The 130263-nt window shown below is 41.5% G+C and overlaps 1 protein-coding gene across 2 annotated transcripts; it reads right to left on the bottom strand.

Moving 5' to 3' along the window:
* Positions 1-751: 751 nt before the first annotated feature.
* On the bottom strand, positions 752-88773 carry ggnbp2 (gametogenetin binding protein 2). Of its 2 annotated transcripts, none has more exons than XM_043718557.2 (13): positions 88354-88773; positions 51942-52022; positions 43688-43941; positions 42410-42508; positions 23254-23367; positions 22882-23085; positions 21180-21354; positions 19565-19756; positions 18214-18364; positions 15064-15189; positions 14201-14352; positions 13212-13454; positions 752-1434 (listed from the first exon to the last, which is right to left on the bottom strand). In XM_043718557.2, the coding sequence occupies exons 1-13, from the start codon at positions 88444-88446 to the stop codon at positions 1237-1239; spliced, it is 2082 nt and encodes a 693-aa protein (XP_043574492.1). In that variant the 5' UTR covers positions 88447-88773; the 3' UTR covers positions 752-1236. The 2 variants fall into 2 exon arrangements, with proteins under 2 accessions (XP_043574492.1, XP_043574491.1); XM_043718556.2 differs by having other exon boundaries at positions 22876-23085; positions 88354-88771.
* Between the last annotated feature and the right edge of the window lie 41490 nt (positions 88774-130263).

The raw sequence follows: 130263 nt of genomic DNA on the forward strand, positions 1-130263 counted from the left end.
TTTCAATTGAGTCAATAAATGCTGTTAAGATCTAAACAGACATGTTAAAATCCCTGTCCCAACATGTTTAACTTTAATGGTTTGTTGCAGTGCTCCAGTTCAATAAATATTGCTTTATCCTGGATATAATGGATAGTATTGGTGTGTGCTTATAACAAGTGCTCCAGATGCACCAAAATATTTTAAGGTATGAGTCTTACTTTCTGTACAAAATTGGTCATTTTATTTTGGAGGAAGCATTACAGTTCAGAAATTTGAAGCTGGTTTACAGAAAGCAAAAATATTTTTACAACGCAGGATTATAATTTCCCAGCAGTCATTTGAATGCACTATCCAATACAATAGCTTTAACAAATTACTGTGCTGGAATGGATTAATGCTCAGTAATTTAGAAAAAATATAACTGGCAATCCAGTAGGCCCATTAAACTAGCTGGACAATGGATAAATTGAAGTAACAGTATACGTAGGCAGCAGTTTCTCAACCACAAGAATTAACTTCTAGAATTCTTGCTGCAGTAGATAGTGGAGAAATCTTGTATTTGTTCACCCCATGCAAAGCATCCTCAGCACTGAAGTAATAAAAAGGATTTATGTTCAGACAAAATCAAAATGAAATTGTTTAAATATGCTAAGTATATCTCTTCAGCTGGTCTGTACCCAAATAAAATTATGGCAGATTCAGTGTTTGAGGCATGTTTTCGATTTTTAGAATATACAATTTGATCATAGAAACACAACACAATTTGATATGCATATCAATAAATATTCTTTATTTGTAAATTCTGCACATTGCGCTTGTACATATTACATCCAAACATCATTTTAAATGGATGTCTTTTGTAAAACCTTAAATCAGAAGTTTCATTTTTCTCTGTACACATTTATTGGTAGGACATCTCTCGTCACTAGACATTTGTATAATTCTCACAGTAAAGAGAAACATTTAGTGAGTGGGAGAGGAGAGGCTTTGTTGAAAAGTATAAGTAAGCTTTTGCAGACATCTGGCTGAATACTGCATAAGCTTCAAGAAAGCAGATGAGCAAAAATGTGCTCCCCACCACCAGCCTGGGAGAGTGTAGAAAGAAAAATAAAATAAACCACACCACCAATTGTTCAAGGTAAAATTATTTTTAAAGGAAACAAAAATCTATATTTCTTAAGATTGAGAGAAGGCGCAGTGGTCATTGAGTGTGTTTGTGTAGAAAAGGATAGCTTCTGTTTCAAGCTTTCTTTGCTAGTTTACACCAGCTGTCGTCAGCCAACCATTGCAGACATTGTAATCATTGGAGCGACAATATTTGTTAAATTTCTCCTTCAGATGTTGCCGGTATTGTTCTCGGTTGATGTAGAAAGACTGATTATTAGTCATAAATGCCTGAATTTCATCTTGGGTAATGAAAATCTCTTCCTCAGAAGTACATTCAGATTCTTCCTGAAAAATCAAACCATTGCAAATTAAGCACCAACTTGCAAAACTAGGACTGGCGTACTTCAAATTTTAATCAAGCAGCAGTGAGCTACATTAAAAGAACAGAACAAGAGTTACTATAAAGTCACTGACATGAAAACATTATTCGCCACAGAAGTTGCCTGACCTGGTGGATATTGATGATGGAGATTGTACTTTACAAAGATTACTGATTTGAGGCGGTTATTGGGGTTATGATGACTGGATATTGAATTTGCAATTACAGAACTTAAAAAGGAACTTACACAAGAGTCATCACCAAACAAATTTACTATTAAGGTACTTTTGAGATACTTTGATACTTCAGAAACAATATTTTTGTTACCTCAAACTCACATTCACTTCAGTAGCTTTTCTGAAGTGTATATAAGTGATCAAATTCCGCCAGACTTAGCTTACAGGTTCCTACTTTATCTGATTTAAAAATTATTCATTAAGAATATTCAAATTTAACAAAATCTGGAGCTACTAACCAATGTTTGTTGAAGATTTAAATTTTCCACTTTAATCAAAATAAGAAAGCTAGGTGTATTTTACAGGATGCAGAGGCTACATTAGATGGAGATTTAAAAAAAAGTTACTGCTAAATTAATTAATTCTGAGCAAGAGCATTACAGAAATAGAGCTCATTTTTCAAAATGAAAACAGCCTGGTTATCAATCTCACACTGGCTGTAGTGCTATTGACAGATCTAAAATCTCCAGAGGATTAGCCTGGGTCTCTGGTTTATTAGTCAAATAACATTACCCCTCTACCAGTCTGATATGTAAAGCTCTTGCATCAAAAAATGTTCCAGCACCTTAAGGACCTTTTGCAGCATCTAAAATGAATTGCTCCAACAGTAATTCTTCATAACTTGAAATCAAGCCTTAATCTAGCTTGGCAATGCAAAATTCTCAAGTGGAATTTGAACACCCAAATTTTCTGATGGGAGGGGAGTGTATTATTACTGGCCAAAGGGAAGTTTGTTGAGATTAATATACAAAATTCCATGCAGGGTCTGCCACAAACACTACGTTGGATAAACAGGAAGAAAGTTAGCCACGAGGATACACGAACACCAGCTAGCCACAAAAAGACACTACCCTCTCTTCCTCGTAGCCCTACACACGGATGAAAAAAAAACCCACCATTTCGACTGGGACAACACATCTATCCTGGGACAGGCTAAGCAAAGACATGCCAGATAATTCCTAGAGGCCTGGCACTCCAACCACAACGCCATAAACAAACACAGATCTAGATGCCATCTATCAACCCCTCAGAAAACAAACAGGAAATGACATAACCACAAATCCCAGGAACCCCATCCAGGACAAACATAAATAGAAAGCAGGAGACAACAGCTTTGCTTCACTTAGATGTCGCCACTGATGATGTTACCTAGCCAGGTAATGAAACATCTGGATATCAAACCTACAGCTCAGCGAGCAAACCTACACCCTGAAGATTAATATAGTTACTAACTTTATGTTTAAGAATATTAAAAAGAAAAAAATTGTAGCCGAGCTAAATAAAACCAATTTGTAACGATTGTCATAGAAATGCAGAAAAATGTGGAAATCAGGGTTTGGGACTAAAAATCACATGCAAAAGGTTTCTTCAAGTTTAAATAAATACTCCAGACAGTCTAGAGATGTACAGCATGGAAACACCCAACTTGTCCACATTGGCCTCACCTATGTTGATAGCCTAACCTAATCTAGTCCCATTTGCCAGCACTTGGCCTATATCCCACCAAACTCTTCCCAATGATATGCCCATCGAGTTGCTTTTTAAATGCTGTAATTGTACCAGCCTCCACCACTTCCTCTGGCAGCTCATTCCATACACACACCACCCTCTCCATGAAAATGTTGCTCCGTAGGACACTTTATATCTTTCCCCTCTCACATATACCCTCTAGTCCTGCACTCCCAGACTCCAGGGAAAATACCTTGGTCTATTTACCCTATTTATATCCCTCATTAATTTTATAAACGTTTATAAAAAAGGTCAACCCCCAGCCTCCGAAGATTCAGGCAAAACAGCCCCAGCCTATTCAGCCTCTCCTGATGGCTAGTGTTTATTGAATCTTTATCTTAGTTCATTGTTAGAAAAACAAAATGAACTTGTTTGGATGAGTTATAACACACCTCCGTGGCAGGTGGGACTTGACCCTGAACATTCTCGCCCAGAAGGAGGAACATTCCCACTGCAGCACAAGATCCTCTATTGATTGTTAGCAGATATTAGTTTTTCAGTTGAAAAACGTTAGAATGAGCTCCATCTTGTGGTAAGCTATGACACAAAGGTGGACAGATTTGAAAATATTACTCTAGTTAAGAGTCTGCATCAGAAACAGCATTTCCTGAGTCAACCAGTCTTTTCCCCCCCCCATCTAGTAATAACCCCAACCTAGGAAACTGACTTTTCTTAATCAATGGGGGTGGGGGAACAGCTGAGGTATCCAACCTTGCAATCAACATTAGTCCAATTAATGAGTCCAATTAGCAAGGGATCATTTCACGTTAAAGCAACACTTGCTGAATAACATTTTCTGTTTAGGTTATGCCAGACACATTTACTTTACACTTTGTCTGGCTGTGCCAAGATGTAACTAACTCCAACACTTAACAACATTTAGCTCCAATCGAAACTAAAAGAGGTAGCAGCAACAGGATCAATATCCAGGCTTGGGCTGACAAGCAATGTTAATATTAAATATCAGAAAATGACAAAAGGTTACAAATCACCTCACTTTGTTACACCCAAGCCCTCACCAGGTTTCCACGATTCATCATTAATGTCTATAGCTACTTGAATTGTACCACAAGAGAACAGCAGAGGTCATAGATCCAGGGATTCATACAGCACAGAAAAGACCCTTCAGCCCATTGGGTTTGCACTGACATAACTACTAAAAGTGCACTAATTTCAATTTCCTGCACTTATACCATATCCTTCAGTGTTATGATAGCTGAAGGACTCATCCTTTTTTAAAAGATTTCCAGCCTCCATGATTTGCTCAAATATTCAAGATTCCCACCACCTGCGAGTGAAAAAGCCTCTTCCCCAAAATCACCTCAATCGGTCACTTACCTGAAAATGATGCCCTCTCGTGACTGACCCTCAACCAAGGGGAACAGCTGCTCTCTATTCACCTTGTCCATGCTTCTCAAACATGTACCCCCTTAGTTTTCTCTGCTTTAAAGAAGCCCAAAAAGAGGGTCTCCATCCCAGCCAACATCCTGGTGAACCATCTCTGTACATCTTCCCATGCTAACACATCTTTCCCGCAGAGAGGCAACTAGAACTGTACACAATACTCCAGTTGTGGCCTAGCCAATGCTCTTGCAACTCCAACTTTACCTCCTTGCTCTTATATTCTTTACCACGATTGAGGAAAGCAAGTACCTCTTTTGCATTAACTATCCTATTCACTTGCTCTGTTGACTTCAGGGATCTGTGAATAATTACCCCAAGGTCCCGCTGCTCTTGTAAGCTACCCAGTGTCTTGCTATTAAATACGCTCATCTTGTTTGGTCTTCCAGGGTTAAATACCATCTACCTTCTGATCAATCCACCTATATCTTCATATAACCTTCAATTATCTTATTAACCACTCTGCCAATCTTGGTGCTGTCTGCAAATTTGCTTAATACTCCCACATTTTCATATCATTTATGTAACAATAAAAAAGGGTCCTAGTACTGATCCCTGTGGTTCACTATTGGACTCGAGTCACTGAAACTGCTTTCTAACAACCTCGTGTATCAGATTACACAGCCAGTTTCTGATCCATCTCATCAAGTTCCCTTCAATTCCATGTACTTTAACCTTCAGTTTCCTACGTGGGACCTTGTCAGATGCTTTGCTGAAATTCATATAAACTACATCAACTGAGCTTCTCTCATCCACACACAGTCACATTTTAAAATATTCTAGACCTCCCTCTGACAAAGCCATGTTGACCATATCTAATTATTCTATGCCTTTCCAAATGGTGTGAATTCACTCCTTCGGTATTTTCTCCAATAGTTTCCATACCATTGATGTTAGACTCACCAGTTTGTAATTTCCTAGTTCATCTCTACCCACCCTTCTTTAAAGTAGAACCACATTAGTCAACCTTCAAATCCTCTGGCACATTCCACATGGTGGAGGGGAATTAAAAATGAGTCAGGTCACCTGCAATATCCTGCTTGACCTGCTACAGCAGACTGGGATACAATTCATTCAGCTAGAGGTGGTGTCTGTTTACACATGACAGGGGCTCCAAGACTTCCCCCATTTCCTATGTCAAACGGTGCAATTTCCTTAGTCCCTTTTCCCGAATTCTGTACTAAAGCTCTCCTTTTCCAGAGTGAGAACAGAAGGGACGTATTCATTCAACACCCTTCCAATATCCTACAGCTTCACAGAGAGGTCACCCCCTTGGGTCCCTAATGGGTCCTACTTTCCCTGGTTAACCTCTTTTTAATTAACTTATCAAATACCATGGATTAGAACATAAACTATAGAAAAGTACAGGCCCTTTGGCCCAAGGTTTAATCCTAATGTAAAATATAATAACAACCTATGCACCCCTCAACTCACTGCTATCCATGTGCATATCTAGCAGTCACTTAAATGTCCCCAATGCCTCTGCTTCCACCACCACAGCTGGCAACGCATTCCATGCATTCACAACTCTCTGCGTAAAGAACCTACCTCTGACGTCTCCTCTACACCTTTCTCCTAATATCTTAAAAATATGACCCCTCTTGCCAGTCAATCCTGCCCTGGGGAAAAGTCTCTGGCTATTGACCATCTATTCCTCTCATTATCTTGTATACCTCGATCAGGTCTCCTCTCTTCTTCCTTCTCTCCAGAAAGAAAAGTCTGAGCTTATTCAGCCTTTCATAAGGCAAGCCCTCCAGTCCAGGCAGCATCCTGGTAAACCTTCTTTGCTCCCTCTCCAAAGCCTGTATCTTTCCTATAGTAGTGCAACCAGAACAGGACACAATATTCCAGTTTGGTCTCACCAGGGACTTTTAGAGCTGCAGCAAAACCGCACGGCTCTTAAACAACCATATCTACTTGGGTTACAACTTGAGGGATCTATGTACTTGCACACCCAGATCTCTGTTCCTCCACACTGCCAAGAATCCTGCCTTTAATTCCAATATTCAGCATTCAAGTTTAACCTTCCAAAATGCATCATTTCGCATTTATCCAGGTTAAACTCCATCTGCCATTTCTCAGCCCAGCTCTGCATCCTGTCTACGTTGCGCCGCAGCCTGTAGTTGCCCTCTATACTATTGACGGCACCTCACAAAGCCATGCCGACTGCCTTTAATCACACCATGCTTTGTCAAAGTCATAAATCCTATCCTTCAATTCTTTCCAAAACTCTGCTGACCACAGACATAAGACTGACTGGTCTATAATTGCCAGGGATTTCCCTATTATCTTTCTTGAAAAGAACATTAGCCTCCTTCCAATCTTCCGGTACGACTCCCTTGGAGAGTGAGGAGGCAAAGATCCTCGCCAGTGGCGTAGCAACCTCCTTTCTTGCTTCCCTGAGCAGTCTCTGATAAATATGGTCTGGCCCTGGGGACTTAATCAAGGTTTTCCAACATTTCCAGCAGATCAACTTCGTCAATCTTGATCTGGTCAAGCCTGTATCACAGCTCAAAGTTTTCATTCACAACAAGGTCCCTAATCATAGAGCCATAGAGATATACAGTACAGAAAATCGATCCTTTGGTCCAACTCGTCCATGCAGACCAGATATCCTAACCTAATCTAGTCCCATTTGCCAGCACTTGACCCATATCCCTCTAAACCCTATTCATACACCCATTAAATACTGTAATTGCACCAACTCCCACCACTTCCTCTTGCAGCTCATTCCATACATGCAACACCCTCTGAAAAAGTTGACCATAGGTCCCTTTTATATCTTTCCCCTCTCACCCTAAACCTACACCTCTCGTTCTGGACTCCCCCACCCCAGATAAACACTGTCTATTTAACCAATCCATGCCCCTCATGATTTTATAAACCTCCAAGGTCACTCCTCAGCCTCTAACGCTCCTGGGAAAATAGGCCCAGCCTATTCAGCCTCTCTCTAGTTCAAATCCTCGCAACATCCTTGTTAAATTTGAAAGGTTTCAGAGAAAATTTACAACATCCTTCCAATAGGAAGACGACCAGAATTGCACGCAAAAGTGGCCAAACCAACGTCTTGTACAGCCGCAACATGACGTGCCAACTCCTATACTCAATGCTCTGACCAAATGAAGGAAAGCGCACCAAACATCTTCACTGTCCTAGCAACCTGAAACACTACTTTCAAGGAACTGTGAATCTGCACTCAAAGGTTTCTTTGTTCAGCAACACTCCCAGGACCTCACCATTAGTGTACAAGTCCAGCTCTGATTTGTTTTTCCAGAATGCAGAACCTTTCATTTACCTAAACTCCATCTGCCACCCATTAACCAATTGTGGCCCATCTGATCAAGATCCTGTTGTACACTCACTTTCACATTCTACTCCCACACTACATTTCCAATTTCAGTGTCATCTGCAAACTTATTACCTATACCTCCTGTAATCACATCCAAATCATTTATATAAGTGACAAAATAGTGGTCCCATCAGATTCTTGTGGCACACCACTGGTCACAGGCCTCCAGTCTGAAAGGAAAAACCTCCACCAAACTGTCTTCTACCTTTGAACCAGTTCTGTATCCAAATGGCTAGTTCTCCCTGTATTCAATGAGATCTAACCTTGCTAACCAGTCTCCCATGGGCAATGTGGTCAAAGGCTTTACTGATGTCCATATTGATCATGTCTACTGCTCTGCCCTCAATCCTATTACTTCTTCAAAAAACTTGATTAAGTTCTAAGACATGGTTTCCCACGCACACTCATGTTGACTATCCCTAATAAGTCCTTGCCCTTTCAAATACATGTAAATCCAGTCCCTCAGGATTCCCTCCAACAACTTGCCCATCACCGATGTCAGGCTCACTGGTCCATAGTTCCCTGGCTCTTCCTTACCACCTTTCTTAAACAGTGGCACCACATTAGCCAACCTCCAGTCTTCCAGCATCTCATCTGTGACGATCGATGATACAAATATCTAAACAAGTGGCCCAGCAATCACTTCCCTAGCTTCAGATCTAGGGTACACCTGATCAGGTCCTGGGGGATTTATCCACTTATGCCTTTCAAGATATCCAGCACTTCCTTCTTTAATATGGATATTTTTCAAGATGTTACCATCTATTTCCCCACATTCTGTATCTTCCAGGACCTTCACAGTAAACATTGATGCAAAATACTTGTTTAGCATCTCCCCTATCTCCTGTGGTTCCACATAGGCTGCCTTGCTGATCTTTGAGGGGCCCTATTCTGTTCCTACTTACCCTTTTGTTCTTAATATATTTGTAAGCGCGCTATGGATTCTCCTAAGCCCTATTTGCCAAAGCTATGCCCCCTATTTGTCCTCCTGATTTCTCCAAGTATTCTCCTATTGCCTTTATGAGCTAAGGATTCACTTTTTTGAGGGACAGAATGTACATGTATTTGGAAAGGCAAGGATTGATTAGGGATAGTCAACATGGCTTTGTGTGGGAAATCATGTCTCAAACTTGATTGAGTTCTTTGACGAAGTAATAGAGGATTGATGAGAGCAGGGTAGTAGATGTCATCTATATGGACTTCAGTAAGGCGGTCGACAAGTTACCCCATGGGAGACTGATTAGCAAAGTTAGATCTCAGAATACAGGGCGAACTAGCCATTTGGATACAGAACTGGCTCAAAAGGTAGAAGACAGAGGGTGGTGGTGCAGGGTTGTTTTTCAGACTGGAGGCCTGTGATCACTGGGGTGCCACAAGGATTGGTGCTGGGTCCTCTACTTTTTGTCACTTACATAAATGATTTGGATGCGAGCATAAGAGGTACAGTTAGTAAGTTTGCAGATGACACCAAAATTGGAAGTGTAGTGGACAGTGAAGAGGGTTACCTCAGATTGCAACAGGGTCTTGACCAGATGGGCCAATGGGCTGAGAAGTGGCAGATGGAGTTTAATTCAGATAAATGCGAGGTGCTGCATTTTGGGAAAGCAAACCTTAACAGGACTTATACACTTAATGGCAAGATCCTAGGGAGTGTTGCTGAACAAAGACCTCGGAGTGCAGGTTCATAGCTCGTTGAAAGTGGAGTCACAGATAGATAGGATAGTGAAGGCGGCGTTTGGCATGGTTTCCTTTATTGGTCAGAGTATTGAGTACAGGAGTTGGAAGGTCATGCTGCGGCTGTACAGGACATTGGTTAGGCCACTGTTGGAATATTGCATGCAATTCTGGTCTCCTTCCTATTGGAAGGATGTTATGAAACTTGAAAGGGTTCAGAAAAGGTTTTTAAGAATGTTGCCAGGGCTGGAGGAATTGAGCTATTGGGATAGGCTGAACAGGCTGGGGCTGTTTTCCCTAGAGCATTGGAGGCTGAGGGGTGGCCTTATAGAGATTTACAAAATTATGAGGGGCATGGATAGGGTAAATAGACAATGTCTTTTCCCTGGGGTTGGGGAGTCTAGAACTAGAGGTCATAGCTTTAGGGTGAGAGGGGAAAGAGATGAGACACCTACGGGGCAACCTTTTCACAGAGGGTGGTACGCATATGGAATGAGCTGCCAGAGGAAGTGGTGGAGGCAATTGCAACATTTAAGAGGCATTTGGATGGATATATGAATAGGAAGGGTTGGAAGGGATATGGGCCGGGTGCTGGCAGGTGGGACTAGATTGGTTTGGGATATCTGGTCGGCATGAACAGGTTAGACCAAAGAGTCTGTTTCCACGCTGTATATCTCTATGACTATGACTTGATCTCTCCTGTCTATACCTGACATATGCTTCCTTTTTCTTAACCAAACTCTCAATTTCTCTGGTCTTCCAGCATTCTGTACATCTACCAGCCTTACCTTTCATCCTAACAGGAGTCTTTGGACTCTCATTATTTCATTTCTGAAGGCATCCCATTTTCCAGCCGTCCCTTTTGCGACCATCTGGCCCCAATCAACTTTTGAATGTTCTTGCCTAATACCATCAAAATTAGCCTTCCTCCAATGTAGAACTTCAACTTTTAGATCTGGTATATCTTTTCCATCACTAGTTTAATAGAATTATGGTCACTGGTCCCAAAGTGCACCCCTATTGATACCTCAGTCATTTGCCCTGCCTTATTTCCCAAGAGTAGATCAAGTTTTGCACCTTCTCTCATAAGTACATCCAGACTGAAACAGAAAATTTTCTTGTACACACAAAAATCCAGTCCATCTAAACCCTTAACACTATGGCAGTCCCATAGTGTTTGGAAAGTTAAAATCCCCTACCATAACCACCCTATTATTCTTACAGATAACTGATATCACCTTACAAGTTGTTTCTCAATTTCCCTCTATTAGGGTGTCTATAGTACAATCCCAATAAGATGGTCATCCCTTTCTCAGTTCCACCCAAATAACTTCCCTGGATGTATTTCTAGGAATATCCTCCCTAAGTACAGCTGTAATGCTATCCCTTATCAAAAAGGCCGCTTCCCCCTCCTCTTGCCCCCCTTTCTGTCCTTCCTGTCACATTTGTATCCTGGAACATTAAGCTACCAGTCCTGTCCATCCCTGAGCTACAGTTCTGTAATTGCTATGATATCCCAGTCCCATGTTCCTAACCATGCCAGAGTTCATCTGCCTTCCCTGTTAGGCCTCTTGCTTTGAAATAAATGCAGTTTAATTTATCAGTCCGACCTTGATCTCTGCTTCGTTCCTTTCTGCCCTGTTTGACTCACTCCTTTTCCTCACTGTTGGCAAGTCCTTTTTCTTGCCTCTTTATTGCTTTAATTGCTTAAGTTCCCTCCTGCACTTCCTGTATTATTTTATGGCTGCAGCTGAATTGCTAACTGTGGACTTGCTAAAAACCCTACCTCCTCTTCCTCATCCAGTCCGGAATTGTCTTGACAGTTCTCTGAACTTACATGTACCCTTTAGAGAGAAATGTAGGAGCAGTTCGACCTGTACTCTCCCAACCTCTTTTCTGAATGCTCACCCCCCAAACATTGCTCTACTGTGGACTTACCTGCAAGGAGCTGTTCCCAGTGTCCAGATCCTGCTTTATTTTAATAAAATCTGCCTTCCCCCAGTCAAAACCCACCCTTTGAAGGCCATTATTAACTTGTACAGAACAAATTTGAACTGTACCATTTTCTGGTTGCTATCTCCTACATGTTCCCACACTGTCACAAACACTTGCCTGGCTTCTTTTCTCAGAATCAGATCTAGCACTGTGCTGTCCATTGTTGGGCCTTCTATGTAGATATAAAATACTCCAATAAAAAGCAAATTACTGCAGATTCTGGAATCTGAAACCAAAAGAGAAAATGCTGGAAAATCTCAGCAGGTCTGGCAGCATCTGTAAGGAGAGAAAAGAGCTGACGTTTCGAGTCTAACTGACGCTTTGTCAAAGCTTTGACAAAAAAAACTCCAAGATACATAAAGAAACATGCTGCCTCAAAGTCCTGAAGACTATGACTATCCCAATTTATGTTGGGAAAGTTGAAATCCTCTCGCATAATAACCTGATTATTACTCTTACACACCTCTGAACGGTCTACATATTTAGCCCTCTCTATTTCCTGCTGACTTTCTGGGGGCCAATAATAAACTCCCTCGTTTGAGGACCCTCCCAAGATATCTTTCCTTATTGCAGTACTTTATTCTTTAAGTACTACAGCACCACCCTTTTTACACCTTCCTCTATCTTGCCTAAAGATCCTATAGCTCAGAGTATGATGTTGCCTTCAATCATGTTTTTGTTCTGGCAACAATATCATTTCCATGTGTCAACCGAAGCCATTACCACATTACTTTATTGCTCGGAATGCATTAGTTAAAGACCATACTCAATTATTGCTCCACCCCACCCCCAACATCTCAAAATCTCACGTTCAGAATGTAACTGACATTGAACAACTTCATCTATTCAGCCAAGTGGCAGCACAAATTTACACAATTGTGTAAAGTGTTTCTTTCAAGAAACCAAAGAATTCAACCTGTTATTTGGCATTGTTGCTAGGTAGCGAGTGACAAATATAACAGTTGGTAGAGTGTCCCACTTTAACTGAAAACCAGTTCTTAAAAAAGAAACTATTGCATCTAGCAATTTTACAAAAAGCCATGAATAGTTTAATTTGGAGAAAGAAAAATAAGTTCCAATATATTAAGTTTAGAGATTTGAACTGAGAGATAGTGGCTTGCAGCCAGTCACTGAGTCAACCAGTTCTTTTCCTCTCAATTCTATTATATATTTAACTTCAGCCTTTTTGGCACTACCACGTTGCAACTGTTGAAAGTTTGAATACTTGGCAGACAGGTGTTTTGAAATTTTAGTATCTTTCTTTTTTCAAAGCTTTGTAATATATGCTGCACAAAACTGGCATTTGCAGCTAGTGTTCTCATCTTATAGTTAATCAAATTTTCCGTTATATTTATCAAAAAAGGAGAAAAAAATTATTGCACTGATTTCAGACAATCTAATTTTGCAAAAAGGCCCACTACATTGAAATTATGCATAAATATCTATAGTAGCAGGCTTGCAAAGTCTAGAAATAACAATTAACAGATCAATGCTTACTCGAAAGTAAGAGACAGTGAATTATGTCTAATTGGATTCTGGTTTAAAAATGTTAAACATAAATTACAATTTTAATACTTACAAGTAGTTCCTTTAAGGTTTTTGTGCCTCTTCCCCAGTCAGGCAGACATGGTGATGGAGTTTGTGAAGATTGTGCAAAATGCTTTTCTGACAGAATCTGTGCTACCCAAGCAGGCTGTTGACCATCCTTCTCTATTGAATTACAGCTATCTTTGGTTTTTTCATGGTGTAACTCATTATGAAAAGTGTTACCCAGATTTTCTTGTCTGTTGAGATCTATGTTACAATCTCCAGTACATTCACCCTAAGGAGAAGAAATGGAGAAAAAAATACTTTAAAATCTTGGACTGAAAATTCACTGGCTTTTTTCTGGCCATTTAAATGGGTGGCACGGTGGCTCAGTGGTTAGCACTGCTGCCTCACAGCACCAGGGACCCGGGTTCAATTCCCACCTCAGGCAACTGTCTGTGTGGAGTTTGCACATTCTCCCAGTGTCTGCATGGGTTTCCTCCGGATGCTCCAGTTTCCTCCCGCAGTCCATAAATGTGCAGATTAGGTGAATTGGCCATGCTAAATTGCCCATGGTGTTAGGTGCATTAGTCAGGGGTGAATGTAGGGGAATAGCTCTGGGTGGGTTGCTCTTCAGAGGGTCAGTGTGGATTTGTTGGGCTGAAAGGCCTGTTTCTGCACTGTAGAGAATCTAATCTTAAAAAAAATCTTAACTTGAAAACGTGAATCTAACAGAAGAATTTCCCTGGATACAAAACAAAACACATTGTTCAGTCACCTCAACAAAAACAGGATAGGCACTACATTGCACCACCTATTTTTTTTCCCCAAATCATTTTCAATGTTATTCCAAGGAATAGAGGGAAAGTCTTGCCGATTTTGGAGAAAACAATTCAGGAATGACTGTGCTCTTTATATATATGTAAGAGTTGAAATCCAGACATATAAAAAGATATCACTCAATTAGTGTTGCAGTCACCACACTAGTTACACACTCCAGGCACACCTGTGACTGCCTATAAAAATCACCAAAAGACTTACATCGTCACATTTTGCACCTTTGCCTTTCTTCTTTTTCTTCTTGTTTTTGCCTTTTGTGTTCTCTTCAGTAGCATTAGCCCAGCATTCTACACAACTGTCCACTCCATCCTCCTCTTTGTCTTCTACACAATGATGTGCACAACTGTCATCACCTAATAAGCATGTAAAAATGTTAACTAGGTTCTAAATTGCTTTAAAAATCTAAAAGTTGTCGTTTCCTACCAAGTTCATCAGAAAACATGGATGCTGTAAGCAAGCAGCATTAAAAAATTTATAGTATTGCATCACATCCAAAATGGCTATTGAAAGTAGGCAACATTAAGAAATCTGATCAGAATGTTTTCCATTCAGCTACTACCTGTGGCATAATTTTGGGGTACCCAATGGCAACTGTGCACATACGTAATAATGTTAACTAGCTTTCTCTGCCTAACAAAATTTTTAAAAAGGCAGTGTTTAAAAGGTTTAAAATAACAGCAATCACGCCAACTCAATTTCTAGAACAGGGCTTGGCCAACACATACCTGAAGAGATTTAAAAAAAAAAATGCTTAATTGCTATTAGGAGCTGCCAAACTAATTCAGCATTCCAAAAATAAAGACATGGCAAATTGTCAAAACTGTTAGAATGCATAATTTGCACATTATAAAAAATATTGAATTTATGTATCAGGAGAGAAAAATCAAATAGACCCAATTCTGAAGTGAACTTGACTTATTTACTTTGCTGAGAAAGTGAGGTCTGCAGATGCTGGAGATCAGAGCTGAAAATGTGTTGCTGGAAAAGCGCAGCAGGTCAGGCAGCATCCATTGAACAGGAGAATGGTCTTTATTTTACTTCAAAATTTATATTATAGCTCTAACCTGTTTCATCATGATTGCAGATACCTTCAGTACAAGCTACATCTGATCCTTCTCGGGAACCTGTCTCACTGCCTTCCATGCTTGATGAGTAACCACAGTCACTGCCATTACAATGTGGAGATAAACCTGAGGTGAAACGAAAACCAATAATTAATTTCAGTTAAACCTATGGCTACAATATGGTTGAGATCAAAATGTTGTTTTGAAGTATTTCAGTCAGTTTAATAGTAGGTACAATCACATGTCAACTTCCCCTCTAAACCATTTCCACCACCTCAGGAAATAAAGGTTTATAAAGGCCTCATGGCTGAAATTCTTTGCCCACTAAAATAATGATATGGCTGCATGAAATTAAAATCAATAACAAATAGTACAGAATCCAACAACTTGGGCATTAGAACAGCTTGAATTAATGTGCACTTAGTTGTTGCCTGTCCTGCACCAAGATTTCATGCAACATCTGCCCAGTCAGCCTAGAAGCAAGGGAATTTGAGTCAGAGACTGTAAACTAAGAGTTCATTTCAAGCAGATATTGGTGTAGAGCTGTGGTACTACATCAGAACGTGACATTCATTCAAACAGATGGAGCAATAAATAGAGGCCTTGTCTGTTGGTTTCAAAGAACCTTAAAGATTCTACAGCATTAGTCAACAAGCAGTTATTTTAGTATCTCCTAGAATCATAGAATCCCTATAGTGCAGATAGAGACCATTCAGCCCAATCAATCTACACCAACCCACTGAAGAGCATTCCACCCAGATCCATCCCATCCTGCAACCCTGCATTTTCCACACACATTCCTGGTCACTATGGGCAATTTAGCATTGCTAATCAACTTAACTTTGCACATGGTTCGATTATGGGAGGAAACTAGAGACCCCGATGGAAGCCCACACAGATAGTCACCTAAGGCTGAATGTTGTGGTTCTGTTCGCCGAGCTGGAAATTTTTGTTGCAAACGTTTCGTCCCCTGTCTAGGTGACATCCTCAGTGCTTGGGAGCCTCCTGTGAAGCCCTTGTGTGGTGTTTCCTCCGGCATTTATAGTGGCCTGTCCCCGCCGCCTCCGGTTGTCAGTTTCAGCTGTCCGCTGTAGTGGCCGGTATATTGGGTCCAGGTCGATGTGTTTGTTGATGGAGTTTGTGGATGAATGCCATGCTTCTAGGAATTCCCTGGCTGTTCTTTGTTTGGCTTGCCCTATAATGGTAGTATTGTCCCAGTCGAATTCATGTTGCTTGTCGTCTGCATGTGTGGCTACTAAGGATAGCTGGTCGTGGCGTTTTGTGGCTAGTTGATGTTCATGGATGCGGATCGTTAGTGGTCTTCCTGTTTGTTCTATAGTGTTTTGTGCAGTCCTTGCATGGGATTTTGTACACTACATTAGTTTTGCTCATGCTGAATATCGGGTCCTTCGTTCTGGTGAGTTGTTGTCGGAGGGTGGCTGTTGGTTTGTGTGCTGTTATAAGTCCTAGTGGTCGCAGTAGTCTGGCTGTCAGTTCTGAAATGCTCCTGATGTATGGTAGTGTGGCTAGTCCTTTCGGTTGCGGCATGTCCTCGTTCCATTGTCTTTCTCTTAGGCATCTGTTGATGAAATTGCGCGGGTATCCGTTTTTGGCGAATACCTTGTACAGGTGTTCCTCTTCCTCTTTTTGCAGTTCTGGTGTACTGCAGTGTGTTGTGGCCCTTTTGAATAGTGTTTTGATGCAACTTCGTTTGTGTGTATTGGGGTGGTTGCTTTCATAGTTCAGGAGTTGGTCTGTGTGTGGCTTTCCTGTATACCTTTGTGGTGAATTCGCCGTTCGGTGTTCTCTGTACCATCATGTCTAGGAATGAGAGTTGGTTATCCTTTTCTTCTCTCGTGAATCGGATTCCTGTGAGTGTGGAGTTGATGATCCGGTGCGTTTTCTCTATTTCCGTGTTTTTAATGATTACAAAGGTGTCATCAACATATCTGACCCAGAGTTTGGGTTGAATGTGTGGTAAGACTGTTTGTTCTAACCTTTGCATTACTGCTTCTGCTATGAGTCCCGAGATCGGTGAGCCCATGGGTGTTCCGTTGATTTGTTCGTATATCTGGTTGTTGAATGTGAAGTGTGTTGTGAGGCACAAGTCCAGTAGTTTAAGTATGCCGTCTTTGTTGATAGGTTCAACGTCCTGTTGTCTGTTCTGTATGTCCAGCAGGTTGGCTATTGTTTCTCTGGCTAGGGTTTTGTCAATAGAGGTGAACAGTGCCGATACCCAGCATGAGCAAAACTAATGTAGTGTACAAAATCCCATACAAGGACTGCACAAAACACTATATAGGACAAACAGGAAGACGCTAACGATCCGCATCCATGAACATCAACTAGCCACGACCAGCTATCCCTAATAGCCACACACGCAGACGACAAGCAACATGAATTCGACTGGGACAACACTATCATTATAGGGCAAGCCAAACAAAGAACAGCCAGGGAATTCCTAGAAGCATGGCACTCATCCACAAACTCCATCAACAAATACATTGACCTGGACCCAATATACCGGCCACTACAGCGGACAGCTGAAACTGACAACCGGAAGCGGCAGGGACAGGCCACTATAAATGCCGGAGGAAACACCACAGAAGCGCTTCACAGGAGGCTCCCAAGCACTGAGGATGTCACCTAGACAGGGGACGAAACGTTTGCAACAAAAAATTTCCAGCTCGGCGAACAGAACCACAACAACGAGCACCCGAGCTACAAATCTTCACCCAAACTTTGAACCTCAGGCTGAAATTGAACCCAGGTCCCTGGCACTGAGGCAGCAGTGCTAACCAACTTGCCACCATGCCACTGTGATCTTGAACAATAGTCTTTCCAAGTCATCACCGAAAATACATTAACTAATGGTTCACCCGCTGCAACACCAATACTTTAAAGAATTATTTAACGGTATTTCAAGATAGATAACATACGAGAGAATTAATTTCTAACAAGAACATTCTCAAAATAATCTAAGGTCACACAATTACAGCAAAAATAAAACTACTCTGGCTCAATACTTGTTTAAGAGCCAGTAAAGTCGGTTACCCTAAAAATCTGAAACAGAAGAATTTTCATTGTCAAGCTTCACCTCCCAATTAGTAAAATATACACCTACAAACACTGGCACAACAGCATACATACCTTTCTTGGTTTTAGGTGATCCAAGTAGATTTTCACTGCCAGGGCATGTACATGATGTACTTTCATTTGTAACAATTACTTCAACTCTACCATTTGCATCTTCAATGCTGCCACAGTCTTTACAGCTACTTTCCACTGACTCTGATGTTGTCTGAAAATGATATTTAGACACAGGATCCAATTTTAAACCAAAATTATATTTAAAAAGTTTCCCTAGGGAAAAAAAAACTTTGATTTAATGTTTCTTGTGCAACTCAAGGAAAAGTTTAATGGCCGAGATGTGATCCAGACAAATACTGGCCAATAACGACCAGTCAAAATTAGAGTGGTGCTGGAAAAGCACAGTAGGTCAGGTAGCATCCAAGGAGCAGGAAAATAGGCGTTTCGGGCAAAAGCCCTTCATCCTGATACAAATTCATTAAAAATGAAATATACAAATACAAAGTTGGGGAAGGAAAAAACTGTTCATTAGAATACATAATTGCTACCCAATTACCTATTAAAAAATGGGACTCTAAGTAAAGACCATTTCCTGCAGTTGACAGATTAAAAATATTTTAATTAATCTTTAGTGCAAGAGATTTAGAATGGAGACATTGAGTTTGTGAAACACACCACCATGATGGTTTTTAAAGCAGCAATCATGCTAGCATTTGAAGGTGGTGATATAGCTGGTTGAAGGAATTGTAGATAAAGTGATGCAAGTAACAAGCATGAATATCAGATTAGGACAATTGACTGCATGGGTAGAGTTAGCCAAGTGGTTTATGTTTATTGGCTGTAAATTCCATGCAATAACATGCTTTAAAAGCTTGGTAATATACAATCAAAAGACTAACTCAATTTCATGGACATTATACCAACCAAGCAGATTAATTAGTCAAGACCAAATTAACAGGTAATTGTTATCCCAAAATCCCAATAAAGGTAGATCAATATTCAAAGCTAACTCAAGAATATAACATTTAATGTCTCTTAAAAAGATAGTAGTAGTAAGAGGCAGCTTAGCAAAAGAAAAAAAGTGTACAATAGCAAGATCGCTCAGTGCAAAAAGAGGTACAGAGAAAAATCAAACACTGCTGCAGTTGTCAAGATTTGGAAAAGACTGGAAGAACAATTGCTCACTAATCAGCTAATAAATTATATAACTGCAGAAAATAATTGAAGTGAAAGCAAATGTTAACAGATTCAAACAGACATTAAGATTATAGGTTTCTGCCCATAGAAAGGGCAATTTCACTTCATAATTATGTATGATCAGTAATTATGGGCCAAAGGCAAGGAGAAATCCAATTTGTGAAAACAAGGAATGCTGGATCAATTTAAAAGTTAATAGCATTTTTCTACCTACCTCCTCTTGGGGTTTAGTTTCTCCCGGAGTTTGAAGTTGGGCAGATATTTCACAGGCACATTTATTTTTACGTCTGTTCTTCCGTTTTTGGCGTTTCTTTTCTTGCTTAAGCTCTCGAACTCTCTCCTCTTCAGAGAGCTCCTCACAAAGCTGCTCCAATCGACTAATACCTTGCACCTTCTCAATTGCCATCTACAGAAGAGAGTTCCAGTTTACTCAACATCGAAGCATACCTCCTGGTCAATAACAGCAAAGGCCAGCTATGGACTATTTAGTTTACCAATATATTTAAATGGCTTTGGCTTTACCAATACAAAGTCTAATCTCTTATTTCACTGACCTATTCTAAAAGAACTGGAAGAGACAAGACCTTTCTTAGCAAATTGTCACAGGTCAAATATTTGGAGAAAGTTCAAACATACCTAAATTTTGTAATTTATTTTTATTTTAAGAAAAGGGGAGAACCCTATAATGCCCTTATAGTACCTAACATTTCTGCAACTTAAAACTTTTTTAAAAGCTTGTGGGATGGTGTTGTCATCAGCTCAACTTGCAAACTCTCTTTGGAGTCTGTTTAAGTGATGAAACCTCAAATACCACTTGGTAATTCAAGGAATATTCCAGTTAACCCCCAGGAAAAGAAAATTAGTTATTACTGTAATAGCTGTTTTCCAAATAAAGATTGGACAAATGGCACTGTTATAGCTTAGTAAAATTTGGTGGCTATAATTTCTCAAAAATAGCTACTGTTACACTAAAAAGTTCAGTGAACTAAATTGCTGGCAATTTGGCATGCAATAATCAACTGCAAACATTTCCACCACTTCCTTAAAGTTTGATATTAGCAGTTCATTTAATTAAAAATAAATCAGCCCACTACACAATTAAGTATCAGCTGTTTAATTACTATCCTACTACTTCCTCCAAGTGTAGATGTGGATCTCAAATGAAAACTGATCAAATTCAGTTGCAGTGCCTGTCCTGCAATCAATTTGATGACAGAGACATGTATGAATGAGTACTCAAGCAAGGTGGACATGACTGACCAGAGTCCATGGAGCCACTCCCTTGTAGTCACTGACTGGAGTGAAAAAGGGAAATAAAATTTAATTGAAATCCCAATAGAAATTTCAATGAAACTACCAAGAAAAAAAAATCAATTCCAGAAATTACTCATGTATAAATGGATTAAAATGCAGGAGTCAATAATGTGTGGATTAGAAAACTTTAAAAATGTCAACCCAATATTTATTAATTGGTCTCAAAAGCAATCCAAATGAAAGTTAATTTACATTGGAGATTTGGCACTCTTCCTGTTTTATTTGCACCACACTAATATATGTTAGCTGTAACAGGGATGAAGGATTGCAAAGCAGGTTGGGCAAGAAAAGGCCAACCTGCTGTATCCAAGTCAGACATAACCAAGGTAGGTGCTAATTTTCTCTCCTTTAAGGGAAACATTGGTATTTGCTTTGTTTCTCCATTGCAATATTGCTGATAACAGCAAAACTATATTGCTCCACAACTTTTTTCCCCTCAAAGTAAAATGTAGGAAGTTAGTGAACTTGAAATCAAAAACAAAGTGGCCAATTTTACATTAGTAATTGAAGTGTACCTCAAAGCTTTTGCGCAATGCATCAATGCCAAGGTAAAAGAGCATCTGCCATGTCTGTTCTTCAGCACGTAACTTCTGCCAAATTCTGTGCAAGCGTTCATACAGATGAATACCAAGACATGTAAGGACTTCTTCTTGTGCAATGTCTATGGTTTTTGCATGTCGCTCCCTGCGCCTGAAAAACATTAGTTATTTAAGAAAATGTAGTTGCCCAACATGTTGAAACTGTTGAGTACCATTCAGAAATCAGTGTTACTACATTTATACATCAAACACTACAACGAACATAGTCTGCTCCAGAAAGAGTCAAAATATTCACTGTACAAGAATCTCAAGTAACATACAATATTGCATTCGCAGTGAAAATTTATTAGACTCAATTTAGCCTTTAGATAACTGGTACAGAACGCCAAGGACCTGATGCCAAATAGGGTGCAAAAATACATTAAACCTTAGTGGGCATTAAGGAAGCCATTCACCACAGAACTTTCCATCATTAAATAAGTGGACAGATGCTAAATATACCCATTAAGGCTGCCATTTTTATAATAAACAAGAGTAGGCCAATTAGCCCCTCAAGCATGTTCCACCATCGAGAAATCACAGCTGATCTGTGACCTAACCTCATATGCCTGCCTTTGATCTATCGTTAAAATCTTTGCTTGACAAATAAAAACCTCAGATTTAGAAATAACTGATGTAGCATCAATTGCTATTCGTGGTAGAGTTCCGAAGTTCTACCACCCTTTGCATATAGAAGTGCTTCCTATCATCTCTCCTGAACAGTCAATCTAAAATGTTTAGAATATGCCCTAGTTCTAGGACCTCTAATCAGTAGAAAGTTCATTTACCTTGCCCTTTTCTGTTTATATTTTGAAGACTTTGATCAGATGACCCCATAGCTTTCAAATTAGAAAAATAGCTGTAACATGAAATTTTACATTTTGCCAGCACTGAATGTTGAAACACCATTGCATTACTAGTATTTGAAGTTGCAAAGGAAACAATGGGTGATTTAAAACTGCCTTAGAATCTACTGCAGAAATATACAAAGCAAATCAGTAAATTCAAATTACTGAAACAAGCCATGAGATCAATCACCATGCTACACTGCAAGTGTTTTTCTATTTTCTTAGCCCTATGCAATGCAGTGAACAGTTCATGGCCACAAAAGATCCAAAAATAACTTGTTTAAAAAAAAGGTGCAGAATAGATTGTCAAGTTAATGAATTTCAGATGTCCACACTGAAAACTATAACCATTACTCCAACCTAACAAGAAAATGCTTTTCTCTACTTCCACAGCCTAAGGCACATTACCAATTTGGGAAGTGCTTTGGATTGATGTCCACAATGAGAGATATCTTTTCCAGAAGGGCCTTTAAGCACCATCTACAATTTCCTTTTTGAGCATGGATACAGGCAACCTGCATGCATGTCTTAATGCTGGTCTGAAAGACACACAGCCAGTTTCCTCCCCCAAGAGAGCAGTCTCCCTCAAAGGCCTGGTTTGATTATATAGCTCTCAAGTTATAAACAAATGCTGTAAAGCTTTAGTCATTTGCTGCTGACACCTTAAAATAGAAGCAATTATTGAATTAAGCACAATTATTTCACTTGCATCATGCCAAGACAAAACAGACATGTAAAGAAGCAACCAAAAAGCGCTAGATAGCCCACTCTAGCAAATTACATACTCATACCCTCCTGCGAACTCTGGCTCAGCACGACCCAAAAGATGCGCAATGAAGTCAGTCTCACAGCAAACATGAATGTGTCGTTCATGGGGACAGCAACGTAGTCCCTCATAGAGAGCTGCACAGTAACCCTTTTCTTTGCTGCAGTCCAATTCTCCAATGAGAATATTGTACGCTCGTAGCACTTTATTTTTACAATCAGTGCAAAACCTGAAACAAAGAAACTGATATGAACCACCATAAACTTAAGACATTTGTCACGTTGATAAATGTTGTGAATTTCCCCTCATTATCCAATAGCTTAACTAATTGATATCTTCATTTCAGTTGTAAATTCTGCACCCAATAGCATGCAACATTTTTTGTTAGAGTACAAACCTGTGTTTCCGTAGATAAGTCTCTAGTGTTTCCAAAAGACAACTGGAGTCAATTAATACTACTTCATCCCTACATTCTTGAGACATTAGCTCCCACACATCCATCCAGCAACCCCTGTTAACAGAAAGAGTATTTTTCTCCATAATTAACATTCTGCAATTTTACAAGAATTCAAAACATACTGCTAGACTGGGTATTAATACTGAACAATTATTCAAACTTGCCAATTTGCATGGATATTTCTCAAAGTTAGTGATCGCTAAATAAAAAGAAACTTCATACAAAGTGTCACTGCTATTTATATATTCTCATTTGAAGCTAAACAACCGAAAGAGAGAGGAGTTGAAAAAAAAAAATCTACTAGTACGTTTGATTTCAGCCAAAGGAGTAAATAAAATTATTTGGTAGCACAAGATTTCCAACCCTGAGAAATACAGAAAGGGCCTTGTGACCCATGCTGAATAGACTCAACGCCAACATGAAACAACAAAAACCAAAGCCAGAATAGAATATCAAAATTTCAGAAGTTTTGCCAAATATTAAAAACACGCTAGGCCACTCCGGATTCACTTTGTTTAGTCACTAGATTACATTAGATAGGACATTAAAAACAAAGTGCACATAGCTTGATGTGGTATCAAGCCAAAACCATGTTAACAGTCTTAGCATCTTGAAGTTTATTTTAGGAAATAAACCAGCTATTCTATCTTGACTAAAGAAACCTGGCTGAAGTTATCCTGTACTGAATAGTCTAAAACTGACATAACTAATGACACCATCATACTGACTAAATGTGGAAAAAAAAAGTGAATGAGTCAGGTATCTGTGCATCTCTCTAACTTCTGCCATAACATTTAGGGGCTGACATCTGGCACTGAACCCATAGGCAAATGTGTATTTGGAAGATGGGGCAATAATTTTTAAAATGAACAGTAGGTATAGATTTTAAAGAATATTAGAGTAAAAGATATAACCAACAGAAATGTCTAGTTTCGACGCAAACATTTTGCAGCAGTAGCATCAATTTTAATACTTTAAAGGCACTATCCAGCGATAAAACAAAAAATGTGAAATAAGACTAGTGGCTAACAATTAGGAGAGCCGCACAGAAATGCAGATTTGGAAATGGACAAGGGAGAAAGGAGAACAAGAGAAAGAAACAAAGAGTGTAAGAGAGCAACCAACAGCATTCTGAAGGAAAAAGGCAAGGAGGTTCCAATCAAAAAAAGGTTGAATCTAAAAGTAGAGGTTTCTCTTGGATTCAATGAAAATACTGATGGAGGGGGCTTCCAACTTAGGCTGTTTAAAATGTGTTCAAGCAAAGAACATGAAGGGACAGAGGTATTTTCCATTTGGTTTGAAAAAGCTAGTCAAATGGAGTGGCCCACAAAACACTGAACACTGCTCATACAGAACAGGATGACTGGCAAAACTTATGCATTCAAAAATGAAGCTTTTGCAGATTATGAGATGGCCAAAAATGCTATTGTCAGTGCTTACAATTTGGTCACTAGAACTTAGATAATGACCTTAATACATGAATGCACTTAATGTGGACAACATACAAGAGACTCAAGGTGGCAACTCAAGGAATTTTTAAAAATTGTTTGCAGAAAACTAAAAAGTTCCAACAACCAGACAAACAGCTAAAATGGCTGATTACAGGCTTGTCCACAAGGTAGCTCCTTTATCCGTCACCTTTACTAATGAGAAAATGACAGAAGGTGGGAAAGTGAATGGCATGGTCGAGAAGGGACAGCTGGGAACAAACTAGAATCCTCAGGCGAAAAAAGGAAAGTGTAAGGATAGGGCTAACATCCAAAAGTCTAAATTGTTTCCACGGCCACAGGATGGGAAATCTGAGTGGACTGTTACAGGCTAAGCCCATAGTTTACTGGGGTACATTAAGACAGTGCAGGCAAAAAAAGCCTTAACCAAGAGCACAGCAGTGGTTCAGAATACTGCCCTTAAGCCTCAAAAGCACCACCATATTTCTAAATGCTCTGTCACATCTTTTGATAGAAAATGTTAGCATCTGTTATAAAGGATGTAATAGCAGAGCATTTAGAAATAAATAGAATAAAGCAGACTCAGCAAGCTTCATGAAGGAGAAATCATGCCCAATGAATTTACTTGACGTGTGTGAGGGTAACAAGCGGGAAAGATAAAAGGAAACCAGTGAATTTTCAGAAGGCATTTGATAAGCTACCACACACTAGACCACAGCCCCTGATGTTTCAGGTTGCATATTTGCATGATAGAGGATTTGCTAAATACTAGAAGTCAAGATTAGAGATTGAGGGTGAATTTTCAGGATGGCAACTGAAGCAAGTGGATTTTCAGTGATCAGTGCCATTGGCCCAATTATTTACAAAATGAAAAATAACCTGGATGAAAACGAACATATTATAGCTTGGTTTGAGAGTGACAAGAATAAGTGGGAAGGCAAGCACTGAAGGTAACAGTCTGCAGAGGGATAGAGACCACTAATCCAGAAAGAGGGATAGAGAGTACGAAATACAGCATGGAAACAGGCCCTTCAGCCTAACCCAATGCTATTCAAATATCTCAAATGAATCTTGTCCCATTTGCCAGCATTTGGCCTGTGTTCCTCTAAACCTTTCCTATTCATATAGCCATCCAGATGCCTTTTAAATGTTCTAATTGTACCAGCCTCCACCATCACCTCTGGCAGCAAGTTCCATACATGCACCACCCTCTCCATGACAAAGTTGCCCCTTAGGTCCCCTTTAAAATCTTTCCCCTCTCACCTTCAACCTATGCTCTCTAGTTTTGGGCTCCCCTACCCTGGGGAAAAGACCTTGTACTATCCATGCCCAGTGATTTTATAAACTTCTATCAGGCCATCTCTAAGCCTCTGATACTCCAGAGAAAATAGTGCAAGCCTATTTAGTCTCTCCCTATAGTTCAAAGCCTCCAACCCTGGCAAAGTCCTTGTAAGTCTTTTCTAAACCTTTCCAATTTTCACATCTTGCCTATAGCCGGGAGACCAGTATTCCAAAGTGGCCTAATCAATGTCCTATACAGCTGAAACATTATCTCCCAACTCTTGTACTCAATACAGTGACTGATAAAAGGAAAGCATACCAAACAGATAGGTTAAGCCAAATGGAGGCAGAGAGAACTTAAATCAAGGGGATTGTGTCCTTGTTCAGGAATCACAAAACACATCCAAGTTCAGCAGGTAATAGGTGCTTTATTTCAAAAGTGAGTAAGAATATAAAAATAGGGAGCTTTGCTAGAACTTTATATGATGCTTATTAGGTTACACCTCAGACTGAACAGCTTTGGACCCTAAGATATACTGGCATTGCAAGCAGTCCAGAGAAGGCTCTCTAGGCTGATACTAGGTATGGAGGAACTGGCGTATGGCAGTGTTGAGTACATTGGGCTTATGCTCATTAGATTTTAGGCAAATGAAGGGTGACCTTATGGAAACACCAGATTCACAAGGTATTAGAAAGAAAGGATTTTTCTTTCCTTGTGTGTCTTGGACCAGAAGACATCAGATTAAAGGGGTTGCACATTTAAGATAAAACAAGGTAATTTATTCTGAGGGCAGTGAATCTTGGTTTTCTTTGTCTTGACAGCCTTTTTGTGGGAAAGTAATTCAAAGATAAGATAGACAAGATTTTTAAAAAAGACAGGAAAATGGAGTTTTCAGATCAGTCATGATTCGAATTGAATGAGAGAGATGAATCGATGGGCTAAATGGCCTACTTCTGCTCCACATCTTATGGTCTGTGGATGCAGGACAGGTGATGATCTCAGTTAAAGGGAATTCTTGTGAAAAGAGAAGCAGCGATTCCCTATCCTACAGAGATAGGTAAACTTGTCACGCTCAGAGACAGTGGCTATCCAAACTCTTCCGCTGGGAAAAAGGCACAACTTCTTCCACTATTAAATACTGATGCTTGAATGACAAGTACTAACAAGAGCATACACCTGGACTTTTGTATCAAGTGCATGTGAAGTGACACGTCTGCCTAGAGCCAGGCACTGGACAGGGCTGACCAACTCCTGCATGTTGATTTTTTTGGGGGTGAAGGCAGTGATTTCAGAAAGGCCCAGTGAGTGGGAGACAGGAAAAGGTTCTGGGGATTTTTTCCTTCTAGAGCAGTGACCTGATTAAACACTAAACAGTCTGGATGCAATATAAGTGAAGTCTCAGCTTACCTCCACATGTTCATAAGGGCACTATTCTGAAGCCAATCAGACCATCAAGACAGTGACCAACATATTGTGCCATCAGTGCTCCCATAACTAGGACTAAGATGGGATTCCTTTTGTTTGACACCCGAAATTAATCCATTTAGTCCAGAGATGTTTTTTTTCATAAAATCAGCTTATGGACACAAGTTAGTGGCCCTCAAACAAGATTGTTGGAGCAAAGGGACAAATCTATGTTCAATTAATAAGAGCCTGCAATACAGCTCAAGAGCATACTAAAGGTTCACAAATAGTCAAAAAAAGGGCAGACAAGCAAGCCCAGACCTGAATGTTTCAGCCAAAGAACTGTGTATTAGCATTATGGTGATCCACTGAAAGCCTTACGGTAGAAGATGAAGTTGAGGCAGAGGGAGACCTGGAAAATTCACAAAAAGCCTCCCTTTTGCCCCATCAGCAAATACTGAACTGAAGATTAAGAGGAACAGTGAGAGGCGGGAGCTGGGAGGAGGTGACTTTGGTGAGAGGTGATTGTCAGGAAGGCCAGTAAGTATATTTAAACTTCTTACCTTGAGGCCAGTGAGGGAGGAGCGAGCAAAGAACATCTGGGAAGGGGGAGTAGAACAGTTTATAATTGCATGGTTGCATTACCAGAGACGCTACTCGGGTAGTGTCTCCCACCCATCCTCCTCTAACCTTAAAATAAAAGTTGTGAGAGCCAGATTGACAAAGTAAGGTAAGGTAACTAGTTTATTTCCTAATTTTTTTTTCAAGGAGTCTCTTTAGGAGTTAGAATAGTGGGAATGGAGTTTAGGGCAGTGGAATGTTCCTCCTGCAGAATGTGAGAAATAAGGGTCACTAGTGTCCCTGCTGACTACATCTGTGGGAAGTGCACCCAACACCAGCTCCTCGAAAACCACATTGGGAACTGGAGCTGGAGTTGGATGAACTTCGGATCATTCGGGAGGCAGAGGGGGTTATTGACAGGACTTAGAGAGGCAGTCACTCCCCAGATAAAAGAAAAAGACAGATGGGCGACAGTTAGGAGACTGGCAGACAGTGCAGGGATCCCCTGTGGCCATTCCCCTCAACAGTAAGTATACCATTTTGGATACTGTTGGGGGAAGATGACTTACCAGGGGAAAGCAGTGGGGCACCTGCTGCTCAGAAGGGAAGGGGGAAGAGAAGCAGAGCAGTAGTTATTGGGGACTCGATAGTTAGGGGAACAGATAGGAGGTTCTGAGGGGACAAGAGAGACTCACGGTTGGTGTGTTACCTCCCGGGTGCCAAGGTCCATGATGTCTCTGATCATGTTTTTGGGATCCTTTGGGGGGAGGGAGAGCAGCCCCAAGTCGTGGTCCACATTGGCACCAACGACATAGGTCAGAAGAGAGATGGGGACTTAATGCAGAAATTCAGGGAGCTAGGATGGAAGCTTAGAGCTAGGACAAAGTTGTTTTCTCTGGTTTGCTGCCCTTGCCACGTGCTAGTGAGGTGAGGAATAGGGAGAAAGGAGTTGAACACGGGGCTACAGGGATGGTGCAGGAGGGAGGGTTTCGGGTTTTTGATTAATTGGAACTCTTTCAGGGATAGGTGTGACCTCTACAAGCAGGATGATCTTCATCTAAACCAGAGGGGTACCAAAATCCTGGGTGAGAAATTCGCTAAAGCTATTAAGTGGATTTAAACTATTACAGCAGGGGATGGGAACCAAAATTGTAGGACAGGTACAGAAAAGGATGAGTAGGGAGTTCCCAAATCAAGTATCTGACACTGGCAAGCGAGAACCTGGATTGAAGTGTGTGTACTTCAATGCGAGGAGCATCCGAAATAAAGTGGGTGAACTAGCAATGTGGGTTGGTACCCGGGACTTCGATGTTGTGGCCATTACAGAGACATGGATAGAGCAGGGACAGGAATGGCTGTTGCAGGTTCCGGGATTCAGATGTTTCAGTAAGAACAGAGAAGATGGTAAAAAAAAAAGAGGGGGAGGTGTGGCATTGCTGATCAGGGACAATATTACAGTTGTAGAAAGGATGTTTGGGGACTTGTTAACGGAGGTAGTATGGGCTGAGGTTAGAAACAGGAAAGGAGAAGTCACCATGCTGGAAGTTTTCTATAGGCCTCCGGATAGTCCCAGAGATGTAGAGGAAAGGACAGCAAAGATGATTCTCGATAGGAGTGAGACAGGCAAGGTAGTTGTCATGGGGGACTTCAACTTTCCAAATATTGACTGGGATCACTACAGTACAAGTACTATAGATGGGTCAGGTTTTGTCCAACGTGTGCAGGAGGGCTTCCTGACAGTACGTAGACAGGCCTACAAGGGGCGAAGTCTGGCCAGGTGTTAGATTTGGAAGGTGGTGAGCACTTTGGAGACAGCGATCACAATTCTGTCAGGTTTACTTTAGCGATGGAAAGGGATGGGTGTACTCCACCAAGAGTTACGGCTGGGGGAAGGGAAATTACAATGCAATTAGGAAAGATTTAGGAAGCGTAGAATGGGGAAGGAAACTGCAGGGGATGAGCACATTAAAAATGTGGAGCTTATTCAAGGAAAAGCTCCTGTGTGTCCTAGATAAGTATGTACCTGTCAGGTAGGGAGGAAGATATAGAATGCGTGAGCCGTGGTTTACCAAGGAAGTGGAATCCCTGGTCAAGAAGGTGGCGGCGGCTTATGTTAGGACAAAACGTGAAAACTCAGTTAGGGCGCTTGAGGGTTATAAGGAAGTCAGGAAAGACCTAAAAAGAGAGCTCAGAAGAGCCAGGAGGAGACATGAGACGTTGTTGGCGGATAGGATCAGGGTTAATCCTAAGGCTTTCCATAGGTATGTTAGGAATAAAAGAATGACGAGAGTTAAATTAGGGCCAATCAAGGATAATAGTGGGAGGTTGTGTGTGCAGAGATAGGGGAAGCACTAAATAAATATATTTCAACAGTGTTCACTATAGAAAATGAAAATGTTGGTGAGGAAGATACAGAGATACTTGCATCTAGACTAGAAGAGATTGAGGTTCACAAGGAAGAGGTATTAGAAATACTGCAGAGTGTGAAAATAGACAAGTCCCCTGGGCCAGATGGGATCTATCCTAGGATCCTCTGGGAAGCAAGGGAAGAGATTGCCAAGCCTTTGGCATTAATCTTCAAATCATCATTGTCTACAGGAATAGTGCTGGAGGACTGGAGGATAGCAAATGTGGTTCCCTTGTTCAAAAAGGGTAGTAGAGACAACCCTGATAATTACAGACCAGTGAGTCTCACTTCAGTTGTTGGTAAAGTGTTGGAAAAGGTTATAAGAGATAGGATTTATAACCATCTAGCAGGGACAGTCAGCAGAGTTTTGTGAAGGGTAGGTCATGCCTAATGAATCTAATTGACTTTTTTGACAAAGTGACCAAACAGGTAGATGAGAGTAAACCGGTTGATGTGGTTTATATGGCGTTCGATAAGGTTCACCACAGTATTATACAAAATGCGGAGAAATTGAATTGTGGGAGATATAGGAGTTTGGATCAGTAATTGGCTTGCTGTAGGAAAACGGAGGGTTGTAGTTGATGGACCATGTTCATCTTGGTGTCCAGTTACTAGCGGCTTGGGTCCACTGCTGTTCATCATTTTCATAAATGATCTGGATGAGGGATTAGAAGGGTGGGTTAGTAAATTTGTGGATGACACGAAGGTCGGTGGAGTTGGGGATAGTGACGAAGGATGTAGTAGGTTGCAGAGAGACATAGATAGAATGCAGAACTGGGCTGAGAGGTGGCACATGGAGTTTAATGTGGACAAGTGTGGGGTGATACACTTTGGACAGTAATCGGAATGCAAAGTACCGGACTAATGCTAAGATTCTTGGGAGTGCAGATGAGCAGAGAAATCTGTGTCCATGTACACAGATCCCTGAAAGTTGCCACCCAGATTGACAGGGTTGTTAAGGCGGCATACAGTGTTTTGGCCTTTATTAATAGAGGGATCGAGTTACCAGGAGGTTATGCTGCAGCTGTACAAAGCTCTGGTACGGCCAGACCGCAATTTCCCCTCAGATGTGGATGACGATGCTCTCCACGACATCTCTGCCACTTCCTGCTCCTCTGCCCTTGAACCCCGCCCCTCCAATCGCCACCAGGACAGAACCCCACTGGTTCTCACCTACCACCCCACCCCACATCGTATCATCCTCCGTCTTTTCTGCCACCTCCAAACAGACCCCACCACCAAGGATACATTTCCCTCCCCTCCCCTATCAGCGTTCCAGAAAGATCGCTCCCTCCGCGACTCCCTCGTCAGGTCCACACCCCCCACCAACCCAACCTCCACTCCCGGCACCTTCCCCTGCAACCGCAAGAAATGCAAAACTTGCGCCCACACCTCTCTCTCTCCCCCCCCACTACCCTCCAAGGCCCCAAGGGATCCTTCTATATCCATCACAAATTTACCTGCACCTCCACACACATCATTTACTGCATCCGCTGCACCCGATGTGGCCTCCTATACGTTGGGGAGACAGGCCGCCTACTTGTGGAACATTTCGGAGAACACTTCTGGGACACCCGTGGCTGAACACTAACTCATTCCTGAAGGGCTTATGCCCAAAACGTCGATTCTCCTGCTCCTTTGATGCTGCCTGACCTGCTGCGCTTTTCTAACTATGTAGTATACTTTGATTTCAAACTGGCATATAGTTGCCCCTCCAAATGTCACTTAAAACAGATGGAAGTCCTTTTTGAAAAAGTAGTCAGCTGATTATTGCAAAGGTTCACCTTTTGCTCCAATCTATCCTTGATTTAGTTTGAGGATATCTCATGTCATAAACTGATTTTGTGAAAAAGACAAATCTCTGGATTCAGTGGATTAATCGCAGGTGCCAAACAAAAGGAATCCCATCTCTTAGCCTAGTTATGGGGGTGCTCATGGTACAATATATTGGTCATTGTATAGAGGGACTGATGGGCTTCAGGATAGTGCCTTTGTGAATGTGGGAGGCAAGGTGAGACTTCATATAGTGTCACACCCAGACTTTTTATATTTACCTTTTTGAAACATATTACAACCACAATTGTTATCTTGACAATCTTGTCAAGTCTACCCAGGGGACATCACTAGTCAGGAACAGGTGGTGCCACAAACAGCAAACATACTGGCACTGAAAGTGCTCCTTCTCCCAATGCCAAACAAAATAAATGACACTTTGAGGAAGTGTGCTTTCTACCATTAATTTGCTATCACCATATAGGTGCCACTGAAATATGTAAAAGAAAACAAAAAAGGTAATGCAATCAGGATAACCTGGTGTGTAGGTGTAGACAATGATTCAATGTAGTCTACTGGACTTCAAGGATTCCGATAAGGTCATGCATGGGAGACTGATAACGAGGGTAAGAGCCCATAAGATGCAAGGAAATTTGATTAAAAGAATCCAGCACTAGCTGAGTTGCAAGAAGCAGAGGGTGATGGTTGACTGACTTTTTTAGTGGCCAAGTGCCTGTATCTCGTGGCAAATAGTAAAGAGCATAGTTTTAGAAAATACGAGGGTATAGACATGCTAATCAGTGCAGAAGGAATTCATTGACAAATGTGAAGTGATGTACTTGGGCAGGATAAAGATAACAAGGAAATTTACATTGAATCATAGGACCCTGGGAAGGATACTTGCCTTTATTTGCCAAGGCATAGAGTTTTAAGAGGAGGCAAGTTATGCTGGAACTGTATCAAGTTTGGTTAGGTCACAGTTAACAGTACTGTGTGCGGTTCTGAATGCTATTAATTGGAGGTATGTGATTACAGATTGCAGAGGGGGTTTATCCAGATGGTATCTGGGCTAGAGAATTTTCATCATGAAGTGAGAGTGGACAAACTGGGTTTGTTTTCCTTGGAACAGAGGAGACAGAGGAAGAATGCGACTGAAAATTATGAGGGGAATGGCAAGGGGAGACAACAGCATTAGAGGGAATTGGGGAAGATTCATTCAGACGGTGGTGGTAATCTGGAACTCAATGCCTACAAGGATGACAAAGACAGGAGCCCTCATGACATCTATGTTTTGTGTACTCGCAATGCCCAAGGCAGACATGATTATGGACCAAGTGCTAGAAAATGGAATTTAAAATATGATTGGTTTTGAACAGTACATACTCAAATGGGCCAAAAGAGCCTTTGTGCTCTATGACAGCTTTCAGCTTGGCACTCCTGTCTTAAATAACCAGTGCCCCAAATTTTACTAAATTCAAGGTCATGATGGATGCTAGTGACCCTGAATATCTTCCCATTATTTGCTTCAAGATGATGAGTTGGACATATAGGATCCAGTGGGATCTCAAAAAAACAAGAGGGATATACTGTGGAGCAATAAAAAAAAATTGGGACCATTACTGCTCTTAAATAATTTTGAAGTAGGTTTCTGTACATACATCATAAACTCTCCAAACTCATGGAAAAAATGCAAAAAACCAGAATGCCAGACTATTTTAGAGCTGCAATGGCAAACTCTCTCTCAAAATACCTACAACCACAGGGACAAAAAGTGATAGCTGATGATACTTTCTAAAATTTGTAGAAAATGACCCATATACCAAGATGCTTAGAAGCATAACTTGGTATTATGTGACTTGAATAATTAAGTTTATTTTAAGACACCAACATATAAACAAAGAATTAAGCCACAATTAATTTCTCAAAGATGACATCTGCCCTATCACCACGAAAAGGGAATTCAGCCTGTTTATAACTGTTCCAAGGAGACATGCTAGTTACTAAAGCTTGTGCGCAGAAAATAACTTCAGACAATAATATTTAGGACAACCAATGACATCACCCCACCCACACCATGAGCTTAACTGTTATTCAGTCAAAGTACTTTAAAGCTAACACTGTAGGACTTTCATTTCTTTTTTCCTTCCCAGATTGAAGTAAATGAATTTAATGACTGTTTTAGTGTGTAAAAAAGTGGAAAAATACTGAGTTTCTCTAGTATATCAGACACAGTATATGTGCAGAACCAGTTTCTGCTTAGCAACAATTGCCCCCAAGTGTTAACTTTAACTCTCTCCACAAACTCTGAATGCTTCTGACATCTGTTTCAGAAACTCAGGATCTGTTTTGTTGTTTCGATTGTCTTTGTGATTTTGGTTGATCCTGGATGGAGACATCAATGTCTAGAATAGAACTTGAGCTCAACTTTCTGAAATGACCCAAAACTGACAAGTTTGGGTTTTAAAAAAGCCACGAGTAAACTTTTATTACCAAAGAAAAACAAAAATCAGCACAACATGCTCATAATAGATAAAACTTTACTGAACTATTCTTTTCAGGAATGTGGGAATTTTGGGCAAAGCCCACCCCAAATGCCTTTGAATCCAGTGGCTGGCTAGAAGGCATTAACAGTTAACCATATTAAGCTCTGGAACTGGTGTTACTGTGAGCCAGGTGGGATAAGGATGTTAGATTTCTTTCCTGAAAGATCAAGCACACAGTTTTGGTAAAACTGAGTTTATACAAAGTAAAAAAAAATTGTGAAGTGCTTATGCACTGAAGCAATGAACTTCAGTGGATTAATGGATTTTTACCTAAATCATTACCTACAACTATAATGAATATGGAAGAGTAGGACATTCAATAAGATTATAGTTAATCTGACTATGACTTGAATTCCACTTACCTGCCCTACTTTTGATATCCTTCAACTATCAAGAACATACCCACCTCTGCCATAAAATATTCAATGCAGGGGGTGGGTCTTATAACTAAGGGACTTTTGAACTGTCGTAAATTGAGACCTATCAAAATGGTCTCTCCTAAGTTTAGTCTCTTTTCAACATCCACCCATCAAACCCCCTCAACACCTCATGTTGTTTCACTAAGATCACTTCATACCTCTAAATTCTAATGCACATAGGCATAACCTGGGTTTAAAAAAACTTTCCTTCTCAGACACTCCATGTCAAGCAGTGAACCATTCATGGTTTTAAAATAATTAGAACCTCAATGAAGACTTTATGCAGTACTCCAGATGTTTTAATCAAAGCCTTACACAGCTGCAGTGTTTGGTGCCTCTGTATACATGTGTAGTTCATGTACCAGGGCACCCAGATCCCCCTCTGCCTCAGTTCTTCAGTCTAAATATGCTGCTTCTCTATCCTTCCTGCCACAGTAGACAAGTCCACGTTTTTCAACATTATGACCACATCTGCCTTTTCTCTCCTCACCCACCCATATTCCTTTGTAGACTGCTGTCCGCTTCACAACACACAATCCTATGTTAGCAGCAAATTAGCATATCTTCAGTTCCTTTCCTGCTTTTTACACAGACCATTTTATGATCTGCCAGTATTTCCAAGTACTGCTTATTTACCTGAAGACAGTGTCAAATAAAAATTTTAGGTACTTTACAGCCTCGCGGACTCAAAACAGAATTTAAAACAAAGCATAACCTCTGTACACACCCACCTTCCCCTGATAGCGTCCACAGAACAGACCCACTTTCTCTTTATATATTACGTAACCACTGTACCTTTTCACTTACCACTGCCGGTCATCTTTTGCTCTAGGTACCCTCAAATCCTTTTCACTTGCTCCTCTCCCACTTTAATTAGCATAAAATAAATAATTTTCCAGCTTCTTAATCATACTGCATTTCACAGTTAAATGCCAAGTTCTTAAAGACAACATTCTAATTAACAGAATGCAACTAAAGCAAACAATGAAACTAGAGGGTGAAATTAAAGAATGTTATTCTTTTAGAAGTGTTAAATTTAGTTTCCTTTAACCCAGCCACAAGGTCAGGAAAGAGTTGATTGCATAATATAGGTAGCTTCCCCCCACCCACCCCAATCAACTGCATACTCGATAAAATAGCCAAGTAGCACAACTGGTGGTCAAGAATGTGCAGCTGAGGCTACTTTTGAATACTGCACAAGGTCTGTCCAAGATATCAAGTCGAATTTGCAATTTATAAGACAGAGAGAATGTCCTATTGTTATTTTGTCAATTCAAAAAAAAATCAGTTAGTTAATTGCCCCATAATGTCATCCAGCTACATCAGTCCACTATGATTCACTGCAAAATTAATCCTAAACACAAATAATCCAATCACTTGTTAACTAGCCATAAATACTTTTCAATTCTTGGAGAAAATCATCAACCACGAGTGTGAAAAAGCTCCAGACTATGTAATATCCTTTGTACAAAGGCCAAACTCAAATTTAATTTTAATATACTGAATGAAAATATAGCCTTGGATTCAAAAACATTATGACTTTAGCTAAGTTCACCTCCAATTCCAGTTTTAAAAATGATTTACTTCTTGTAGCAATTCAGATCTTAAGCCTTAAGATTCAGTTTCTGACTTTTGGATTTTATTATATTAAATATAACCTGAATAGCCATCACTGGACAAATGCAATACTTTGGCAGGAATAAGAAATACATTGCTTCCTGGAACTCTATAGTAGCTACATTAACCCAATATATGATGCTAGTGCAAATTTTAAATATTTTATGTCATAATTGCACAAGCATGGAACCAAGTCCAGGGCTGATTGAACCAATTTTCCCACCAACCTTCATTCAGGTAACCAAAATTCAATCTTCCATTTTCATAAGCAGTTTGAATTGAACTTAAGTAAACTAGAACCAGTTTTCTATGTTACAAAAGTGACCACACTTCAAAAGATGCTTAAATTTGACCTAAAAATCAGTGTTGTGATATCTTTACATCATGAATGCTATGTAAACATATTTCTTTTTTTAATACCAAATTGCTATTGTACCTAGCTATGATGCTTTATTTATGCCAAAGACTGATTGGTGATGACAAAAACAATCCTTAAAATCTAATGGGAGGCAGACAAGACGACATTCGTGAGCATTCCCACCCAATTTGGTAACTAAATAACCCACACACCCTCAAATCTGGTGCAGACAAAGAATGTTGAGTTAAACTGAAGCATCTCTTGTTTAAATTCATTAAGAGCAGTCATTTATGCAATAGTACGGAACTAAAATCTCAAAATAAACAGTATATTGTTATTTGGGAAGGGTTAATAGGGAAGAACAAATTTCAATAGGAAAAATGCTAACTTGAATGAAAGTTGCAGTCTCATGAACATAAACAGAAGGACAACTGCGATTTCCCTCAAAATGATATGTGAAAAGTTGCTTTTAAATGCAATGCATTGCTATTTGCACCATTCAGAATGGTGCATGGTTAGGGAAGCTTTACAGATTTTAAAAATAAGTTTAACTACAAGTCTAGTAAAATATAGTTGCTCTTTCCACTACCCAAAACTGGCTTTATTTGAACTTGCCAACAACTATAGCAAATTATAAAATGATTAGACACGAGTTCACCCGTCATGCTTTATATCTTTTAGTCATCATAAACCATTGATACAATGCTTGCTGCTGGTGTTACATGCTTATTTTTGGAATAAAAGGCATTTAAATTAATTTAATAAGCATCATGCCACCAAGACCGTAAATCAATAATCAACAATTGCAATTATGTACTTAGTAGAATGAATAGTGTTTGATGGCAAGGATAAATTTGGTTAAAAGCCAAGTACGAACATGACAATTTTTTTATTAAAAATAAAAAAAAAAGAGCACTACACACCTCAAATAAACTACCTCTATATTTATCTCCCTGTTACCTGTGTGGTGGCTGAAAAGGTCCAAAGTGAAAAAGGATGCTACATCTGACTTCTTTCTTGCTGTCTCCATTACTTTTCTTATCTGACCCTAGTGCTCTCTCTGCGTTTCCACTGCCACTGTTCCCTTCACTGTAATTTGCAGAAGAGTTAACAGGCTCAGGATCATTTGTACATACATCTTTCTACCCTTCACCTATAAAGATGTACATCAAGTGTATTATGCAAGACAGCAAATCCTACAGCTTCTACTGCAGACCGAAACAAATTTCAGACTTGAAGTAACTTAATACAAGTTAACTGGGATTTCACTTGTAACATCAACCTATCATAAAGCCATGGCATCACAGATGTAGGAATGCGGCTTTATTTCCCTACTCGAGTTGTCTCTTGAGCATGCATTTCTAATAGGCATACCAAGGAAGGAAGACAACAATCTCTGGGCACATTACCAGCTGAAGCTGCATCAGCACATTAGCTGAAGCCCATTCGCTGCAGGCAATGAATGCCTTAAGAACATGTTTGTTAAAAGCCAACTTCAGATTTTTAATGCAAAATTCAAAAGCAGCAGCATTGAGATTTGAAAATATCAGTAACAGAGTCAAAAGTACCAAATGATTCAAAGATGGTTCCACAACAGAAATTATTAAGTACATAACTTAAATTTTCTGAAATTTGTATTTCAACCCTTCTCCACAGTAAGGTTAACAATTATCAAATTTTACCACATGGTGGTGCTGTTGCTAACATTGTGCAGTTGCAGGGACTGTTATGGAACAATGAATGGAGAAAATAAGATTAACAATAATAGAAAGGAAGGTGATACATATTGGGAAAACATAAAAAATGTACATACATAATGAAGGACAAGTGCAGACAAACCTCAGTTCAGAGTGGAAGGAAAATTTGGTAAAATCCATTGAAAGGGTGCAGTTACACACCATGCTGTATTACGCTATGACTGAGTGTTACAATGAAGATATCTCCAACGGCAAGAGGCAGGTGACTGGGCTCCTTCAATTATCAATAAGGTTAAGAAATATCATTCAATACTTCAAAATGCTTCACTTATACATTAAAGTAGAAAAAACCTCCACTAAATAGGGCAAAAGGAAGTGGGGGGGGGGGGGGGGGGAGAGAAGAGGGAGAAAAGGCTTGTTATGAGTGATTGCCTTACTGAAGGGAACATGGTGACAGCAAAATCTACAATAAGAAAAATCAATTTTACAAAAAGAAACAACCAAAGGAAGATACTTCACATCTGAAAACAAGCAGCAGGCCAAAAGACTGACCTTCATGTGATTCACATGTTTCCTGTTCACAAGTGGCATATACTCATCCAAATCTGGAGCTCCAAACAATATTGGTGACAACTTAGTTTTAAGCAACCAATGAAGGAAATCTCTATTTTCACTGGAAAAAAGGTTAACAGGTATTGTGAATGCTCAACCAGCAGAGACCATGCGGTTCAACAGCAGAGGAATATTGAGCATCACATTACTTGTTCAATCAGTACTCTCCCTTGTTAGAACACAATGCTTTCAAACTAGGATCCGAAAAGGTCAAGCTTCTGCTGTGGTTCTGTTCGCCGAGCTGGAAGTTTTTGTTGCAAACGTTTCGTCCCCTGTCTAGGTGACATCCTCAGTGCTTGGGAGCCTCCTGTGAAGCGCTTCTGTGGCGTTTCCTCCGGCATTTATAGTGGCCTGTCCCTGCCGCTTCCGGTTGTCAGTTTCAGCTGTCCGCTGTAGTGGCCGGTATATTGGGTCCAGGTCGATGTGTTTGTTGATGGAGTTTGTGGAGGAGTGCCATGCTTCTAGGAATTCCCTGGCTGTTCTTTGTTTCGCTTGCCCTATAATGGTAGTGTTGTCCCAGTCAAATTCATGTTGCTTGTCGTCTGCGTGTGTGGCTATTAAGGATAGCTGGTCGTGGCATTTCGTGGCTAGTTGATGTTTGTGGATGTGGATCGTTAGCTGTCTTCCGGTTTGTCCTATATAGCGTTTTGTGCAGTCCTTGCATGGGATTTTGTACACTACATTAGTTTTGCTCATGCTGGGTATTGGGTCCTTCGTTCTGGTGAGTTGTTGTCAGAGGGTGGCTGTTGGTTTGTGAGCTGTTATAAGTCCTAGGGGTCGCAGTAATCTGGCTATCATTTCAGAGATGTTCTTGATGTATGGTAGTGAGGCTAGTCCTTTCGGTTGCGGCATGTCCTCGTTCCATTGTCTTTCCCTTAGGCATCTGTTGATGAAATTGCGAGGATATCAGTTTTTGGCGAATACCTTGTATAGGTGTTCCTCTTCCTCTTTTTGCAGTTCTGGTGTGCTGCAGTGTGTTGTGGCCCTTTTGAATAGTGTCTTGATGCAACTTCGTTTGTGGGTATTGCGGTGGTTGCTTTCATAGTTCAGGACTTGGTCTGTGTGTGTGGCTTTCCTGTATACCTTTGTGGTGAATTCTCCGTTTGGTGTTCTCTGGACCCTCACGTCTAGGAATGGGAGTTGGTTGTCCTTTTCTTCCTCTCTCGTGAATCGGATTCCTGTGAGTGTGAAGTTGATGATCCAGTGTGTTTTCTCTATTTCCGTGTTTTTAATGATTACAAAGGTGTCATCAACATATCTGACCCAGAGTTTGAGTTGAATTTGTGGTAAGACTGTTTGTTCTAACCTTTGCATTACTGCTTCTGCTATGAGTCCCGAGATCGGTGAGCCCATGGGTGTTCCGTTGATTTGTTCTCGGACCCAATATACCGGCCACTACAGCGGACAGCTGAAACTGACAACTGGAAGCGGCAGGGACAGGCCACTATAAATGCCGGAGGAAACACCACAGTGCTTCACAGGAGGCTCCCAAGCACTGAGGATGTCACCTAGACAGGGGACGAAACGTTTGCAACAAAAACTTCCAGCTCGGCAAATGGAACCACAGCAACGAGCATCCGAGCTACAAATCTTCTCTCAAACTTTGAGGTTAAGCTTCTGCTAGTCCCAATTTATAAACCCTTCCCTATGTCAATTTATTGGATTACATGAGAAAGACCACAACTGCATGACCATAATTTACAGCTGTTCTCCTCAAAATACCTGTAATTGACAAGATAGAAGAAAAAACATTCCAGAACAAAATTACTAACAGATTTCCTCGTACTGGTTTACTGTAAAGTAAACTGAAAATTTATCTGGAACTAAATAGAAAAAAATTTGAGGCTCCAGTTGTAGCATTCCCTTCTCATTCACAGGCCATATGGCAGTGCCTCCCTCTCTCTACTTTCATCCTCCTCTCTTATTCCCCCAAATCCCTGCTTACCAATCCAGAATAATCAGATAACCAAACGACTATATTTGGGCATCTACCAAGTGGTTAGAAAGGGAACAGAAACTCTCATGCACTCAAGTCTGTGAGCAGTACATTACCACCATCGTTCTACCGATGATATAGCCTGAAAAACTAGTTTCAGCAGTCCAGCATAGCACTTTTACTCAGTTATGCTAAGTATCAAACCCTGGGTAGACTGGCATGTAGCTACTGTCACGAGTCTGTACCTTCAAGTTTTTGACTGGCCTCAGAAAAACCATGTTGGACAACTCAAAGCATGTCACTAACATTCTAGGTAGGTAAGCTGCTCCCAAAATAGAAACAGAGCTGAGGTAATGAATAAGAATATGAAGCTAGCAAATAAAAAAAAGTTCCTAATGAGTGTATTACACTTCTGAAAATTGATTGCTGCAGGATTTTGAGTACTGCAGAGCAGATTTCATTGCCATAATGAACAGCAGGTTTTGAAAACCATAAAGAGCTACAGTTAAGGTGATCAAAGTGTATACTTTAACTTGTAAATACATAAATCACAAAAATAAGGCAAAGCCCCAATAACCTTAAGAACATGCACCAAGATGGGCCACAAGCATTCAACTTAGGCACTGAACAAAATTGATAACTATAACTTAATTTTTCAAGCTCCCTTTGATCACACCATTATGTACGTAGCAAATATTCCTTTGATCAATTTGCCTCTGGACGATGAAGTAACTTATTTTGCCTAAAGAACATTGCTAAAAATTTCCTAATCTGTTAGCGATTGACATTAGCAAATACAAAATATATTTCAACTTAAAATAAAATTAGTGATAACCAAAATAACAAAAGCCTTCAAACAAAAAGTAGCAAATCACTAAAAGGTAAAGTTTTCTAGATTTATAAGCCATTTCAAAAATGAGCAAAATCTTAATTTCCTGTGACTTTATAGGTTAAATTGAATTTGTAAGTCAATTTTTTAATACTGCAGTTCTTAAAGTATCCTATCATCTAATACAGAACAACTGCAAGTATTACTTACCCTAAAGGTTTTGGCTTGTGCGTATCTAACGAATGTAACTGACATCTTTTGTTCTTTTTACTTTTAGGAATTGCATCAATAGTCTCATTTAGTTTAGACCTAAGAAGAAATTCAGAACTTACTATACAGAACTCATTGACAAAGTAAAACATTTTCCAACAAACTTCTGTGGCCCTATACGCAGGTAACTCAACTTGATAGTAGTGCATTACATGAGTTACACCAAAATAATCCATTTCAAATGATGCAAACTGTTGTCTTGATTGGGACTCTCTGGATAGAAGGGAAAGGGGTCTAAAATAATTTCCTTTAAACTGGCAAAATGCAACAAACAAATAATCTCAGGCTCTAATCAGGTCAGAAAAAAATTAAAATATAATTGCAAAGGTCAGGGGAAGGAAAGTCAGTCTCATGCTTTCAGAACATAACGGGACCTCTGAGAATGACAGAGATGATTTTTCAGAGAAACTGAATATTTGTTTTCATATAGCTACAGACCCAACCAAATTAATGGAATAGCATATTTTCTATCTTTTTGAAAAACATAGAAGACTAATAGTGTAGAACCTTTAAATTGTTCATCCGCAGCTAACGTATTTTTAACTGACATTAAGTTGCTCATTTCAACTTGTTACAGACTCTATAAATGTTGAATTTATTCAAAACTCCTGAATTTAAATGTTGAAATTATGCCAGTTTTAGCCACTTCCACTTCACAGCAGAAGGCTGTATCAATGTTTTAAAAATCACTACTGCAGTCTCAAGCAAAACACTTCACAAATCCTTTCCAAGTTCATTTCATGAATTCGTATTTAACTGAAATTAACACTGTTACAAAAAGGTAACTAGTCAACATTTTTCCATTTAAGAGATTTTAAATTGCATGCCATAATGAATCCAAGTAACTTCCCAAATTTGTTAATCAGAACCCATAATATGCATACCCTGCTAAATGTTCCTTTCGCTCCCAGATTGATTAAGTTAGTATTTACAATGAATGAGATTGTATAATAAAACTGCTGCGCGAGTCAGTAGTTGAAGTCCATTTAATTGGACGTGTTTTACTCCTTCAACTGAGCAACTCAGGGCAAGATCTTATTAACGGCACAGAAAAGTCAGAATGAAACTAGATTAGTTTTATCAATACATTTGCTCCTGTGAAAATTTATTCAAGTGCACTCAGTCTTAAAATATCATGGATTGTACATAGTCAGGAAATGGCAACAAAATGATTTAGTCAGATTTAATTCTCAAAAAGGGAAATAAGTATTGACTTACCCGTGCACGTAAAATAATGTGAACAGTTTTTTTGCATCCGTCATGCAAGCACGAGTTACCGAAAGAACTCCTGTGGGCCCCACTGAAAGTGGCTCCAAAGCTGGATTACCAGATTCTACTAGCTGGGAAAAAAGTCGTTCCACACTGCGTCGACACCCAACACATGGAACAAGCTGAGAAAGTGCACTGAAGACTTCACGGGATGTCACCATCATAGCAATATTAAGGTCTTGCTGCTTGAGCATGCCATGTTGCTAAAACAAAATAGATTTAATGTTACATTGTGTTACATAAATCTAGATCTTGAGAAAGGAGACCCTTTGTTGGAAAAACTTGTGTTATTTTTAAGAACATTAACTGCAACCCTCTTTAGGTTCCTTCAAAGGAAACAGCAATACTTTAAAAACGTAATGAGATGTTAAAGGGTTAATTGGCTCCACTGACAAGGAAGTAATTGGATGTCAGTGGGCGATGTTCTTCTGTCTTGTAGGCAGGATGCGACAACCTAATCACTTCACACTGCTCTTGGGTGGCATGTAACTGTGAGGGACTGGTAGGGGTTTGTGTCTTGCGTGCAAGACCGACTGATGTAAAACCCTGTAAAAAGCACTGTTTCCTCGTTCAGGGAGCTTCACTTGACAATATTCACAATGCTTGTGAAGCATAAGTGATCCTCAAGGCTTGTACTTGCTGAAATAAAAATTGTGGTTGCATCAAGCGTATAAGAATCAAGGGAATCGAACAATTTTCAAATGAACTGAAATGTTGCATTTTCCATCTACTCATTTTAAAATGCATTACAGATTTAGACCCCTTTTTTAGTTCATGTTTAGGAAGACAATAGAATTTTGCATGATTTGCAAAGATGGTCCAAGTCGTGAGAGGCTGAATGAGAGGGCTGTTTTCCCTGGAGTGTTGGAGGTTGAGGGGCGACCTTAGAGGTTTATGAAATCATGAGGGACATGGATAAGGTAAATAGCCAACACCTTTTCTCCAGGGTGGGGAGAGCACAAACTAGAGGGTATAGGTTTAGGGTGAGTGGGGAAAGATATAGAAGGGATCTAAGGGGCAACATTTTCATGCAGAGAGTGATGCACACGTGGAATGAGCTGCCAGAGGAAGTGGTGGTGGGGTGGTTAGTACAATTACAACATTTATAAGGTATGTGGATGGGTACATGAATAGGAAGGGTTTAGGAAGTGGTGGGCCAAATGCAGGCAAATAGGATTAAATTTACAGTATATAGGATATCTGGTCAACACAGACGAGTTGGACCAAAGGGCCTGTTTCTGTACTTGATATCTTGATGACTAAGCAGACTCGAAGAACTGAAACAATAGATTACCTATTTGTATTCTTTAAAGAGAGTAAAAAGAATTCTTGACAAGGCCAGACATTTTTTTGCCATTCCTGACCACCACTGAGGATCAGTCACCTTCTTAAAACGACAGTCGATGGTGGAGCTACATCCAGAGCATGGTCAGGAAGTAAGCTCTAGGGTTTGATTCAGTGACTGAACAGCAGTATATCCAAGTCAAGATGGTGTGTGTAACTTGAGACTTTCAGGTAGCATTGCTATGAAAGTCTACAGTTCTTATTCTTCTAGGGGATAGAGGTTAATAATTTAGATAGTGCTGTCCAAGAAACCTTTTGAGCAATTGCAATGCCTCGTTGGTCATATGTACTGTCATAACTGACTTAGTGAAGGGAGGAACTAAAAGTGTTTGTTTGTTTTTTAAATTCACTCTTGGGATATGAGCATTGCTGACAAAGCCAGCATTTATTGTCCACCCAAATTGCCCTTCAGGTGGTGTTAATGAGCTAACTTCTTGAACCACTGCAGTCCATGGGTTGTAGGTAGACTTAATATAGGGAGAAAGTTCCAAGATTTTGACCCAGCAACACTGAAGGAACCATGCTATTTCCACGTTAGGATGGCGAATAGCTTGGTGGGGAATTTGCAGGTGGGAGTTGTGTAAGACTCTGGTGTGGCCGCATCTGGAGTATTGTGTGCAGTTTTGGTCGCCATACTATAGGAAGGATGTGGAGGCACTGGAACGGGTGCAGAGGAGGTTTACCAGGATGTTGCCTGGTATGGTAGGAAGATCGTATGAGGAAAGGCTGAGGCACTTGGGGCTGTTTTCATTGGAGAAAAGAAGGAGGTTGAGGGGTGACTTGATAGAGGTGTACAAGATGATTAGGGGTTTAGATAGGGTTGACCGTGAGAACCTTTTTCCACGTATGGAGTCAGCTATTACGAGGGGGCATAGCTTTAAATTAAGGGGTGGTAGGTATAGGACAGATGTTAGGGGTAGATTCTTTACTCAGTGAGTCGTGAGTTCATGGAATGCCCTGCCAGTAGCAGTGGTGGACTCTCCCTCTTTATGGGCATTTAAACGGGCATTGGATAGGCATATGGAGGATAGTGGACTAGTGGAGGTTAGGTGGGCTTGGATCGGCACAACGAGGGCCAAAGGGCCTGTACTGCGCTGTATTTTTCTATGTTCTATGAGGTTCACCGATATATCTGCTGCCCTTGGGGCTTTTTAGATGCAAGTGGTCATAGCTGTGGTGTCACTTAAATGGGCTAATTTTATATTTAATGATGCAGAACTTGGGTTTGTTTTTGAGGTTGCATTCATTTAGATTATTCCAACACACTCCTGAACAGCCCTTAGATAAAAGGTGTTAAGGAGATAAATTCTGGCTCAAGCATTTCTCAGCCTCCAACAGCACTGTGCCCAGTCTTCTCCAACAGGTTACACACCAGCCTGACCTGCCATCTCTTCAATATCACCAGGTTAAAATTCTTGACTCCTTTAAAACCATTATGGCATATTAATTAACCACAGGGCTAAGAGATGGTGGATGTTTGGGTATGGTCACCCCACAGCTTTAACCAGGTATATGATAATGAATACATTGTGACTTTCATCCAGGCAGTTAAGACAGACCAGGAAATAGTTTCTGGGTCTTCAGAGAATGAACTGGAGAGAGCAAAGAAACAGAGGAATCATTTCACTACTGAGTGTACTTTATAGACCAACTATAGTGAAAGAGGAAACAAATTTACACAACAATTATGCCAATCTGTCGAAGAATTATAGCAATAAGGTGACTTCAATTATCCCAACCAACAGGGGTAGTTCTAGTTTAAGAGCAGAGATTAAGTTTTAGTGTGGGTTTAAAAGAATTTTCTATAACACTATTTCCAATTAATGAGAATACTACTGGATTGGTTCTGGAGAATAGGGTAGGGTAAACTGAAGAGTGTATAAATAAGGAATATTAAGGGGGCAGTGGTCAAAATATTACATATTTGTTTGTTAAGAGACAATAAGAGTTTAACTAACTCAATTGAGTTCTCAGTTATGGTAACAGAGGCACTCCTGATGATAGTAATGCCATTGACGTGCTATACACAAATTTCAAAACGAACTTGATAAAATACAAAAGTTACAACACTAGATAGAAAGGTACAGTAGCAGCTGGGGAATGAATTGGGCAAGTGACAGGAAATAAATAATAAATGGTGTTTTTTCAGACCGTAGTGGAGTATTAGTGTGATTAGCATTAGGATCACTGACTTAGTACATTAATTTTAAGAGATAAGCTACCAATTTAGACTCTAGCATAAACAGGTTCCATTTTAAAATTGCAGATGGGACATGGAAATTTAATGAACTGTAAAAAAGACAGTACAAGTGCACAATCCTTCATCCAAAATGCTCGCAACCAGCTGGTTTTCGGAAATCAGAATTTTTCTAATTTCAGAATAAGTAACAGTTTGATGGTAAAATTTTTTTAAAAAAATCTTACCTAACAACAGACTCACCGGGTAAAACGGGCCTCGAAACAGAATTGAGGCCTGCCAGGTTTATGGAATCATAAGGGGCATGGATAGGGTAAATAGCCAAGGTATTTTCTCTGGGGCGAGTGTCCAGATGTAGGGGGCATAGGTGGAGGGTGAGAAGGGAAAGATTTGAGAGAGACCTAAGGGGCATCTTTTTCACACAGAGGGTGATATGTATATGGAATGAGCTGCCAGAGGAAGTGGTGGAGACTTGCACAATTACAACATTTAAAAAGCATCTGGATGTGCATATGAATAGGAAGGGTTAAGAGAGAGATGTGGACCAAGTGCTGGCAAATGGGAGCAGATCAATTGAGGATGTGGTCAGCGTGGACTTCTTGTTCCATTCTGTACATCTCTATGACTCTATTTGGTCATTATGAAAAAGATTCAAATGCTAAATAGGGTGCAGGGCAGCAGTTAAAGAAAGCAGCACATGCTAGTTAGTGTCATCAGTACAAAATTATATTGAAGTTGTATAGATATTTGGGGCCAGACTCAACTGGAGTATTACATTTGGTCACTACATTTCAAGATAGATAAGGGATTAGAAATGGTACAGAGGAAATCAATGAGAACGATTCCCAGAATGAAAGACTTCATTAAACAGTTAAAACTGACAGGCTAAAGAAGCGGAGGCTGTTCTCATTACAGAGACAGAATTAAAAGGTTCAGAGGCTCAAAATAAAACAGTATAGATTGAGCAGACAGGGAGAAAGAATACCAATTAGAATTTAAATCATGCTACCTTCAGCCACAATAGCAGGGAATGGCAAGGGGAGTATACCAGTTGAGTTGCTCCAGCAGAGATAAAAGGTTGTAGGATTTCCTCCAGTGCTGAAACCATTCTATGATTGTGACCCTCTATTTAGCAGTTACAAGTTAGTCTGTTTATACTAACAAAAACCCAACCATTCTTGGTCAGTGAAAAATGTCTACCACTTTTTTGCCCTAAGCCCACAGGTAAAGAAATTCACATGTCCTGAGGACACATGATAAGATCCAATGGACATAGACCTCAGGCAGTTTTCCATAATAAAGCAAATCAGATGGTGCACTTTTTAAGTCTGACTCTCATGCCAATACAAAGAGTATATAAGAGTCCTGGTCACCGTGACAGAATGACAATTTATGGCAAAAGATCAAAATCAAGCTTATGCGAAATTTATTTCACCTTATTAGCTTATAGATTCACTGCAAAAGAAAACACTTCCGTTGTTTAACTTCTGCCTCTGGGTCACTCATTAATGAGACCACCTATCAGATGATGATACGGCACCATCAGCTGATATACAACTAACTGTTCATGACCCTTCTTAGGGCTGAACTAAATATTTGGGAAGAGGTGCAGTGGTAGCAATATCAATGAATTAGTATTCAGAGGCCTAGTCTAATACCGGGGGGAAAGCATGGCTTCAAATCTCACCATGGCATCCAATGGAAATAAAATTAAAAAAAATAAAAATGAGGGAAGACTTAAGAATTAAACTGCATTTATTTCAATGTGAAAGGCCTAACAGATAAGGCAGATGAACTCAGGGCATGGATGGGTACATGGGACTGGAATATCATAGCTATTACAGAAACACAGCTTAGGGAGGGACAGGATTGGTAGTTCAACAGTCCAGGATGTTGTCAGTCACTATAGGGTAGACAGAGGCGGGGGGGGGAGGGGGGGGGGGGGGGGGGGGGGGGGGGAGACGGGACTCTTTCAGATTAGGGAAAAAAACATAGCAGTACTTAGAGACAACATCTGAGGGATCATACAGTGAGGCTATTCTCGATACAACTGAAAAATAAGGGAGTGATCACTTATGTACTACTGCCCAATAATCAGCAGTCACCCCAAAAGGATGGTCATAGGAGGAGATTTAAAATTTCCAAACAGACTGGGAATATGTTAAGGGCTTGAATTTAAGTGTATTCAAGAAAAAAATCTCAATCAATACGTAGATGGCTCTACTGGAGCAAAGCTTTTCCTCTTGGGAAAGAAGACAGGACAAGTGACTAAGATGTTAGTAAGGGAACACTTTGGGACCAGTGATCATAATTCTATTAGCTTTCAAAGTTATGGAAAAGGACAGGTCTGGTCCAATTTTCAAAAGGCGATTGCAGAAGGCTGACAAGTGGAGCCTTTCAAAAGAGAGATGAGACTTTAAAGCCATGATGTTCCTGTTAGTGTGAAGGTTTAAGGCTGGCAAGAACTAGGAAACACTGGATAACTAGAGATTAAGTTAAAAATCACAACACCGTGTTATAGTCCAACAAGTTTATTTGGAAGCCTAGCTTTTGAAGTGCTGCTCCTTCATTAGGCAGTTGGGATCAAGTGAAACCCCAGAGTTTAGGGGGTACAGGAATACACTTAAGCAGGAAATCCAAGGGCAAAAAAGGGATAAAAAGATAGCTTTGACAGATAGGGTAAAGGAGAATCCAAAAGATAAACAAACAAAAGTAATCAGGGGCCCCTTTAAGATGAATGTGGCCATCTCGGTGTGGAACCACAAGAGATGGGAAGAGATCCTAAAATGAATATTTCTCATCAGTATTTATTGCAGAGGAAGATATGGAAGCGAGGGAACTCTTTTTGTGGGGTGGGGGGGGCAGCGGGTGGGAGAAGAGGGGGTTGTAAAATAAGTACTGATTGCTGGAAAAGTGTCCATATTACAGAGGTGGTGCTGAAGAGTCTTAATATGACTAATAAGATAGCTCAATCCCTGGGTTCTGTCCAAGTGTATCCCAGCACATTGTGGGAAGCCAAGGAAGGAACTGTAGGGCACATAGCAGAGATACTTTGATCGGCAATGACAGGTAAGGTGCCACAAGACTGAAAGGTGGCAAATGTTGTGACATTATTTAAGAAAGGCTGTAAGTAAAAGCCAGAAAGCATCTCTACCCATCTTTAACATTTTCTCTCAGCCCCAAGTTTAAGTTAGTCAAGGAAATTTTAAGGATCAATGACTACATTTTTATGATAACCTAGACTTATTGACATTTATTAAATGGCTGTTTATTTGGTCAAAGTCATTTAGTCCTTTATACAAATCAAATTTCCTGACCCAAATCTTCACATCAGAATCTAGAACATGATTCTCAAATGCTGTGGTTCTGTTCGCCGAGCTGGAAGTTTTTGTTGCAAACGTTTCGTCCCCTGGCGAGGCGACATCCTCAGTGCTTGGGAGCCTCCTGCGAAGCGCTTCTTTGATGTTTCCTCCAGTGTTTATAGTGGCCTGTCCCTGCCGGTTGTCAGTTTCAGCTGTCCGCTGTAGTGGTTGGTATATTGGGTCCAGGTCGATGTGTTTGTTGATGGAGTTTGTGGATGAATGCCATGCCTCTAGGAATTCCCTGGCTGTTCTCTGTCTGGCTTGCCCTATGATAGTAGTGTTGTCCCAGTCGAATTCATGTTGCTTGTTGTCTGCGTGTGGCGCTACGAAGGACAGCTGGTCGTGTCGTTTCGTGGCTAGTTGATGTTCATGTATGCGGATTGTTAGCTGTCTTCCTGTTTGTCCTATATAGTGTTTAGTGCAGTCCTTGCATGAGCAAGACAAATGTAGTGTACAAAATACCATGCAAGGACTGCACTAAACACTATAGGACAAACAGGAAGACCACTAACGATCCGCATCCATGAACATCAACTAGCCACGAAACGACACGACCAGCTATCCTTAGTAGCCACACACGCAGACAACAAGCAACATGAATTCGACTGGGACAACACTACTATCATAGGGCAAGCCAGACAGAGAACAGCCAGGGAATTCCTAGAGGCATGGCATTCATCCACAAACTCCATCAACAAACACATCGACCTGGACCCAATATACCAACCACTACAGCGGACAGCTGAAACTGACAACCGGAAGCGGCAGGGACAGACCACTATAAACACCGGAGGAAACATCAAAGAAGCACCTTGCAGGAGGCTCCCAAGCACTGATGTCGTCGCCTAGCCAGGGGACGAAACGTTTGCAACAAAAACTTCCAGCTCGGCGAACAGAACCACAGCAACGAGCACCCGAGCTACAAATCTTCGCACAAACTTTGAATGATTCTCAAATATTGCAAATGGCTCATTATGGGATTGAATAAATAACCTAATTATGGTAAATAGTTACATATAAAGTGTAGTACAAAATGCTTCAACACAATAGCTACAAGTTTATACTCAATGGTTGCTGGTGTTTTACCTGCTTCCTTGCATTATTACTAAGAACAAATACCAATCCTGAGTACTCCACTCATCTCTCTTCCTGCTTTGCAGCTCATTCAGGTAACCTTTTCCAATGGTTTATTGCGCTGAGTATTTTCTCCCCCACAGAATGGAGTGAATCAGAGGAATACGTAGTCAGTACTTCACATCCAACACAAAGGTTTGCAGTATACAACATGGTTCCTGCTTACCTGGATAAATTGTTTCAGTTGTGCACTGTTGACCTGGTGACCGTCAAGGTTCAACATATTATCAGAGAATTCCATTACCATCTGTAGAAAAAATACAAGTCAGTTAGTTAATAGTCATTATAACACAAGGGACTGAAATGAGCAAGACATCTAAAAGCAATTGCCAAAACCTTGACAAGTGATTTTCTGAACTGCTCTTTGATCAACAGCCTCAAATTCTGCAATCTACTCTTCCAAGTATTTAAAATTCCTTGTTTAAATTTGGTCTCCACAGGCACTGTTCTACAGATTTTAAAAACAATCCCACAACATTTATTTTAACTACAAGCAGCCCATTAGCTAATCAAATTAAAAACTTGCATGTTGTTGGTTAAGAAACATTTTAATGAAACAATTCTATAAATAGAAAATAAATTCCTGGGTTTTCTATCACACATTGTATTTAATAGCATTAGACAGCAATGAGACACTAAATATACGCATGTTTACTAAGTAAAGTAAATCTAAAGCTACAATGTACAATTACAACATTTAAAAGGCATCTGGATGAGTATGAATATAAAGGGTTTAGAAGGATACGGGCCAAGTGCTGACAAATGGAACCAGGTTAATTTAGGATATCTGGTTGGCATGGACTGGGTTGACCGAAGGGTGTGTTTCCATGCCATACATCTCTCACTTGGTGGTTTAATTGATCTTCCAAGTCTAAAATTCAGCCTTGACAAGTATGATCACTTAAATGTACCTCTATAGGAAACAATTACCATTTTAAAAATATTTAATTTAGAAACAGACGGCTTTTCTACACTAAGTTTCAGTGGATACAACATGCTTCATTACATTTTGTTAAATGTCCTGAAACATCTTTCAGGGGTTATAAGGCATCATAATAAAATGAAAGTCTCTTATTTTTTCTCCCTGGCCAACCGTATCCTGGTCTGAGAATGTTCACATGATGCCCAGAGGTTGGGTCCTATTCTCAATGCAACTAAAGTGAACAGTCTTACTGACTGTTCTCCCCTTCATAAGGAGGCATGAATAGAATGGACAGAACAAGAGGGCCAAGCAACTCAAGTGAAGGGCATCTTTCTACATAAATATCCGTCCCATGTCGAAAGCTAAATATCTCCCCAAAAGACAGCATCTGACAATACAGCACCTCCCAGTACCATACTGAAGTGGCAGCCTAAATTATGGTTTATACTTCAAAGACCTGAACACAATGTTGACTCAGAAGATGTATCCTACCTTAGCTTTGTCAAATTATGTCTTTATAGTCTCCATGGATCCAATTTTCTGGCTTCCTTGGCACCCTTCACAAACTTACCCTTCATTTTGCCAAAAAAGACCCCAGTCTTTAACACACCAACTACAAATTTAATAGAACCATAACTGGTTTCTGCACTGGAGCTTTACTGCTAGCCGAAGGGTGACACAAGGGAGCAAGAGTACTACTAGTCAGGTGTTTTATGCCAGATTGAGAGGGGTGTTGATTGGACGTGAGGGTTTAGAGCTTGGATCCGTTTATTAATTGTATTAAAATGTCCAACAATAAAAATCATGCAACCTTAAACTTGTATGAAGTGCACAAGGGAATGAAAATGCAGATGCTTTTTTTAAAAAACCGTTTTAGAAAAAGCACAGATAAGTTGCAGATTGGGAACAAATCTAGAAGACGATACTGGATAAATAGAATCTGTAAAATGAAAACAAAATACAAAAGAGGATACAAATATTATCTTCAGTAGAAAAGGCTTCCAAGCCAACGTCACTCAAAGCCCTAAATTTGAAAATGGTATTTAAATCTTTTTATGGTTCTCTAACCTTACACTTTCCAAATATTTCTCTAATTCTGTTCACTTTTGAATGCTTCCTTCCATTATTGGTGGCCACAATTTCAGCTGTCTAGGTTTGCCACTCCATATTTTATTTCATAAACACCTTTATATCACATCACTTTCCGGTTTTAAAACAAGTTCTAGTTACCCTCAATATTTCATTTAAAAGTATTGTCCTTATGGCTTTCTGAAGCACCTTGATATATGTCCTTTATATATTTACATACCATATGCATATAAGGTGTTGATTTGGGGTGGAGGTGAAGCAACTTACTTGTAATTCTTTTAGTCTATGGTGTTTGCTGCTCACAATACAGACTCCTCCACAATAGAGGTAAAAAATGGTCAGCATGTCGTGTTTGTGGAATATCTCCATTCACTCCGCAAGCATGACCCTGCCCATCCGTTCACTTGCTGTTTCAATTCATCACTTCACTCATGCTCACATCTATCCCCTCAGCCTGCTGGAAGTTTCCAGTGAAGCACAAATGTAAATTTGGGAACAGCACCTCCTGTCGAGACACTTTAGCCTTCTGAACTTGACATTGTGCTTGACGGCTTCAAACCACAAAACAGACTTGAATCAAAACGAAGGAGCAAAGTGTCAGACTGCATCTTATTTTCATGGTTTTGCCAATGCAGAGCTGTTCATTATTTGGCCTTTAACATTTGTGACCACTGTTTTCAATATGATGACGTTTATTATTTAATCTTCAAGGCTTGTGTAAAGATTTGTAGCTTGGGTGCTGGCTGCCATAGTTGTGGGTATGTTAGCCAAGCTGGGAAGTTGATTTGCAGACGTTTTATCCCATCTGGGTGGCATTCAGTGCTTTGAAGCCTCCTGTGAACTGCTACTATACTGTGCTTTCTGGGAATATATTTGGTTCCGTTCTGGCTGCTTCCGGTTCGGTTGTTCATCGAAGTGGCTGGTATACTGAGTCAAGGTCTGTATGTTTGTTAGTCAGTGGTAGAGTGCCATGCTTCTAGAAATTCTCTGTCTGTCCTCTGTTTAGCTTGTCCTATGACCATTGTATTGAAGTTGTGGTCCTCGTCATCTGTGTATATGGCTATTAGGAACAGCTAGTCGTCGCATTTAGTGGCTAGTTGATGTTTGTGGATGCGGATTGCTGGTTTTCTGCCTGTTTGCCCGATATAGTATTTTGTACAGTCTTTGCATGGAATCTTGTAAATTATGTTAGCAATTTCATTAGGCAGATGCCCAGCAGACAAACAACACAAACGAGGACGTACCACGACCAAATACACTAGCCAATTTTATTTTTTAAAAAGTTGGAGCTAACAGCCAGACTTGTCCGGCCACTGATTCATTACAACCCAAAAACTGAGCCACGTCAGACAACTCACCAGAACAAAATGCTCTGTATCCATCACATGCAAGACTAATGTAATTTACAAGATTCCACACAAGGGTTACACAAAACATATAGGACAAATGGAAAATGTGAACGATGAGATTTGTTGCTCCCTGTGCAATCACGAACATGCTGGAAAAGTAACCTGTAGCATATCCTTACTGCAGGTGAATATAAACAAATAGCAGGAACGGATGAAAGAGAAACTAAAATTCCAAACTGATTAAAGTGTAGAACACAGCTTGCACTGAAACCTTAAAATGTTGGGAGACACTCAAAAGTCAAATCACATGTCTGAGGAGAAATATCAAGTTAACATTTTAAACATAAAACATTAACTATTAATCTCTCAGATGTCTGAATAGTTATGACCAATGTTTTCTGCTTTTTAAAAGTTTATTCATGGGATGTGGGCATTGCTGACTAGGCTAGCCTTTATTGTCAATTCCAAAAACGGTGCAGAGGGCATTTAAGAGTCAACCACATTACTTTGGATCTGAAGTTACAGGTAAGGATGACAGACTTCCTTTCTTAAAAAGGACAAGGAACCAGATGAGTTTTTCCAACATTCAACAACAATGTCATGATTAGACTCTTATTGCCAGATTTTCTTTAAAATCAAATTCAAATTCCATCATCTAGAATGGTGAGATTTGAACTCAAGTCCCCAGAACATTACCTGGGTCTCTGGATAAATAGCCTAGAGATAATACCACTAGGCCATTGGCTCCTCTTACCTCAAAAAAGGAAATTACACAACACCTCCTTCCTTGGTCCCCAGCATTATAGATACTAGTCTTTAGCCAATTTGATTCACTCCACGGGATACCAAGAAACAGTTGGAGACATTGGACATTACAAAGGCTATGAGGCCTGACAACATTCCAGCAATAGTACCAAAGATTTGTACTCTAAAACTTGCAACTCCCCTAACCAGAAGTTACAACACTGGCATCGACCAGACAATGTGGAAAATTACCCAAGAAAGTCTGTATGTAGAGAGCAGGACAAATCCAACCCAGCTAATTACCAACCCAACAGTCTGTCAGAGAAGTGATGGAAGGGGTCTTCAACAATGCTACCAAGCAGCACCAGCTTAGTGATGCCCCATTCATGTTCTGCCAGGGCCATTCAGCTCCTGACCTCATTACAGCTTTGATTCAAACGTGGACAAAAGAGCTGAATCAAGAGTGCCAGCCCTTGACATCAATGCTGCATTTGACAGGGTGCGGCAACACAGAACCCTAGCAAAAACTGGAATCAAATGAGTATCGGGGGGAAACTCCTTAGTGGTTGTCATACTGAACACATAGGAAGATGGTCATGGTTGTTAGAAGTCAGTCATCTCAGAAGGAGTTCCTCTGGGTAGTGTCCTGTACCCAACCATCTTCAGCTGCTTCATTAATGATCTTCCCTCCATCATAAGGTCAGATGTTAATATGTTCGCCAATGATTATGCAACATTCAGTACCATTCACAACTCCAGCAGTGTCCAAATGAAACAAGATCTGAACAATATCCAGGCTTGGGCTGACCAGTGGCAAGTGACATTCACACCACAAATATCAGACTATGACCATTATCAACAAGAAACTATCTCGCTATCACCCTTGACGTTCAATGGTATTACCATCACTGAATCCTCCACTATCATACATCAGAAACTCAACTGGATCCACTACATAAATGCAGTGGCTGCAGGAGCATGCTGGAGGCTTGAAATTCTGCAGCAAGTAACTCATCTGACTCCCCAAAGCCTATCCACCATCGACAAGACGCTGTGATGGAATACTCATTTGCCTGGATGGGTGCAGTCCTAACACTGAAGCAGTTTGACACTATTCAGGACAAAACAGCCCACTTGACTGACACGATATCCATAAGCATCCACTCCCGCCACCAACTCTCTGCAGCAGTTGTACTATCTACAAGGTGCACTACAAAAATTCAAAAGATGCTCAGACAATTCCTTCCAAACCCATGACCACTTCCATCTAGAAGGACAAGGGCAGCAGATATTTGGGAACACTGCCACCTGCAAGTTCCCCTCCAAGCCACTCACATCTGACTTGGAAATGTAACAATGATGTTATTAGGTCAAAATCCTGGAACTCCCTCCCTATTGGCATCGTGGGTCAATCTACAACAGGACTACAGTGATTCAAGGCAGCAGCTCACCACCACATTCTGAACAGTAACTAGGGATGGTCAGCCAGTGACACCCACATACCACAAAATGAGATAAATTATGTTTTTAAATTGTCTTCCTATACAAGTTACATTAAATAAGTACTTTATAGAGTCAAAAACGAGACCTTTCAATCCAACTCACCCAAGCTGATCTGATATCGGATTTGTGGGCGGCACAGTGGTTAGCATTGCTGCCTCACAGCACCAGAGACCCGGATTCAATTCCCGCCTCAGGCGACTGACTGTGGAGTTTGCACGTTCTCCCAGTGTCTGTGTGGGTTTCCTCCGGGTACTCCGGTTTCCTCCCACAGTCCAAAGATGTGCAGGTCAGGTGAATTGGCCATGCTAAATTGCCCGTAGGTAAGGGGCAAATGTAGGAGTATGGGTGAGTTGCGCTTCGGCGGGTCGGTGTGGACTTGTTGGGCCGAAGGGCCTGTTTCCACTGTAATGTAATCTAATCTAATATCCTAAGTTAATGGAGTCCCATTTGGCGGCACTTGGTCCATGTCCCTCTAAACCCTTCCTATTCATACACCCATCCAGATGCCTTTTAAATGTAATTATACCAGCTTCCCCCATTACTTCCTCTAGCAGCTCATTCCATACATGCACCATCTTGTGTTTAAAAATGTTACTCCTTTTAGGTTATTTTAAATCTTTCACCCTATTCGAAGCCTATGCTGGCTAGCTCTGGACTCCCCCACCCCAGGGAAAAGAGCTGTCTATTTACTCTATCCATGCCCTCATGATTTTATGAGCATCCATAAATGTCACCCCTCCGACACTCCAGACAAAAAACAGTCCCTATAGCTCAAACCCTCCAAACCTGGCAATAACCTTGTAATCTTTTCTGAACCCTTTCAAGTTTCACAACATCCTTCATATAGGAGGAAGGCACAAGTGCAAACAATACTCCAAAAGAGGTCTAACCAATGTCCTGTAAAGCCACAATATGACCTTCCAACTCAATGCTCAATCAAGGGAGATCTTAATAAAACAGTGTCGAAAGCATGGTGCTGGAAAAGCACAGCAGGTCAGGCAGTATCCAAGGAACAGGAGAATCGACGTTTCACGAATTCCAGATGAAGGGTTTTTGCCCGAAATGTCGATTATCCTGCTTCTTGGATGCTGCCTGACCTGCTGTGCTTTTCCAGCACCACACTCTCTAAAGAGTCAAAAAACCTCTCTATTCACTTCCTTAAAAAACACATTCAGCTTCTAGATTTAGACAAACCACCAGCAGCATGGATAAACCACACAGCCTTTAACGTGGATTCATCAGATTTAGAGTTTTGCCCTTTATCCCACTTCATGTATATTGTTTAACAAGGTAGCCAGAAACATACTTGGGTATAATGGGTATGGGGAGATATTCATTAGTAGGTAATGAAAGATATGCTATATTTACTATTATATATTTCAAGAGACCTTACAACTCAGGACGAGAACGGTAAGAAACCATCTATTCAAGCCAATGAGTTTGGTAGGGAAGGACTCAATTTGTTAACTGTAAACAACCCTGTAAAATTTGAATACTCAACGGTTGCACAGGTAGAAGAGCATTTCCTATCATCTTATACTATATTACACATTAATGGATGAAACATGTATACCTTCTGTACTTTCTATACCAAGAAATAGTCCTTTTTTTTAAATTAAGTGCCAAGTAGACCAACTCCCTTAACATTATGGACAATTAATTCAGTAAATATATACAATCTCAATTGTAAATGTTGAAGTCAACTTTAGAAAGCAGAAGTTTGAGATTTATCGATTGACATTAAACTGATCTCTTTCCTCAGCGGAATGTCTTCTCACCTTCAAAGCTGAAGTAAAGGAACTGCAGGAAAACCAAGTCCCCAAGTGCGACTATGATCAGTCCAACATTCCCAATAAAAGACATTTGCTTCTCAATAGGGCTTACCATTCTTGGAATGCTACCTCCCAGAGCTTTTGACATGTAGCTCACATAGTAAGGGGCTGTCAGCAGTGCAATATATAGAGGACTTGAATGTACATTAGCATTTCCAAAACTTGAAGTGTAGTTAGATAAATGTACAAGCACAAGTTTTTGATTCTGTAGGGTGACTTCCTAATGTTATCTTATGAGATTTTGTGCATCACCTCACTTCCCTGATCCAAGCCTAAATAACACTCCACCATATAATCTGCTAATTGTATCAGTAAATTAAAAAATAAATCTTTATAGGGTAAATATAATATTTTATTTAAACATGATTTTTTCCATTACATTCAAAACAACAAAGTGGAATGTTCAACATGACTTATCCCACAAGATCAGAAGTGCAGCCACATCCAGCCATAAAACTTGGTGAACAAACAGGAGGTGAAGGCTCCATAAAATATTCCCATTCTTATTGTGGGAAAACACAACATGTCAGTGTAAAAAATAAACCTTAAGCAATTGCACCCACCTTCAGCAATTGCACCCACCTTCAGCCAGAATTGCTGAGTTGGTGATCCATCTCTGCCCAAATTCCTGAGCACAGATGCCAGTCTTCAGCCAATTCAATTCAATTTGATAGGATTGCAGGCACTGGATTTAGCAAAAGGAATGGGCCCTGAAAACATTCCAACAATAGTTCTGAAGATTGCTGCTCCAGAATACTAGCAGCTGCCCAATGTGAAAAATTGACTAGCAAGGTCCCACACACAAAATGCAGAACAATTTTAATTCAATTAAAAACCTATCCATCTACTCTCAATAGATTAGCAAAGCAAATGGTAGGGTTTACAGACAGGGCGATCAAGCAGCATTTGCTAAGAAACTACCTACTTACACTCTGGGTTCTGTCAGGGTCACTTAATGGCCTCTTTACAGCCTTGACCCACATCTGGACTGACGTGAGTGGAGGAGACAGGAGAGTGACTGCCCTTAGCATCAAGGCAACATTTAGCTAACTGGCATCACAAGGCTTAGAAAAACTGGTGTCAACAGGAATCAAGGGGAAAGCTCTCGGCTGACTAAAATCGGACTCAGCACAAAGGAAGATGGTATTTGGAGGTCAATCATCGTACCACTAAAACATTACTGCAGGTTTTCCTCAGTTGTGTTCTTCACCTAGCCATTCTCACAATTACTTAACTGATGAGCTTTCAATCACACAATCAAAAGTGAGGACTTTTGCTGATGACTGGACAACATTCAGCACAATTCATGGCTTCAGATACTGAAGCAGTCCTTGTCTGTATGCAGCAAGATCTGGACAACACCATTCTTGAGTTGGTAACATTTGCTTCACGCAAACACCAGATATTGATAAACTCCAGAAAACCTAACCATCACCTTCTCAATGATAAAACTCCATTATCAGTATTCAATTAATGGAACTCTTATATAAAGATTGTGGTTACAAGCAGGACAGAGGCTAGGAATTCTGCAGTGAGTGACTCACCTCATTTTCCCAAAACATTCCCACCAAGGCACAAGTTGGAGCACAATGGAATACACTCCACTTGCTTGGATAGATGCATCACCAACAATACTCAGGAAGATTGACAACATCCAAAGACTAAACTGCCCACTTGACTTGCATTCCATCCACAACCAAACAGTGGCAATGAATATCTACAAGATATACTGCATCAACTCAGACTCCTTTGACAATACCTCCCAAACTCAGGTCCACCATTACCTCAAAAGACAAAGGCCAATGCATGGGAACACCACCACCTGCAAATTCCTTCCAAGTCTCTCACCATCCTGACTTGGAACTATAATCATTTTATCCCTTCATTTTGTTAGGTCAAAATCTTGACATTCGCAACAGGTGCCCCTTTTACCCAAGATTGCAGCAGTTCAAAACAACTCCACCTTCTCCAGGGCAAAAAAATGGCAGCAACTGACGGCCTTGTCAGTGATGATCACAACCCATATACAAACTAAAGAAAATTTAAAATGGGTAAATCCTTAATGAATCTTGGGGTTCGTCGTATGATTATTGGAGATTTTAATCGCCTTATAGATCCAGAGATTGCCAGGATGCCAGAGGGCTAGCAGATACACCCGTGGAATCTAAACAGTTGGTGTACACGTGTGATGAATTGGGATTAGTGGATGTGTGGAGAGTTTCATGTTCTATTACAACCCCCACAAATGTCATAGGTGACTAGATATGTTTTTTTATGCCATCTGATGGTCTGGACAGAATGTGTAAAATAGGGAATATAGCTGTTTCAGATCATGATATACTTAGATATTAAAATCAAGGCCAGTGAAGCAAATGCACGTCACTGGCACATGGATTCATTTTTGTTAGGGGAAAGTAAATTTATTGAGTATATTACAAGGGAATTCAGGACCTTTTGGGATATCAATTCAGGTATGGCTAGTAATTCACTAAGAGAGACCACTAAGGGAGACCACTAAGGCATATTTATGAGGTTTGATTATTTCATATTCAGCGACTGGAAAAAGGCGGAGTTGCTGGAGGCAGTTGAGAAAACATATCATAACAAACCATCATTGATTAAACTTCAGCAGGTCACAGCTCTCTGGGCTGCCCTTGACTCAACACACGTGGCTAAAAGGAAAAAAAATGGTATCATTTGCCAAATAAAAACTGTTCGAATTCTGAGACAAGCCTAGTAAATATCTGGCTTATTTAGCTAGGAGGAAAAAAAGCCTCCCTAACCTTTGTTAGAGAGAAGACTGGTATTCGAAAGAGATCAATGCTCGGTTTAGGGAATATATCGGTCGGAGGGAAGCAAACATAGTACAATGGGAGTGCAGTCCTTCTTTGAAAATCTGGACCTCCCCAATGTGAGTAAGGAGCAGGCTTCCCTTTTGAAAGCGCCTCTAATAGTACAGAAAGCACAGGAAGCAATAAGACATCTCCAAGGCGGCAAAGCACTGGGGCCAGATGGATTCCCAACTGAAATTTATAAGGAATTCATAAACATATTAATGGAACCACTTCTGGGGATGTACAAATATTCTTATACACAGGTTTGCCTGCCATCTACTCTTAGGGAAGCTAATATCTCCTTTATTTTCAAGAAAGGAAAGGACCCCAAAGAATGTACTTTATATAGACCAATCTTGCTACTGAATGTAGATTTCAAAATTTTATCAAAAATGTTGGCTCTGAGGTTGGAGAAGGTTTTGCCCCATATTATAAAAGATGACAAACAGGTTTTATTAAGGGCCGCAGTTCCTCTAACAATATTAGGAGAGTACTGAATACAGTACAGGTACGTCAAAGATTGATTCTGGAGTTGGTGGTCTCTAGCCTTTGATTGGCTAGAATGGCCTTATCTATTTAAAGTTCTAGAGTGCTTTGTTATGGGGTATCCTTTGCCAGATGGGTAGCAGTATTGTAGAAGGATCCAAAGGCAGCAGTTATTACAAACAGTATTAAGTCAAATAATTTTAATATTAGAAGTGACAGTTGACAGGGGTGCCCTTTATCACTGTAGTTATTTACCTTGGCGATTGAACCATTAGCCAAAACTATTAGAAGACATTTTGAAATAGTAGCACCAAAGGTGGAATGGGGGAACATAAGATGACCCTACATGCTGATGTCGTGCTTTTATTCTTGGCCGAACCAGAGAAGTCTATTCCCCGGCTGATCCAATTAATTCATATGGTATTTTTTCAGGTTAAAGGATCAATTTCACAAAATCGGAAGCCATGCCAGTAGGGGGGCTTAGAGGAGATGCCGAGCTTGAAGGATAAAATGCAATTCCTGTTTAGGTGGTCACCAAAAGGTTTTCTGTATTTGGGAATTTTTATTACCCCTTCCTTCCACCTGCTATATAAGGCTTTGTACAATTACTAAAGAGGATAAAACAAGACTTGCAGTGATAGGACAGTTTACCGTTATCATGGCTGGGCTGAATAGCTCTGATTAAGATAAATCTCCTTCCCCGACTGCTATATTCCATGACAATTTTCCCATTACTATTATCTAGACAAGTATTACGGAGGATTAATGGTTGGCAAGTGTCCTTTATTTGGTGCCATAGACTTCCTGTAATTAAATTTACTAAATTACAGCTTTCGCAAGCCGAGGGAGGGGTGGATCTTCTGGATTTGAAGAAATATCAAATACAGGGGAATTCAGAATCGATATGGCTTGATATTAAAGCCTCAGTCGAAATGTCCTCTAATCAATTTATGAACAAAATTAAATCAGCAACCCAGCAATGCAATAGTCCAATTATCTTGAATATGGTGAAAGCCTGGAGAATAATGAGGTAAGACAAGGGAAACTGGTCAATTAAGTCAGAAATATGGATTATCCATTAAGAACCTTTTCCGATACTTCCAGATAAGGGACCATATACAGAGGAAGACCACACTCCTGACCCAATGTTATCAATCAGATGTGGAGAAAGCGGTGTATGGTATTTACATAATTTACAGAAAGGCCATGCTCTGGGGGATATGGAAGGACTCTAAGATGTGGAACCAAGAGTTAGGACAGGACACTTCAGAGATATGGGAAGATATCTGGGGAAATGTAAGGAAAATTTCAGTATGTAACAAAGCACAGGCTATGCAACTGAAGATCTTACACAGGGGTCATATGGCACCAGAAAAGCTAGCTAAGTTTAAGAGAGGAGTGTCACTAGAATGTCCTAAATGTAAAATTAACATAGGTACTCTCACATAGTTATTAGTTATTAGTCATGTTACAAGATACAAAGATATTGGAGTAAGGGAGTTAAACGACATTGTAGGGACTGAAATTAACATGGATCCAGTAATTCTTCTTTTGGGGCTGCCAAACTTGCCCTCTCTGGGACAACATGGGAAGAGATTATGTGATATCCTTGACCATTACACGAGGAAGAACATTTTACTAAATTGGACGTCAGAAAAACCACCAGGTCTTATTGGGTAGTGTAAACTGGTGATGGAGCATCTCCCCCCCAGATTACCTCAAATATGGTGCACCACAAAACAGAACAGTTTTATAGGACATGGCAGCCATTTTTAAATTATAGTGAAGCTGATTTGTCTGCAATATTAGTCAATATTAGTGGTATAGCCGTGGGAATCTTTATGGGCGCCTGAGGAGGAGGAGGAGACTGGAAGGAAGAGAATATGGGTCCCAGGGATGGGAGCATCAGTGGAGTGATGAGTAAGACAGAACAAAGTAGTAAAATATTACAATTTAAGTAACTTGAATGTAATTTAAGCTAGTATTTATTGAATATGTTTGTAGTTCAGTTTAAGTAGATAGTACTGTTGTTAGTAAACAAACCTATGTTATGACCTTGTTTTTTGTACTGTTATTTTCTGTTTTGATGGTGTTTTTTTTTATAAAAATGTTTTGTAAAAGATTTAAAAGCGCTTTTCAATAAAAATATTTACAAAAATGGGTAAATCCTTTTCTTATCTTACGATTTTGCCATATCTGGGTAGTAGATGAGAAGCGTAACTAATGGTTGTAGCTTGGCTAAACAACCAATGAAGTCCATTTTTCTCCATCTTTATGCTTCAGATTCTGTCTGCACCACTACACAAAATGCATGGAGACACCACTCATCAAGGGTCACATATAGAGTCAGATGTACAGCACGGAAACAGACCCTTCGGTCCAACTCACCCATGTTGACCAGATATCCCAACCCAATGTAGTCCCACTTGCCAGCACCTGGCCCATATCCCTCCAAACCCTTCCTATTCATATACCCATCCAAATGCTTTTTAAATGTTACAGTTGTACCAGCCTCCACCACTTCCTCTGGCAGCACATTCCATACACATACCACCCGCTGTGTGAAGTTACCCCTTTAGGTCTTTTTATATCTTTCCCCTCTCACGCTATACCTATGCCCTAGTTCTAGACTCTCCCACCCCAGGGAAAAGACTTTGGCTATTTATCCTAGCCAAGGTCCTCATGATTTTAAGCCTCTATAAGGTCACCTCTCAGCTTCCAACGCTCCAGGGAAAACAGTCCCAGCCTATTCAACCTCTCCCTAGAGCTCAAATCCTCCAACCCTGACAACATCCTTGTATATCTTTTCTGAACCCTTTCAAGCTTCACAACATTCTTCTGCTAGGAAGGAGAACAGAACTGCACACAATATTCCAACGGTAGCCTAACCAATGTCCTGTATAGCTGCAACATGACCTCCTGTGACAATCGATGATACAAATATCTCAGCAAGGGGCTCAGCACTTCCCTAGCTTTCCACAGAGTTCTAGGGTAGACCCGATAAGGTCCTGGGGATTTATCCACTTATGCATTTCAAGACATCCAGCACTTCCTCCTCTGTAATATGGACATTTTTTTCCAAGATGTCACCATGTATTTTCCTATGTTCTATATGTTCCATGTCCTTTTTCACAGTAAATACTGATGCAAAACACTCATTTCGTACCTGCCCCATCTCCTGCAGCTCCACAGAAAGGCAGTCTTGCTGATCTTGGAGGGGCCCTTTTCTCTCCCTTGTTACCCTTTTGTCCTTAAGGAATTTGTAAAAACCTTTTGGATTCTCCTTAACTATTTGCTAAAGCTTTCTCATGTCCCCTTTTCGCCCTGATTTCTCTCAAGTATACTCCTACTGCCTCTAAGGTTTCCCTCCATCTATCCTGTCTCTCCCCGACATACTTCCTTTTTCTTAACCAAACCCTCAATTTCTTTCGTCGTCCAGCATTCCCTATACCTACTAGCCTTTCCTTTCACCCTAACAGGAATATCACATTTCTGAAGGCTTCCCATTTTCCAGCCAACCCTTTACTTCGAACATCTGCGCCTAATCAACTTTTTTGAAAGGTTTAGATTACTTACAGTGTGGAAACAGGCCCTTCGGCCCAACAAGTCCACACCGACCCGCCGAAGCGTAACCCACCCATACCCCTACATTTACCCCTTTACCTAACACTACGGGCAATTTAGCATGGCCAATTCACCTGACTTGCACATCTTTGGAGTGTGGGAGGAAACCGGAGCACCTGGAGGAAACCCACGCAGACACGGGGAGAATGTGCAAACTCCACACAGTCAGTCGCCTGAGGCGGGAATCGAACCCGGGTCTCTGGCGCTGCGAGGCAGCAGTGCTAACCACTGTGCCACCGTGCCGCCCATAAAGGTCTTGCCTGATACCATAAAAATTGGCCTTCCCCCCAATTTAGAACTTCAATTTTCAGATCTGGTTTACCTTTTCCATCACTATTTTAAAACTAATAGAATTATGGTCGCTGGCCCCAAAGTGCTTCCCCACCGACATCTCAGTCACCTGCCCTGCTTTACTTCCCAAGAGTAGGTCAAGTTTTGCACTCTCTCTAGTGGTTACATCCACATACTGAATCAAAAAATGTTCTTGTACACACTTAGACCTCTCCTTCAAACCCTTAACACTGTGGCAGTCCCAGTCTATGTTTGGAAAGTTAAAGTCCCCTACCACAACCACCCTATTATTCTTACAGATAACCAAGATCTCCTTACAAATTTCTCAATTTTCCTCAGACTATTAGAGGGTCTATAATACAATCCCAATAAGGCGATCATCCCTTTATTTCTCAGTTCCATCCAAATAACTTCCCTCGATGCATTTCCAGAAATATCCTCCCTAAGTACATATGCAGTGCTATCCCTTATCAAAAAGGCCACTCCCCCCTCCACTATTGCCTCCATTTCTGTCCTTCCTGTAGCATTTGTATCCTGGAACATTAAGCTGCCTGTCCATCCCTGAGCCACATTTCTGTAATCCCTATGTTACCCCAGTCCTAAGTCACCCCAGTCCTATGTCCCTAACCATGCCCGGAGTTCACCCGCCTTCCCTGTTAGACCTCTTGCATTGAAATAAATGAACTGAGAAATAAGAAAGGGATTATCACCTTATTGGGATTGTATTACAGAGGAACCTCGATTACCCGAATACCAATTATCTGAAAATCAGATCATCTGAAGATAGAGGTCCTGATGGAAATATTACAAAGACATGTTTCCAACAGGCATGTTGGAAATGTCTGACACTCTGCCCTCTCTCTCCCCACATTTTCCCTGGAGTTCTACACAGGGGTGTACCCTAAACCTCCCCACCTCCCCTCCCCTTCCCACAATCTCTCCAACATTGCCGTGTACAGGTGCTGCACAGGGTTGGGGGGGGGGGAAAGAGACTGTTAGACGGCTTTGGGGCCTTGCGCGCTGTGGTGCTGCAGTCTCCTGAACGGGGAGCAGACTTTAAATGAGCCCCAGAAGAAAGGCATTTTTTAAAAAAATTTAAAAAAAAAAAAAAAAATATTCGATATTCCAACGAAATAGTGCCCCCACCACATCTCATTCAAGTAATAGAGGTTCCCCTGTATAGACCCCCAATAGTCAGAGGGGAACTGAGAAACAAATTAGTAAGGAGATCTCAGTTATCTGTATGATTAATAGGGTGGTTATGGTAGGGGATTTTAACTTTCCAAACAGACCGGGACTGCCACAGTGTTAAGGGTTTTGAAGGAGAAGAATTTGTTAGGTGTGTACAAGAAAGTGTTCTGATTTCATATGTGGATGTACCTACTAGAGAAGGTGCAAAACTTGACCTACTCTTGGGAAATAAAGTAGGGCAGGTGACTGAGGTGTCAATGGGGGAAAACTTTGGGGCCAGCAACCATAATTCTATTCGTTTTAAAATAGTGAAGGAAAAGGATAGACCAGATCTAAAAGTTGAAGTACTAAATTGGAGAAAGGCCAATTTTGAAGGTATTAGGCAAGAACTTACAACTACATAGAACCCATGCCTAATTTTTCCATTGCTGACCCCTGGGGTACAAAGGCCAATTACAACATGCAAACTGCTGTTATTAGCCACCTTAGCAAAGACCAGGGAGCAAATCTTAAGTATTCATGCATGGCTCTGCATCACAGATATTTGATTTATGTACAGAGCTTGGTTTCCATTGTGTTGATAAAACTGCACTTCTTGGCAAGTCACAATGTGGACTGTCTGCAGCTCTATTGACAAATTCACAAAATCCTAACTGAATAAAAGTATGGCAACAGAAACTTCTTAGTGGCTTCAGAGCAAAATCCAGGATACTCTACTCATCTGAAAGCAGAGATTAATTCATTGCAAGTATAAAAAGTTGGTATTATACTCATGGTATACTCCACAATTCCCATGATCAATAACGACATTTAAGTTTCCTCAAAACAGTAAAAAAAAAGGTAGCATTAGCTCAATGCAATGCATCCCATAGAACAAACACTCTTCAAAATAAACATGACTCCCTTGACTATCTTGTGGACCAAGCACCAGTTCTAAAGTTAAGTCCATAACTTCACTAATTAGATGACTTACTACCATGACATGGTGAATATTTGGTTTGTAATTTACTGCTATATCTGGTGGTGCTTACTGTCTGTCATGGGGACATGTGCTGTCACATGAAGAATTACCACTGGATGGAGGAGCCACAAGTCTACCAGCACTCAATGCAGAAAGAACACAATGTAATGCACCATGTGAAACACTTAACCAGTCTTTATTTTACTAATGTGAACAATAGACATTTTCCTTTGCCAAACATCTTAACATTACAATGGTTAATCTGAAGAAAGCACAAGGAGTTATGTTCACAAATATCAATGCAACTTTCAATGATTTTAAAGCATCAAAGGCTGTAAAGTTAATACCAAAAATTCAGTCATCCACTAGATGTTTAAATCATAAGAACAGGAACCAATGGTAGAGTCTAGAGATCAACCCAATGGATATGCAAGGGGGGGACTGAACAAAGAAGTGGCTTATACTTGCAGTTGCCATTTAATCTGCCTATTTGGGAAAAGACAAATCTCCACGAGAGTTGATTGCACTGGGATAATGCATAAAAACACACATTAAGTTTTCTCTTTGCCCTCAGGAGATGAAATACTTCAAAGACAATTATTTTTGAAGAGTTGTCAATTGCTTTGTTGACAATTAGTGGCCATTGTGTAGAAGGTTCTACAAGCAAGAGACATTAATGAACCAACCAGTTAATCCAAAAGCAAAGTACTGCAGATGCCAGAAATCTGAGAAAAAAAGCTCACCAGAAACACTCCAGTCAGACAGCATCTTTGGAGAGAAACAAAAGATTTCAGGTCATTGATCTAAAAGAAGGTGAAAACAGACTGAACTATAAGAGAAGCCAGCAGAAGAGATTTATTTTAGATGTGAGGAGAGATGTAGGATGGAGAAAGTGAAGGAAAGAGAGAGATGCACAAAAGAAAGACTAAGCTAGAGATAGGATAGGAAGGGAAGGAGGAGAGGTCAGGTATAAAAGATTCAATGCTGCAAAGGTCAAAGAAAATTTTAATGGGTAAAGCAACAAAGGATATCCATGTTAGATGCAAATGACTTGTAGCAGCCAGTGACTACAGCAAGAATTAGCAAGTCCACAAAACAGAAAGAGGCTGCACATGTTGATCAGTTATGGCCCTATCGGATGCACTTCCTACACTTTTAGTCTCAACCCTTTCCCACACTACTACCCCCCCCCCCCCCCGTCCTCACCTTTCAACACTAAGCTCTATTCAACAGGTCACCAGCTCCAGCATAACAGCAAACATCTTCCCTGCCCACTCCCCCTCAGCATTTTAAGAGAAATGCAACACCTTGTTCCATTACTCAGTTGCCTTTAACACCACCTCCCTTCTAGATGTCATCCTTTTATGCAAGCACACGACAGTCAACATCTTCACCTCCCTCTACCATCCAAGGTTCCAAAAATTTCCTTTGAAGTAAAATAATTTACTTGTACTTTTAGTTGAACAGTGTTACTGTTCTTGATGTGGACTCAATTACATGGGAGATCAATGCAGGCAGGCAGCTTTGCTGAACATCTTTTTTCCAGCTATGCTAAACTGCCCCACACTGTCCAGGGATGTGCAAGCCAGGTAGATTAGTTATGGCAAATGCAGGGTTACAGAGAAAGAGTCAGGAATTGGGTTTGGCTGAGATGTTTTCAGAGGGGTGGTACAGACTCTGTAGGCACAATGGCAGCATAGTGGCTCAGTGGTTAGCAATACTGTCTCACAGCACCAGGGACCAGGTTCAATCCCAGCCCCTGGCACCTATCTGCACAGAGCTTGTGCACATTCCTAGTGCGTGCATGGGTGCTCCCGTTTCCTCCAAGAGTGCAAAGATGTGCAGGTTAGATGGATTAACCATGGGAAGTACAGGGTTAGAGAGGGGTTTGGGTCTGGGTGGGATGCTTTTCAGAGAGTTGGTGTGGACTTGTTGGGCTGGGTGGCCTGCTTCCACACTGTAGGGATTCTGATTCTATGGCCTCTTTCCTCACTGTAGAGATGCTACAAAATCTATTCTATTATAATCCTCCACTACTCACATTCTGACTGCTCTATCCAAGGTCTGTCTGTGGTCCAATGGAGCTCAAGGAATAGCAGCTCAGCTGTCAACTAATAATTCTACAGCTTTCTGGGTTCAATGCAGGAGTTCACAATTAAAGAACACAACCTATCATCAAACTAAATTTTGAAGAGTCAGCAAACATTAACATTGCTTTTGCCCCACAGATACTGCCAAATTTGTTGAGTTTCACCAGCAATTTCTGTTTGTCTCCATTTTGCTTGTGTGTTTTGTTTGCTGGTTTGTTTCTTGACTCATATCAGTCAGATGACTGCTCTGTAACCATTCACACTTTCCTCAGACAAACTTCATTTCTTTACTGTAGCCACTGTCACCATTAAATCTTGTTAGTTATCTTTCCTACCATCTAACCTATTAGAGACTTACCCCTCTTGTTCCTCCTCCTCTCCCTTCCACTGGCTTAAGCCAGGGGAGATGGTGGCATAATGCTATGCTCCGGGGGATCCAAGACTGCGGCGACCCAGCAAGTCTGAGTCTACAGTGCTCCTCCCAAGACTTGGGCAAAGTGGGTCACCCACCCCCACCAAATCATTTAAAATAGCTGTTTAAATTTAATTAAATTAGTTGCTTAGTATTGAATTTAAACAATTTAATCTTCAGTAAAAATGACTAAAGGAAAGGGAGCCCGCAGCTCTCGACAAGTAGGAACCCCTCCCCTACCCTCTCCAGCTGCAGCAGAGGTGTCCGCAGCCGCCCCGGGGGACTTACCTACAGTGGCGAGCCTTGTGGAAATCTCCAAACTGGATGCGAAGATCGATGCTTTTATTGAAGAATCCAGAAATCGATGGGACTCGCTCTCGGCCGCGCTGCAAAAGCACGATCGAGACATTATGGAAATCGAGTGCCACGTCGGAGGGGCAGAGCTAAAGACCACGACCTCCGAAACTACAGCGCAATCGGCCGTGGATCAGGTCCGGACTCTCGAACAGCAAGTCCGGACCTTAGAGAACCACATTGACGACCTCGAGAATCGAGGTCGTCGAAAAAATATTCGTTTGCTGGGCCTTCCCGAACGGGAAGAGGAAGGCAAGCTCGAACAGTGGCTTCCACAGCTGTTAAATCTGGAGGCTGGATCAGGCCAGGTAAGGGTAGAATGGGCCTACCGGGTTGCAATACGCAGGCCCGGCTCGAACCAGCGCCCCCGCCCGATCCTGTTCCGGCTGCAGAGCTATAGGGAGAGGCAGATACTCCTAGAAGCCTCCAGAAATCTTGGAAAAGATCCCCAAGCCATGATCTATAAAGGATCCAAGATCATGTTATTCCAAGACTTTGCCCCAGCTCTGGTCCGAAAGAGGAAGGCATTCGATGAGGCAAAGTAGTGTTTAATGGACTTAAATATTCAATACTCCTTAATACGCTTTAACAATGAAGGATCCGTCTATAACTTTGGATCGCCGGAAAAGTCTAAGGAATTTTTGGACTCTCAGATAAATTGTAAGAGATAATTGATGTTGGTTTGCCTTCTCCCCACTTCGGTTTATATCCCCCCTTTTCTTTTTTTAAAACTTACTGTTTAATATCATCTTGGAGGGTGGGGAGAGGGACTTATTTATTTGTTCTCTACTTAACGATTTTCTCCCCCTCTCCCCAGGGTTTTTTTTAAAATTATTCTATATATATAGGCCGGGGGTGGGGGGGGGGGGGGTCTAGTTAATGTTGGTGGGGAGGTGGTTACCTTATTTCTATTTCATTTCTGTCTCTAGGAGTAGGGTTGCTTTCCCTTGTTATTTTGTATTATTATATTTAATTATTACTTGTTGAGGTTGTAATTTTATAGTTATATATGTTTATACATGGTATTAACACTACCAAATATATCCAGGTGTTGGTGTGGGTGGGGGGGGGGGGGGGGGTGAGGGTAGGGTACGCACTTAACTCTAGCTCTGTAGTATATTTGAATTTTCCCCATCCTATTGAGGAGTGCCTGGGTCAAGGGTGGGGAGAGGATACGATGGACCTTTGGAAAGGAAGTGACACCCCCTGGGAACAAGGGGGAAAATCTCCATTTAAATAAGTTTTTTTTAAAATTTAGAAATAATTTTCTATTATACTATTGTGAGTGTATTAGAGAGCCTTTATTTTTGTGAATTTTATATGTCTATGCTCGGGATGTTCTGGATAGGGTTTCCCCTCGAGGGGTCTCGGATTCGCCCGGACCTGGAATGTCAAGGGGAGTAATTCGCCAGTTAAAAGGAAGAAAATATTATTAAATCTGAAGAAAGAAAGGGTTGATATAGCTCTCCTACAGGAGGCACACTTGGATAAAGAACACTTGAAATTACGACAGGGTGGATTTGATCAGGCCTTTTTTTCTTCTTTTAGCTCAAAAAGCAGGGGAGTTATTCTTATTCGGAAGAATTTCCCTCAAAATCCTAAATTAGATAAAAGACGAATCTGGACGATATATTCTGATTAAAGCCCTTATAAATGGAGAGGAGTATGGGATTTTAAATTTGTATTGCCCCCGGCACATCCTTTTAAATTTATAACGGAAGCCTTCTCAAAATTGATGGCTCTCTGTGCCCGTCATACAATTACAGGGGGAGACTTTAATTGTATTATGGATCCGGAAATAGATAGGATTCCCAAGAGTACTGCAGGAGTATCTCCCAGATCTATACAACTGGTGAATCTGAACAAAGAATTAGGATTAGATGATGTATGGAGATGTCTTCATCCACAGGGCAGAGATTTTTCTTTTTACTCCAATCCACATGTCGTACCAGAATTGATATGTTTTTTGCCCCCTCAATTTTTTTAAAATTTCATATCATCCTGTAAAATAGGTAGTATAGCAATTTCCGATCACGCTGCTGTATATATGGAAACCAAGGCAAGGAACAATGGGACATCCCCTCAGCATTGGCGTATGGACCCCTTCCTGATGAAAGATAGTAAATTTGTAAAGTACTTCAAGAATTTAAAATTTTTTTAGAAATTAATTTAGGTACGGCTAGCAACCCAATGATGTGGGAGACCATCAAAGCTTACGCACGAGATTTGATCATCTCATACTCAGCGACCCAGAAAAAATTAAAGGGAGAACAACAGCGTCTGCTCGAAGCACGCTTAAAAGCAGCTGAAACAGCATACGCTGATCGACCTTCTATTATGAAATTGCAAAGGATTACAGCTCTTAGGACAGCTCTAAATACCACGCTTACCCAAACAGCTAAGAGGGAAATATTATTTGCAAAACAAAGGTTATATGAATTTGGCGACAAACCAGGTAGATACTTAGCATTTCTTGCAAAGAAACAAAAAGGCCCTCAAACCATCATATCTATCAAGGAAAGTACGGGTATTTTTACTCATTATCATAAAAGGATTAATGCAATCTTTAGAAAATTTTATTCTGATTTATATAAATCGCAGGATTGTGAAGACAGGACTAGGAGGATGCAATCATTTTTTAAAAATTTGACCTTTCTGGACCTAACTCCAGAACAGGTCTTGGTCTTAAATGCTCCCCGAACAGTCCAAGAAATACTTGACGCAATCAGGCAACTTCAGAGCGGTAAGGCACCTGGCCCAGATGGCTTTCAAGCTGAATTCTATAAAGAATTTACAGGAATATTGGCTGGTCCACTTATGGACATGTATAACTATACATACAGTCAGGGCTGTCTCCCGCCTTAGTTGAAAGAGGCAAATATCTCTTAACCTTATAAAAGGAAAGGACCCAGACGATTGCACGTCATACAGACCAATATCCTTGCTAAATGTAGATTTTTAAATCCTTTCCAAAACGTTAGCATTGAGACTAGAAAGGATATTGCCACATATCATAAAGGAGGATCAGACGGGGTTTATTAAGGGCCGTAGATCATCCAATAATATTAGAAGGGTTTTGAATATGATTCAAGCCTGCCATCAGGGAAAGATACCTGGAGTAGTAGTCTCACTAGACGCAGAAAAGGCATTCAATAGGGTTGAATGGTCATATTTGTTTTACTCATTGGAAAGGTTTGGCGTTGGAAAGGTGTTTACCAAATGGGTCTCAACATTGTAAAGTGATCCCAAAGCAGTTGTGGTTACCAATGGAGTAGGTTCGGATAGCTTCATTGTGGATAGGGGCTGCCGTCAGAGATGTCCACTCTCGCCATTGTTATTTACGCTAATAATTGAACCACTAGCAGAAGCTATACGGGCTGATCCTAATATAACGGCCCCGAGGATTGGTACAGGTAAACATAAAATTACCCTTTATGCAGATGATGTTCTTCTATTCCTCAGTAATCCTCTGAGGTCCGTGCCTCGCTTAATCCAAGTTATTAATACATTTAGTGCATTCTCAGGTTATAAAATTAATTTCTCAAAATCGGAGGCTATGCCAATGAGTGGCCTTGCTATGATACCCCACTTAGTGGACGGATCCCACTTTCCCTTTCGGTGGTCCCGGGAAGGTTTCTTATATTTAGACATTTTTATTGCCCCAGTATTTGGTCAGTCATACAAGGCTAACTTTGTGCATTTACTGGAAAGGATAAGGCAGGATCTCCAGCGATAGGGAGACTTCCAATTTCCTGGCTGGGTAGAATAGCACTAATTAAAATGAATGTTCTGCCCCATCTCCGATACCCTATGAGAATGCTTCCGGTGATGCTGTCGAGGCTGGCACTACGTAAATTATATGGCCTGTTGGGTTCCTTTATCTGGAATCATAGACGGCCCCTCATTAAGCCGAAGAAGCTACATTTTCCACAGGCAAGAGGAGGATTGGACTTAACTGATATTTCCTAAAATCTGGGAAGTTCCCTATTAAGTTATATAGCTGATTGCGGGTCAGACAAGACCCAATTAATCTGTCTGGACATCGAGGTTTCAAGTAAAATGCCCATTAACTTTTTATTTTCAGACAAGAGGAAAATCATTGCGGATCACTGTAAAAACCCTATAATACTAAACACGATTAAAGCTTGGGAATATAATGCGGCAAAATGAGGGTAACTCACACAAAACATCCCCTTATGCTCCAATAGTGGGCGCATGGGGATTTCAACCGGGGTTTACAGATGCCACTTTTAAACTCTGGCGATCCAGGGGTATCTCGTGTTTAGGGGACTTATTTAAGGATGGGGTCCTGATGTCTTTTGAACAGCTGCGTTAGAAATTCAGATTACCTAATGGAGACCTCTTTCGATACTTCCAAATTAGAGATTATATACAGAAGAAGACTACGTTATTAGATAGTCTTTATAAATCAGATAGAGAATGTAGAGTGCTACGACCAATGGGGGTATCTTCCATCAGTACTATTTATCATTTACTATATGAAGTATCGTGAGATATGGACAATCTGCTTAAAACATGGGATCAGGATTTGGGACTAGAAATCTCTATAGTAACGTGGACAGACATTTGGGAAAATGCCAGAAGAATCCCCATCTGCAACAGAACTCAGGCTATCCAGCTGAAGATACTTCATAGGGCCCATATAGCACCGGATCGATTGGCAAAATTTAAGGCAGGAGCATCTCCAATGTGTCCCAAATATAAAAGAGAGGTGGGCACTTTTGTACATTGCCTATGGACCTGTCATAAGATCCGTAGATACTGGACGAAAGTAGCAACTACCTTGACAGAAATTTTAGGAACGGAAATTAAAGTGGACCCTGTATCTCTCCTTTTGGACTTTTCGAACTTACCCTCCCTGGATATGCACGGGGAGAGATTATTTTCTATTCTCTCTTTCTGTGCAAGGAAAAATATTTTGGTAAACTGGGTGGCTGAGGGCCCCACTGAACTTTCAAATTGGCACAGATTAATTATGGAATGTATTCCCCTTGACTTCCTTACAAATATGATGCACCGAAAGACCGAATTATTTCATAAAATATGGCATCCCTTCTTGAATTAAATACAGATATTTCGGGTATCCTAACAAGGGCTTTTATTTAATTGAGATTGCGAACCTGGCTGGTCCAAGGCCCCTTGGGGGGGGGGGGGGGGGGGAGGAATCCTGCACGAATACGGGTTTTGTTACATTTGATGTTAACACATTCCGAGCATGTATCTCACTACCCAATTTCTGTGTTATCCGTTGTTTTTTTTTCCTCTCTTATTGAATAATGTAAGAGACTTAATTATACACTCTGGTTAGTTGTACGTTAGATTAGTAGTTAGTCGAGTTTTGTTTTTTTCTCTCGGTATTTTTCTTTTGTTAAATTTTGGTTATTATTTAAGATTTAATTGCATATCAATGTTTGTACTTGAGTGTTTTGTTTATTTTTGTAAACTTGTAAAAATGTTAAATTTCCAATAAAAATATCTATAAAAAAAACTATGCTCCTGGACTAGGAGTCCAGAGCCTGAATATCTGAAATTAAATAAACACTAGTCCTAACAACGACAATATAGACATTGTTAGTTGGCATAAGAACACACGTCATTCACTTTAGGGAAGGAAACCTGGCATCCTTACCTGGTTTGACCTACATACGAATCCAGACCTACTGAACAAAAAAGGTCGACTCTTAACACCCTCTGGAAAATGCCAAGAGCCACAAGCAACTCGGGATGGGCAACAAACTGTGGCCTTGCCAGCAATGCTCATATCCCATAAGAGAAAAAAATGCTTAAATTTCTATCTTTCTATGGTTCTGACTGGTCATTCATCTGAAACATTAGCACAAGAGTCACCTATTTCCCCACCCCAGACATCCAATCACATTCTCCCCGTGTCTGGGTGGGTTTCCTCCCACAATCCAAAAATGTGCAGGTTCGGCGAATTGGCCATGCTAAATTGCCCATAGTGTTAGGTGAAGGGGAATGGGTCTAGGTGGGTTGCTCTTCGGAGTGTCAGTGTGGACTTGTTGGGCCGAAGGGCCTGTTTCTACACTAAGTAATCTAATCTTATCCATTTTGGAGATAGTTGGACTTTAAACATTGGCCAGGACACGCAAGACGTACCAGCACTTTAAAATGCAATCTTTAATTTCACACAAACAAGTAGGGAGGGCATCAGTTTTGCATTTCAACCACAAGCAGCATTTCAGATAATAATGGAAGAATAATGTATCACACAATTCTCTCTGCTACAAAGATGATTCACTTTGGTCTGTGTCATATTACTCATTTGCAACCCTCCTCAGCCCACTTGTCAAAACATTCACCTATACTTTTGTCACCTGAGGCTTGACTACTCTTAATACCTTTCTGGCAGACCAGCCATTCTCTATCTTCAAAAATCTGACATTGCCAAAATTCCAGCATCGATCTTGAATTGTACCAATCACATTCTGCAATTAATCCTGCTTTGACTGGTCAAAGGTTGCACCAAATCCAATGCTTAAGATTTAAAATTTTCAACTACACATTCAACTATTTCCAATCTTACAGCAGTCTGAGAAATCACTGCTGCTACTCCTCACACATTCCCCATCCTCTTCAACCCACCATTGATTATCTTCTGTGAGCTTCAAATTCTATAACTGCCACCTTAACTTTAAGGTCATTAAAACCTATTTAAAGTTTTACTGACCTCAATCTTCTCCATTGGAATTGTACTGAACCAATGAGTGACTTCAATATTCCATTGGCAGCTATCCAGTCAGAGGGAATCACTTCTAATAGTGATTCTTACTCCTATACAATTACTGGTGTTCAACTGCTCTTTGTTCACTTATTTCTCATAAATGCTGCAACTCAGCAACATCAGTTAAAAACACAATCAAATGTTCCACATTGTTCTACCAGTTCTACCTCATCACGCCACTGTCCAGTTTCAGATTGGATGGCTGGCGAATAGACATTTCCTCCAACCGAATACCAGGACAACTTAAGTCACTGCCACAAGATTCTATCAAAAACCCTTAGGTAGCCAGATCAAATTCTTCCTCTTAGCTAGTATCAGAGGCTTACCCAACTTTTGCAACCTAGGTATGACAGATTTTAAGACCCAAAGGGTCTTACCTTCCAAGAAGAACTGAGAGACTCCTGCATGCTGTTTTTCCAGAGATATGGCTCACTTTTGCTACACCTGACTATGCCTCATAACCAGAAGGTTTCTCAATTCACCAAAAGGACATGATCTCCTTGGGCAAGACAAGGGCAATGGGTCTGCCTCCTAACCAACACCACCTGGTGCTCAGATGTGGCAACCCTAGCAAGTTAATGCTCTCCAGACCAAGAATCACTTAGCGAAGTGCTGTTCGCTACTGCCTGCCACACAAGTTTATCTCCACTATCATAACATCGGTCTACATCCCAACCCATGAGAAAGTGAAGACTACAATCGAAGTATACAATGCTACAAACAGTCTGGAGACAGAATACCCTGAGGCCTTGTTCATCATAGCTGGTGACTTCAACCAGGCCAATCTCAAGAGTGTGGTACCAAAATACCATCAACACATCTCCTGTCCCAGAGGTCTGAACATCTTTGACAACTGATATAGAACCAAAAATATCTACTGCTCTATCCGCATCTGCATTTTGGAAAATCAGATCACGATGTTATGCTTCTCTTCCCATTTTACAAGTAGAAAGTGAGGCGTGCAAACACAATACCGAAAGTAGTGTAGTGCTGGTCTGAGGCAGAGGGGTTATGGGACGACTTGAGTCAGTGGACTGAGCAATATTCAAAAACTCAGCTGCCATCCTAAACGAGCATGTAATTACCATTAGAGATTCATTAGTAAGTGTGTAGAAGACTGTGTGGCAAAGGATTTAATCTGAATATCCCCCAACTGGAAACCATGGATAAACTAGGAAATCCACTCCCTGCTGAAGTCCAGCTGAGGCTTAGAAGTGGAGCAACCCTGACCTATACAGGAAATCTAGTTGCAGCATCTCTAAAGTCTTGAAGGCTAAGAGGCAATACCAAATTAAGCTCAAGACCCAGACCAACCACAGAAACTCATCATCAGTGGCAAGCCTCACGCGATATAAACATCTACAAAACAAAGTCAAACAGAATCGTGGGCAACCCTTCCTAACAAGCTCAATGCATTCTACACTCTCTCTGATCAGAAGGTTAATGAAATGATGTCATGTATCTCAACAGCCTTAGATGCACTTGTATGCACTATCACTGCAGAGGTTAGATCAGCCTTGAGAATGAACTCTCAGAAAGCAAAGCAACCAGCTGTATACTAATATCCCGTGCAGACCAGCCAGGAGAATTCGCAGACATCTTTAACCTCCGCTTACAACAAACTGAAGCCCCCACTATTATCCTGGTGGGAAAGAAAAATCACACAGCGTGCCTAAATAACTACTGTCAGGTAGCTCCGACCTCCATAATTATGGAGCATTTGGAGAGGTTAATTATGGCTCACATCAACTGCAGCCTACCAAATTACTTTGATTCTTCGCAATTTGTCTAGCAGTGCAACAGGTCCACAGTATGCATCATCTCCCTGACCCTACACTCATCCCTGGAGTATCTGGATAACAAAGATACCTACGCTAGGCTCCTGCTTATTGACTGCAGTTCTCCATTCAACAGCATAATTCCAAACAAACAACTCTAAACTCAAATACAGGTCTCTGCATTGCCCCTTGGTAACTGGATCAACTCTGACCAGAGACCACAAATCAGCAAGACCAGATGAAAACACCCCACCCACCATAATCCTCAACACCAATGCCTCGCAAGATTGCATACTCAGCCTCCTACTATACTCCTTATACACTGAGGACTCTGGAGCCAAATTCTGTCCCAAATTCCATCCACCGATTTGCTAAATAATACCATCCTGTCATACAGTGGATCTCAAAACAACGACGAGACAGCATACAGACAAAAGATTGATTGCTTAGTGGCATGATGAAAAGATAATCTCTCCAACATCAGCAAAACAAAGGAGCTGGTCATTGACTTCAGGAAGCAGAGTGGAGGGCATACCCTTGTCTGCATCAATGGTGCTGAGTTCAAGAGCATCAAATCCCTAGGAGTGACAATGAAATCTGCCCTAGTCCACCCATGGATGCAATGGCCAAGAAAGCACAACAACTACTCTTCTTCAGGAGGCAAAGGAAATTTCACATTTCCACAAGGGCTCTTACCAATTTTTTTTAAAGATTGCTTTCCATAGCACATCTACCTGGAAGCATCATAGTGCAGTTTGACAACTGCTCTTCCCAAGACCACAAGAAACTACAGTCATGGACACAGCCCAATTCATCACACAACCCAACCTTCCATCCACTGACTCCATCTATGCATTCCACAGGAAAGCAACCAATACAAACAAAGATCCCTCTCACCGCTGAGGCCAAACGCCAGCTCGCAGATAACTCCTCCTACTGCCCCCTTGACCATGACACCACCCCCCACCACCAAACCATCATCTCCCAGACCGTCCATAAACTCATCACCTCGGGGGATCTCCCATCCACCACCTCCAACCTCAGTCCCACAACCCCGCACCTCCCGCTTCTACCTCCTGCCCAAAATCCACAAACCTGACTGCCCCGGCCGATCCATTGTCTCCGCCTGCTCCTGCCCCACCGAACTCATCTCCACATACCTTGACACCGTCCTGTCCCCCTTAGTCCAAGAACTTCCCACCTACGTTCGGGACACCACCCATGCCCTCCACCTGCTCCATGATTTTTGCTTCTCCGGTCCCCAACGCCTTATTTTCACCATGGACATCCAGTCCCTGTACACCTCCATCCCCCATCACGAAGGACTCAAAGCCCTCCACTTCTTTCTTTCCCGCCGTACCGACCAGTACCCTTCCACTGACACCCTCCTTTGACTGACTGAACTGGTCCTCACCCTGAACAACTTCTCTTTCCAATCTTCCCACTTCCTCCAAACGAAAGGAGTAGCCATGGGCACGCGCATGGGCCCCAGCTATGCCTGCCTCTTCGTAGGATATGTGTAACAATCCATCTTCCGCAACTACACTGGCCCCACCCCCCACCTTTTCCTCCGCTACATCGATGACTGTATCGGCGCCGCCTCGTGCTCCCACGAGGAGGTTGAACAGTTCATCCACTTCACCAACACCTTCCACCCCGACCTCAAATTCACCTGGACAGTTTCAGATTCCTCCCTCCCCTTCCTCGACCTTTCTATTTCTATCTCAGGCGACCGAATCAACACGGACATCTACTACAAACCGACCGACTCCCACAGCTACCTGGACTACACCTCCTCCCATCCTGCCCCCTGTAAAAACGCCATCCCATTCTCCCAATTCCTTCGACACCGCCGCATCTGCTCCCAGGAGGACCAGTTCCAAAAACACACATCCCAGATGGCCTCCTTCTTCAAGGACCGCAATTCCCCCCCCCCCCACGTGGTCGACGATGCCCTCCACCGCATTTCTTCCACTTCCCGATCCTCCGCCCTTGAACCCCGCCCCTCCAACCGCCACCAGGACAGAACCCCACTGGTCCTCACCTACCACCCCACTAACCTCCATGTACAGCGCATCATCCGCCGTCATTTCCGCCACCTCCAAACGGACCCCACCACCAAGGATATATTTCCCTCCCCTATCAGCATTCCGTAAAGACAACTCCCTCCGTGACTCCCTTGTCAGATCCACACACCCCACCAACCCAACCTCCACTCCCAGCACCTTCCCCTGCAACCGCAGGAGGTGCAAGACTTGCGCCCACACCTCCCCCCTCACCTCCCTCCAAGGCCCCAAAGGAAACTTCCATATCCGCCACAGATTCACCTGCACCTCCACACATATCATCTATTGCATCCTTTGCACCCGATGTGGCCTCCTCTCTATTGGGGAGACAGGCCGCCTACTTGTGGAGCGTTTCAGAGAACACCTCTGGGACACCCGGACCAACCAACCCAACCACCCTGTAGCTCAACATTTCAATTCCCCCTCCCACTCCACCAAGGATATGCAGGTCTTTGGACTCCTCCATCGTCAGACCACAGCGAAACGACAGTTGGAGGAAGAACGCCTCATCTTCCGGCTAGGAACCCTCCAACCACAAGGGATGAACTCGGATTTCACCAGTTTCCTCATTTCCCCTCCCCCCAGCCTGTCTCAGTCAAATCCATCAAATTCAGCACCGCCTTCCTAACCTGCAATCTTCTTCCCGACCTCTCCGCCCCCACCCCAGTCTGACCTATCACCCTCACCTTGACCTCTTTCCACCTATCACATTTCCGACGCCTCTCCCCCAAGTCCCTCCTCCCTATCTTTTATCTTAGCCTGCTGGACCAACTTTCCTCATTCCTGAAGAAGGGCTAATGCCCGAAACGTCGATTCTCCTGTTCCCTAGATGCTGCCTGACCTGCTGTGCTTTTCCAGCAACACATTTCCATCTCTGATCTCCAGCATCTGCAGACCTCACTTTCTCCTCAAAGATCCCTCTCACCCTGGTTATTCTCTTCCATTGGCAGAAAGTTAACAAGTTTGAAAATATGTATCAAAAGATTCAAGAACAGCTTCTTCCCCGCTGTTACTAGACTTCTGAATGCACTTCTCAAATTTATAGTTGATTGCGATCTCTGTAATATTGTATTCCTCACTGGTCTATTACCCTATCCACTTTGCATAGCATGATCTGCCTGTACAGCATGTAAATAAAACTTAACTGTACATTGGTACATGCGACAATAAATCAAAAGGCATAGGATTAGAAGTAGGCCATCAAGCCAACTGAATCTGCTCTGCCATGGCTGATCTGAATCAATTCCACTCCCCTGCCTTCAATCCTGTAGCCCTCGATTCACTTAGCCATTACAGTCCTCTGTTGTAAAGAATTCTCAGATTCACAACCCACAGAAGAAATTCCTCAATAGTCTCAAATGGACATTATCTTATTCTGAGATTACACATGATCCCACAAGAGAAACTGCCTTTCCACACCTACCCCATTAAGTCTACATTTCAAAATAGTCACCTTTTATTCTTCTATATCCAAATTAGTGCAAGCACCACCCTCCGTACTCAATATCAACATAGTGAAGCTTGTCTGGACTACTTCAATGTCAGTATATTTCCTCAGATAAGTGGCGCAAAACTATTCACAGTTTTCCAGCTATGGTTGTCTAGTAATTTTGAAACAGAAGGGAAATTCTGACCTAAATACCCACACCATTAAGTCTGCCAATTCCAACCTCAATTCAGTCTCTATCTCAGCTCACATGCTGCTGAAATCCATGCCGAGGTAGCCACAACTTCCACCCACAGTAAATTCTATTATTCAAAGCTCTGCCTGTCTACTAACATGGACCAAGTCCCTTTCACCTCCTCTCAAAATACTAACTAACTTTAATTAGCTCTTGGTTAAACAAAGCCTCAATTTTAAAGCAGTGGTTCAAATAACTACATAAGCTTTTCTTATCTGTAATCATCTCCTGCACCACAGCTCTCATATGTGCTGCACCTCAATTCTAGAATTGAGCATTCCTAATTTTAGTTCCTCAGCCACAGTAACGTTTCCTTCAGCTGCTCAATCACTAAGTGTCAGAACTTGCACCTTAAACTTCTTTGGCTCGCCACCTCTTTCCTCTTAAGATTGCTCAAAAACACAGACTGTTTTTATCACTATTTGAACAGAAGGTGAAAATCATGTCCTCCCATAGCTTAGTATCAAATCCTGTTTGATAACATGTAACATCTGGAATATTGTGTTAAGGTACATTATAAATAGAAAAAGTTCATTGTATGAATTGCTTGCTTAGATTGCATACTCAAGCCAAAAGGATGCGGCTGAAATTCAGCCAACATCGATGTCAACTCAAGGAAATGGATGTGTAATGTAAGTTAGCAGAACAAGGAAGCCAGAGGCCTAGGCTGATGCTCTACAGAAACCAATTCAAAATTCTAACATAGCAACTGTTGGCATTTAAATTCAATTAATAAATCAGGAACTAAAAGATAAGTTTAGTACTAGTGACCATGAAACGATTGAGAAAACCTCTCTGCTTCACTGATATCCAGAGAAGGAAATCTGGCAGCCTTACATAGGTCTGGAGTTGCAGTAGGCCAGACTAACATGATGGTTGATTCAACTGCCATATAGGCAGGAAATGCTTGCATTAACAATATCAACAATATCCAAACTAACAAAGTAGGTGCAAATCTTCAAACTGTTTTGTCATTTAAAGTCAGGACACTTGCCCAGAGCTAAAGATCCAAATTCAGTAGTGGCAGCAATTTGGGAAGGCAAAGTTATTTGAAAATAGAAGATTGAATTTCTATACCCTACAACTATTTTCTTTGAAAAGTCAGTTTAGACAAGTTTTTATAGTTTTTTATAGTTTTTAAAAACACGTGTAACATTGAAAGATGCCTTCAGACAGATGCAAGGCTCAGCCAGATGGCAAGAGAGTAAACAGTGCAACCTAAAACTTGGGTAAAAAAGATTTTAAAGGAATTTACTAGAAGAGGAAGCAGATAGATTTACAAAAGCAACTTAAATAATCAAACAGTCACTTATAAAGGTTCTTCTGTAATTATTTGGCTGAGCTAGGATGGGAAAATGCAGTATCTCAGATGACAGAAGACAGCAAGGAATCTGACTAGAGGCAACTATAACTTAAGGGTGAGATGAGAAAAGACTTCAAATTTTCAGCACACTGGGAAAAGCAGAGCTACTGCAGATTAGAGATGCAAAATGAGTGGTAGTGCAGCTCAGACAAGGGGATGGAGAAAGAGGGAACTCAAACAGATAAATCCAGAACCGAAGTCCATTTCTATGGGATTCAACATTTTTATAAAAGGAGAGATGGACAGAGATGACGCAGACAATGTAGAGATAACCATTAAGCCACCTTCTATGGAAATAATGTGGGCCTGAAACTAAACAGCATATAATACTTTCCAGGAACAGATTGAGGATGCTTTGGATCAATGGAATTTTACCAGAGCATTTCCAACTTTAGTGAAAAGAAACTCCGAAAAAGCAAGTGTCCCCATAAAATGATTTAAAATGGGACTAAGGAACCTTCAGTCCATCGCTCAGATTTCTATTATGTATTACATAGGAAAGAGAAATGACTAACTTGAAACCATTCTTCATCTTTCAACACATTTACTGTCTTCAATAGTTGATCACACCATCTCTCCCCTCCATACCACTCCAATGCAGCAGGATTGCATTTATCTAGTTATTCTTATCTATCCAACAATGGCAAGGTAATCACCTGCCATGATTTCTCTATCCAACCTTGTATACCCCAGAAAGGATCTATCTTTGGTGACTTTGATCTGCCTCATACTGCCCTTTGGCAACATCAGCCAAAAACATCAGTTTCCAAACTGCAGATGGAGTTTAATTCAGTTAAATGAGAGGTGCTGCATTTTGGGAAAGCAAATCTTAGCAGGACGTGTACACTTAATGGTAAGGTCCTAGCAAGTGTTGCTGAACAAAGAAACCTTGGAGTACAGCTTCATAACTCCTTGAAAGTAGAGTCGCAGGTAGACGCTGGTCAGAGTTTTGAGTACGGAGTTGGGAGGTCAGTTTGCAGCTGTACAGGACATTGGTTAGGCCATTGTTGGAATATCACGTGCAATTCTGATTTCCTTCCTATCGGAAAGATGTTGTGACACTTGAAAGGGTTCAGAAAGGATTTACAAGGATGTTGCCAGGGTTGGAGGATTTAAGCTATAGGGAGAGACTGAACAGGCTAGGACTGTTTTCCCTGGAGCGTTGGAAGCTGAGGTGACCTTAGAGGTTTATAAAATCATGAGGGGCATGGATAGAATAAATAGACACAGTCTTTTCCCTGTGGTGGGGGAGTCCAGAACTAGAGGGCATAGGTTTGGGATAAGAGGGGAAAGATATAAGAGACCTAAGGGGCAACATTTTCACGCGGACGGTGGCATGTGTATGGAATGAGCTGCTAGACAAAGTGGTGGAGGCTACTACAATTGCAACATTTAAGAGGCATTTGGATGTGTATATGAATAGGAAGGGTTTGGAGGGATACGGGCCAGGTGGTGGCAGGTGGGACTAGATTGGGTTGGGATATTTGGTCGGCATGGACGGGTTGGACCGAAGGGTCTGTTTCTGTGCTGTACATTTCTATAACTATGACATCAACAACACAATGCGTGCTCAACCAATTCAATGTCTCCGCTGCATCTAACCTGCCATGCTACCTTTCCAAATGTTCAAAACCAAAAATGTACAGAAACATTGTACTATTAAATACAGAAGAGCAAAACCATTGCTGCAGTCCTTAAAGGTTATTCCTTAGCTACTGACACTATCCTTCTCTTTCACAACTGTCTGAGGTTGTGTCAGTTTTAATCTTGGTGCCAAAACTGACCCAAAGCTAACATGTCTAAATTACTATTCTACTGCACTTTACTGATCACCAAAGTTCTACCCACAAGCACAAGGCCATCCAAAACTCTGCTCATGCACTGGTCTACAATGGCAGTATAGAAATGGGGACTTCAATTTTAAAATTAACAAATCTCTCAAAAACTTTATCCCTCTTTTCCTTGCAATCTCCTCCATCTGTACCACCTGCTAAGGCATCTGCACACTTAATTCTGCCCACTTTAGCATGCCAAATGTTGGTAGCCATGCCTTTAGTTGGATGAATTGCAAGATTTGGACTTTGTTCCCTGAACCTGGATCTCTCTCTCATTGCCCTCCTTTCAGGTGTCCCTTAAAACCTACTTCAACCAAAATTTTGATCACCCAAATCTCTCAGGTGGTTTGGTGTCACTATTTTCTAACACCCACAAAACACCGTGGGATAGTTTCAAAAGTTGAAGGTACAATGCAATACTAACTCTTATAAAGCTGCTACACTCTTACATATCCCTGAATCATTCTGTAACTGTATTCCATCAATATGTGGCATTACCTTAACATGCAAATCTACACTTGCCATACAGGTACAGCATTTTTGGATTGCTAGAAAAAATTAATCTCAGACAGGAATATCTTCAATAATTAATCGACAAGAAAATCTAAATTAAAATCAGCATGGCCTATGGATAAATGGCCCAAGATTAAAATAAACACAATAAGCAACTGAACCAAGTAAACATGCATTTGGCATAAATTCAGCTCAAAAATCTCCAATATTTCTACAATTACTCTATTCCTAAAGCCAAGTGGAGAACTGCATATTTTAGTTTTATTGAAATTTAATAACTTCCTAAAAGATGAAGCAAATAGCACTTGCAAATTTTAGTATGTGAATACGTGAACAAAAGTACAATGTGAAAATATTAGGTGGCTAAAGTTACATTTTGGAATGTAAAACATAAATCCCAGTAACATAGTCCACAAAATGGAAGGAAATGAATTTACAAAAAAAGTGATGATGTAACAATCTGCATTTGTGCAAAGTCTCCACTTGAATCACAAAATGATTTTGATTCTGTTTTTTTAAAAAAAACGCCAGTCATACAAGGCAAACTGACGCACTTGAGAACTTTGTAACTTACACAACCCGAGGCCCAAGTGGAGAAAGGGCAAGTTTTCCTGCGAGACACATCATTCCACTCCAAACGGGCCGAGTGAGAGAGAACAGGCTACTCTCTGGATTTCACGCCGTGTCTGAACAGGACAGAGCAAACTCGGACGCCAGCGGCCTAGTGCAATAGACAGAAGCCTGAGACCCTGGAACGACCGGGTCAATATACGGCGGCACTCGGGGCCTTGATCAGGGCCTGGTCGGGGGAAATCGGAAAACTTCTCCCCACCCCCACACCACCTCCATCCCCTTCCTTGACGACCCGCAGTCGCCATTTATCGCTTGAAACTCACCGTTAGGGTGTCATCGATGTAGAGGGGGATCTGCCTCTTCTCGAAGGGGAACTCTTCCTCCCCGTCTCTGCAGACGGCAACCAGGCGCGCCATGTCAACAGCGAGAGAGAGAGAGAGGGGAGGGGGAAGGCTGACAGCAACCAACCGCCACTCACTGACACACACACACACACAGATAGACAGACAGAGTCCGGCCTAGAGAGGGAGGCTGGGGGTAGGGAAACCTCCCGCTAACGATTCAATAATCGCTGAGATCGGCGACCAAGCTAAGGCTCGACAACAGACGGGGGTTACACGTCCAGAAAGCTCCGGAGCCTGATGTCGAGCTCGCGAATGGACTGACGAGCGCTACCTATCTGACTCCTTCTTTCTCCTTTCCTTCCCTTCCCTCCCTCCCCGCAAACTCCGCTCCGCTCCCTCTCCCTCTCCACCAAAATATTCGAATAAAAATGGAGAGCGTCACTGCCACAGCGCCGCCGCCATCCGCCCCGGGAAATGAGTCCCCTCAATGAGTGCGAGTCGCCTCTTCTCCCTGTCCCCACAAACACACACCTACTCTGCCTGCCCACCTCAATTCCTCTCCCAGAATTCATATTACTCACTCCCCGGTAATTGTGTTCTCCTTTTATTAAATACTGTGTGCCTCTAGACTCAATACATCTCTAATGTTGAGCAGACTATTTCCTCCTTCTCACACGGACGTGGCGAGATCCGCACTAACCAACCCTCCCCGCCCCCCCTTTGCCCCATTGCTGGAAGTAGTTCCGGCCAGTCCGCGCGTGACAGAGGGGGAGGGGCGGAGCCGGTCCCTGTGCCTGGGCCTGTGCTGGGGCAGGGGCCGGAACCGCGCCTGCGCGCTCACACCCTCCCCCCCGCCCCCACTCTCCTTCTGTTCCCTTGCCCATGCCGAGCGCGGGTTGCAGCCTCTTGTTCAAAACACGCCGGGAGAATCAAGGTGACTCCTGGCCGTGAAGGGTCGGCGAAAAGTGATAGCGCCCTGCGCCTCTCCGTGTGCCGACGCAGAACTTGAAAGGGAAAGGTTTGCGTTGATGTAGGCATCCGCCCGGCAGTAACAATGCTCTAACGGCGGTTGGATGTGAGGTGTTGACTCCAGGTCGGTAACGATGGGGCGCAGCTTCTGAGGGCAGGGCCGCTTGACCCGAAACGTCAACTTCTGGCTTTATCTCCACGGATGCTGCCTGAACCCGTCCGGCAGTTTCTATTTTTGTTTCAGATTTACGGCTTTTAAACGTGAGTCGAGATCGGCGTCCCACCCGCCAGTGACCATGGAAACGCGGCCTCAGACAGAAATCCTGGTGAAATAAATGAGATTCGTCTGCTGCGGTTGCTTGATGGTCGTGCAAAGCCGATTCTGGAAGATTGGACAAGTGCCATAGGTGAATATTTCTTTGTCGAGTGGTGCAGAAGTAGAGTTGATAAGGTGGAACAGGTAGATGTATTTCGTTAAAAGGTTATTGCACAGCGTAGAAGATCATGGAATTGCCTGCAATGTCTTAGCACGGATTGAGGATTGATTAATATACAGAAGAAAGTAAAGGAATTTATTTCCAAGTTGGATGCGCTTGTGCGGTGCCCAAAGGATCAGTCCTGGGATCTCAATTATTTACTGTCTAAATTAAGACTTGGAAGATGGGACAGATTACAATTTATTCAAAATTGCTGATGGTAAGTGGGAGGGCATATTATGATGAGAACATAAGGGATCTGAATAGTTTCAGCGTGTTGGCAAAAACGTGGCGGGTGGTTTTCCATGTAGAAAATTGAGAGATCATGCACTTTGACAGGAAGAATCAAAAGGCAGGCAATTATTTAAATAGAGAGAAACACTCACCAAAGTGCAATGCAGAGGAATTTGGTTGTTCTTGGGTATGAAACAACAAGTTAGCATGCAAGTGTAGAAAGTAATTAAGAAGGCAGACAAAATTTTGGCCTTTATTGCGAGAGATTGGTGTTTAAAAACACAGAAGTTTTGTAACTGAAATAACACCCCTGAGGCCAGTATCTTGTCACCAAGTCACTCTTTATCTACATGTGCACCATGCGTGGACTCTGACCAATGAGCTCAGAGCTGGTCTCTAGACTGACGAGAATCCCTGAGACTCCTGTTTATTTTTTTATTTTTTTTCTCCTTTAGCACCCTCCACCCCAGATCCCCGAGAGAAAGGGGGAGGACTCCCGCGTAGAGAGCCCTCCACTGGGGATCCCCAGTTTATAATTTTTTTTCCCCCAGCACCCATGGTGTGTGTGTATACGTGTGAGACACAGTGAAAGACACAAAGTGCACAAATCTTTATTCAAATTCCACCACAGGAAGATAGGAAAACACCCGGGTGGCCAGTGACAAACACTGCCCTTAGACTCCTGTTTATCCTTTTTTTTTGTTTTTTTTTGGAGGGAGGATTCTATGCTTTTTTTTCTTTTTTCTCTTTTTTTTTTCTTTTTTCAAAACCCCCACACTACCGCCTAACTGCGGTAGTGCTTATGTTTTCCCCAGCACCCATGGTGTGTGTGTGTGCAGGTGTGAGACACAGTGAAAGACACAAAGTGCACGAATCTTTATTCAAATTCCTCCACCAGGAAGATAGGAAAACACCCGGGTGGCCAGTGACAAACACTGTCCTTAGACTCCTGTTTATTTTTTCTTTTTTTTTCTCTTTTTTTAAGAAAGGAAAACACCCGGGTGGCCAGTGATAAACACTGCCCTTCACATCAAAGGGCAGTGCTGTGTGATCAAAAACAGGGTAGGGGAGGGTAGGGACTAAATCAAAATAGAGTTGGAGGAAGAAATGATGCACTCCACTCCCAGCGGCGCCCACCTCTCCCTGAACAACTCCAGGGTGTTGGTGGACACCGCATGCTCCTTCTCCAAGGACACCCGGGCCCTAACGTACATCTCCTCTTTATATTTTTTTTATTTGGCACGTGACTCCTGTTTATTTTTTTTCCCCCCTGTTTATTATTTTTTAAATTTTAACCCCCACACTACCACCTAACTGCGGTAGTGCTTATTTTTTCCTCAGCACCCATGGTGTGTGTGTGCAGGAGTGAGACACAGTGAAAGACACACAGTGCACCAATCTTTATTCAAATTCCACCACCAGGAAGATAGGAAAACACCCGGGTGGCCAGTGACAAACACTGCCCTTAGACTCCTGTTTATGTCTGTCAGTGAGGACTCCCCAATTGGACCAGGTTAACAGCCCCAATCAAGGAACTCCTACTCAGAGATCCACATGGCCAACCTCCGTCTAATCACTAAGTGCAGAGTGTCAGCCCATTCTTTTCCTTGTAGCTCTGGGGATATTTTCATCCCAGGTCTAGTCCCTCTGACTCAGATATAGGCAGCATGTATTGGACTGTGAATCGTCTCTTGCACCCAGATCGTCTCAGAAGAAATTCCTCCTCCTCTTTCAGTGTTAATGGTACCAAACGTGCAACATCAGCTGTATTCACTTTCCAGCCTTCTGATTTCTGCTTCTACATTTGCACATAAGATAAATAGCACTGGGCAAACCTTGCAGACTTGCATCCTGGTCAACATATAAGGTGACCTTGGCTCCTTTGATAGTCATAGAGTCATAGAGATGTACAGCATGGAAACAGACCCTTTGGTCCAACCCGTCTATACTGACCAGATATCCCAACTCAATCTCGTCCCACCTGCCAGCATCCAGCCCATAACCCTCCAAACCCTTCCTATTTATATACCCATCCAAATGCCTCTTAAATGTTGCAATTGTACCAGCCTCCACCACTTCCTCTGGCAGCTCATTCCATACACGTACTACCCTCTGCGTGAAAAGGTTTCCCCCTTAGGTCTCTTTTATATCTTTCCGCTCTCACCCTAAAGCTATGCCTCTAGTTCTGGACACCCTGACCCCAGGGAAAAGACTTTGCCTATTTACCCTATCCATGCCCCTCATAATTTTGTAAACCCTCAGCCTCCGACGCTGCAGGGAAAACAGCCCCAGCCTGTTCAGCTTTTCCCTATAGTTCAAATCCTCCAACCCTGGCAACATTCTTAGAAATCTTTTCTGAACCCTTCAAGTTTCACAACATCTTTCTGATAGGAAGGAGACCAGAATTGCACGCAATATTCCAACAGTGGCCTAACCAATGTCCCGTAAAGCCACATGACCTCCCAACTCCTGTACTCAATACTTTGATCGATAAAGGAAAGCATACCAAACGCCGCCTTCACTATCCTATCTACCTGCGACTCCACTTTCAAGGAGCTATGAACCTACACTCCCTAGGACCTTACCATTAAGTGTATAAATCCTGCTAAGATTTGCTTTCCCAAAATGCAGCACCTCGCATTTTTCTGAATTAAACTCCATCTCTCACTTCTCAGCCCATTGGCACATCTGATCAAGATCCTGTTGTAAACTGAGGTAACCCTCTTTGCTGTCCACTACACCTCCAAATTTGGTGTCATCTGCAAACTTACTAACTGTACCTCTTATGCTCGCATCCAAATCATTTATGTAAATGACAAAAAGTAGAGGACCCAGCACCGATCCTTGTGGCACTTCACTGGTCACAGGCCTCCAGTCTGAAAAACAACCCTCCACCACCATCCTCTGTCTTCTACCTTTGAGCCAGTTCTGTATCCAAATGGCTAGTTCTCCCTGTATTCCATGAAATCTAACCTTGCTAATCAGTCTCCCTTGTCGACCGCCTTACTGAAGTCCATATGGATCAAATCTACCACTCTGCCCTCATCAATCCTCTTTGTTACTTCCTCAAAAAACTCAATCATTTTCCAGAAAAATGTCCAGATATTTAACTATGACTTCACTCAGGCAGCCATTTTTTAATCAAAAAATGTTTAGTCTTTCAAGGTGACTCTTTCTCAACCAGTTCTGCCCACCAACCTTGGGCCCGAGCCTTTTACTAAAATCAGTGGTAATTGAAACAGCTGCTTCTCACGAGAGCAGATTCAAAGTTGTCCCTTTAATCTGTATTGGTTCCCCTGTGTAAGGTCAAGGTCTTGTGCAAATTTAAGTTGGGGTCCTCGCAAATCTGGTTAAAGGCTGGTTGTGTGATCTCTGAAATGGCTGTATCGGTATCGACCTCCATGAGAACTAGGTGACCATTTAAGCAGGCCTTTATTTTGGTGATGATTTGGATGTTCCTAAGCAAATTAACTGTTCTAAAACAGATGTAGGTGGATATTCCAGGGTGTGCACTCTCCTGGGTACCGGCCTATGAGTTCTCTTAAGTTGGGCTTTGTAGGACTCCTTTTCTGTCTCTCGAGTCCGCATACCAACAACAACTACGTCGGCTTACCAGCCTGGATCCTGAAGAACGTTTTAGTCATTTAGCCGAGGTTCACCTTTGTTTTGGGGATTTGCTGTTGGCTGACCTAGGGTCTCTTTGCTCAGAATATGTCTTGCGTGAGGCTATGTGATTGCCTACACTCAAGTGGTGTTTCCTCAGCTTGGTGTGGGATCGTGTTCAAATAATGACTGAAATCGGCGAAAATTTCATTCAGCAATCACAGCACAAGTTCAAGGCAGCAATAAAATTCCGAAATACAGTTCATGCGAATGTTAAAATTCCATTATTATGGTGTTGCATTTTTTTACACAAGTACACAAAGGTTTGAAAGGCTTCTGTCCTGGAAGACTGGAGATGAGTTAAAATGTGCTAAATGCTAGCTGCTACTTCTGATGGGATTAAGTGTGTCTGTCTGGTCTGCTTGCATAATTGAGATGTTAGTCCTTTTGTATTTTAAGTTAGTAAATGTTAGTAAAAATGCTAAGCCTATATGCTCTAAATAAGTTAAAAATTGTACCTATACTTAATAAAAGAATAAAGGATATTAAACTGATTACTGGAGCTGGGTTGTGAGATTTATTTACTATTTGCGTTTCATTCATTCATGGAATTTCATAGAAACACTGTTTTGTCAGTTTCTTAAAGGGATACTGGCTCATTTAACGGCATTTAACAGGTACATACTAATTGGGGAATCTATTCAGTTCCAGGAGATGGTTACTAAGGGTTGATTAATATTATAATATTTTGTGGAGACTTGATGGGGATGGTATTGTTTATGATATTGACACCTATTCAGAGGTAGCTAGGCCTAAACCTAGCTTGTAGCGAAGGCTGATAAGGTGTGAAAATGCAGTAATGGGTTTGAAAGGGTTGTTTTGATTATAAAGGGTTATTTTAATTTGATCTTTGAAACCATGTTGTAGTAAATAATGGGTTAATAAATGATTATGAATGAACAGGAACGCTGTATTAATGAATATAGCAAACTGTTGAGTGAGTTAGTAAAGATAACCAAACACACAATATCTCATCTCAGTCAGACAGGTGTGGGTACCTGCTTCAATCAGGATGCCCTGTAGCTCCCTTGCTTGCCTTGTTGCATTTTATAATGACACAACCAGTTTTCATGCCTGTTTGAAGTCCAGCTGGACTTCACCTTGTCGGCACTTTTGCATGGTTACATCATCAATCCAACATACCAAACGGTGTCTCAGCTTTTAATTCCGGGCTAACACAAAATCACATGCCTTTGCCAGTCATCTTAACCTCATCAAAGATTCTGATAACGACTCCCCAGGTTCTCAAATTGCCAAATAAAACCGATAGTATCTAAGATTTAGAGGAGGTTTGGTGTCATAATATGCCTTAACTAAATCCATCAACTCTGGAAAGGTTTTAGTATCTGATGCCCCTCAGGGAAAGTTAAGCTCCTAATAATCAAAAATGCTGTGGGTCCGCAGGCAGTCAGAAGAATTACTCATTGCTTTTCATCTGCTTCAATGTCACTTGCCTGGAAAAATAATGTGTTAGTTCCTTATACTGGGCTCAGACTTCAACGGTTGCAGGTAGACAGGGTAGTGAAGAAAGCGGTGTCACGAGTTTGGTGCTGGAAAAGCACAGCAGGTCAGGCAGCATCCGAGGAGCAGGAGCATCAATGTTTCGGGCATAAGCCCTTCATCAGTGAAGAAAGCATTTGGTATGCTTGCCTTCATTGATCAGTGCATTGCGTACAGAAGTTGGGAGGTCATGATATAGCTATACAGGATATTGGTTAGGCCATTTTTGGAATACTGCAGTCAATTCTGGTCTCCCTGCTATAGGAAAGATGTTGTTAAACTTGAAAGGTTTCAGAGAAGATTTATAAGGCTGCTGCCAGGGATAGTGGGTTTGAGCTATAAAGAGAGGCTGAATAGGATGGGGCTATTTTCCCTGGAATGTCAGAGGCTGAAGAATTATCTTTATTGAGGTTTATAAAATCATTAGGGGCATGGATAGGGTGAATAGCCATGGTATTTTTTCCCCCAGGGTAGGGGAGTTTAAAACTAGAAGGCATAAATTTAAGGTAAGGGGGAAAGATATAAAAGAGACCTAAGGGGCAACTTTTTCCACATTGAGGGTGGTGCATGTATGGAATGAGCTGCCAGAGGAAATGATGGAGGCTGGTGTAATTATAACATTTAAAGGGCACCTGGATGGGTACATGAATAGGAAAGGTTTAGAGGGACATGGGCCAAATTCTGATAAATAGGAAAAGATTAATTTAAGATATCTGATCAGCACGCACAAGTTGGACCAAAGGGTCTCTTTCTGTGCTGTACATCTGTGACTCTCTGGCAGGATTGAACTAGTCAAGCTTCCCAATTGAAGGCATGATGCTAGAAATGCTTACCGCGACTCAAAGACAACTGTTTTATGAGCAAATTTTCTTCAGGTGTATACTGTTTTCTCCTGTAATTCCATGGAGGCCAATATCCTACCACTAAGTCACTCTTTATTTACATGTGCACAGTACTTGGACTCTGGCCAATGAGCTCAGAGCCAGTCTCTCAAATGAGGAGAGTCTCTGAGACTCCTGTTTATATCTGTCAGCCAGGAATTCCTGAAAAGGGCTGTTAACCTGAGCCAATCAGGGAACTCATACTCAATGAGATCCATTTGGCCAACCTCATTATAATCACCAGAGACTACCGCACTTAGGTGGTAGTGTGGGGGTTAAATAAATAAACAGGAATGGTGGGGAAAAAAAAATCTAAAAACTGATCACACAGCATTGCCTTTTGTGTAGGGCACTGCTTGTCACTGGCCACCCGGGTATTAAAAAAAATATAATCACCAGCGTCACAATGGTACATGGTGCTAGTGAGGCTGCACCAGGAGTTTTGGCACTTGTATTTAAAGAAACATGTAGTGGCTTTGGAGATAGTTAAAAAGGGATTCACCAGGCTGGCTACCTGAGATGAAGAGGTGAGTTAATGCGAAAGTCTAAACAGATTAGGCAGATTCAGTTCTGGTCTCCCTGCTATAGGAAAGATGTTGGTAAAATTGAAAGGTTTCAGAGAAGATTCACAAGGCTGCTTGGCATGTATGGTTGGACTGAAGGGTCTGTTTCTGTTTTGTATGACTATGACTCCAAGAATGTGTGGTGATCTTACTGATACTTTGGGGGCTTGACAGAATAGATGGTAAGAAGGTGTTTCCAGTGGGGGTTCTCAAAATTGGGGGATACAGTTACAGTTCAAAGTTTGTGCGAAGATTTGTAGCTCGGGTGCTCGTTATTGTGGTTCTGTTCGCCGAGCTGGAAGTTTTTGTTGCAAACGTTTCGTCCCCTGGCTAGGCGACATCATCAGTGCTTGGGAGCCTCCTGCGAAGCGCTTCTTTGATGTTTCCTCCGGTGTTTATAGTGGTCTGTCCCTGCCGCTTCCGGTTGTCAGTTTCAGCTGTCCGCTGTAGTGGTTGGTATATTGGGTCCAGGTCGATGTGTTTGTTGATGGAGTTTGTGGATGAATGCCATGCCTCTAGGAATTCCCTGGCTGTTCTCTGTCTGGCTTGCCCTATGATAGTAGTGTTGTCCCAGTCGAATTCATGTTGCTTGTTGTCTGCGTGTGTGGCTACTAAGGATAGCTGGTCGTGTCGTTTCGTGGCTAGTTGATGTTCATGTATGCGGATTGTTAGCTGTCTTCCTGTTTGTCCTATATAGTGTTTTGTGCAGTCCTTGCATGGTATTTTGTACACTACATTAGTTTTGCTCATGTTGGGTATCGGGTCCTTCGTTCTGGTGAGTTGTTGTCTGAGCGTGGCTGTTGGTTTGTGTGCCGTTATGAGTCCTAGGGGTCGCAGTAGTCCTAGGGGACAATTTCCAATTAGAGACAATCTAACCACTGCCCTTTGACATTGCCCCACTATCAACATCCTTGGAGTTACTATTGACCAGAAACTCATCTGGACTCACCACATAGATGCAGTGGCTACAAGAGCAGGTCTGAGGCAAGAAATGCTGCAGCAAGTAACTCACTTCCTGAATCCCCAACGTCTGTCTGTCATCTAAAAGGCAAAGGTCAGGAATGTGATGGAATACCCCCCACTTGAATGGGTGCAACATCACTCAAAAAGCTTGACACCATCCAGAACAAAACAGCCTGCTTGATTGTCACCACATCCAGAAATATCCATACCTTCCATCACCAACCCCTTGTCAAAGGCTGGAATTGTCTTCCTGACAGCATTGTAGTCAACCCACATCATGTGGACTGCAATGGGTCAAGAAGGCAGCTCACCATCACTTTCTCAAGGGCAACTAGGAGTCAGCAGTAAATGCTAGCCAGCCCGTGACACGCATGCCCCACGACTGAATTTTAAAAAAACTACTAGACTGCTACAAAAGAGTCTGAAATCATTATAATTTGTTATTGAACTTTCTTTTTTCCTGTAGCTAATTTTTATAAGAAATTGTGTGTGTAAGATGTCATGTTAAAATTCCATGGCAGGTATATGGTAATAAGTTGTCTTTTATTTTACATTCATAAGTGTTCTGCTGTGAAATTATTTACATTGTGGGAAAAGAAACAGAGGTTAAGAAAACACATTACCGTTATATAGAAAATAACTTTGCTCAGAGAGAAGAATAAAATAGGTAAAATACTCCTATGAAAATGTGCTCAGCTCTTTGTCATAAGATAAGTTGTCTTTTTTTAATTATTAATTGAGGGAACGTAGGCTTTTCTGGCTGGGCTAGCATTTATTGCCCATCCCAAATTGTCCTTGGGAATGTGATTTGGTGCTGCCTTCTTGAACACCCACATTGCCATCAAGAAAGAATTCCAGGATTTTGACCCAATGACAAAGAAGAAACAATCCCTGAATGAATAAAAAAAATTACTGACAGCTTCAAGTGGTGCATTGTTGAACCTGATTGCAGGTGGAGCCACAACACCAGGTGGAGCAGCCCTGCCACAACATCCTGTCTAATACCTTCAGGTTCCTTGACACTGATAGTGAGGGAAGACACAGCACAGGCGCAGAACAAATTACTATGCACGTTACAGCAACAAGTATAGCATTATTTTCATAGAAGCTTTTATTTTAGTCAGGACATACCAGATTTTTGTCTTGGCTTTCTGTCTTTATAAGTTGAAGAGTTTACCATGTAACCAAGATACACTCCTTCCATGTCAGCTGGGAAAGCCTAGTTCAGGAGCTCACAAAAAAATACAATACCGAAAATATGTAGGCTGAAGGAAAAAGATTGATCAATGCACCAGGGAGAACACACCAAGGCTTAACATTTCATCTGAAAGACTGCATATCCAACGGTTCAGCATTTCCTTCTAACTTAACTGGAACATTTACATAAAAACAAAATTGTTTCAACACAGAAGGTGGCCTTGTTGCCACTCCTCTGTCGAAGTCATTCACCTCAAGCTACTTCCCCATCTTCTCTCAATAACCTTCCATTTTCTTTCTTTCAGATAATAATGCAATTCCTTCCATAAAACTCATTTGACCTGTCTCCACAATGTGCCCAGTCAGGGCATTCCAAATCCCAATCAAAATGCTTCTTTTTATCAATAAACTTGTATCTTGTTCCTGATCCTTCCATCATTGGGAACAGTTTCCCTCTGTCTATTCTGCATGGACCTCTCATGGTTTTGAATGCCTTTATCAAATCTTGCGTCATGCTTCTCTTGTTCAAGTAAAACATTTCCAATGCCTCTAATCTATTTACAGCACTTAAACCAGTCTTCTGAATCTTCTGTGCTTTTTCTAATGCCTTCACACTTTACTCAAGTGTGCTACGCAGGACACAATACTCCAGTTGAAGTTGAACTAATGTTTTATACATGTTTAATATAACATCATTACTTTAATGTCCCTGCTAATAAAGCTGAGGATCATTAATTGCTGTCTCAACTTGTCCTTTCACCTTCGATGACTGAGGTATATATACACAAAGTTCACTCTGCTTCTGCATACCCTTTATTTTATGTTGTTTCTTTGTTCTTTCTGACAAAACACTTCACTGCATTTCATCTGTCACTTGTCCACCCATTCCACTAACCTGTTGATGTCTTCTTGAAGTTCTGTGTTATCCTCTTCCGTATAAAATGCTTTCCAGTTTTGTCTACAAATTTTGAATTGTGCTGTATACACCAAAATTTAAGTCATTGATATATTATCAGGAAGTGCAAACATTCTAACACTGACCCCTATGGTACTTCACTAAAAATCTTACTTCAGTCCAAAAAATCTAATAACCACAAAACTCTGATTCCTGTCACTCAATTAATTTTATGTCCATTTTGCTACTGTTCCATTCTTCCAAAAGGCTTTACTATGCTGTTAAGCCTGTTGTGCTGCACTTTAAAAAATGGTTTTTAGACGTCCATGTACACCATGTCGCAGCATCACTCTTATAAACCATCTCTGTTACCTCCTCATGGGTACTATTATTTGTTTTATTTCCATCGTCCTGCCATTTAGTAACTCATCTTATTTAGGGTAGTTGCAATGTAATTTTATACTAGTTTATAATAATATTTGAGAAGTATTATTAAAGGTATAATTAACACTATTCGAAATTGTGATGATCCGTTAAATCCAGGAAAATTATGCAGCTATGTAATGCCATACCATCGACCTCTCCAGAGAGGGCGTAATACAAGACTATCATTGTCCATTAACTCTTATGTACTGATTGCAACCTTGTCCTCCATTTGTTTGAGAAAATTCATTTTGTTTCTATATAGCATTTCCATCTTCTGATGTCTCATAAGAATTGTAATACTCTTGATATCAACCATATACATTCCATATCTGGCATACAGTCAAGCCAAAATGTTTCAAATGAAAACTAAAGAAAGTGCAATTGGATTCAACTTTTCTCTATACATCATGATATACAGCTGTTGGATGACGTCACTGAGGGGCAGTATGCACAACAAAAGTAGGAAGAGATACCTAGACACTTAAGGGACACCAGAGGTCATGATGTGGGAACAAGAAAAGAAGTCTTTACAATTCATGCTGTGGTTACGAATAGATAAAATTAGAAGCAGATGAGTGTTGTTCTACACAGTTGGACAAGAGTGGAGAGGTGATAGGGGAGTGTTGTAGTTAACCATGTCCAAAACTGCATTCAAGTTGAGAAGGAATATATTACTTTACAGTAGTTGCATGTGATATCACTTCTGACTTTTGTAAGAACTGGGCAGAAGCAGCTGGAGGCCTTGATCTCAGTGACAAAGAAATCATAATCTCCTTGCTCTATGAGAGGTGAGGGTAGATGGGAGGAGGAGGTTTTGAAAAAGACAAAATTGGTTATCTTTGCATTTCAGGATGATCCTGGAATAACAGCATGCTTCCACACTGTAGAGATTCTATTCTGAGTTCTTGGAGGCTAAAGGGATCAAAAAGTATGGGCGAGAAAGCAGGAACTGGATAATGGATTAAGCAAAATGGCCTATTCCAGCTCCTATTCACAAAAAGGTATGGCGCAGGGGCTGAATGATTAGCACTGCTGCCTCACAGTGCCAGGGACCCAGATTTGATTCCACCCTTGGGTGACTGTGGAGTTTTCACATTCTCCACGGGCCTGCGTGGATTTCCTTCGGATGCTCCCATTTCCTCCCATAGTCCAACGGTGCGTACGTTAGGGTGTATTAGTCATGTTAAATTGCCCATAGTGTCCATGGATGTATGAGCTAGGTGGATTAGCTGTGGGAAGTACAGGGTAATGGGTAAGGAAGGTAGGTCTGGGTGGAATGCTCTTTGGAGGGTCAGTGCAGATGGCTGACGAGATAGTGGAGGCATTATTGGTGATCTTTCAGAAATCACTGGAGACAGGGAGGGTCCCAGAGGACTGGAAAATCACTAATGTATACCTCCACACCTCACTTCAATTTAAGAAGGGAGTGAGGCAAAAGAAAATTGCAGGCCGATTACCTTGACGTCTGTCATTGGTAAGATTTTGGAGTCCATTGTGAAGGATGAGATTTCTGAACACTTGGAAGTGCATGGTAAAATAGGGCAAAGTCAGCATAGTTTCTTCAAAGGAAGGTCATGCTTAACAAATCTATTAGAATTCTTTGAGGAGGTAATGAGCAGGTTAGACAAAAGAGAGCAAATGAATGTTATCTACTTGGACTTCCAGAAAGCCTTTGACAAGGTGTTGCACAAGAGGCTGCTGAGTAAGATAAGATCCCATGGTTTTAGAGCAAGGATAGAAAATTGGCTGTCTGGCAGGAAGCAGAGAATGGAAATAAAAGGGTCCTTCTCAGGATGGCAGTCGGTGACAAGTGGAGTTCACAAAGGTCAGTGTTGGGACACAACTGTTTTCACTTTATACATTAATGATCTAGATAAAGGAACTGAGAGCATTCTGGCTACATTTGCAGATTATACAAAGATATGTGGAGGAACAGGTAGTATTGAGGAGGTGGTGAGGCAGCAGAAGGATATAGACAGTGGGCAAAGAATGGGCAAATAGAATACAATGTGGGAAAGTATGAAGTCACGCACTTTGGTAGGGAGAATAGAGGCGCAGAATATTTTCTAAGTAAGGAGAAAATTCAAAAATCTGAAATGCAAAGGGACTTGGCAGTCCTAGTCCAGAATTCTTTTAAGGTAGCTTGCAGGTTCAGCCAGTAGCTAGGAAGGCAAATGCAATGTTGACATTTGTTTTGAGAGGACTAGAATATAAAAGCAGGGATATACTTCTGAAGCTTTATAAGGCTCTGGTCAGACCACACTTAGAATATTGTGAGCAATTGTGGACCCCATATCTCAGGAAGAATGTGTACTGGCCCTGGAGTGTGTCCAGAGGAAGTTCATGTGAATGATTCCAGGAATGAAAGACTTAACATATGAGGAATGTTGAGGGCTCTGGGTCTATACTCGATGGAGTTTGGAAGAATGTGGGGGGATCTAATTGAAACTTACAGAATACTGAAAGGCCTGCATAGAGTGGACATTGGGAAGATGTTTCCATTAGCAGGTGAGACCAGAACCAATGGGCACAGCCTTGGAGTAAAGGGAAAACCCTTTAGAACAGAGATGAGGAAAAGCGGCTTCAGCCAGAGGGTGGTGAATCTATGGAATTCATTGTCAGAGAAGGCTGTGGAGGCCAGGTCATTGAGTATATTTAAGACTGAGATAGATATGTTCTTCATTGTTAAGGGGATCAAAAGTTACAGTGAGAAGATGGAAGAATAGGGTTGAGAAGCCTATTGGCCATGATTGAATGGCAGATTCAATGGGCCAAACGGCCTAATTTCTGCTACAATGTCTCATGGTCGGTTCCTGGTGAACATGGCTACTCTTAGTAGAGACCAGTTCCAACTAGTCACAGATGCTCATTCATCTGTGCACCAGTAGTGTATCTGAGCAGAAGACTGAATTTACGATGTATAGGAAGGCTTTAACCCCAGTGCCTCCACTACCTGGGATTATTAGCCCTCTTATTACTACATCTTTAAACTGACTTGTCTGGGTTTCAGGAATATTTTAGAAAGTCCATATCCTGATGCTACAATAGCATTCTATCAATTTTTATCTTCCAAAAGCTCACCTTCGTGGCAATGTGGATCACATGGTATCCATGCAGAAATGCTTGTTACCAATCTAAATGCTCAACTCCACTCTGTCTTGGAATTAAACAGTTTGAGGACAACCATTTCTAAAATGAGATGCCTAACACTTCATTGTGAAACTTGGAAACTAAGCAATTATCACAGATGCCTTTGCCATTGTCCACAAGTGTGAATATCTTATACAGGAAGTTCCCAGGTTATGAACGCCTGACTTACGAACGTCCCGTATTTATAAACTGACCTCTGGCTTCTCTTATTTCAAAATTATTTTTAAAAATCCGAGTTACACACAATGGTTTGTACTAACGAATGGGTGGACTACTTTGCGCATATCTGTTCCGACTTGCATACACTTTCAACTTACGAAAGTTGGAAAAAATGGGGACCTGTAACCTGGGGACTTTCGGTACATCTGCCCAGGAAATCAACCTGGGTCCTACTGTCCTTTATAGTAACCAAGCCACTTCGGCCTGTAGAAAAACAGAAATTGCTTGAGAAACGTAGCAGGTCTGGCAGAATCTATGGGAAGAAAACAGACTTAATGTTTCAAGTCTGGCAACTTTTCGTAAGAACCAGACTTCTAGGCTTACAGTTGGGCAGAATTCAGAGCAGGTCACATTATCCCCTTACTTCCTCCATTTTATCTTAAATTAAACAGAGTCCCAGGTGGGTTGGGATATCTAGTTGGCATAGACGAGTTGGACCGAAGGGTCTGTTTCTGTGCTGTACATCTCTATGGTGGTTGCCACAATTGCTAAGTTTATGATGTTTTGGGACTCTGTTTAATTTAAGATAAAATGGAGGAAGTAAGGGGATAATGTGGCCTGCTCTAAATTCTGCCCAAATGTAAGCCTAGAAGTCTGGCTCTTATGAAGAGTTGCCAGACTCAAAACATTAAGTCTGTTTTTGTCCCATAGATGCTGCCACTGGCTAGGTCAGCATTTATTGCCCATCCCAATCACCCCAAGGACAGTTCAGAGTCAACCACATTGCTTCTATGTCTGGAATCACATTTAGGCCAGATCAAACAAGGATGGCAGATCTCCTTATCTAAGGGACATTAGTGAATCAGATGTGTTTTTATGCCAATCAGCAGTGGTTGCATGGTGTCATGAGACAGGCACTTTATTCCAGACTTCATTAAATTTAGCTTTCACTATCTGTCATGGCAGAATTCAAACCAAAACTTTGGCAGGGTTTCTGGATTGCCAATCTAGTGACATCATTACTACCATACCGCCTCTCCCTGTCTGACAGAATTCATGTCAAAAGTCTATTTCCTTGTGGCGGGAATCCCATCTAATTCCAATCCAATTGTCATCTGATTTCTGACATTAGTCATTTCAGCAGGGTTCAGCAGATAGAGGAAGAACACTGACCAATTTTTCTTTACCTAGACCAGAAGCACCTGGATCAATTTTATTTCCCCTACTGTCCTCCTAAAATGAATAAACTCAGGACAAATTACAGGTCAAACCTGAGGCGTTTGAGGGTTATATGATTAACTATTTTCTGGATAATAGTTGAGACATCACAGGAGCATTTGCAACAGAAGCACTGAGAATGTTGTCTGATTTATATTGTTTAATATTTTGGTATTTGCGGAAACTGCATGTATTTTGTTGAGGGTTCTAAATGTTGGTTGAATATCATTTTGAATATCAATTTGTATTATTTACTCAAGCATTGTTGCTTTGTATTTCTCCTTGTAAAAGAATAAAACAGGCATAATTTGTAGTTTAGAATAGTCCTTGTGGATCTAAAGCAGTATTGCCTTGGTAACTGATGTAATGGTTGCATGACAATACAATCACGTTAGAATTTATGCAAAAGGGAGTCCAGACTATTTAACATGGCAAAACACTGCATAGCATAGAATTTTATATCGCACTGTGCATGTATGCCAAGATATTTCACCGTGACACTGAAGTTATTTTGTTAGCATGGACAGCATTACAACTGTCAAGAGGTGCAGTGGGAAGTTAATTATGGGATCTTTATCAGTGGTATGTTTTTCTCCTATTGTATCTCTGCTACAAAAAAAAATCACTCAGTTCAAAGGGCACTAGGGATGGGCAATAAATACTGGCCAGCCAGCAACGCCATGTCCCACGAGTGAATTAAAAAAAATTTTACACTCATGCCTCCAGAAGTCATTGACGCTTTTCTTGCTTATGTTTTTATTGAAGCCAGCCACCACCTTACCCAAGTAAAAGTTGCTCACATTGAATCTAAATAGTAACTGCCAAATATATCATGGCATAAACACCACAGTTGAGCCCAATTATATCATCGAGAGTGTGGTGCTGGAAATGCACAGCAGTTCAGGAATTCCTGATGAAGGGCTTGTGCCTGAAACGTCGATTCTCCTGCTCCTCGGATACTGTCTGACTTGCTGTGCTTTTCCAGCACCACGCTCTTGACTCTGATCTCCAGCAATTGCAGTCCTCACTTTCTCCCAATTATATCCTCACCTGATGTCCACATGTGTAGAGTAGCATTTTGCATGGTATTCGAGGGTAGGCAGATGAATTAAAATGAGATGTAGTGTCCCAGGAATAATAAATGAAAACAGGATCTATTGGTGATCCCTCCTACACATTGTGGAATAAGGGTACTCAGGACAGGAGATTTTGGGAAAAGTCTTTGGATCCTATATTTGACATGTGACAATTGCAGTACATATTAATTGTAAACATTGTAATATACAAAACTGAAGAAACTGATCTGGTACGTACCATTTGTAATGTGAACTTTGATCATGTAACATACTTTATTCATTAAGTTTGTAAGAGTATTTTTTGGAAAAGAGATATAACTGGAAATTTGCAGACAGGCATTAATCTGAAGTTTGATTGCTGGTATATTAGACTCTTCCTGTTAGATCCTTTATGTGTAGTCAGAATGTTTTAGTTTAAACATTGTCCTTGCATGGCCACCTTCTTCTGGCATGTTCAATTTAAAAGCAGGTCTGGAAAATATTGTAGTAGTTTAGCCAAAGTTCACCTGAAGCAGCTCCATTGTGCAGGTCTCTGTGCTTTATGGGCAGTGTCCAGGGACACTGACTGAGATAAACATCAACTTTGGCTGGAGGACCAGCAACTTGATGAAGTACATTCTTTAGTCTACTTGAAACTCTATTCTTCCACACTGGCTCCTTCTGAGGCCCATGTCTATATGCTGAGGAACACATTAAAAGTTAAGATGCTAAAAGCATAAATAAGAGTTTCAGCAGCAGAGATACAGTGGGGAGAAAGCTTGTGGCCACAGTATACCATGAGCTGCAAACTGGGTTGAATCCTCTAGCTATATGTTTGCTAGATAATGAATCTTGTAAATATTAACCTGTAAATGTAATGAATAACAGACAGTATATAAGAAATTGATTTGGTTTATATTTTATGTAATTCCAACTTTGTTCAGACACATAATGAATCTGTAATTTTATGAATAAAGCATATTTTGAACAAAAAAAATTCTGAAGAAGGGTAACTGAACCTGGAGTGTTAACTTTGCTTTCTCTCCATAGATGCTACCTGCTCTGCTGATATTTTCCAACAATTTCTGATTATATAATTGAAGAAAAGTGATAAGGCCATGTCCCCTTCATTGAATAATTGGCCAGAACATTATGTAGTCTTTATTAGTAAAAGCAAACTATTATGGATGCTGGAAAACTGAAACAAACACAGAAGATGCTGAAGAAACTATGGAAGTCTGGTACCATCTATGGAGAGTTTATATTTGGAGTCTGGAATAACTTATCTTCTGAACTAGTCACAAAGAGAGATTGAAGAAGGAAAGAGAGGGTGCCATATGAATGATAAAGGTCATCCATTGTCATACGGGAAGAAGTGTATTCTAAGGGTGAGAGTATGGGTTAAAAGTGTTAAAGGATATATGGATTGGAGTGGGAAGGACCTGTACAGGATCAAGGCAAGATAGATGTGGTCATGATCAATTCTCTCCATTATCTCACAATGGGTTCTGGCCCTTCATGACTGTGAATTCTATCAAGTGCAAGAATAGGCTTTGCAACATTGCTCATTATTTTGTCCACTCTGTCCATGTGCTGCATTTGGAGCATTTGCACCTCTACGCCAGGAGATGCCAGCTGACTCAAGATGAATGGGTGAAGGTGGAATAGCTGGTGAGCTGGGGGGATGGGAACAAGCAACTTAACAATCACATCCAGTATAAGTTCAACAAAACTGTAACCCTGGGAGGCATCAGAACCTGAATGTTTGGCTAAAGGCAGGGAAGACAGCATGGATTTGCTGTGTAACACCCTGAAGATGATCCAATTGGGAAAGGTATATGTACACTTTAGTTTGGAGGGAAAAAGCAACCAATACACTACCTTCATGACACCAGCCAAAAAGGCTACACTGAAGGCATTCCCAGATGTTCTTGGATGGATCCTACGATCTAGTCAGTAGGTCGTAGGGTGGGATCTCCAATGTGAGGTGAGTGCAGCTGGACATCTAGATGATTTATTTGCGCAGTGAGCAGGTGGAGGTAATCTCCTGTGTATTAGTTGATGGTGCAGGACAATGTTGGACAGGACAGGGCTATGTTTATATCTGTTCAGAATGAAACAGCTGCGAAGCTTGATAGGATTGTGGATTTCTTGGGCTACTGTACTGCCAGTCAGGTGAATAATGCCATTATTGGTAAAGATATCAATAAAATTAATGCCTTCTGGAGTCACTTCTCAGCCATCACTATTCTTCTCTGCCAAAGGAAGGTCAGCAATTATACATTGGGCAGAAAAGTGAAGGTAAATTTGTTTGAGACCTGCAATGCCATCGAGCATGTAAAGTTACCAGGGGAGTATACATGTGTATTGGAGATGGCCACGAGTTCCTAGCTGCGCAAAAACTGGCTCTCATATGGAGATGTGGGCATCATTTTTCTGATTTCCATGAACAAAACTAACTATCACAATGAGTTAGAAATTTAAAAGCTAAAGAACCTGCTTTGCTCCGCTTCAATGAAAAGTGAGTCTCTGCACTGGCTGCCCACAATAATGCTTTGTATGAAGAATACTCCTATTTGACCTTCCTGCAAGAATTATCCTTCTAGCATGTTGCAGAAGCATCATCTGATCTGCAAGCACTATATGCGCAGTTCTCAAGCCATGTGGTGGGCTTGATGCGTAAAGAGCACAGACAAACACAAGAAGCAAGTATCAAGCATACCAGTATACACACCTGCTCACACCATGACAAGCAGACAGAAGCCTCCAAAAGCCCAAATCAGAACAAGACGTTCCAGTGGGTGATACACATTATCATGCAGAGTGGAACAATGTCTTTCGATGGACCAGCTTGAGCATTGGATCAACAATTGGCAGCAAGGAATTTCAGAGGAAGATGAGGATACTGGGCCATACAATGCAACAAAGAAACGCCAAGAGGCAATGTTACTCGGGAGTGGTGCTGAAATTGCTGCTGATGGTCAGGAGGACATCAGATTTGTAGCTGTCCCCATACTGCATGGAGATTACCGCCACTTGCTCACTGCACAAATGAATCATCTATATGTCCAGTTGCACTCATCTCCCGCTGGAGATCCCACCCTATAACCTACTGACTAGATCGGGCATTCCTTCACTAAGCTGCACTGCATCCAGGTTCCTCCCCGAATAAATCTCTGCTCAGTGTCCAGTCACAAAGACAGAAACAGAGACCTCACAGGCTCGAACAATAGGCGCCAATGCACATCCAATAATCGCATAAGACCTCTTGAGGCTTTGTGACTGTCACCTGCCATCTGTGAAAAGACAGGCTGACCAAATGGTTCTCATACCCAGAGGCACTAGTGTGTCAAGGCAGCTTGTGAGGCAGACTCTGAGGGACCTGTGAGAAAGCATACATCAAGGAACAACAAGGAAGGTACACCCTTGAGGGTTACAAGAGGAATGTAGAGTTCATTGCCAATGAGAAGATGGAGGCAGATAATTGGCCTACTATGCAGTAGCTGCTAGCATGCATTGATCTGCAGAGCTAGATCAGTGACTTTGCATTACAGTTTGCAACATTAACCCTAAAGCCTTTTTGATATGCATCAGCTCGTTCCTTGGGTGTCCCTACAGACAGCACCATATTGTAGTGCATTTTGCAGAATGCTTCAGTTAAGAGAACTGCATTGCACTGTTCTCCTTCCTGTTTCTCAGCAGCAGATGTCAGTATTAGCCCTTTGAAATAGTACACTGTGTAAACGGCAGAGCTTTAAGAAGTATATCATGTGACAGTAATATCCATGGACTCTTCAACACTGATTTTTAAATTCCAGAAGTAAGATTATACCATCCACCCCACAGACAGTTTGTCAGAACCTGACATTTCTATCACTTCATTGTGAAATATTACTGACAAATAGAGCCCCACTTTAAATCGATATAATCCTCCCAAGCTTTTCGTGATAAGTTACAGTGACGTCTACACACCCTGACACGAGGACTGCATTCAGCATGTTACGATCCCAGCTGATCTTATTATAAGACAAATCATATCTCACACTGAAATCTGGCTTCATAAACCATGTTTTGTATTTTGCATTGATTTTAATGAGGTGATCTTCAATTGAAACACAACCATGCAATGCTGCAGATTCAGTTTTGACAATAAAACAAATTTATTACACAAAAGAAATTAAGACAAAGTAAAATAAGCCAAACTATTTATACATAACAAACATTTAAAGATGTTGAAACACATGGTAAAAATCCATTAATCCCAACTGCACTCCCTATTACGGTATCAAACACCAGAGATAATTCCTTTCTTTGTCCCACATTGGGTTTGACTTAACTGTGGCTTCAATGCTTGGTCAGTCTGATAGCCTCTTGTTTGATTCATCATTATAACTAAGCTTAGACTTTGTCAGCTTCACGTAATGCATTTAACCAAAGATGTCTTGTCTGGAACTTCTAAACTAAATATCTTAAATTGAGGCAAAAGCAGAAATTCCTGGAAAAGCTCAGTAGGTCTGGCAGCATCTGTGGAGAGAAATCTGAGTTAATATTCGGGTTGAGTGACCCTTCCTCAGAACTGATGGTAGCTAGGAAAATGTCATTTTATATGTAGAAGGTCGGGTGGGTGGAGGGTGTAAGTAGTAAATGGTAGGTAGGGATAGAGCCCAAAGGGAGAGAGACAAACAGTTGGACAGACAAAGGGGTAGATACCGATCCAGCTCGGAGCGTGAATAGATATTAATGAGCACTGTTATTGACAAATGGGTGGTATATAATAGCAGACTATGTTTTAACAAAGCCTGGTGCATGGGGATGGGGAGGTTGGGGTAAGGATACGGGAGAGCTCAAGCCCTAAAATTATTGAACTTGATATTGAGTCCAGAAGACTGCAGGGTCCCCAAGTGGAAAATGAGGTGCTGTTTTCCAGCTTGTGCTGAGCTTCACTGGAGCATTGTAGCAAGCCTGAGATAAAGTTGTTGGCCAGGGCACAGGGTGGTGTCTTGAGTGGCAGGGAACTGGAAGCTCAGGGTCTTTTTTGCAGACAGAAAGTAGGTGTTCTGAGAAGCAGTCACCCAGTGTATGTTTCATTTTCCCAGTGTGGAGGAGACCACATTTTAAGAAGCGAATGCAGTAGCCTAGATTGTGTGAAGTGCAGTTAGTGGAAGATGTATTTGGGCCCTTGGGGAGGGAGGAAATAAATGGAAGTTTTACACTTTCTGTGATTGCAGGGGAAAGTGCCATGAGGATTTGGGATTTTATTGGGAGTGAAGGAAGAGTGGACCAGAGTGTCCGGGGGGGAATGGTCACTGTGGAAGGCAGACAAAGGGGTGGCAGAGAATATGTGTCTAATGGTGGCATCTCACTGGAGGTGGTGGAAATAGGAGGAAATCTGTCAGTATTGTCGGAGGGAAGAGATGGATTGAGGGCCAAACTGCAGGAGATGGGTCGCACCCGGCTGAGGGCCATATCAACACTGGTGCTGGGGAATCCTTAGTTGAGGAAGAAGGTGGACATTTCAGAGGCTCCCTTGTCGAAGTTGACATTATCGGAACAGGTGTGACGGAGATGGAGGAACTGAAAGAATGGAATAGAATCTTTACAGGAAGCGGGGTGAAATGATGTGTAATCAAGATAACCATGGGACCGGATTTATAGTGGATATTGGTCACCAACGTTTCCCCAGAAATGGACACCATGATGTCAAGGAAGGGAGGAGACAAAGTTGGTCCAAATGAAAGTGAGAGCGGGGTGGGGATTGCAAGTGAAATTGATAAACATTTCCAATTCTGCCCCATATCATCAATAAATCAAAGAGTTGTGGGTAGGGGACTGGGAAAAGAAATGTTCCACATATCCCACAAAGATACTGGCATAACTGGGGCCCATGCAGGCACCCACGGCCATCCCTCTGACCTGGGAAAAATTGAGAGGAGTTAAAAGAAGTTGGTGAGGACGAGCTCGGCCAAGTGGAGGAGGGTAGTGATGGGATGGGACAGTTCAGGCCTTTTGTTCCAGGAAGAGGAAGAGAGCCCTGAGACCATCCAAGTGGGGGATGGATGTTTAGTGGGGTTGCATCTCCATGGTAAGGTGGAGGCGGCTGGAGCCTGCAAATTTTGAAACTGGCGTAAAGTGTCAGAGGAATTTTGGATGTAAGTGGGCAGGGACTGGACCAGGGGAGGAAAGACCAAGACAAGGTAGGAAGAGATGAGTTTTATGGGATAGAAGCAGGCAGCGACAATGGATCTGCTTGGGCAGTCCTGTTTGTGGATTTTGGGAAGGAGAGTTGTGTGGGTTTGGGAGACCGCAGGCAGTGGGGACAAGATCACAAGACAAAATGAGGTTGGTGACTGTACTAGACACAATGGCCTGATGTTCCACCGTGGGGTTGTGGTCCAGGGGGAGACAGGAGGAGGTATCTGAGAGCTGGTGCTCAGCCTCTGTTCTGTAGTGGTCAGTCGGCCAGGCTACAACAGTAGCACTCTTAACAGTAGGTTTAATTACAAGTTCAGGATTGGATCCCAGAGCCTGGAGTGCAGTCAGTTCCCAGGAGGATAGGTTGGAATGGGTAAGGGAGGGTGGCAGAGGAACTTTGGTATACCAATGTCATGTCTCAATGAACAGATCAAGTGCAGATAAAAGTCAGAGAGGGGTCCATGAGGAGGTGGGCAAAGAGTCTGTGGAACAGGGAGAGGATTCTTGTCCAAAGAAATGGGCATAGAGTTGAAGGCAACAGAGGAAGTGTTCAACATAATGTTGTGCCCAAAATTCATTAAAGTGGGGAAGCAGAGGGATAAAACTGAGACTTTTGCTGAATACAGAGCATTCAGCATCAGAACGGAAGGTCAGGAGCGATGGTGAATACATGACAGGAGGTGGGGTTGGGGGGGGTAGGGGATAGAGTCAGAGGAAAGGGGAGGGGAGGAAGGTTCCAGAGGGCTGTGGGTATCTTTAGGTTGTTGCGTTTTGTGTGCCTTGGTGCCTGAATGTTTTTATTTTAAACTGAGGTATCCTCTTTCTTCACAGTCATAAACTATGTCCCTTTCTTAGGAGTAACTGTTCACACATCATTCATCCAACACTTCTGCAAAGCTGCCCAAACTGAAAATAAAAAGCTTTTTTCTAAGTTGTGTGTTTCCTCCAAGACACCCACTCCCAAAAGATCTATCTGAAAGCCAATGCACAACACTGTTTACTTGTCACTTGTAAACTCTCCAAATGTAAGCAAACTCCATTACTCTCCAGGAGGTCTCCAATATTTCAAAATAAATTTCCAGGGCAACAGAATTACAAGTTGATAATTGAACCCCTTCAAACACACAGAAAACCCATAAGCTACTTGTTCAAAAATAGCAAAGAAATGATATTAAAATGTATATAAACACACACTTTACATCATACTTCTTACCAAGAAGAATAAAAATGTGTCTTTAAATGTATTTTCATTACACATCAAAATTATCTTAACACCATTATATGGCATTAATAGTAGTAACATGTTAGCTTTGAACAAGCAACGAGTTTCACAGTTACCATGTTTAACATAAGTCCATAGGTAACTCATCACTCAATATCCTTTGAATGTTCTCTGATAAAGCATCTGCTGTAGTATTTTACTTTCCAGCTACATGAACAATTTTCAATTTATACATTGGAGAATTAAACTCAATCAAAATAATAAGTCCTTGTCTGAAAATAATTCTAAGCAAATCAAGAGATTGTAATCTGTGTAACAGTTCTTTCACATTGTTATCTCAACTTGACATAGAGCCAAAACATAACTTACTGTCTTCTTCTTCTCTGCTGCTGACTGTTTTTGCTGCTCATGGCCAGCTTCTTTGACAATTAACTGACAGGCTATTCAGTTCCCATCTCATTAATTTGCAGTAGAACAACCCAACGCTAGTGTCACTGACATCAACAGCCAGTTGGAATGAATTCTTATAATTAAGTGCAGCGTAAACTCATGCAGTTGTCAGTACAGCTTTCAAGTTTTCAAAGGCACTTTGACATTCTTGTGTCCATTCAGATTTTCTGCCTTTCTTCAACAAATTTTGTTAAAGGTGTAACAACAGTGCTGAAGATTGGAACAAATTTGCGATAAAAAGAATCCGCTCCTGTTAACATAACACAAAATTTCATACTTTGTCTGCCTGGGAGCATCTAAAAAGCCAGCACTTTCACCTCTCTAGATAATACTTGGCCTTGTTTCATACTAAGGCCCAAATAAATCATCATCTATGTTTTGGCAAATTCACTCATAGCCAGATTTATAACCAAATTATAAGATTTAAGTCAAGTGGTGAAAATTTTCTTCCCAAGCTTAACTAGAAACCATCAAATCCTTGATGTAAACCAGACAGCAAACAATGACTGTATTGGTTAATCATTGCCAATTGTTGGTGTATTGACTTTACATTGGTAAAGTTTATTCAGTTTTATGAAAATTGACATTTCAGTGGCTCTACCCATCCATAGAACTTGCCAGATCGATTTTTGTGACAAATCATATTTTTCCAAATCATTTGTTGCAGTCCTCCATTGGATACACTATTGTTACTATATTGCCTATATGGTAATCAATACAGATTATTTGTGACCCATCCAGTTTCAGCACTTTCAAAATTGGTGAGCTCCAACTATGACAATAATATCATTTCCCATCATGAACTTAGTCTCTTCCCTCAGGAGCTAATCTCCCTGGATTGAGTCTGTAAGATTATTTTATGGTTAACACATTTCCCACATAAATATCATGAATAGAGAAGACCATATTCCTTGGCCTCTTCCCAAATATTCTCTAATATCCTTCAGAAGTCATTTCAGTAATTTTCTGGATGATAAAACAGAATGGACATAAGAATGTCAAAGTGTCTTTGAAATCTTGAAAGCTGACAACTACACCAATTTTTAGTTGCACATTTCAAATACTTATGTTTTCAAACCTGATTGTTGGTGGGTCAACATTTTAATTTTCAATTGCTAATTCATTGACTAGCTGTATTCATAATCCAGTTTCACTCTTTTTTCACTACTGTAAGTACACTTTACACCTGACTATTATTCCTGTCATATCTTCCAACATGTCATGACACACTTGGTGTTTCTTTCTTCTGTCCAGAGTACTCACTAAAACGTTCACATGTTTCTGGTTTTTTTTTAATGGTTTCTAAGAGTCATGTAACAATACTAACAGGTTGTCTCCAGCTTCAAAATTTACCTTTTTTTTATCTGTTCTAGTTTTCGTTGTCTGTTGAGAAAATGTCAAATACTTTTCAGTCAACTTACAGATGAATGTTAATTTGTCTTTGAAATTCAAAACGTAGGTCAAATGGGTAAATTCTGAACTTTTGTTTATCAATTTCTCTTTGATTTAGTTTAAGTAGTCCTTTCACCAAAGGTCCAGTTATTAGTTCAAAATAATTAAATTTATGGATTCATTTAGGAGAGTCCCTAATGGTAAATAGTAACAAAGGAATTCCCTTATCCTAATCATTAGGATATTCTTGGCAATAAATTCTAATCATGGTGTACAATGTTTGATGCCACCTTTTAAATGCACCATGGGGAAATAAAGCACTGTACCCTCTTTATGTGCATCTTCTCCTCTGTTGCTATGTAATACCCAGTCCCTGTCGTCACTGTCAAATACAGTTCCCTGCTGACACAATTTCTTCATCATCTTTTCCTGTGTATACCCACATCCATGAGGTTGGGTTCAAGACAGACTGCTTGAGAGGGGAATGTAAAGAACTGGCTTCAAACGTGAACTTCTTTCTTTGTTTATTACACATTAAGACTAAGTAATGCAACACATGGAATTCAGAGATATACCAACCTCAAAGCTTACTGTTACATTATTGAAAAACTACTCTATAAAGTCTACCACCAAATGCTAGTCAGTCTAATCCAAATGCTTTTCTGCACATTTCTAACCTTCCCATGTTTAGACTTCAGTTCTGCATGTGTTTCTCTCTTTTCTTTAACTCCACCCACATTATGCCATTTTGTGCAGTGAGAAGCAGCTTAATGACATCATTTGTGAGGTTGCTCCTATCCCCTTACTTAACATTCCTCTTCAACCTTTTTACCGGCTCAAACACAGATTAACAGTTCTATCCATCCTCAAATGAGTTCTCCAGATTGTGACTATTTATAGAATTTACTGTACATATTTTTCATTATCTCTCCCACCTCTCCCCAAGTCTTTTTGATTGATCAGTGGTCAAGATTAGAATAGTGCTGGAAATGCACAGTAGGTCAGGCAACATCCGAGAAGCAAGAAAATCGACGTTTCGGGCAGGAGCCCCTCATCAAGAATGAGGCTGGAAGCCTCCGGGGTGGTGAGATAAATGGGAGGGGGGTGGGACTGAGGAGAAGATAGCTGGGAGTGCAATAGGTGGATGGAGGAAGTGGTAAAGGTGATAGAACGGATAGGCAGGAAGGAAGATTGCAGGTGGAAATGTGTTGCTGGAAAAGCGCAGCAGGTCAGGCAGCATCTAGGGAAGAGGAGAATCGACGTTTCGGGCAGGCCTGACCTGCTGCGCTTTTCCAGCAACACATTTCCATCTCTGATCTCCAGCATCTACAGACCTCACTTTCTCCTCAAAGATTGCAGGTGGGACAGGTTATGAGGATGGTGCTTAGCTGGAATTTTGAAACTGGGGTAAGGTGGGGGAGGGGAAATGAGGAAACAACTGGTGAAGTCCACATTGATGCCCTGCGGTGGAAGAGTTCCAAGGCGGAAGATGAAGCATTCTTCTTCCAGGCGTCGGGTGGTGAGGGAGTGGCAGTGGAGGAGGCCCAGGACCGGCAGAGTGGGAGGGGGAGTTGAAATGTTTGGCCACAGGGTGGTGGGGTTGATTAGTGCGGATATCTCAGATGTTCCCTTGAAGCGCTCTGCGAGAAGGCGCCCAGTCTCCCCAATGTAAAGGAGACTGCATCAGGAGCAACAGGTGCAATAAATGACATTTGTGGAAGTGCAGATGAAAATTTGATGGATGTGGAAGGCTCCTTGGGGACCTTGGATGGAAGTGAGGGAGAAGGTGTGGGCGCAGGTTTTGCAACTCCTGCGGTGGCAGCAGAAGGTGCCAGGAGGGGAGGGTGGGCTGTTGAGGGGCATGAACCTGACCAGGTAGTCACGGAAGGAATGGTCTTTGCGGATAGAGGTGGGGAGGGAAATATGTGGTGAGGTCCATTTGTAGATAACGGAAATGGTGAAGGATGATATGGTTTATGCGGAGGCTGGTGGGGTGGAAGGTGAGGGCCAGGGGGGTTCTGTCCTTGTTGCGGTTGGAGGGGTGGGGTTTGAGGGTGGAGGTGTGGGATGTGAATGAGATGCGTTGGAGGCCATCTTTAACCACATGGAAGGGGAAGTTATGGTCTTTAACGAATCAGTAGTCTGTTGATGTGGCCAGAACATCTTCACCAAGGTATGGAAACACTTGAGGAGAGCCTTCTTATTTCATAGGGAAGATTGCTGGCTACTGATGAAGTATGCCTTCTCCACATGGATGTGGTCATTGATGCCAGATCCTTTTAATAGTAAGTGACATCTTTTAATCAGGTGGTAATGTCTTCACCTTCTCTAACCACTAAATATCATTCCAAGTAACCATGATACTCACAACAATGTTGAGTTTAAATTTGATTGGCTGACCACTTATATTGATATCTTTAGTCAAATCTATATCAGGTAACTTTAATTTTTCTTATGAAAGGGAATTTAGATTTTCTCAAGATCATTCTTATAGTAAAGAAACTTGTTTCATTGCAGTTTTAGCCTGCTCTTCAAGGTTCTATTCATGTTACCTTAGAAATGATCTGGTCTGATGCTTGGTATTCTCTTCAGACTGTAGCACATCTCTAGAAAGGGTTGTAAGTATCCTTTGTTGTATGGTTCAGGTAGTACATACAGGTCATTAATAATGCCTGTAAAGTCTCATGCGAGTGGCACCTCCTTTGGAAGTGTAAATCTTGCCTGTGTCTTATTTATTCTTCAATCTGTCATGACTACGGATCTTAACCCCAGATCACCTATGGACATGTTAAACTTTAATTATAATGTGCAATTTTTTTTGTGAGAAAAAAGGCTTTCAGACAAGAGTTTAACTGCAGATGTAAATTTGCACCCCATCCACTACTTCAAAAGTCACATTCTCAAGTGAACTTTAACAATTGGTGTCATTTTGCGATTGGAAAATTTTGCGATTTGTATATGAAAGAAGTGAAACTAACATGGTCATTCTAATAGATGAGAGACTTAACAAATGATCAAGGTATTTTTCAATATATAATTTCAGTGACAACACATGGTAAACTTTTGCTATAAATTCTGTGTCTTACAATCATGTACTCCACAATTACCTGATGAAGGAGCAGCACTCTGAAAGCTAGTGCTTCCATTAAACCTGTTGGACTATAACCTGTTGTTGTGTGATTTTTAACTTTGTACACCCTAGTCCAACACCGGAGTCTCCAAATAATCAGCTAGTACTACCAACTAACTTGTAATATTTATATTTCTTGATTTTAAAAGTCTCTTTTTACATGAATCAGTAATCTATTCTCACATATCTTGTCCTTTATTCCTTTGTCACAATTTTCTTGGTAATTTTGCATTTTGTTTTACTGCTTTATGAATATTCCATTTTCATTAGATGACTTTACAAACTTCATTTTGACCTCTCTCTCTCTCTTTAGTTACCTGGAGAGTTCAGGCATTGGAGTTCACCCCCTTAAAGGAACATGACACAAATTATTGACAAAGTACCTTCACTTTGAAAGCTTCCCATTGTCAAATTAGTTTTTCTTATCAATATTTGACATCAATTCACTGGGATGGGGCTCTTTTCAACTCACTAAAATTAACCCATTTCCAGTTGAATGATTTTGTTGGTTAAGGTGCATCTGGGAGATCCAATAATTGAAGTACATATTGGAAAGCTGAATTATTTGCTCATTGAAGCAAGTTGAACCAGGACACCTGCTGCTGAGATGCAATGAGGAGGCAGTAATGATTTGTAGTAAAAATATAATTAGGAAGTATTTATGACTTAGTGTTAAGAGTCTCTACATCTGAGCCAGGATGCCCAACTGCTCCTGAGGTGTACAATAACATCACTGGTCAGATTAGGAAATATAAACACAGCCTGAGTTGACATTGGTTCAAACATGAATGAAAAGCACCACTTGCAGTCCAAAATGCATAACTATATTGAACAGCAACTGGACAATACAGGAAAAGTGGGCTGAATTTGACCAGAAATCAATCAAGTGTCAGTTTTGAAGAGTTTTGTAGCAGGTTTCTCTCCAAGAGCACTAGTGACATTTCTCACACTATTCTCCAAAATGTGCTCATTAGCTTTGCAGCCTGCATCTATCCATTTGTCCTGTTTCCCTTTTGCTAGAGGTGCAAACACAAGCCACTGCTTAGAACTCCCAGAAATCCTGGTCCTGGCACTATGTTAAAGATGGTCAGATGCTGCTAACTAAGAGGTGCCCTTCACCATGCATGTGGTGGGGGAGAAACTAGAAATAAACATTTCACAAAGCACATAGGTGACGTGGCTGGCATCTCATTGCAAATACAAATGTACATTTGTAAATGTATTAATTTTCATAACCAAGCTTCCTAGGTTACTCATCCTAACATCATCCAACCTTAGAACCCTGTCTAAGATTCTGTCACACTTCTCCCAATGGTCTGTATAGCCGAACATCTTTCCATTGTTCAATGTGGGAGCAGGAAAACCTTCAAGTGGTTGAAAGCTTTCACTTTTATTTACCAACTGCAAAAATGAATAAAAACAAACAAATGTTTTCCACAAATAGCCAGGAACTGGTTGCCTTTGGAGCAGCAAGGAATTTCCATTCAATAAATTATCACCGCATCCAACTCATATCTATCAGAACCTGGTAAGAATCAAGTCCTGTCTGCTTTGTTGCACTACGCTATCATGCAGATGATCATGTTCCTCCTACTCAATGACCTTGGAAGAGAACTGCCACTCTCTCAGCTCTTCAAAATCCATCACATCCTCTCTTTGCTTTTCCAGTTGTGTGGCATACTCTTTCTGGAAATATTTCAATATCCCTGCAGCCCAATCTAAGCAATGGAATTTCATTTTCTACAGCTGTAGAATCATACAGCATGGAAACAGACTCTTAATTCCAACCAAAAAGGCCTATCATCTGCTCCACAAAACTCCTGGTGGAAGAATAACTGCATTTAATCTACAGTTAGCCTCGGTCAGGAGTTTGTGTAATGGACTCATCAGACATGGTTGTAGAGGGTAGCCCTAGTTTCTTGTAAGGCATTTACTAGTGCTTTCGGTCAACCTGGGTTTAGAAGACAGGAAGTTTGGGGAATTTTGCAAATTTTATACAATCTTTAACTTTTATGACAACTCCAGGAATGTGAAACTCCATTTCCAGTACGCTCCTCCAGTGAGGAGTCAGCATTCACAACATACAAATTACGGTTTTGCATTGACCTCTGTAAAGTGAGACATGGAGGACTTTGACAAAGAGGACCAAAGCATGTCTCTACATGGACCTTTGACAAAGCAACCTTAATTCCAATTAATGCAGTAAAAGCCTGCAAGTGGGCATCAGAGCCGCCCCGCATTTGCCACAGGACTATGCCTACATCGATAAAACTATAGGAATTCATTTTGTGTTTTAAACGGCAGCCGCAGCTTAAACCCACAGAACTCAGCAGCTGCCGGTCCGCCCATGTGACCGGGAGATGGGAGCCAGAGGACAGATCAAATACACACTAGGCCAGACACTAACCATGACTCATAGACCGAAATTCCAGAGCTAATTAATATGGAAACCCATCTCCTAATCAAATCAAGAGACTGACTGAAACACACCCATATTCATCAATACAGAACCATCCTGACACAAAGGACAGGCATCCACCAGACAGGAACGAACAGACTAATACACACCAGCACCCCAAGGGAACAAAGGGGGGTGCTAGCCCCCAGCCCTCACAGAGAGAGACAAGCAGATAGTACCCGGATCCGTTTACATAATCCAATTAGCACCCTATTGTGTGTACACTGCAACTCTCCTGGGTCGGCAGGAAACCCACCATTTGTACCTACTCCAGCAATGATGGGGAACTATCATTCCATTCATACTCAAAATCCTCACATCCTGACAAAGAAAGGTATATAATGTGTAGCAGCGCACGGGAACAGCAGAACAGCCGAGATTCGGACCTCGGTTGGTCTCCGCCGGTGTTACTATATCAATAAACGTTACCGATTGTTGAACCGCACTCTGGGCTCAGACTGATATCATTTCATCCACGCTAACAAGCCATATCACATGAATACAGCAAGAGAATTGTAAATGATGTATGATCACTGATAAGCTGTCTTCCCACCCAACATCACACAAGAAAGGCAGCATTGCATATCACTGTTCATGGTGAGAGGAAATCAGCTCCACGCTGTTGTGTAGCCTATGGGATCTTGGACTGTGTTTGTGAATTGTGAACAGGAGATGCCATTTAAAAATGGCCTGTGATTATTTCTCCTTCAGAGAGATAACTATCTTTAATGTGCAAAGACCAACGATATGGTGAAATTTACAGGATTTGCACCCAACATAGCGGGACATTGCAAGCATTTCACATGTAGGATAATACAATAACAGGTGCCTTCAACCTGTATTGTGAAAGTATCCAATGAATGCAATTGTCCTTGAACAGTCTGACATCACTCACAAGTAGAACATGTGATCAGACAAGTAAAGCTTACTCTGCCCACTCCAGGTGTGACCACAGGTATTTTCCATTTCCAGTGCACATTTATGATTCATATAACAGGGAAGGCAATGCAGAGTTTTACAAGTTCAGCCTGACAATCTTCCCCGAATCTTCCTTCCTGATATTCCCTGTCAAGCCCATCAGTAAAACATTGAATTAAATCTTCATTTCTCAACATGTCCTCCTGCTTCCCAACTTTACAGCTTAGTTGTCAATCATCATACCAAGTTGTACCCCTCATTGAGGCCAGTATGGTTGGGACTGTTAATGACCCACCCCCACTTTCTGCAATATTATATGTTTTTAAATGCCCTATAGTGTCCACTCCTGTGCAATTATTGTCCCCTGTACATCCGAGAACACTGCCTCTAATCCCCAGAATTGATATTCTCAACTTCCATTCCAAAACAGGGATCTCTGATAACTCCCACCTTGGCTTTCATTGAGCTGACATCCATGGACTGACTGTGGATTGTCCCCCTGACCAACTTAGGTGGGCTGTTCAGACTGATGGCCAACTGGATCCTTGCCAGATCTCTGTGCAGCTCCCTGAACTGGTTGCACTGGACTTGCAGGACTAACTGCAGTCCACTCCACGGATTCACTGACCCTGACAATCCCAACCAGCTGAAGGACCATGTCTTACCCCTGAACTGATATTAAACTCTGCCCCTAATGCACTGTATTAGGATCCCCTCACTGAAAACTGTCTCGCTTGGTCTGACTGAGACTATTCCCCTTAGATTTTGTGATATGGCCATTTGGTTGAAACACATGCAGTGTTTGCTGTTTGAACTGACACATAGTGCAGGTGTGAGTTTGAAGCAGCACTGTGTTGTACAGCACATGTTCAACCTCTTGACTGTTCACAGATAAACAATAAAATGAGACAAAAGTACCTTGAGCGTTTAAGCGCAGGTTGAGGGGCCAAATCACAAAAAGATAGGGCAAGGTAGAGATGCTGTGGGTATCCAAGTCAGCACAAATTGAGTGAGAACTAAGGAGCCAAGTGAGGAGGCCTAAGATTCACTCTCATCCAATCCATGAGTTTGGTGCACATCCCTTTGTGCAAATACTGGAGTATCCACGTGTGCAGTTAAACACAGAAATCTGTACATTGCTATCTGAGATGATATGTTGCTGCAATTCTCACCCATTGATTTAGCACCCCAGCATCGGTATTACAATGAAATGTGCTAGTGTGCTCCAAATTGCAGCCCTGAATGCAGAACTGTATTGCAAGTATGCCATGAGGATGCAATGAGACTGTCTGATGACAATGACTGGGAGAAAATGAGGACTGTGGATGCTGGAGAGTCAGAGTTGAAAAGTGTGGGGCTGAAAAAGCACAGTAGGTCAGACAGCTTCCGAGGAGCAGGCGAGTCGACATTTCGGGCATAATACCTTTATCGGGACTAACGAGAATGACTGGGCAGGACAGGGAATGGGTGTTGGGGTGAGTGGTGATGGTTGCTGTCCGTGGGTTATGCTCTGAGATGATGGGGACTACTAGGAGAAAGTGAGGTCTGCAGATGCTGGAGATCAAAGTTGAAACTTTATTGCTGGAACAGCACAGCAGGTCAGGCAGCATCCAGGGAACAGGAGATTCGACGTTTCGGGCACAGGCCCTTCTTCAGGAATGAGCAGAGAGTGTTCAGCAGGAGAAGATAAAAGGTAGGGAGGAGGGACTTGGACGAGGGGCGTTGGAAATGTGATAGGTGGAAAGAGGTCAAGGTGAGGGTGATAGGTCGAAGTAGGATGGAGGCGGAGAGGTCAAGAAGAAGACTGCAGGTCAGGAAGGCGGTGCCGGGCTGGAGGGATCCGGCTGAGACAAGGTGGGGGGAGGGGGGATGAAGAAACTGGTGAAGTCCAAGTTCATCCCCTGCGATTGGAGGGTTCCCAGTCGGAAGATAAGACGCTCCTCCTCCGACCGTCGGGTTGTTGTGGTTTGGCGGTGGATGAGTCCAATGACCTGCATATCCTCGGTGGAGTGGGAGGGGGAGTTGAAATGCTGTGCTACAGGTTGGTTGGGTTGGTTCGTCCGGGTGGCCCAGAGGTGCTCTCTGAATCGCTCCGCAAGTAGGCGGCCTGTCTCCCCAATATAGAGGAGGCCACACCGGCTGCAGCGGATGCAGTAGATGATGTGGGTGGAGGTGCAGGTGAATCTGTGGCGGATATGGAAGTTTCCTTTGGGGCCTTGGAGAGAAGTGAGGGGGGAGGTGTGAGCGCAAGTGTTGCACCTCCTGCGGTTGCAAGGGAAGGTGCCGGGAGTGGAGGTTGGGTCGGTGGGGGGTGTGGATCTGACAAGGGAGTCGCGGAGGGAGTGGTCTCTACGGAAAGCTGATAGGGGAGGGGAGGGAAATATATCCTTGGTGCTGGGGTCTGTTTGGAGGTGGCGGAAGTGATGGCGGATGATGCGCTGTACATGGAGATTGGTGGGGTGGTAGGTGAGGACCAGTGGGGTTCTGTCCTGGTGGCGGTTGGAGGGGCGGGGCTCAAGGGTGGAGGAGCGGGAGGTGGAGGAGATGCGGTGGAGGGCACCGTCGACCACGTCGGGGGGGAAATTGCGGTCCTTGAAGAAGGAGGCCCTCTGTGTTGTACGTATTTTGAACTGGTCCTCCTGGGAGCAGATGCGGCGGAGACGAAGGAATTGGGAGAATGGGATGGCGTTTTTACAGGGGGCAGGATGGGAGGAGGTGTAGTCCAGGTAGCTGTGGGAGTCGGTTGGTTTGTAGTAGATGTCCGTGTTGATTCGGTCGCCTGAGATAGAAACAGAAAGGTCTAGGAAGGGGAGGGAGGAGTCCGAGACTGTCCAGGTGAATTTGAGGTTGGGGTGGAAGGTGTTAGTGTAGTGGATGAACTGTTCAACCTCCTCGTGGGAGCACGAGGTAGCGCCGATACAGTCATCAATGTAGCGAAGGAAAAGATGGGGGGTGGGGCCAGTGTAGTTGCGGAAGATGGATTGTTCCACATACCCTACGAAGAGGCAGGCATAGCTGGGGCCCATGCGGGTGCCCATGGCTACTCCTTTTGTTTGGAGAAAGTGGGAGGATTGGAAAGAAAAGTTGTTCAGGGTGAGGACCAGTTCGGTCAGTCGAAGGAGGGTGTCGGTGGAAGGGTACTGGGTGGTACGGCGGGAAAGGAAGAAGCGGAGTGCTTTGAGTCCTTCGTGATGGGGGATGAAGGTGTACAGGGACTGGATGTCCATGGTGAAGATGAGGCGTTGGGGACCGGGGAAGCGGAAATCCTGGAGGAGGTGGAGGGCGTGGGTGGTGTCACGAACGTAGGTAGGGAGTTCTTGGACTAATGGGGACAGGACCGTGTCGAGGTATGCCGAGATGAGTTCGGTTGGGCAGGAGCAGGCTGAGACGATGGGTCGTCCGGGGCAGTCAGGTTTGTGGATTTTGGGCAGGAGGTAGAAACGGGCGGTGCGGGGTTGTGGGACTATGAGGTTGGAGGCGGTGGAATGGAGGTCCCCTGAGGTGATGAGGTTATGGATGGTCTGGGAGATGATGGTTTGGTGGTGGGGGGTGAGGTCATGGTCAAGGGGACGGTAGGAGGAGGTATCTGCGAGCTGGCGTTTGGCCTCAGCGGTGTAAAGGTCAGTGCGCCAAACTACTACTGCGCCTCCCTTGTCAGCTGGTTTGATGGTGAGGTTGGGGTTGGAACGGAGGGAGTGGAGGGCTGCGCGTTCCGAGGGTGAGAGGTTGGAGTGGGTGGGAGGGGTGGGGGAGTTCAGTCCGAGGGTGAGAGACTACTATCCAGATTGGAAGGTAGCAGGAACAAGAGGTGAGCTGGAGTTGTTAGCTAACCACTCTGACTTTCAGTGAAGAATTGTCGTTGGTAGTTTCTACCCAATGTGTGAGACAATGGGAAACTGCTTATCAGTAAGGTGAGTTTAGATAATAATGGAATGCCAATGCACATGATGAAACATGACCTCTTGTGCCCATTAGTGAGCTATGAATTCTGCAGTTCAAAGCTTAGTTATTGAATCAGATTTTTTTTTTCTTTGCATTGAGAATCTCATTTCTGCAGATATCACTTTATTTTCCTGACTGTTACCAATGCTGATGTTATTCAGGGGCTGGGAAGATTCCAATCTTTGGTCTGCACTTTGCTCTCAGCAAGGTGAAAGAATGGATTGGCTACTCATCTTGCTGACAATCGCCATTGTCTATTCACAATCTGTCGCTCACCAAACGTTTCTCAGATATGCCAACTTCTCCATTGTGGCATCAGGATATGTCATGAGACAGACAACCATAAAACTGTTCAAAAATCAAAATATTAAGATGCTGAAAATCCAAAATAAGAAAAAAAAAGCTGGAAAAACTCAGTTCAGGAAACTTCTGCAGAGAGAAATAGTTTTTGTTTCAGACTGATGACCTTTTAATCAGAATTACAGTTCTTCAACTGATCAAATTTAAGAATCTTCACTGAAGCACACAGTGTAAATCAGTAACTAAAAGGTAAAGTTGCCTTAAACCAAAGGGCTGCGATTTCATTAGAGAGACATAACTGCTGGTGGTTTAACCTGAGGGTCACTATGCCTCAAGTAAGGGGAGAAGTTGAGAAAGGGAATTCTTTGTGTTAGTCTCAACCAGTGCAGGAATTGAACCAATGCATCAATCTGGATTGCAAAACAGCCATTGGCCAACTCGCCAACTCAGCTAACCACACCCCCCCCCACCACCACCCTGGCAAAAAAATCAAGAAGCATAGTGTGATATAGATTTAAATGGAAAAGAGAAAGCAGAATAAAGGTTGGACAATACAGGTGGGATTAATAGAAAATATCAAAAAGCCAGACAGGGAAGGTTGCAAAAAGTGCTAAGAGACACAGAATCAAAGCATTTAATTTTGCAAGCAAGAAACCAAACTTGGAAATGGAGCATAATTTATACACCATTAGAGTTTCATACAACATGGTGTTGATCAGCAAGCTTTGACTTTGTGTTTTTTTTTAGCAAAGTTTAAATTCTATGGTACCAAGTACTTATTTGCAAAACTAAACTAAATCTTCAACACTAATTTACTTATGAGAGAATAAGATTCACAGCTTTAAAATTTTCAGAGCCAGATGTTGTGATAATCAAATTACTTAATATGCCAATAGAAACCCGCTAACATTTCATTGCACTAAATGTACATGCCTTCACATTGTTAGTTGTTTTTTCATGTAGAAATAGTGGGTAAATTTCCCAATTTCTCACTACAGCCGTTTCAATGCTTAATCAATGGGTGAGAATTGCAGCAACATTTCATCTCAGATAGCAATGTACAGATTTCTGTGTTTAACTGTACATGTCGATACTCCAGACATTACTGTCACATTTCCACAATTAATAAAAGAAATGTTCACTGCCATAATCTTATTCTCATCACAAAGTCTGAGCCATAGAGTGAGAAATGGCAACATAGGAACTTAAGAATGTGAAAATTGGAAAGATTAGTTAACCAAAAAATGTGAATTTTAAGTAAAAAGGAATGTACAAACATAACTTTGTTAGTATAATGCTAGTCAATGTCCATGACATTGCATTTCCAGGGGTAAGACCAAGCATTGTTTTTAGATGAAACAAAGTGACAACGACAGATAATTGCTTGGGCTTGTTGGTGTAATTCAGCCTGTATTCAAAAAATCTTAGTGTCCTTGCCTCTATATAATATGAAACCAGAAAATATAATTCATAGTGAATTATCAATACATATGATAATTTGGGAAGCAGAGTATAGTTAATTCAAATATAGCCCTGTAGAGATTCCAGGAAAACATAAGGTGCTTTTTAGAGAGTAGATTGAATGGTAGAGTGTTGCAGAATTGAGATACAGTACTGCATCATGTCCATTGACAGAGAGCGTAATTACTGTGTAACAAGTTTATATGGGAAGTTTCTTATGCAACCACATACAGAAATAATTCAAAATGTTGACACAAAGGTACAAAAAAATTACACCCATAATTAAATGTTTTTCTAAATGTTTTCCAGAAATCCTTATAAACAATATCCGATTCACTATTTGACATGACTTGCCCTTGGTTTTAGTAATGAGTCGGTGTTTGGAAACATGATATGGAATGTGAATTAGATTGATTGCAAGTTTTCCTTAGAGTCATAGAGATCTACAGTCCCTAATGAGTCCCCAGCCCATTGCGTACATGCTGGTCAAAACAACTACCCAACTATTCTGATCCCATTTTTCAGTACTTTGCCCGTAGCCTTGTATACCTTGGCATTGCAAGTGTACATTGAAATACTTCTTAAATGTTATGAACTTTTCTGCCTCTACCACCCTTATGGGCAGAGAGAAATGTGTAATTATTTGGCCAAAATTAAGATTTCATAACTTGTGGTGAAAACTATGAACCTATCCATGAAAATGTTGAACATTTGGTATTTGTTGTATCTTCGTAAAGTATTTTATTTCAATATTTTTAATATTTATCATCTTTCATGGTGGAATTCATAAATAATGAGAGAAACACTGCACACTTTCCAAATTAGAGCACTGAGCATCTTCAATGACAGAAGAGAAGTGATAGTAATAAACACAAACATACTACAAATCCCAGGGTAGAGTAATCAATTAGACCCATTTATAAACAATATTCAACTCCCAGGTGTGTTCCTGGAAAGCAAACAACAATTTGAGTTTTAAAGTCAAGAGTAACGGCACAGCGGTTGGCGGCACGGTGGCCCAGTGGTTAGCACTGCTGCCTCACAGCGCCAGAGACTCGGGTTCAATTCCCGCCTCAGGCGATTGACTGTGTGGAGTTTGCACATTCTCCCGGTGTCTGCGTGGGTTTCCTCCGGGTGCTCCGGTTTCCTCCCACAGTCACAAAGATGTGCAGGTCAGGTGAATTGGCCAGGCTAAATTGCCCGTTGTGTTAGGTAAGGGAAGGATGTAGGGGTAGGGGTATGGGTGGGTTGCGCTTCAGCGGGGCGGTGTGGACTTGTTGGGCCAAAGGGCCTGTTTCCACACTGTATGTAATCTAATCTAAAAAAAGTAACACATGATAAAAATTATGTTTGGTAATGCTAGATGATGAAAATTTAACACATGATATTCATATTAAAATGGTTGGGGTATCATACAAATATGCTATTGATTAGCTTTCAATTGTGATCAGTAGCAATTTTCATATCCTATGGATTCAAGGATACACACATTTAAAATGCTCAGTATATTAATCAGCATTCAATAAAGGAATATTGAAGGTAATGTTTTGATATGCCAATTCATCAGAACCTAGTTTTTGTTACTTTACTGTCACTGACTTCCTACTTTTCCCTTCCAAGATAATTTGAATATGGCTAATCAACGTGGGTCAATTCAGACAACTGTCTGTAGTTCAGAGGCAGTCAAAAATGTGACAGGAAATCAGTTGCATTTCAGAAAACATAGCTTCAGGCAGAATTAGATGCATGTTCTAAAATGTTTCAGTTCCCAAATAATACGCGTTGAGGCTGAATTTTGTAGTTTCAGACTCCCTTAAGCTGTGTAAATATTTAGTAGAATACCTGCAACTTTCATTTTTCTTTTGAATTCCTCAGAACTAGCATGTTGATCCAAAATTGCTCCTAATGATTGCATCTGTAACCAACTATTTTGAAATAGTCAAGAATACCTCTCAAATACTTCTGCCTTCATTGAGAAATTTCAGTCACAAAGCCTACGTCTTATAACTTTATAATAAAATAAACGTTGTGGATGCTGAAGATCTGAAACAAAAGCTGGGTAAACTCAGCAGGTCTGGCACCATCTGTGAGAAAGAAGCAGAGTTAACGTTTCAAGTCTGGTGACTCTTCATCAGAACTGTTAAAAGCCAGGAAAAACTGGTATTTGTACTGAAGTGGGGGAGGGGAAGAGGTGAGTGGATATGTGGAGAGAGACCCTAGACAGATATGAAAGGAGTCGGCAAATTAGGAGATAATGGATAAAAACTGAAAGAACTGCAGATAAACTCATAGAGTCATAGAGATGTACAGCATGGTAACAGACCCTTCGGTCCAATTTGTCCATGTCGACCAGATCTCCCACGCCAATGTCGTCCCACCTGCCAGCACCTGGCCTATATCCCTTCAAACCCTTCTTATTCATATTCCCATCCAAATGCCTTTTAAATGTTGCAATTGGCCTCCACCACTTCCTCTGGCAGCCCATTCCACACACGCACCACCATCTGTGTGAAACAGTTGCCCCTTAGGTCTCATTTATATCTTTCTCCTCTCACCCTAAACCTATGCCCTCTTGTTCTGGACTCCCCAACCCCAGGGAAAAGACCTTGTCTATTTACCCTATCCATACCCCTCAATATTTTCTAAACGTCTATAAGGTCTCCCCTCAGCCTCCAACACTCCAGGTAAAACAGCCCCAGCCTATTCAACCTCTCCCTATAGCTCAAATCCTCCAACCCTGGCAACATCCTTGTAAATCTTTTCTGAACCCTTTCAAGTTTCACAACATTCTTCTGCTAGGAAGGAGAACAGAATTGCATGCAATATTCCAACAGTGGCCTAACCAATGTCCTGTACAACTTCAACATGACCTCCCAATTCAATAATCTGACCAATAAAGGAAAACATGCCAAATACCTTCTTCACTATCAAATCCATTTGTGACTCTACTTTCAAGGAGTTATGAACCTGTACTCCAAGGTTTCTTTGTTCACCAACTCTCCCTAGGACCTTACCATTAAGTGCATAAGTCCTGCTGTGATTTGCCTTTCTAAAATGTAGCATCTCACATTTATC

The sequence above is a fragment of the Chiloscyllium plagiosum genome, unplaced genomic scaffold, assembly GCF_037043375.1.
Source record: "Chiloscyllium plagiosum isolate Xiang-an unplaced genomic scaffold, Cpla_swu_hap1 HiC_scaffold_31, whole genome shotgun sequence".
In the NCBI taxonomy this organism is placed as follows: Eukaryota; Metazoa; Chordata; class Chondrichthyes; order Orectolobiformes; family Hemiscylliidae; genus Chiloscyllium; species Chiloscyllium plagiosum.

Excerpts from the sequence above, each read along its gene's own strand:
- ggnbp2 (XM_043718556.2), bottom strand. The coding sequence starts at position 88,446 with ATGGCGCGCCTGGTTGCCGTCTGCAGAGACGGGGAGGAAGAGTTCCCC. Across the intron at positions 42,509-43,687 it reads ACATTATTTTACGTGCACGG|GTCTAAACTAAATGAGACTA; the intron begins GTAAGTCAATAC and ends ATTTCTTCTTAG. Across the intron at positions 1,435-13,211 it reads AAACCTTAAAGGAACTACTT|GAAGAATCTGAATGTACTTC; the intron begins GTAAGTATTAAA and ends TTGATTTTTCAG.